This window comes from Trematomus bernacchii, unplaced genomic scaffold, assembly GCF_902827165.1.
Source record: "Trematomus bernacchii unplaced genomic scaffold, fTreBer1.1, whole genome shotgun sequence".
NCBI classification, from domain to species: Eukaryota; Metazoa; Chordata; class Actinopteri; order Perciformes; family Nototheniidae; genus Trematomus; species Trematomus bernacchii.
This window is the reverse complement of record NW_022987739.1, coordinates 10,093,866-10,208,795: the sequence shown is the minus strand read 5'-3', so window position 1 is coordinate 10,208,795 and position 114,930 is coordinate 10,093,866. Positions and strand designations below refer to the sequence as shown.

The 114,930-nt window shown below is 40.6% G+C and overlaps 4 protein-coding genes across 5 annotated transcripts; 3 read left to right on the top strand and 1 right to left on the bottom strand.

The window, feature by feature from the left end:
- Positions 1–11,936: 11,936 nt before the first annotated feature.
- Positions 11,937–20,179, top strand: pfn2 (profilin 2). Of its 2 annotated transcripts, none has more exons than XM_034147217.1 (3): positions 11,937–12,330; positions 15,171–15,363; positions 18,240–20,179. In XM_034147217.1, the coding sequence occupies exons 1-3, from the start codon at positions 12,202–12,204 to the stop codon at positions 18,335–18,337; spliced, it is 420 nt and encodes a 139-aa protein (XP_034003108.1). In that variant the 5' UTR covers positions 11,937–12,201; the 3' UTR covers positions 18,338–20,179. The 2 variants fall into 2 exon arrangements, with proteins under 2 accessions (XP_034003108.1, XP_034003109.1); XM_034147218.1 differs by lacking the exon at positions 18,240–20,179 and adding an exon at positions 17,826–18,220.
- A 466-nt stretch (positions 20,180–20,645) lies between these two features.
- rnf13 (ring finger protein 13) lies at positions 20,646–78,490 on the bottom strand. Its single transcript, XM_034147216.1, has 10 exons — positions 78,276–78,490; positions 74,428–74,678; positions 74,120–74,200; positions 57,752–57,874; positions 34,376–34,463; positions 33,356–33,446; positions 31,895–32,000; positions 31,412–31,505; positions 23,622–23,702; positions 20,646–21,990 (listed from the first exon to the last, which is right to left on the bottom strand). The coding sequence occupies exons 2-10, from the start codon at positions 74,539–74,541 to the stop codon at positions 21,620–21,622; spliced, it is 1,149 nt and encodes a 382-aa protein (XP_034003107.1). The 5' UTR covers positions 74,542–74,678; positions 78,276–78,490; the 3' UTR covers positions 20,646–21,619.
- Positions 78,491–80,174: 1,684 nt separating this feature from the next.
- Positions 80,175–88,011, top strand: LOC117495733 (protein ANKUB1-like). The gene is made up of 6 exons (XM_034147215.1): positions 80,175–80,324; positions 80,806–80,946; positions 83,343–83,559; positions 83,926–84,040; positions 84,165–85,001; positions 87,549–88,011. The coding sequence occupies exons 1-6, from the start codon at positions 80,235–80,237 to the stop codon at positions 87,628–87,630; spliced, it is 1,482 nt and encodes a 493-aa protein (XP_034003106.1). The 5' UTR covers positions 80,175–80,234; the 3' UTR covers positions 87,631–88,011.
- Positions 88,012–88,509: 498 nt separating this feature from the next.
- Positions 88,510–109,558, top strand: ppp1r2 (protein phosphatase 1, regulatory (inhibitor) subunit 2). The gene is made up of 6 exons (XM_034147214.1): positions 88,510–88,891; positions 102,939–103,046; positions 103,506–103,589; positions 107,197–107,306; positions 108,451–108,684; positions 109,280–109,558. The coding sequence occupies exons 1-6, from the start codon at positions 88,761–88,763 to the stop codon at positions 109,297–109,299; spliced, it is 687 nt and encodes a 228-aa protein (XP_034003105.1). The 5' UTR covers positions 88,510–88,760; the 3' UTR covers positions 109,300–109,558.
- Positions 109,559–114,930: the final 5,372 nt, after the last annotated feature.

Below are 114,930 nucleotides of genomic sequence, written 5' to 3'. Positions count from 1 at the left end.
CTTGTGTAATATGTATTCTCTCTAACTGCCTTTGAAGACAAAAACTGATTATGGGAAAATCACAACAAGGAAAATAATGTGGTAAATTGTTAAGTGAATATAATAAGAGGTATTTATTGGCACAGAGAACACAACAAAGATAGTGACATCTACTCTGACGTTTGGCACTCTCAGACAAAGGGTTTTACAGTTGGTGGTTACAGAGTAATGTGCATGTATCGCTGTTCATGGTCAACAATAGAGGCCCATATTATCATGAGAGAAATATTATAATGTTTAAATTCCTCAGCCACCAAAAATCACAAGATACCAAAATCCATGAGTACAAAGCTCAATTCCTCGGAGTCTTAAACCCCTTACAACACAAATAATAATGCCAATTTCCATGAAGACGTAGGTAAATAAGCACAGAGAAGGTGAATCAACATTCCTAGTTAGGACAGATTTTCGAGCTGTAATCCCAAATGAGACATAGTTCTGATTCATTGGGTAAATCAGCAACAACGGACAAAAACAACAGAAATCTCCCTTATTGAGTAAGCACTTGGCCTGTGTGTGTGCGAGTGTGTGTGTGTGTGTTAGGGAAAAAGAGAGAGGATGACTTTGGGTACGTGTTACTACTCACGGAAACAGTAATGTATGCTTACTCGCCCACATATAAGTACATATTTTCACAGGAATGGGAGTCAGAGCGAAGAAAAACAACAAATTCATCTATAATCCACTTGAACTGTTTCCTATTGAAACATTTCTGGCATTTTTTATTGAAGCCACTGCATGACTTGGTGCAGGTGCCTGGCAGGGTACAAAGAGGCATTTGTGAGGAAAAAGAGAGAAAGGAAAGGAGAGGAAAATGTGCTGTAACATGGAGTCTTATGCTCATGAGTGATGTTTATCTGGATCATTCAGCAGAATCATGTTCTGTTACTTGTTTTGACAGAAATATGTTTTTACCTTTGTGTCTTTATTTGTTCATTTACTGCATCTCACATGTGAATAAAGTGGTAGGAATTGTTAAAGTACATTGTATTTGTTTTATTTGTTCTTTTTCTCCAGTCAACATGTCTTATCGAGTGGCCCCGAGTCAACTCTCTTTAAGGTAAAAATGTAAACTTAATAACAACATTGACAGTAAACATTACAACAATTAATTCTCTCTTTTCTTAGAAGAACTCAGCAATTGCAATCATATGATGCACATACTGCAGGGTTGCAGCTGGATGTGCCACTAGGTCACTGATTAGGATTACATAAGACATGTAAGAAAGACTAAGAAATCAAAGCAAGTACCACAGATCTGTTTTCCTATGACAGTAAGTGAATGTTATACAAAGCTGTTAATTCAAGCTATGATCATGCTGCATTTCTTTCTAGACTCCAGAAACCTGAAATAATGTAGCGCAATACAAATCACAACTTTTTTGTTTTTCTCAAGTCTGAAGTCATCAAATGTACGATGTGAGCCTCTGTCATTCAACATTCATGTGAGTAAATCTATCAGTGACAATTTCATTAATTACAATTATAGCACATAAAATGACAACACATTTGTTTTCTTTCGTTAACTTGTTTTCAGTTTGTTTACTTGATTTTAACTGGTTTTCTTCATGAATTATAAAACTTAATAATTCAATAAAAATGATACAAAACAGAAATCCACTTTTGATGGGGTAGCTACTTGACTCAGAAGAAGAAGACGAAGTCGGTCTTTCCTACAGTAAAGTCAACAAAACTTTCAGATGCATCTTCTCAATTTGATAACTTACTAAAGGTCTTCCTTGGGAAATTAGCAATCTTATATTTAGACTGTGTTATTTTGAAATAGAAGATTAAAACGAGTTCAAGGAAAAGGCCTGCTCGGAATTTAAGATTTAGATGATAACAGGCATTATGTTGTTTTCAACAGAGGTTTCAGGGCATAAATTAACAACAAAAAAAACCAGCTGCTAGGTATACCCATTTTTTGGTTAGTTAGAGTAGTCTGCTAATAATTTTTTTTGGAGTCTTGATTTGAATTTTTGATGACAGTCAAACACAGGCTAAATGAATAGAAGTCTTGCTGTCCCCATTCGTCCTTGTCTGTGCGGAATATAACTGGTGGTAACATTTTTTAATTAGCTTTATTACTTTCAGTTGAATTGCCAGAAGCCATAGTAACAGTAGTGTTGTGAAAATAAGAGGGAAAGTAAAGTACACTTTCAAGTCTTTCCACGTTAATCAACCGCTCATAAAAGTGCCTTCAGTTTCAATGTCAGTCATCACCGCACAAAATGACTCAGTTTGACTGGAGGAAATACACACATGCTGTCAATGCAAGCTAGATTTCAATAAAAAGATTTAGATGGTATTTAACCATTGCTCTGCTAGAGTAGCATTTAACAGCATTAAAGGAAATGGTAATATGGAGAGTTGAGGGACAAGTCAAGCTGTGACCTTTAAATGACTGTGTATGATGACATAATAATCATCCTAATATTATTGACAATATCTAACTAATTAAACAGGTTTAAAGTGACAGACTTACATCCCCAGAATACAGTGAAATCAATGTCAGAAATATATCCTCACATCTTTACTTTGTTGTCTCACTGTCCTTTCTTGCCCCCTCTCCTCCCAGTGTGATACGCTTAACTCCTTCCTATGACCTTTGACCTGACAGGCCATAATATCCCCTATAATGTGTATACATGCGGCTGAACTTCCATCTTTTAATCTGCTCATTGTATTGCATATCCTGAGCGATTTATTTTCTTAATTGGCAAGCTTGAAGGGGATTATGGTGTCTTGTTGGAGTCAAAAAGGGGAGGGCAGCAATCATGACTTCACATGAACAAAAGGGGCGAGTTAGTATACTTGTTAAAAACCGGCTAAAGGCTTTATGTTCAGTATTGCACTTTTATCTTACCTTTTTATTTATATTATATATTTATTATTTTATCCTAAGCATCATTATTTTTAGGGCCATAAAGCTTCCATGTTAATAAATGAAACTGTCTCTTATAATGCCTGAGGAAACTCCAAACGGAGAGGAGAGACTAGTCTGGGATTTTTCAATTCTGCGTCACAAAGTGGAGGTGCAGAGTTTGAGAGAAGTAGGATTTTAGGAGGCAAGGAAGCTCTAAAGAAAGGCCCTATTGGTGACATTATGGAGAATGTGGTATCTTCTTCCAGCAGAAGTCTGTTTTAATTAGGAATTATTTTGGTTTGTTAATAAAATAACACATAATAAACATGAACAAATATGTATAAATTAAATAATACTTTGTATCAATGATAAGTGTGTGCAGGTGAAAATAAATCACCTTATTGTAGAAAATGTAATACCCTATAGGGATTATTTTGTATATAATTGAACACTTGCAAATGCAATTCTGGAAAATGCAAATCAAAAATCAAAAACACACTTATTGGGAGTGATTTAAGTCTGTCTATAAACCTTCACCTTTAAACAAGTGTTACACAGGTTTTTTGTCTTTTAGTTCTTCCACTGGTTTGATGCCCATATCACTGGGTGTCAAATGATCAGCAGCTTAATATTAAAAGATGCTCTGTACATTTTCTAAGTTTGTATGAAGTCAGTGTGATACTGTTTATACAAGCAGAAAGCTAGTACTAATTATCCCTTTTAAAGGGTACATCTAAAGGTTGCACCTTCAAATGTCAAATTCCTTTGACAGCTTTAACCTATGTGCATTTCAAGTATATTCATGTCTTGTTAAATGTACTTGTAGCTTATAGGTAAATGAGAGAGGAGTCGCAGCATGCATGACTTGCATGCATGTAGGGGCTTGGACTGGGAGCTGTAGGGTGGCCGGTTCAAGTAAAATATGGAGTGTGGACTGCTACTTGGAGAGGTCCCAGTTCACCTCCTGCCCTGCCATGGTGCCCTTGAGCAAGGCACCGGACACCCCCCTTCCCCCCTCACACCCATTGCTCCCCGGGTGCTGTACAATAGCGGCCCACTGCTCCTAGTACTAGACTCCTGGTACTAGGATGGGTTAAATGCAGAGGCCAAATTTCACTGTGTGTGCTGTGTGCTCTGCATGTGTGACCATTAAAGAGGGTTTCATCCCTCCCAATTCTATTCCAATTCTTTTGTAAATTGCTTTTCTTGGAAAATGACACCTTCAATTATTCCTTTGATAAACATAAACTAATTTGCCTTTTAGCACATTTTTGGGGTTTCGTTGTTGCCTGAGTAGGATCTTATGTGTTGACCTGCCAAGTGTTTCATATCTAGTGGCTCTAGAGCACCATCTGTGTCTCACTACTGTGCTCACGACTCCAGTTAATCTCCTGCACGTTCATCAGAGCTGTAGTAAACAGGTGCAGCCACAAGGTGTCATCACAGAGCAGTAAAACAGTACAACCTATGCCAAAGTGCATTTTACAATTCTGTCTGAGTATACTGTACATCTATGTATCTACTCATCCAACCCTGTGTATCTATGTATTTAATCATCTATCTGTGTATCTATGTTTATATGTGTGTATATATGTATGTATTTCTATATTTGTTTATGTTCATCTAAAGTTTCTATAAAACATACTATGATAAAATAAATAATTAACAAAAAATCATGGCCACATTTTTTTTAATAAAGAATGTAATAAGACAGTGTATATTGACACAGTGAGATTAGCAGTTCATTATAATGGTTGTAGAAACATGGAGAGTTGCCAAAGAAATGCCACATTTAATAACATTACCTTGTTCATGTTTGCATCCATCATGAACAACTATAATTAAGACAGACAGCAGCGGAAAATGAAATATCAACGCAAACATACCACACAAAGTGCTCTACATGGCCAGTGGTACTTCCCATTTATAATTCATTTGGCTTGCAAATGAGAGCTGCTTTTAGGAAGACTGAGTCATGCGTATGATGAGTGTCTGTGTGTGTGTGTGTGTGTGTGTGTGTGTGTGTGTGTGTGTGTGTGTGTGTGTGTGGTGTGTGTGTGTGTGTGTGTGTGTGTGTGTGTGTGTGTGTGTGTGTGTGTGTGTGTCTGTGTGTGTGTGTGTGTGTGTGTGTGTGTGTGTGTGTGTGTGTGTGTGTGTGTGTGTGTGTGTGTGTGTGTGTGTGTGTGTGTGTGTGTGTGTATACATGTTTAAACCTCTGGGTGTGTCATGTATGACCTGTAAACCTGTGTCTGTATCTTTAGGTGTGGTGGTCAGAGGACGAAGGTGTTGACATTGTTTAGGGTAGTTCATCTATGGATAAAACAACTTGTTGCTTTCAGAGTCATGCTCACCTGACTGTAGGCATTTGGACATATGTTTACTACAGGGGTAATCAAATGAGCTGTAATATAAACAAAACAAACGCAATTATGTGGCGCCTCTCAGTTTTACTTTCCAGGAACTTTTTCCCATGAACGAAAAAAGTTTTTTGTTTCTAAAAAAATGTCCAGGTACCCCCCCTTGAGAACTGCTACACAGTTCACTGGTTGAATTAAAAAGTTGTGCCTGATGAGTTTGATATTAAGTGACAGGTAATTTAGTTTCTTACAAGTACAAAAAGTGTCAGCCACCTTGGTGCCTTTAGGCCAACAACTTTGGGGCGGAGAACAACTGCAATGAAGGGTTGCTTCTGTAACTGTAAATTATACAGTTTTAACACAGCAAATGTGACAGACGTCTTTATTATGATCTGTGGAAACTAAGATGAATGTGCTGAAAACAACACATCGAGACTGTCTCAGTTTCTACAGACCTGCCATTGGAAAACTGTGATGGATGCTATAAAACAAACATGCTCACATGTTGGATTACAAATAGAGGAATTTCAGTTTTGGTGCGCAATAATCATTTTGAAGACACAAGCTCCCACAAAAAAAGGCATATTGATTCTAGCAGACCCAACACAATGGGAACTCCACTTGCAACAGGTGACTGAAAGCGTTTAACTTACAGTGATTCTTTCCACATTGTTTTGAATAAATGTGGCGACAGCAAGCTAGAATACAAGTAGTTGGGAACAGCACCATCCCACAGACACTCAACATTTAAATATAAACAGAAACATAAGGGGAAACATCACACTGTTTGAAAGGTGATTTATTTTCTTCTTAAGCCAAAAGATATTAAAGCAATTGGCAAAATAAGAATTCAGACATGGCAGGTAAACACAAGCATTGTACATACAGTATGTTTGCATTATAAATAACAGTAAAACCATTGGCATAGGTCTGTAAATCTGAGTGAAAGCTGTACTAACTGAATGGATGATAAGACTTTAGATATGCTTTTGTTGTCAGACATTGAAAACCCTCAATGTATTGTCAAATGGAGGATTTAAAAGGGGCCTCGTTTCAGTTCTCAGTTCATTCTTAATAAATACACAGAAACACAGCCTGTATCACTTCTAAAATTAAGAGAGTCTTTCAGTGAAGCAGTGAAACTGATCAGACCCTGAACATGTCCATCCAGAGTAAGACTCTTCCTCCTTCACTATGAATCATGACTATTCATCTGTGCAGAACAGAGGGCCTTTATATCCCATCTGTACATTATCATACCACGCTCCCAGGGTAAGTAGGACTGGGTGTACAGTAGCTTGTTGCTCTGCAGAAAAACAACTCTGTCCTTCTGAATGACTCAAAATGTGTATTCCTGTTAAAGTATAAATGAAAGAAATAATGTATCTTCTTCACATGCTTTTAAGAAGAAAAGGGCAAAATGAAAATATAATTAGAGGAGCTCCTTTGACATATGTTTTTCTTTCTTTTTCTGTAACTGACCAAAATGTGATGATCCACATTCCTCAAGCATTTTTATGGAGAGAGCGAAAGAAAAAGGAGTTTTGCAAACCAAAAGTAGGAACAGGAAACAACAAGGCAGGCAAGGTTTTATACCAGGGCAGCTGAAAGTGTGTTTACGTTTCTGTACACATACTGTATGCTTTTAATTCAGTGCTTGCATGTTTTAATATCAGTATGAGGATTGTACTATTGTTACGATTTTAAATCAATAAGACACATGAGTTCTCTATTTCTGAAGTCTGTTTTATTTTTAGTTCAAGTCTTTATTTTTCCGTCCATTGTGGGCGAGGCCTTCTGACCGCATCATTGCTATTCAAATCCAAACGAACCCACTGCCCTTAGCGTGCCTTGGGTTTATGTAAGCTTACCTTGCGTGTGTGAGTAGGGAAGTGTCGTGTGCATTTGCGTACCAACACTTTATGTGCCTAGTCATATGAGGAAAAGGGTGCAGTGGGTTTTTAGTTTAAGTTCATTAGCATGTGTGTGTGACATCCACAAATTGCAGTCGCGATCAATGGGTGTGTTGATCCATTCCACAGATGGGGGCTGCAGGCCTCAGAAGAGACTGCCTCATTGTATGTACCGATGTGTCCAACACATACTGACTCTGCTGGCCGTGCAGATGGACCACCTTTGACCTCCCACACTGACCTCTCTGAGGGGGTAAAGGTTACTGGAGTCAGGCTAGCTGACCGTCACATGTTTCATCCCAAGCTACCATGAACAAGAGATATGTTATCAAACTATAACAGTGTTTTTCCAGCTCTACCCTGATCTCGTTGAGAAAATGTCCTCCATACACATTCTTGAAGGGATGCTCATTATGTTAAACCGCCTCTGACAACACAACTGTCAAAGCTTTTGCCTTCCAGTGTCTCAAATAGAGAGGATGTGTGCATCTTTAGCCCCCCCACCCCCACTCCTTGGCTACTATTGATTTATTTTGTATGTGACACACCTGGGAACTGGTGAGACATTTTCTAGGAACAGAGCAGCGCCATAGCTCTATCTTTCCTGCTGCTTAATATTTAATACCCTGCACTGCTGAGATGCCTCAAGAAGGAATGACAATCAAAGGATGGTTATTTTTAAGTCTTGATGTGGTGTGGAGATTTTTTTTAGAAAACCAACACTCACACACACAATTTCTGCCAAAAGCTGTAAGGAAAAAGCTTTTTGAATATCTCTGTGGGTAATGTTGTGATTTAAGCTTGAATCCAAAGATCAGCCAATCATGTGTCATGGAGGGGAAATTATTTATTTAGCAATAAATCTCATTAAAAATACACCAAAGCATATCGGCATCTGAGAATGTTCATCTGTGTGAGTTAAAAATAGGTCTACCCTCTGTACTGCTAGACAAGATAAAGAGCGAAGTAGAGTCATGAATAAATAATTGTGTCCAATTGAGGTGAAAAAATGTGTTCAGACTACAAGACAAAGCAGAGCCTCCTGCAGAGTCAGAGTTAAAGTCAGGACTGCACGCTGATATATCTTCAGGCCCGCTCAGGCAGCTGTAGCTCTGACCTGCAACCTCTGTCATGTTCGATGCTTCCACGATAAATCAACTAAGAATAAAAACGTGTTCTACTCTTGTACTCATTTCAGTATAAACGTATTGATTAGCATTTGTTCTGTGATTTTATTAAGAATCTACACCAAGAAGTTCTGTCTGTAGCCGAACTGTAATTGTTCTCTGTGCCATAGACTTCGGTTATCATCTAAAAATGATTTAAAACACAAAAGTAGGCCTTAAAGTTGCACTGTGACAAGCTCCTTTGATGTTTTAATCGTAATGCTGTACGTTTTTTAGAATTGATCCAACAAACACTGTGCTAATGCTATAGAAACTCAATAATACATCACATGTGTATTCATCCACTAACTGAAATATTCCCCAACAAATGCACTATCCATCTCTTTAAAGAAGAAGATGAATTGTATTAATCCCCTGGGCCTAGGGCAAATCGAGTTTGAGTAACATTGTTAAAAGTTACAATGCCCCACTGTTTAAAAAATAATAATTCAAGCCTTTGATTTAAAGTAAAAGTATATAATTGTGGTGTGTTTTTAAAAATGGAAGTCTTAAGGAGGAGCAAATGAACTACAGACAAACAGGAAGAGAAGTCAGAGAATATTAAGGGAATTATTAACATTATTACAATATTATGGTGTTTTCATGGGATCTGTTGACAAAATAAAAAGGAACATCTCCAGCGTTATCCTTTAAAAACACTAAATACATATATGCAAAAATAAAATGATTAAGATATGTAACTTGCATGTTTACAATGTTTACAATTTAGCTAAATGGTTAAAAACCTAAAAGGGTCTGAATGGAAACAGCCTTAAAAAAAGGGAAAACAGCTTGTTGGACTGTTAGCCATTCTGCAGTGACTGGGGACTGGGAAGTATGCATTGCCTTGTTTTATGGGGGTCGCAGGCCATAAAGACACACAATGCTGGCTGTCAGCAGCTTCACTGCAAAGGTATTGTTGCTTTTCGAAGAAGTTTACTTTTCACGTTTCACATCTTTGTAGTCTTGGGGTTTTCTACTTCATTCGAAATATCTGTATTTTGAGCCAAAAACCGGTAAAAAAAACAATGGGTACGTTTATAAATCAGTTGCAGGCACGCGGTATATGCATACGCCTGCTAAGCCAACAGAAAGGCACAGTGCCAGGTGTCAGAGTCAGAGTGCACCACACTGATTCACTGTCTTTAACACTATTGATACAGGATTGTTTCTATCCATTCACACATTGTAATGACATAGTCAAACTCCTACCATGAATGGTCAAATATGGACAACAAGTGTATGCAAAAAAGAAAAAACAAACTGACATAGCCTGCAGGAAACTTGTGTTTATCTCTGTGTTATCCAGCTGTTATGATGCTAATGGCCTTGTCCAAAGCCAAGCCTTTTCTAAAGCAAACAAGTTTGCTCCTTCATGTGACTCATGCGCAGCCTATAGTGGTTTGACTGTGAGCGCTACTATTTTGACAGAGCAGAAGTGCAAAACAGAGGTGACCATGGAAACTGACGGCATCCAATGGGAGAAAAGGATGGGTGTGGCTGACTGATTGACAAGTCGCTCACTGCCTGGTCAATTAATAACTTTTTCTGCCGTCACAGAGAAGAAAAAATAATTCACTGGAAGTTTCTAAAAGATAAAACAGTCACATGATGTAGAAGAACAACCCCTGCAGTATCTGTGAATATGAACTGAGCTCAGACAAGTTAAACCATCTCACTTGCAATGGTTGTTTAGTTAGTTGTTTACCTTTAGTTTGACATGGTCTAAATGTAAATGATTGATTTGATGTCCATAATTTGTGTTTTAAAGTCAGGTATATCTGAGCTGTGAGTCAATAATAATATGCTTTCCATTCACGTCTTAACTGTGGTTGATTTGAACCAGGGGCCTACATTCTTTTGCTCAATAGAAGTAGCTCCAAGTGACCTTTTGCTACTTTATAAAGCATGTTACAGGGTGCATGGTGCTGAAAAAATACTTTTCATAAGTAGGTAATTAATATCCCTGGATAAACCTCAACGATGTTATTACCTCAATAAATAACGCAGGATTTCAGATTTAGGAGATGAACATCCATTTGTATACCCAGAGTTTACAGTGTGTCTTTGTGTTCTGCGAATTTACAGTTGGTGTACATTGATAGAATAAAGGCTAGAAAGATCATAAAACAGTCATGTGCTTACCTCATTATGGTTTCCAGGGAGCAAACACAAACATACACTGTTGATACACACAGTGCATGATCGCCTGATATTTTCATGCTTGTCTTTAAAAGAGGCGTCACAGGTTTGATTTCACCGCACTTGGAAAACTGAGAAACTGCACCCTAACCTTCTGTAGTCAAAAACACTGAAACAAACACATTTTGTTTATGAAAGCATCCCCATTAATAACTTTGGTTTTGTTTATTCATTTGTATATTTCTTTAATACATGAAGGTTTTATGTTTTTACCACTTGTTTAATGTCTCACTGTAGTTACTGTATGATACTGTTTTTTTTGTTTTGTTTTTTTAACTCACAAAATGTCTATCAATGATGATTTGGCAAAAAAGTATTATATTTTGATTGAGGCAAAAAAAACTAACAATAAACACAACACCATTTATATTTTCATAAGAAGAATTTTCCAAATATTCTTCAATTTGGTGACTTGTAATTTAGTATTGACAAGGTTTTAACATCTTGAGAATGTATCTGACTTGTGGAAACCTGAATAAAACCATACAACATCGATGCTGCTTTATTGCTCGGACACAGTCTGGACTGAAAGTATGCTCAGAATGTAAACGTACACACATATATGGAAATATAGCTTCTCCCCTTAACTTAGCACGACGGGCAACTCCTGGAGTCTCCCGTTAGGACTGTTCTTTAAGGACTATAAAATGCTTGTTTAGATTCACTCGTTTTATTTACTTACATTTTTTCTATATTTCCTTCCTGCCAAAAGTGTCATCTAGTTACAGCAGGATATTAATCCAGAGATATTTAAACCATATATATTGGAGATCCAAAATTGCCCCCTAGTATAATGAGAGTGTGCGATTGCTACTGAATGTTTCACCCTATTATGACCTAGTGACCTTTTAAAGGTTTTTACCTGTCTCTCTGTGGATGATAATAAGAGACCCAAATGACTGCTGAAAACTCAAAAGAAAAAAAAACGATTATTCATTATATGGATTTCGGTAAATCTGCTGAGTATGTTTATGTTTGTATCTATCTGCCCAGCTGATTAAAGTGGAGTGGTTATCTTAAATCAAGAGCTAAATAAAACTGCGGATATGAAGATATTGTATGATCCGGGAGTTAGAGCTTGAGAAAAAAAGAGTTAAGAAGTTAATGGGGCTTTATAAGGTAAAACACTAATGTGAATTATTCTTTATTTTACATTGTAATGTTATTTCTTTCACCACATTGCTTTGCAAATTACATTTCAGAGATCTACACCACAAACCACGACAACATGTTGCTAAGCACATTCAAACTGAGTAAATGTGATTTTAGACTCCCTTAATATCGTATTAGTCATACAAAAATAAGAAGAACAGTAAGCTGAAACTGATGAGGAGAGAAAAAATAGTCCGTCTTGTTTTTTGTCACGGTATATTCATCCGCCGCGCAGTTTATTATGCAATGAGGCAGCAGGGCGAACAACGACCTGGGCGGAGTGATTTTAGTGAGGACTACACCCAAGCGCCTGTCCGAAAGCAGCGGCTTCTCTTCGTTTCCTAAACCAGACCAGAAGAAAGCCGGGACGTGACGGAGCCGGGGGGGTTCTGCTTGCTGGAGGCCCGATAAATACAGCTTCTTCACTGCTTCTTCGTCGCTCAAGAGACCTTTGTGATCTAACTTGACCCTTCGTCTTTTTCCGTCCTAGAACTAATTTCACAAACATGTCCTGGCAAAGCTACGTGGACAACCTGATGGCTGATGGCAGCTGCCAGGACACGGCCATTGTTGGGTACACGGACGCCAAATACGTCTGGGCATCTTCTGTCGGCGGTACATTTGCCAACATAACGGTTAGTACGCTCTGTGTGTCAGTATCTATGATTACATGGGAGGAACAATCATGTTGCATGCCGGTGGGTTTCCCTGCATAGCCAGGCCTTGATGAATGAGGATAAGGCGAGCGGTGTGTGGTACACATGGTATCTGGTGGTCACAATCAAGATGCATTGGCACGTACGAACCGTTGCTTTTCAACCCACCAGCAGTGTGGTACGGTTTTCATCACTTCCAGTTAATGTTACATTTATTTGTAGATAATGTTTTTGTTTTTAGAAATTGCCACCAGACCAGTCGGGGAAACCAAAGCCAGTGACAAACGGTACCGCGAACTCAAGCTAAAGAGACTAGCCAGCCGCGTCTGTCTTTGATACCGGTCAGACAGGACGAGGGAGGCGGAGAAAGCATAGCCGATTTCAATAATTTATTTTTTAACCCACTCTTCTTTTTATAAACCATTACTTTTGGATTGTGTTATTAGTTCATTTAATTTTAGCATACAACACAATGTAACGGTAACATTGGTTAGCACACTCCAACTCGCGGTTAGCTCAAATCAGGCCGGTCATCCCCGTTGGAAAATCATTATCAGCTAACGCTAATAGCGCAACTCGAGCGGTGCTCGCATGCGTACTTTCTCGCTTGCGTTCCGTTGGCCTTTCTCTTTTTTTTCCTACTCTGTTTCTGTGAATCGCACTGCTGCTACCGCCCCTTATTTTCCAAGATGGCGGATACACTCCCAGTTTCTTATTCATTTTGTTCATGGAAGCCAATCGAGCCATTTAGTCTCGGTTAACCATTACATAAGCCGTCCACCCTTTGTCTTTCTTTACTTTTTTAACTAACCGCACATACACCTGAGTTGATGGTAGCATTTCTTGAATATCACTTTGCTAAACAGTCTTCACCGGCGCTTCGTTGAGCCTCCATTTTGTCTGTTAAATAAATTATAAGGCGATAATTAAAAAATACGTGTGTGAAGTTGATTAGCTGTAATTTGAATCGTACACACGTTCGTTTTTAGGAGATTGTTGGGTATAAAATGGCAGCCCATGCTTCAGACGAGTGAACTGAACGAGTTGCTAACGGGAGTGTCCGCTCGGGCAACCGGCTCAGAGTAACGTTATCTTTGGACGCATTCAATTAAATTACATATTTCTGTCCTTCTGGAAGTCTCATGTGAAGCCAGAGCTAATTGCCATCTTACCAGCTTGCTCTCGACCTTAGCTAGCCTGTGTTTGCCTATACCCGTTGCTTAAATTAGCTAAACCAAATTCGCTGTATGAAGCAGAATCTGTGAAACGGCAGTGCTAGTTTACACAGCGTGGGCTCTCGATGGGGAGAAAGCCGGTGACTGTAATGCATCCTTTGACCGGGCCTTAACGTGCAGCTAGCCGCCATGCTAACTGTGTCTGAGTCAGTAGAAATCCTTTGAGTTTCCAGTTTTGTCCTGAAGAGTTTCGTGTGTGCCATGACTGCGCAGTTCTTCAGTTAAGGGGCGACGCCTTTTGTTCTGCAGATTGGTTCAAAGACCATTTAGGGAAATCTGTACCATTTAAAGAGAGTGTAGTGAAATACACGTTTTCACATAATCAGTAGCACTCTTTTACCGAATATGTGTTGCCATTGTTTTGGTCAGCTGCAGTGGGCCTTAGATATTTCAGGACTTGCCGGCTATTGGAGTCACTATTGTCTTTAACAGTATATTGCTAGATATCATTTCTAAAGACTTGATTTACATATACTGTCCCCAAAGTGTAAAACAAAAAAAGCTTTTATCAAATCGACACTTTTTTTTTCTTTATTAGCATGTCTTAAAAAAACAACAACTTTTGTACCAGTTTGGTCAAGTAATAGATCATACTTAAGCTATCCATTGCAGCATTTTACACTGTCTAACAATATAATACGCCTCTTTTCTATGGAAGTGTTTGTGTGACCATAAATGAGAACCAGAATTGGATGCAACTAGTACAAGGAGTGAAAGGCCTTAAAGTAACACATCTCTCACTAGAGTCTGAAGTATTATTTTTATTCTGCTGGGATGTAAGATTCCAGTGATAACCTCGGATACCCAAGAGCTCAGGTCATAGTATTTTATAGATCATCTCAGGTAAAGGGCAAATATATTTGTAGACTTGCACCCCATGTCATCCGGAATTAAACCCCATATTCAATCCCTAAAGTGCCAATTTTCTAAATCTCTAACCCAACACTTGGGTCTTACGATTTGCATGGTACAGGAGACCTTTGACAGTGTGTAACCTTTTAATGTCTTTTAAGCCACACTGGAGAGAGGCAGGTAATTTTATGCTGTGGGATTTAATAAAAGGAACTAGCTTCGTTAATCATCTAAGGCTGTCCATATTTCCACGGTTTACATTAGTTGAATTAAACAGTGTTTTAGTCCTTCTTTTGACAAAAAGAGGTCAAATCCTTCAAAAACATTAGTACCAGTTTACAACAATGTATGATATATTTATGATAAATATTGTGAAAGGGTTTTTATTTGAAAATTAGTTGTTCAGGTATGTTCTTGTTGCTTCATAAATTATGCAACATCTCAGGAGTGTGTCCAGAACCTTTAATGACTCTGTAAGGTATTGCTTGCTGAGGAAAAGATGTTTTTCCTACCGGCTCTTAATTTTCTCTTCATTTGAAAGACCTGTTTCTCAAAAGGCTTCACAGCACCCACACGTTGGTGGAATTAATCAGAATTGTATTAAAAGAGCATTAGAAGAACGCCTACAAAAGGCCAAATGTAAAATAATTAGCAGTCTCTGACAGAATTAATCAACATTTTGCATTTTTAAAATGGATGTACCTAATTTCTTGCTTTTGTGTTTGCCTCTAGCCTGAAGAAATTGACGTGCTAACAGGGAAGGACCGTGAGGCATTCTTCTGCGGTGGGATGACCTTAGGCAATAAGAAGTGCTCCGTAATCAGAGACAGCCTCCCTGTTGACGGCGACTGGACAATGGACATCCGGACAAAGAGTTCAGGAGGAGAGCCAACATACAACATTTCTGTAGGCAGAGCTGGCAAAGGTGAGCACCTCGTTCAGTGTCAGTCAGAAAGCTTTCAGTAGTGCTACAGTGACAGCAGAGTCTGAATGATAGTGGTTATAGACCTTTGTGTTGTCTTTGCATGTGGGATAGACCTTGAACGCACCTTTCCTCAATATATGATGAACACAGGTGTTTAGGTGTCTGTTATTATTGAATGTAGTTTGATTATGATGGGGAACAACTGCATCTCAGCTAAATGTAGTCTTGATAAGTAACAGGTTAGTAAGGGGCAAGTTCATATAAAGAGGTCGGGTAAAAGGAAATTCCCTTAAAATATGACGTATTAGTCCTCTATGCCATTACTTCAATCAGATATAGCTGTTTAATTAAAATGTGCATGATATGTTTTGATATCATCGGTAATAAAGTCTAGACATCTTACAGATCATCCTAAATAATTGATAACGTGTTTTTCCCAGTTTCTTATCGTTTATATCTGTCTTAAATATTGGTTGTCTAGAGGGATTTCCTTGCTCCTGGCGTGTATATATCCCAATTCTGATAACTAATATAAGCCACTGAAATAAAATGTATTGGAACAAAATCCATGATTCGAAAAAATGTAATTGCATTATGTCCCTACTCTATATAAAAGTTTGCAAAACAGTAGATACACTTCTAATACTTACTTGCTACTATTTAGCCCTTAACCTCCACCCCAATACATTCTGAGTCAAATTGAAGGTTTATCAGTTGATTGTAACTCCCACATGTTGGGCGCGTTAAACAGCAGTAAAGCTGCCATGTGGTTTATGTGCTGCACAGCTGACACTGTTTACCACAGAGGTCAGAACTCACTCATTGATCTCTATTTAAACGAGATTTATTTAAAGTTAATCGAATAAATAACCCAATTTATGAGCTTGACTTTTATGAAAATTCTGATTTGCTGCATAAATTATTGTAAATCCTTTAATTAATAAAAAATATATGCCTACAGATTTATTTTTAGAATGACTGGCTTTAAAAGGCCTACACCTAACAGTCAAAAGAATGAATGTGATATGCCTGAGAGTTGTGCCAGCTATCAGGCTGCCTGTATGGGCCCCGATGCCCTGTCCTCCCCACTTTACCCAGAAACGACTAAACCTTAGAGGTAAGACTTTAACTGGTTCCTGTTCTCTTCTCACCGGGCTCACTCTTTGGGCCGGGATTTCCTTAAAACTTTCTAAACTGCATGCACCCTCCTCTTTCCTGGTTAACATACCCTACCCTCAAAAGTATGAATCTGTTCCCCTGGTCACTCGCTTCCACTACGGCCAGTAAAAGACTTGTTCAGGGCTCTTACATGTATTGAGGAGAGGTACCACACGCATGCTGCTGGTTCTGCATGTGTGCCGCATTAGTCATGGGCAGTATCCAGTCGAAGCTTAACTTTCCTAGTCTCTGCTGCTGGCATGGTGTGTAATGATTACAGAGGAAACCAGTCTAGTTTCTTCCAGTCGAGTGCATTTAACTCAAAGTATAGACTGAGAGGAATTCTTAGCTCCTTGGATTTGTACCTCATCCAAACACCTGGTCGCTTATCGAAAATTAGTAGAAAAGCTGATTTTGCAGCATTTATGGCAACCAGTGTGGTACCTTTGGACTTCTTGCAAAGAAATGTCGGTACCACTTTACAATAAGAGGGTTTATAATTAGGTTATTAATTAGGTTCTAAACACTTTATTAATCATTAAGAACCATTTATAAACCAGTTCTAACATAGTTTTCATACATCAACACAGGCTCACTATTTGGCAAGAGGACTAAGCCTTATATCGGCTACTTAGCGAGAATCAACTCAGTGAGCAACAGATACCAAGGATGCTGGCTGATGAAGAAGACGAATTAAGCTAAGTAGCCAATAGTGCTCACAAACTAATTAATAAATGAATTAAAAAAATATTCGTAAACTCTTTATAAGGGTAGTCTTATTGTAAAGTGGTACTGAAATGTCAGACCAAATTCAACAATATGGATTGCCATTTCTAGTAAATACATTAAATCAATAAATTGTCTGGATTGAGTGTAAATTGTGGCCAAAGTTTGATTTGGAGAATGTGCTCCTTTTTTTAATTTATTTATTTTTTATAAATCTACTACCTATCAAACATTGCTTCACTCTGTGATAGTCATGAGAGTTTAAAGTGAACACAACAGTCACTACAGCTCTGAGCTCTGCCTGATAGACTGACGAACAGCTTTGCATGCGTCCTTTACTTTAATCTCCCGCTGTGCTCACTTCCCTATTGTAATGTGTGATGTCTTCACCACCAGCAGCACTGACAAGAAAATGAATGTTTAGACTCGATACAGCCGTCAGACCAAAGCGCCGCTCTGGTTTCTGTGCCATTGTCCTCCTCTGTAGCCGTCTGTCTGCCTGCTGCTTTTAGCTCTTCTCTTTTCACTTGTGGGCTCTCCGCACTTTCTCTAAATGTCTTCTGTCTCTTTTCTTTCAGTCTTGGTCTTGGTAAAGGGCAAAGAAGGGGTCCATGGAGGCGGATTGAATAAGAAGGCATTCTCCATGGCAAAATACTTGAGGGATTCAGGGTTTTAGTTTGGTTTTCACGTAGTTATGTGGCTTAGTTGCAGGAGATTAAAAAAAAAACATACAAAAAGGAAAACGAAAAATATAAAACTTTGATAAAAGGTAAAAAACAAATAAAATAATTACTGTCGAGCCCATGTTTCCCCAACAGTCCGATTTAAACAAAATCCCAGGATTATTTCTAACATAGCACAGGGTTCAGGCTCTGTCAACGATGTAGCCCACATTTAGCAAGGTGGCAATAAAAAAAAAGTATATTTTCCAGTCCTGCTATCACCAAGTCTGTTCATTTCCTTTGTTTTGCTTCTTCTTTTGTGTACTCTAGCATTGGTTTTTGTCATGGGGAAGGAAGGTGTCCATGGAGGGCAGCTCAACAAGAAAGCATTTCATATGGCTGAGTACCTGAGGAAGTCCGGATACTAAAGCAGCCTACACCCCGCCACCTAGCAGCTCACCCTTACCACCCTGTTGCATTTCACACTTCTTCCAGTCCTAGTTGGTAGTTACTTTTGTTTTTCTGCCTTCTCTCCTCCTTATTTGTTATCCCATATTTTGTTATCTCCCGCCCCTCCCTTCCCCCATTAACACACTTGTGCTGTGTACTCTTACCCCTTAAGCACTATAAGTTGATCCAAAGCAAAGATGAGCATGTTGCTAACAGGATGTCATGACAAATCTGTACTTAACCAAGACCAGCAAAAGAAAAAACCTGGCCAAACACTCGGACAATGAAAGCTAAAGCGTCAATTTGAAGTAGAAATTTCTTTTTGATTTCTCTGTCATGGTGCCCCGTTCTTAATCCCTCCCGACCCGACAATACACACTCCCTCCCGAGCAGCCGATGCCTTTTAGAGCACTTGAGCGGTAACCCAGCTCGTCACGTCTTCCGGTTTAATTTCCTCCATGTCCGGAGGGGAGACTGCATGCATACGCCGGTCAACTGTCGCTTCTCTCCGTCCCGCACCCCCTCCTGCCAAAAATGTTGAGTTCCTCCCCCTCTCCGTTTCCACATCCTGTTCTCAAAGCAGACGACACTACAAACCTCACAGAACTCTCATCTTGATCTAACACTACACAGCAACCAACTAGTCAGTCCTCCGACCCCTCTGTCTCCAGATCCACTGCTCTGTCCTGAACACATGTTATAAAAGGGGGGGGAAAAGCGTGTATGGGGGGGGTGCTCGGACCGGCTCAGCTGACGACCATGAGCCGGATTTGAGAGCGTTTGTCGTCCAGATGCCGGTAGCCTCTCCTCCCGTCATCACAACACGAAAACCCCAAGGACATTCCACAGTAACAATGGCTCAGGCACTTAATACTGTTTTTGTTTGCCAGCTCCTGTAATATATTTTCTTTTGTTTATCTTTGGAAAGGCTGCCATTTTTGGACAGTAGTTATCCCAGCATACAACCATCTGGAACGTGTCCAGTTTGAATTTCTTTTTCTTTTTATAGGACCAAGTGTAGTCGAAGCTCGGGTGTTTATACAATTGCTCTAAACCATGTGAAGGATGACTGCTAACTCTTTTTGATGAAGGAAACACTAACCAGACAATAATGCTTACTATGGTTATAAAAAAAAATGAAGCTACAGGGTAGGTAAGGGTGGGAGTATCTGAAGAAAATTCTCACTACATTGTTTTTTTTTCTTTTTGTTTAGAAAACAAACGACTGCATTTGTACAAACCCATGCTGTGTTGACAACTACAAAACTGTGGAATAAATTGCCTTTACTCTGTAGTCAGCTGAGTTCTGGGGTATCACACGGTCTGTCCGCGCTGACTTCTGCTAACTGTAACGTCCAACTGATATAAAAATAAAATAAAAAAACCTTTTAAAAGTAGAAATGACACTCAACGGGAGATGGGATTGGTTGGAACGAAGACGCTTCTGGTTGTCTTGTTGAAACTGAACTGCAGAACCTGTGTATCCTGTGCCATAATATAGAGATCTGTTGCTGTTGTAAGATGGATTTTACCCACTGTCCACTAAAGAGTCATTTCATTGGCACTTTTTCTATTTCTTTGCTTCCGCTCCACTGTTTAGGCCTTGTGAGATATGTGTACTCATAAAAAAACAACTGTTTCAAGTCCTGTTTGCTGATTTATGTTCATTTCCTTTCTCCTCAACACTTTTTCTTTTTTTTCTTACATCTGGGATAGTATCTTTTAATGCATCTGATTTCATATGCATAAAACCAAGAAATGCCATAAATTGATTTATCACCTTGTTTACAGACAGATCAAATAAATTTATTCCAACCAGATAAATGTTTTTCTGTTTTTATTATGCTAAATGCTGCCTCTTTTTATTTGAAGGAATGGTTTAACATTTTGGAAAATGCACATATTTGGTTAGCTGTTAAGAGTCAGAGAAGATGAATGTCACATTCAGTTTAACACAAATTTGTTACTTCAACCCCTCAGGCCTCCCCGGACAAACCTCAAAATTGCTTTCTAATTGAGAAATAAGTGTATTCTGACAAGTCCTATAATTTCTACTTGCTAATGAGCCATGTCGGACTTAAACAGGCTGATTTGTGTCCTGTAATCATCTCATTACACTGACCAAGTTTACTGTGGAGCCTATATAAGTCCTTAAACACTGCAGCTGTACATATTGAGACGGAAAGGTTCCAAACACAGGCTCTAGGAAGGATGGATGTCCGATTAATGGCTGTATAAAATTGTGTTTCCACTGAAAACTGAGGAAATTAAAATTATTCACCATGAAAAGTTTCCGTGTCATTTTCATTTTATTGAAGTGAATTAATATCAAGAACAGACACATGAGCAGGAAAACACTAACAAGACAATACATCAACTGAAAAAGGCAACAGGGTTTATAAACAAAAAAATCAAGCCATGTTATGGAGAAGAAAAAAAAGCATATTTACTATAAACTGTATTCAAATTAGATAAGGTCAGTTAAATGTGTGTCACAGGACTATCCACCAATAACGGTGCGTGTTAAGAGTGATGGGTCTGCAGCAGCCAGAAGAAGTTCCCCACAGGCAGCGTGAGTTTCCACTCGAGTGTCTCTCTGCACAAGGTGACGTCACATGGAGACATTCTTAGCCACGAGTTTCTCAAACTGGTTTGGCTTCAGTTTGTCAGAGTGATTCGTAACAGATTAACCGTGGCACAAAACAGACAGGAGCACCTTGGCTCCCTCATATCAGGCTAGAGATAAATTGGCAAAACCATATTGCTTAGCTTAATATGTTTCTGTAGTTTTTTATTTTACAAAAAGGATGCTGCATAGCAGTTGTTGGAGTGTCAGTGCAGCATGTATGTACAGTAATGAACCTCCATCTGAAACATGTAGAAGATGGTCAAAGGTTAAGATGCAACTTATTGTGATTTATACTTTTTATATACATAGTACTTTTACTGAACATGCGTGATGTTTCTGGGACTTTTCCATCCGTCTATCATCTTTGACTAAAGAGTACAGTATAAAAGTCTACTGTACATCACCAACCTGCCGCTCCCGACTTCCTGCCACACATCAGCACTTTATCTGAAATCATGTTAAAAAAAACGTAGATATGCATTTGAAACTTTGTAAGGACAATACGATACAATGTCTTGCAAGCAGTGACAGAAGAGAGATGAATCTGTTTTGTGACCCCCCCCCACCCAATGTCTCTGCAGCTGAGAGGTTGTGGGGTGAAGGGAGGGGGGGGTTTAGTGCCAACCATCAGTCAAGCTTGGGGCAGGTCCTGCTCGTGGTCTTCGGAGCAGGGCTGCTGCATCTGCACCACCACGGTTTCCACGGTGACCTCGTCGTCGCTGTCGCTGCTGTCCAGCTCGTCGTCCTCGTAGTCGGAGGACTCTGGGTCCTGCTCGGAGCGAGAGGCCCCCGACATGGTGCCGAAGGAGTGGGCGCTGGTGGAGGCCAGGGAGCGCAGCAGGGGGGTGCTCTCCGACACCTCCTCGTTCTCATCGAGGCCGCTGTCCCCCTCCTCGGAGTCCGAGTCAGAGTCCCCCTGCGACGGGACCACCTTCTGCTTACACACCGGACACGTCTTCTTGGTCTTGGTCAGCCAGGGGTCCACACACTTACTGTGGTAGGCTGCGGGCGACAGTTACAGTCAGCGGAACAAAGTCATTTATTATAATTATAAAGCGAGTTAACGACCTGTTTGCACTTGAAAATACCCTGTGTTGTTTTGTTGTTCTTAAAAGACAACTTCTCATTGTCAACAAATCCAAAAAAGATAGGATAAGAGGATCTTTATTGATCCCAAATTGGGAAATGTTTGCGTTGCAGCCAGGGGTGGTTCTAGGGGGGGGGGGGGGGGCCAACAGGGCCAACAGGGCCCAGTGCCCCCGTAACACTGACCAGGGACCCCCCTGTGGCCCCCCTCCAAAAAAAAGGTTACAATAGTACGATTTATTGGAACTAAATCAAATCAGAGAACCGGATGTACAGTGGAGATTAAACTGTTCATTACCTTATATAAAAGCAAATACTGTTTATGTTTTTTAATTAAATTGTCACTTAAAGGTGGGGTAGGTAATTTTGGAGAAACCAGCTCGAGTGCGCTAGAATTTGAAAATACACAGCCGGAAAAGATCTGCCACTTCCTTATAGAGCCCCTCCTCCAACACACACGAACGCGCACATGACCAATGAGGGCACGAGATAAGTTTGTGCACAGATGGAAGGCTGACAGGCAGGTAGGCCATCCAGTTATTTTAGCCAGGTCGGCTAAAATGATTGGTCGTGCTTTTTACAGTACTACGGCTTCCACAGATGACATTTTTTTATGGATTTTTTGTCACAGCACTTAAGATATTCATTGCTATCGGGATGTTAAGAGCATTCCATGGAATATAACAAAAAGTGTATCTCGAGCCGGTTTCTCAAACTTACCTACCCCACCTTTAAAGTTACTAAAACAAATACTCTAAATAAAAAAAACGACTGAAACAAAGGACTGTAACTTAAATGTAATATAACAAATACCTTTACATAAACAAATACCAATAACTGTATTTTATGTTTATTTTACACAATGACTTTATACTGTCTTTGTCTTATTAACCCGCTTTTATTGTGCCCCTCTCATGAAATAACTGGCCCCAGCCTGGCCCCCCCAGTACAATTGGTCTAGAACCGCCACTGGTTGCAGAAGCATAAAAGAAAACAAAACAAAACAAGGCATTGCACATAAGTAGATATTAAAGAGTAAAAATAAACAAAACTAGAATTTAAACATCTCAAAATAGAATTAAAGCAGCATTAAAAAGTAAAAAATATACAGTAGACCGTGAAGATAAAACATCTATAAACTCTGACAATAAAACACTATTGCAGGGTAACAGGTTCTGTTTCAATCTGTTGCATTTACAAATGCTGCCTCTGTAGCCAAAGCCTGACGTAGCTTATTTCTCTGCACCAGTCTGCCGAAACTATTGAAAACACATTAATGAGCAACAATGGGTGGAGGGTTTCTTCATTATACTGAGCAATGTCATTTAGTTGATGCCAAACCATCCTCGGACCCTCATTTAACTTTGGGCTCATGGGAATTGTTGACAATAAGAAAACATATATGAAGAATGATGGAATAAATATTGTTGGATTTTGTAAGAAAAAACGGTTTTAATCTTAAGCAATGCTCTCCTCGGTTGGCCTGTGTTGAGTTTGGTGTCACACAAAGGTAAACAGTTGATCTACAGCGCAGGATTCAGACTCACCATGAGAACAAGGCAGGACTCGGAGCTTGTCCCCTTCTTCATATTCGTCCAGGCAGATGGCGCACACATCGTAGTTGTCCCCTGTGTGGAAAAAAGTATAGAAATCCACCATGATCCATCCATTTTATTATCAAAAAGAATACAAGAAATAAGGTTTAATAACAGTAGTTACATTACATTACATATCATTTAGCTGATATCCAAAGCGACTTGTAAAAAAGAGCAAGAACCATAAAGAATCAAACTCCGAACAACAAGGAAAGTGCAGATATATTCACTTCAAGCTAGATCATACCATAGTAAGTGCTGGTGAATGGACCAAGGACTAAATTAACTCAACAAGTGCTGCTTGTTTTTCTTTTTTTTCCCTTAATTGCCAAGGTACAGTCCAAATAGATTTCATTAACTGCATGTCTCATGTTGGATAACATCAGGTAAAATAAATAGTAAAGAGACGAGTGACTACGGCAGTTCAGAAATGGGGTGAGTCCATTCGTGCAAAGAAGATTAAGTGATTTGTTTTTTTGTTTTCCTCAAAATCTTTGATGCCAGGTGGGTCCATGACGTAAGGCAGTAAGGAACTTTAGCCGCTTTATGAGTCTTATTTCCTTAAAACGTATAAATGGTGTCACGTCAAGTCTAATCCCAGGAAGAATCACAGCTGAATCGTCAGCGCTGCGTTTCCTGACGATTCAGGAGGTATTTCTGTGCACTGAAAGCTCAGGAATGTATCAACGCACTCCCTTCCACATTCCTCAGCGTTCTTCTCATTTTCCCTGCCTTCCTCTTCCCTGGCCGGGTGCGGGGAGGGGGGGGGGGCGGGGGGCAGGCTGTGGGTCGGTGTGTTTATATAAGCTCTAAATGAGCATGTTTTCCCCGACCGGGCTCTCTGTGTCCGTGCCAGGGCTGCATGTGACCGTATAAGGATGGGGAGTCACATCGCCCTCCCAACCCCCACCTCCTCCTCCTCCTCCTTTTCTCTCCAAGTGTGAGCAACTTAAACTTGAAGGCGATGTTTTCAACTCTGCTGCCTTAACCATAATCATTTATATGTGCAAAACATAACTTTTAGAGTCTCTCAAAACTTAATATGTTCATGTTCAGTTACATTTAAATGCTGCTACTTTACTTTTTTAGCCATGGATGAGTCCTTAATACTTTTTTACTTTTATTTCATAGGTGTGCTTTTTCTTTATATTTAACATGTTAGCTACTTTATTACTGATTGCCTTTCATCTGCTATGTCATTTTTGGTGTAGATTTCCCCTGCTGCGGGACTAAAAAAGACATTCTTGATTTTTCCCCTTTCAAACTTTGAGCGTGTTCCTCTCCCAAACATCACTCTTACCCAACACCTGTCCTTTTTTATTCAACAAAATCCAAAGAAGGCCTCCATCTTTTCGTCTCTTTCTGACTGTGCCGAGCAGTCGGGGTGAGGCAGAGGAAACGTTTGTGCGGGCTACGGTCCAGTTTACACTCAGGAAATGCTGAACTGTGGCGCTAACGGATCTATTCTGAGTGCAGCAGAGGGAAGGTTCAGAGGCGACTGAACTCAGGCACCTTAAAGGGTAGATCTGTTTTACAACTACGGTCTAATGGGTTGTGGTTTGGGCCACCATTCCTAATAACTGAGTTAATTGGTTATATCTCGTTATTTACCGACGTACGTAGAAAAAGTAATGGAATTAAATTAAGGGGCAAGTAGAGGTGGAAGAAGATTATTTACTTAAGTAAATGTAGCAATACTACAGTGTAAATATACTCGGTAACATGCAAAAGCTCAAAATTGAACGTAAGTTAAAAGGAAGTATTAGCATCAAAATGTATATGTGGGGTTTATTTGAATTACTTTATACACTACTGTTAAGCTTAACCTATAATAATATATGATTATGTATGTGTCCATGTATGTTTTGTGTTAACCTAAATCTGCAAAGTAACAAGTAGCTAAATATGTAAAATAAAGGTACTATAAAAATACTCACAGCTAATGTACTTAGTGACATTACACCAATGGGGGAAAGAAACATGAGCAATAAGGTTAAAGAGTTAATCTGCTCACTTTGTGTTGTCAGAGTTCACTTACCAACATTATAGTTTAATGAATTAGTTTACTAAATTAAAACACTCATCTGTCTCTCTCTGACTGTACACATCTCCTATGTCACGTGTTGTAAGAAGAGATAGAGTGCCTGGCAGCTAACACCAAAAATAAATATGTGTACTTTCACTGAACCTGCTCAACAGGATGTCTGAAAACTTTCAGTGGAGTTTCTCTGGTTGCATTATTCAAAAGACGTGTGACCTGTTGACCTCGGAGCCTGAGAACTGACTGAATCCAGACCTCTGAGCGGTGTGCAGAGAGGAACGCAGCGTTCAGCAGCAGAACATAACTCAGACCAAGTCATAAGTCTGCTACGCTCTTCGCTTCTCACGGAACAAATCACACTCTGCTGATCAAAGAGGGGCTGCTGTTACCCGCTCCTCACTTCTAGAAGCTCCTACCAGGGGTCAGTAATGTCGTTACTGTGATCTGAACATGTGAGACCAGGTTCCCTTTCATGAGTCTCACAGGTACAGTACATGTGTGTAGAGCAGATAATGTTCAAAAGGTAAAAAGGTATCTTCTAACAAGAGCTGGCGGAGAATTAAATCCAAAAATAATGATGTTGTTTTTTGTAGATAATAAGCACAAAAAAGGTCAATCAACAGGAAGACAATATGTAAAAAATGTTGATTTCTAAAGAGCACTGTAACTATTTTCACTCACTTATTTATGTGAGGGTTGAAAAAGCTCAGAGGTTAGGTGGTAAGATGTTTTTTCAAGGCGATTGAAAACATCTAAATCATGTTTTGTGTAATGTGTACACTCTACAGACTCTGGGTATCCCTTACATTTACGATGTGGGGCCAGTAGCACATCTTAAAAGGACTCACGAGCCAGTGCAGCTCTACTCCCTTTATTTCTCATTTCTCAGCCAGCCTGCCAGCATTCCTGCTCTCCGAGGAACCTCGCTGTCCTACTGAACTTCAGCTGAGCAGGGAGTGAGCGTAGCAGAGACAGAGACAGAGAGAGAAAGAGAGAGAGAGAGAGAGAGCGGGAAAATAAAAAGAGGACGACAGAAATACGATGTTAAAAAAAAAAAAAAAAAAAAGCTTCTCCACAGTTCGACCAGGACAACTGGCAGCGAGCTGAGACAGAGAGAGCTCCTCTGTACTCACATCAACATGCCTCACACACACCACTGAGACACTGCAGCTGCTCTGTTCTGTGTGTGTGTGGTGTGTGTTTGTGTCAGTGTCAATGAGTGTGTGTGTGTGTGTGTGTGTGTGTGTGTGTGTGTGTGTGTGTGTGTGTGTGTGTGTGTGTGTGTGTGTGTGTGTGTGTGTGTGTGTGTGTGTGTGTGTGTGTGTGTGTGTGTGTGTGTGTGTGTGTGTGTGTGTGTGTGTGTGTGTGGTTGCTTATGGGTTGGAAGTGGAAAGCCGTGGATGGGCAGGTCGGAGTGACTCATCATACACAGGGAGGGACCAGACTGGGGTTCAGAGGTCAGAGGGAGAGTCTGGCCCTATAATGAGCGGTCTAAACCGCCCCCACCCTCCTTTTCCTCAGCCAGTTTGCAGTGACTTTGTGTGTGTCTGACTTTAACGCCTGCTTGACGCCAGCACGTCAGGCTCTCAGGCTAAGTGGGGATGACGCAAGGCTGTGCAATAAACCAGAGCGTAAGTCAAGCTAACGGCAGAGCGGCGCGGCTCGCTGACAGCTGTGGCAGCTGCTATTACATAATCCTGTACATTGACACAGATCTGACGCTGCATGATGCTGCTCACACTGGTATTGTACGTTAATTACACGGGTACCATGGTTTTCATTAAGGCATTGTGTGCTATCCATACAGACTCCCTTTGTGTTAGCTACCATTCATTTTAGCCTCTGCAATTCTTTACATGCACGTCTGACATTATGCCTACAGCCTCTGGCCCAAATGTACACAAGAACTGTCAAGTGGCCAATTGCAATGTCCATACAATAAGATAAATATTAGACGCAAATATTTTAAGTTTAAATTAAATACAGGCTCATCAACAGCAGCAAGAAATGTCTAAAGGATGTGAAAAGCAGCTGGCGCGCCTGACTAAGTGTTTGCAGAGTTGATGGATGTGTGATTAGGAGGTGCTGAAACACAGATCAGCAGAACGGCTTCCTGCCAGCACAGCAGCAGCAGCAGTCCAGGCTGATCAGCAGGGTCCTCCCCAGGTGACTTCACTTTCTCAGAAAAAACATCACACCATGTTCAAATTAAACTCTCCCTCCTCTGGAATAAATCACCGCAGAACAGTGGTTTCTTATTCATCTCTCATTTTCTCTCATTTTCTCAACCTGCAGGACACTCAGATCCTCCAATATTTTAATTTTAGAAGTACCTACATGTAGAGTGCATTACAAGAAAACTGGGGAGGCTGCTTTCTGTTTTTATGGCCCCAAACTGTGGAACATCCTCCCATTTAAGCTTAGAACAGCAACCTCAATTTGAATATTTAAAAGTAAATTAAAGACCTATCTTTTTAATTTGGGGCAATTGTAATTTTTTAGTAGTATCACGGTTCATTTTTTATTGTTTTATGGTTCAATGATATAACTCTTTCTGTGTATACCTTGTTTTAATTATGTTCCTCACTTGTTATTGTCATTTTCTGTCATTCTCTGTAAAGCACTGTGGGCTGCGTCAAGCATGAAAGGGGCTGTATAAATAACGTTTATTATTATTATTATTAATAGTGAGAGAAATAAAAGTGAAAAGATGCACTTAAGTGATCTCTGTTATGCTGCTTATAAGTTTCTGATGGTACGCTGTGATGCATTCACTGACTGCTCCAATATTGACTGTTACTGCAACCAGGAAACAAAGACGACAGAGACTGGGTGGAGCTTATTTCACTGTGTTAGTATTAAAATAAAGAAGTTTGGAGTCTTCTGAGTATAGTTTGTGATCTAGTGGCCACTGTAGGAACTGCATCGTCTGATATTAACATGCAAAGTTCCGGCTTTAGAAGCAACACTAACAGCAACACAGCTCCACAGTGTTGCTGTTCACTATGGCTGCATCTGCTCAAAGCCCCCAAAGTCCAAGCTCAGCATTATTTGTTGCAGCGAAGGCCAAAGGCGCCAGTGGGCATCTTTCACACACACACACACACACACACACACACACACACACACACACACACACACACACACACACACACACACACACACACACACACACACACACACACACACACACACACACACACACACACACACACACACACACACACACACACACACACACACACAACACACACACACACACACACACACACACACACACACACCACACACACACACACACACACACACACACCACACACACACACACACACACACACACACACACACACACACACACACACACACACACACACACACACACACACACACACACACACACACACACACACATCTTCAGGATGCGAATTGCAACAGCTGTGAGACTTGAGCTTTACAGGACCTTGTGTGGCACTGAGCAGTCTGAAACTCATGTATCACAACAAGGGGCTTAAGATGAAATAAAAAAACACGATCAGCATGCTGTAAACAATGGCCACTGGTATTCTGATGAGCTAATGTAACAGCAGCTTTGGGATGCCAGCTCGTCATTGTTTCCGTGTATGGGCTCACTGGTATTATAACGCTGCCACCATGCCTTGAATAGTAGTCCACTGATTATACAATGTGTTTCCATTACTCTGTGTGGTTTCAGTATAAAATATATAATCCTGTGTTATTGCAAATATGGCAACCTTGTGATTGAAATGTTGCCACCACAGCGTTGTTTAGTTTAGGTGTTTGAAAATGTAATCCTTTTCAGTGTGTTTTTAAGTTAAGGAATAATGAAACTTTTACAATTGTTGTCAACTGAAAGTTATTTATTTTGGCAAACGGTAAAGCTTAACCTTTGCGTGTTATGGTGACATAACATTGACTTTGTTGTCCTCTTAAATAAACACACAAATATATAATAATATATACAAAACATATATAACCTCCTAGCAATAGACTTCTATTTAATAGTACATCAGCCATTATCCAGTTATTGAGCTAATTTCTATCACTCTACATCAATACAAAATTAGCTATTTCTGTTAAAAGAAGTCTTACTAAAGACCTTGTGTAGACACTGTATAACAATAAGCCACGCCCCCATCAGGCTCTCCTGTTGTAATGCTCAGAGCAGCAGCCGGCTCTTTGCCAAGCTACCTCGCTCCAGAGTGCAGGGCTTAAAAGGTTATCGGTGGAGATTTGGTGTCCCCTCATTGCTCCAAACGCTCTGACTCAGCTGTCGGGAGCGCAGACGCTCTGGAGGCCGTTTCTGAACGCCAAGGTCGTCTGCAGCGGTGCCTGGTGGAAACCCTGAGTCAGAGTGGGCACCGCCACCAGATCACACAAACTACAGAGCCTGACGAGACAAAAACAGATATCTGAGCAGCACTCACTGCCTTTAGCGGGTGTGATGCATGTGCTTCAGTTTCTGGCAGGCGGGGGGGGAGCAGCCCGACTCACAGCCCCCTAAATTAGCAGCTTTGCAAGGGGGCTACTTATCATGCGCCACCCGTAGTCTATAAAGCTCCCTGGTGTTGCCCTGCACAGCTGACTGGAGCCCGGGGATTTCCAGTCTGCGAAAAGCAGCTGCCGGAGGAAACACATCCGGCACAAAAACACCCTCAATATACAGACAAAAGTTACTTGACCAAAGCACAAAGAGGATTTGATTTGCAAAACAACGCCACAGCCTGGCTTTCACGAAACAGAGGCAGAAAAAATAAAAAGATAAAAACGTGTGTCTTATCTGTGATGCAACATTTTGGGAATATATATGGAATATTTTCTTTTGTCAGGATAATGGTCACGCGACATTTTTATATCATGCCATTCATATTCAATCCTTCCAAAATTCGGACAAATGCTGTTAATCCGCTCAACACGTCTGAGATAAAAAACTAAATACACTTAAAGGTGGGGTAGGTAATTTTGAAGAAACCAGCTCGAGTGCGCTAGAATTTGAAAATACACAACCGGAAAAAATCTGCCACTTCCTTACAGAGCCCCTCCTCCAACACACACGAACGCGCACATGACCAATGAGGGCACGAGATAAGTTTGTGCACAGATGGAAGGCTGACAGGCAGGTAGGCCATCCAGTTATTTTAGCCGGGCCGGCTAAAATGATTGGTCGTGCTTTTTACAGTACTACGGCTTCCACAGATTACATTTTTTAATGTATTTATTGTCAAAGCATGTAATATATTCATTGCTATCGGGATGTTAAGAGCATTCCATGGAATATAACAAAAAGTGTTTCTGAAATAAATGACATACCCCACCTTTAACTTTCAACCCCCTTCAGGCCTCTGAGACCCCCACTCAATACCAAACCATCAGTCATGTGTCCAGCCTCAACAGACGAGCTCTGATCTGCCACGCAGGGCTTTGTGGAAAAATCAAGTCCATATTAATCTGATTAGCTACAAGGTGCAGAGCTCCAGAAATAATGAATGATGTGCCGTAATGCATTGATGAAATCTTCCTTCTGGGCCGAATCATGTGAGGAGCATGGAAGAGGAGGAACTAGCACCTCTACAGACTCTGAGTTACATAACAAACAGGCCATACATTTACGGTGAAATGCAAAATGTTTTTTCTCCATAGAGATGTTTGGAGAGTTGGATTAGTTTGAATATTGCCTCCATACCTTTCTTGTACTTGTGGATGGGAAGTTTCTTTAGCTGATCTTTCCGCAGGCGGCTCCTCCGAGCCCTGTGTCGATCCTGGACAAACTTGGTGATCTAGGAAAGAGTATACATTTACAATCAGTTTACAAAACACAGACAAATCGTTCATGTCTACTTTCTCGAGACAGGAAAACTGTCACAAGAGCAAAAGAGGTTTGAGTCAAATTGGACGCCAGATGCCTGCCTGGTGCCCAACGAAGAGCCAATCAAACTCAAAACGTACCTTTGCTAATCCAATAAAGGAGAACTTTAATGATTCTCAGGAGAATGTTGTGTTAGAATATCAGACAGATTTACTATAGATAAACTACATTTAAAAAAACACATTTAAATTAAGAAGTTGTTCATCTTTAAATATGATCCACAGTTCATTAGAATGTATTTTAGTTTTAGGTTTATTAGATTGTATTTGATATGGACATCACAGTAGCATTAGAACTTACCATGAACACAACAATGAGGATGAGGCAGATTCCCACAATGATGAGGAAGGGGATCAGGTAGTATTCCAGCGGCAGACTGAAGTCTGGCATGAGGACCACGTGTCCCCTGAAACAACAAGCAGTGTCATTGTCGGGTGTATGCAGGTCACACACACACACACACACACACACACACACACACACACACACACTAAACACCACACCACACACACCCACACAACACCACACACACACACACACACACACACACACACCACACACACACACACACACACAGCACACACACTCACACACACACACACACACACACACACACACACACACACACACACACACACACACACACACACACACACACACACACACACACACACACACACACACACACACACACACACACACACACACACACACACACACACACACACACACACACACACACACACACACACACACAGCTTTACATCACCAGGTTACTAAAGGCTCACTTTTTTGGCTGCAACATTGTAGGGATTAGTTTCACTGTTGTTGCATATTTTTTTACCAGTCATTTAGTCCAATGATTTTTCACACTGTTAGTTATCATGGGGTCGACTCCTTTTCAAAGAACTTCCTCTACTGCAGAAATATGTAACGGCCAATTTGATTCCCACTGACTAAACTCTGCCAATACCATGTTTGGTGTTCATTCCTCTGCAGAATACTCAGGAAATAACCCTCATGTATTTGGATGGTATCTGCCAAACACACACACACAACCAGAAACACACACACACACACAACCAGAAACACACACACAACCAGAAACACACACACAACCCAGAAACACACACACACACAACCAGAAACACACACACACACACAACCAGAAACACACACACACACAGAAACACAACCAGAAACACACGCACACACACAACCAGAAACACAACCAGAAACACACACACACACACACACACACACACACACACACACACACACACACACACACACACACACACACACACACACACACACACACCACACACCACACACACACACACACACCCACAACACACACCCACACACACACACACACACACACACACACACACACACACACCACACACACACACACACACACACACACAACACACACACACACACACACACACACACACACACACACACACAACACACACTTAATAGTGGCAAACTTTAACGCTGTAACTCCTTGTAAATGCTGAGACATTTCATTACCACCTCAGCTGCAGTGACAGCCAATCACAGGACGGATCTTCCTCCGTGATATATTACAGTGCATGCTGCAGGCGTTACTCTACAACTAAATATCAAATAAAAATGCTAGACAGGTTTGAATGAAAAGCAGCCATCTCATCAGAAAATCATACTAATTTAAGGTTAATCCTGTTTTTATTTCTATTGATGGGTGGATGAAGGAGATTTGGGGTCTGGACTTACCCCTTGTCATACGTGAAGTCGTCTTTCAGAGAGTTGGCCGTCACCTCGCTCACAAACACAGAGGGGATATCGATTTGCTTCATAACATCCACTAAAAAAGCAAAGAAAAAAAACATTTAATATATCATGTGATTGTATTTCAATGCCTTAATCCGATAAACAATCCTAAAACACGACGGTTTCAGCAGTTTTCTTTATCAACTGATTTAATCTACTTCAAAGTTATTCAACTAAGGAAACTCCATTTACTAATGAATACAATGACAGGCGGTTGATCTGAAGCTTTGGGTATCGTTTTGTTGATCGACAGATAATTAGGTGGCAACATTTTGATGATTGCCTAATCATTTAGTCAATTCTTGGCAGAAAACACCATGAAAAACTCACTTGTTCCAGTTATATGCAGGTTTATCTAGTCTCTATACATCTTTGAGTTTTTGATTGTTGTTCAGAACAAGGCATTTGTAAACTTTAACTTGGGCTTTGGAAATGGTAATGGTCATTTTCTGATTTTCTTTAATTTCCAATTTTATGCAAGTATCAACCGATTTTAGTCTGTTAAAACATTCGACCTGAATGCTGTGTGATCATCGGTCTTCGGTTAAGCATACCAACATGGTTAGGGAGCTGAAGTGACGGGAGAAATCCCTCGATGCCGACAACTGACATCACCCAGTGTATAAAACATCAGCTGTGACAAATATTCTAAAACAATGACCAGTACGGGAAGCCTTTGGATAATTTATTCTGTCTCTCCACTGAGGATTGTAGACGCCATCATATCACAAATGGGCTAGAGGGAAGACGACATGGATTCATAGACAAGGAGTGCTACAGTGCTTTAGGGCATCACAATCTTACTCAAGTAGATCTTGAGATTTTAGATCTACTCCCCAGCTTTTCCACAGGCTCTGGGATTCAGAGATAAACAAAAGCAACAGAAACACCAGGCAGCTGTATAACACACTAAATGCTTTTGTGCCATATAAGAGCAAAAATACTAAGGTTGTGGTGACTTACAGTCATTTGATCCCATGCTGATTAAGTCATCAGAGTCCACATTGTGAACAATGGCTGCCTTGTACCCGGCTTTCTGGGCATTAAGGACCTGTGAGGAGAGAAAACATTTTAAACTGTGATTATTAAATGGATCACAATTTGGTGCAAACACCTGGTGGTTATTAGAAGGCTAACTGCAGTTACTGCAATAAGACCAAAACTGGTCCTAAGTGAAGGCTGTATGTGTGATAAGAGTGGTTCTGTGGCAAATTGTGTGACCAAATCAGATTTCCACTATCAACAGCAGCATCAAACCACATTTGACATGACATTGAAACCTGCTGTGGTTAGAAGGGAGAGCACGCTCTGTTTCTGCTGAGAGGATTTCAGTGAGGGTTAAATGCATTCTCAAATCTGATAGGTACAAACATTAGCCTAACAAATGTAGCACTTCTAGTTCAAGGTTGCTTTTTACTGCCAATATGAACTCATTTATCATCTGGCCTTGTAAACTGAATTCCCAAAAGGGCTTTAGATACTAGTTTCCTGCAGTAGCAGTCTGAGAGGACAGTAGCAGCTTCACGGTAGTATTCAACAACATGTGCAAGGCCAGTTTCCCAGGAAGTGTTTGCAAGAGAAAAGATGTTTGCATTTGACGCCCACACAGCTCGTCCTCCATGATACACACTGACTGGAAGCATTTGTTGATCAGAAGGGTCACACGCAGTGAGAGTGGGATAAATACTGTAGGAAGGTTTGATAAATGCGGAAAGTCGACACTGGTTTTGCACAATTAAAGATATTTAACATTTCAACCTTTATGACTTTATCCCTGTCGCCTGTTGTTGTTTAAATGAGCTTCTTATTTTATATAACAGAGGTCACAGGTTTTAATCCCTGCAAAACGGCAGGAGCCTGGAGCAAAACACGGTCTCTCTGCCACAATCTGTAATCCAAATGACAACTAAAGAACGACTTTACCGCCAAAATGAAAAAGAAAAGAAAGACAGGAAGCTGCTGCGGCTTACCTATTGATTAACAGGTCTTCTAATACAAGGATAAAACACACACTAAAATCCAACAACATTTACAAATGATTTTGACGTATAACCAAGTTTATATTTTTAAATCGTGTTAGCATCCGTTACAATTAACAACAAAACTATTTATATTTTAAATTTGAGGTAATTTAGTTTTAAAGCCCTGTGGTATAGGTACATCCTTCATTTAAGTTTGTAGCCTTCTTAGGACAAATACTGGCTCAGTTAGCATAAAAGTGTAGCCTTGTGTGCTTGTGTGTGTTCAATGTGTTTAAACTTTAAGCTGTTGCATAAACATGCCACCATGTCCACACTCTCATTAATCAAAATGCCCCCCCCCCCCCACCACCACATCGCTTCGAAAAAAAAAGTTAAGCTTCTCAATGCTGCACAAAAACAGATGCTAAAGCTTTCTGTGTAACCTGTCCTCAGTGTGCGTGTGCGTGTGCGTGTGCGTGTGCGTGTGCGTGTGCGTGTAGCTGTTGTACTCTGAATGGCAATCATTTTTTATCTGTCAACACATACAGTATATTACAATTTTCAAATACAGTAGACGAGGGGTGTGTCTGCATGAGGCTCAGAGCATTTTCTTTCTTTCATTTTTGAAGTTACATAACACAATTTGCAACCCAACAACAATAACTTGCAAATAGCTTCAGCAAGAAATGTACTTTGTTAAATTTGAGTGATTACTTAAATGTAACGAGATGCAAGCTACAGTAGTAAAGTGTCCAGAAAACTCTTAAATCTTGTAAAATCTTCAGTATTAGACACTGAGTCAGGATTGAAACAGGTATTTACTGCAGCAGAGGACCATGTGATCATGGACGCAGGGGAAACTGATGTCATGAGGATCTTCCATCTGCGCGGCTGTTTGTGTGGCTCGTACACATATAGTATCCTGTACAGCTATTGTTATGGAGGATTGTTCACAGCAGATGTGGTGGAGGAAATAGGATGTGACAATATATATCCCGGAATGACTCGTTATGTGTTCTGACAAAGAGAGAAATATCATTTGGATAGTGAATGTTCCCCTCTGAAATTGACGGGGAAAACTATTTGTATCAGATCATTTGAATGTCCCTCCAACTCATTTAATGTAAAGGGAACATCCTGCTATCCTGCCAACTAGTGACAATACTATCAATGGTTGAGAAACAACTTTATTCCAACAGTGTAGATTTGACTGATTCAATACAACAACAAAAAAATGTTGTTAAGAATGATTGGATTGGGGATGAAAGATGGACAATATTAAACACAATAAAGCCAAATTAAGCCGATTTAAGGAAAGATCATCCCTAAAACTTGAAGATTGTAACAGAAAAAGCTATGTACCTCATGTTTATGCTATATTTTAGGGCCAGAGCTGAAGAACATCAGCCTGATAATCAAACCGAGCTCACATCTGTTTAATTCATTATTCAGTATACATTGTATTCATTTTATCCAATTCCTGTTCAGAGGCAGGACAGGAAATAATGTTATTTGAGAAGATAACTCCAGATTTGATGGCTTTTTCACAGGACGATAACATCCCAGGCTGGTTCTTATGGCGCGTTTCCACTACAGCGCAGAGCACGGTTTAAGAGGGCTGTGACGTCAGCGGCCCGTCTTTGGTTGCGTTTCCACTTGGCCTAGTACCGGCCGGCGGGTCCTTATTCAGTTTTTCTGGCCTCATAAAATCGTGGGTCTAGGGCCAGAGACAACGAGGCTGAGTCGGGCTGAGTATGCTAAACTAGAGAGAGAATCGCTGGCAAGGGGGCTACAACTACAACAAGATGAACATATTTGACCGTGATTTAATTGTAATACACGTTTCAAAATGATGCCGAAGTAACAACATACTGATACCGGTTAGTAAAAACCATGAATTAATGCTTTGACAAGTCTGCAGACAGACGGCAGGCGAAAAACCTTTTAAAATGCGTGTTTTCTAAATGGAGATTGGCTAAGTTAACGCAGTATATGCTCCGACCGTCCACACTCACAACAACGGCCTATACAGACATAAATAAAGCAGCGACTGTATTCGCCATGACACAGGCAGTCTGTGGTTTGTACTTGTTTAACTTTTGTCTAGTTTCTGAACAGATATGAGGAGCTGTGAGCTCTGAGTGCTAACAGCTAACGGCTGTGTTGTGTTTCTGGGGTTCTCATTGAAGATGACGTCACGGCTCCGCCTACACTGCGTTACTATAGATACTACCCCAGTTCCTAAACTGTAATGGAAATGCGCCATAAAGTGAGCCAGTCCTAACGAGGCCTAGCCATACCGAGCGAGGCCGAGCGAGGCCGTGTAGTGGAAATGCGCCATAAGATCCAAATAAAAAGCTCTGACTGTCTTGTTCGTTTCTCTAAACAGGGAAACCTCTATTAGAACGCACAACACAATACTTTTTTAAACCTGTGAAAAAGATGCAGCTATCTTAAAACGCAAAAATAAAATGCTACCAAGACTACAGCCGTAAAACAAAAAAGAGTGTTCGTTTTTTTGTATAATGTAATAATAAGAAAACTGTTGTTAAGATATAGGCAGAAAGAACAGCTTCAGGTATTGTGGCGGACACTAAAAAAACTGACCTGAAAACATCACTGATTGATAATATTTAACAAAGTACAACAATCTCAGATTTTCTTTCTTTAAACCACATGCATGTGAAACCCCAGAGGAGATGCTGATGTTAATTATTACTCAGAGCTATTATAAATTAACACCTGACCTAAAACGAGACAGTGATGTGTGACAGTGCAGATTGTACCAAGTAAAGTAAATCAGTAGAGCATGGGACACACACTCTGAAACATATGAAAGTCATCCGCTGTGTTAAATTATAGAAGAGGTTCGCTCACACTAACAACCAGTGGTGCAGTGTGTTAGCCCTGCAGCTAAAACAGGCCTCTGTACCAGCATTGTACTCTGATGTGACGCAAGGAAATCCATTTAAAAATCTGTGAGGGGTGAACAGTGTGTGTGTATGTGTGTGTGTGTATTGTGGACAGCATGGATGCTAATACAGCACAGCACTGTCTTTTGTCTGTTCCTTGTCATTGTAATTTTATGCACAGGCATATGTGAAGCAGCCGCAGCATTGTGATCCCATGTGTTTTCTTGTGAGGGTGCATTGTGTGGAGGTATCAATGGCTACTGTGTGCGTCTTGAGGCAGGCTGTCTGGATCACACACACAAAACAAAAAGTCTAGATTAGTTTTTCTACTGAGGAAAAGAGAGCTAGGTGAACAGGGATTTCTGTCTGTGATTTTAAGTGTGTAAGTGTAGCTATAAAGTAAGGAATCTCTGTCTGGCTGTATGTCCTTCGCATATCTCAGGAACTGTTCATCTCATCTTCTGCATTGCTCATGAAGTCCTATTAGATTATCAAATGACGTTGTTTAAACGCTTAACTGAGCAAACTAATCAAGACAAGATATTACATTTGAGGCAATTATTTTATAACTTTTTTTAACCAACAATTGTCAGGCAGACAGGAAAAGCATAGCACTCACATTAACCATTGCACTATTTGATCTGTTTCATTTGTTCTATGTCCTATACAGTATGTTGCACTGTTGGAGGAGCCTTTGACCTACGTTTTTCATTGCAATATCTACACTGTAGCTAATGTGCAAATTAACCTTGAAACTTGAAACCCACTTCTAGTGTTCCATGTAGGATAAATCACACACTAGAGCAGTGACCATCAACTGGTGGCCCGCGGGCCACATCCGGCCCGCCAGACATTCTCATCCGGCCCGCACAGTGAGGGTGACTGTGGCGTTGGCAGAGTGGTTAGTGCGTTAGACCCCCACTCATGTCACCTCGAGTTACACGGGTTCAAGCCCCACGCTCGTCAAAAAACGTCGCTGTGTCCTTTTGCAACAGCGACCGTTTCATTGCAGATAAGGCAAACAGGTGTAGCCTTATTGAACGATGGCATGATGAATGCGTATTTATCCTTCCATTCCTCATTAAAACTGCGGTTTTCCACGTCAACTTTACGCTTGAGGCTCTTTGACAGTGATATTTTTGCGTGCCTGGCAAACAATTTTCTTATATCCTGCAACCGTTTCCCACCAATCAGGACACGGTATTAATAAAAAAGTTGATTCCTTTCCCTGCCAATCAGGACTGCTTTCAGTTGTATTACCCCGGATACAGGCTTCAATAAAGTGAACATATTAATCAATTATATATATATAAATATATATATATATAAAAATCTCTGGACCCCGAAAGTGTCTCTTGGATTAATTTTGGCCCTTGGACAAATGTAGTTGGTGACCTCTGCACTACAGCATTTGACTTGGACTTGGTTTGTGCATGTCGTGTGATTTGCCTCATGTTACACCTCAACCTATTGGTGATCAAGGTTATTGGAATTAAAGTCATGGTAAATTACCAGAAAATGTTATGATCACTAGACGACTGCTCTTCCTACTGAGCCATGCTGCTACCTAAATGTCAAGTAGGAAACTACCGTTAGAGCTGCCACAGGCCAAACATGGGCCAGCTGTGTTGAATACGGGTCAGTACATTTGTCCTCTATCCAATTATGAATGTAATGTAGGAGCCATGAAACGTACATAGTAATGCATTTTGAATATACACATTTGTTTTGTACTAGTTTTATATTTGAGTAATGGTTTGTAAGATATTTGTTTAATCGCAATGGGTTGCTTGCTTTGGGTCACATGGTTATGGGCGGCACTCAGGGGAATTATAATCCTGTTCACCTGCGTGAGGTGTGTGTGTGGAAGAGAGGGGGACTCAGGGTCGTTGTACTTTTTGTTGACCGCAAGATTTATGATTGCTTTGATTATTATTATTACAATGTGTATGTCTGATCATCGCGTTTTTTTCATTAAACTACATTACTATTGATTGAGTTTTGATCTCAGCAAGTACTTTTTTTTAGCGTGTCATACAATATCAAACAGGCCCGGCCTCAGCCTCTCAGCGACTTTGTTTGTTTCCTGCTGTCGCTATACTACTACTTGGTAATATAACAAATGTAGGTTCTGATAGAAGACAAAAAAGGTCTGCTACCCTGCTACTGTGTTAACTCTCAGCAGTCTGGCCTTGGGTTTAGCTTAGTGTCTTTCGGGGGGGTTTTACAGTAAGAGGAAAGAGCCATTTTGGCTGTAGGCCTCCAGATGCCATAGGGGTTCGGTCTGTCTGCCTGGGATCTGCAGAGGAATTCAACCTCTGCGGCTGGCTCACCCTTGTGTTTGCCTGGACAAAGATAAGGACATTCAATGCATTCCTGAGACAGAGGAGAGGGGGGGGGGAAAGAGATGGAGGACAGAAAAAAAGAGAAAGAGAATATGAGATGTGAAGCCTTTACAAAATAAATTAAAGTAGAATAGAACGCGAGTGTGTTAATATAAGCACATTAACACACATACGCTTAGAAAAAGAATATATCATTTGGGCTGCTCTTCTACCATCTGCAAATAATCACGCTGAGCCGTATAGCGCCATTCTCCATGTCAATTTAACAGCCTTCATTAAACCACTTAATTGTTGTTATCTCTGTGGGACCACACATAAACCCTGCTGCTCTCCTTCATTATATCCCTCTAAACACAAACAACACCATTATGGGAAAATATAATAAAACATATCTGTTAAAAAGTACATTGTGTCATTTTGGTAGAACCTCTTAAGCTCTTTATTTTAAGAAAGATGACAGAGCAACATTATATTTGTCCAGCTCCAGTGGAAAAACGAATGGCTACGTGCCTTTAAAGGGCATCTTGACGTCATGTGACGCCATTACTTGGCTCTAGAAACCTTTTGCGCTGTTTTCTCTTTGCCACATTATGTTTCATTTTTTGTACCATCCGGCTTTGGATTCAAAAGAAAGTGGAAGCATAATGACCATCTGATGCTTGTTTTCTCATCGTGGCACCCTGTGGTGTGCAGACCATATTTTGACTTGGCCCGCAGCACTGGTATTAAAGATTCTTTTTATGAGGTCGACCAATTATGGATTTTTCTAAAAGGCAGATTGGACTCCATTTAATTGGCTGTCGTTTTTGGAGCCCTACAAGTGTACTTGACAAGCTCCAGCTTTTTGTCAGGAGGTTAAAAACAAAGTGTGCCATACAGTAAAAATGTATAATGATAAAAAAATGTATACTTTCTCATTGTTATCTCAAAAACATCTGAAAATAACATGTTGTTCTGATGATACTTAAAATAAATCTCTTATAAATGTTAACAACTTCCTGTCTCCAACATGTGAAGCACGTTTCTAAATATAGATCATTACTGGTTTGAGCAAAAGCTAAAGAGTCTGACTGTGAGATGTTATCACAAGGATAAACACAAGCTGCAGGCTTACCTACGAAAATCAGGTTTCATAATAAAAATTATATGAGAAACCCTGAGGTGGAAAACTGTTTCAAACACCTTTCCTAACTCAACCAATCTGCATTTGGTAAACACAGCATTCAGCAGGTATTGACAGCAACAGTCAGGTTGCCGATTCAAACCTGCTGAACTCTGACTCAGCATAAAGCGGGCCTTCAGAGTCTACATGCCCATAAGAAGGTTGCAGCTGTTAGGAAGCCAACAGCGCTGCACAGTGTGTTTGTACCGAGCAGCTTCCTGTAGATGTGTGGGATTGAATGAATGTGAAGGAAGGTGTTGCTGAGAAAAAAAAAAACATGTTTACAAGTGCAACATGGGAAAAAAATAGCATTTCAAAGTAGTTTTCCACTACAGGTCACTGAACTATTGATAACTATGTGCATGTGCTTGCCGGTGTGTGAGTTTGTGTGTCTGGACCTGACTTCAATTGGTCACGGTTGACTGGAGGTGTGTAAACGGTGCCACCTGGAGCGGCCTGACTCACTGCTGCTGGACTTAACCATTTGGATCCCAAGGAGGAGGAGAGCACACTCTATAAATCTGTTTGTCATGGGTTTATATTCGATTAGAATCTCATTAAACATTCATGTAATAAATAGATAAGCATTATCTTTCAAGAGATCATAAAATCATGGTAAATATGCCTCCACACACAGGTTATATCTGCCTTTCCACTCCTACACTAGTGGCAGTCAGACTGGTGCTTTGGACAATCTGCTGATAGCATTACTAATATTGCTGCATCACTGTGTGTGTGTGTGTGTGTGTGTGTGTGTGTGTGTGTGTGTGTGTGTGTGTGTGTGTGTGTGTGTGTGTGTGTGCGTGTGTGTGCGTGTGTGTGTGAATAAGTACTGCATCTTCAGTCCTGTGTGTATCTGCTGACAACACTGCACCCTCTCCTCATGCAGCAGTAACACATTGTATCTGCCTCTCCTCTAGCACTGACATAATTTCCTTCACACATCCTTTTCTCTTCCTCCCATTTCCCCCTGACCCACTGTCCTAGTTCCTCCTTCATCTGTTTTTCCAGTTTTACGGTCCATTTATCATCCGCCCTCCTGCCCTGTGGAGCTCGGGCAGTATAAATGACCTGCGTGCAGACTGTTGCAGTCGCTGGTCAGCATTTGCATAGAGCAGCATTGACCTCAGCTTTGTGTAAATGAGTCAGAGCAGTAAAGCACAGCGCTCTCACACAACATTTAAGTATATATAATAAAGGGTGTCACTGTATTTTCGCAGAATATCATCATTTCTATTCACAGATATTATATTGATGAGAAAAGTTCATTTACATGATTTAGAATTATTCTAAAGTACAAGCACACATTATTTTAAGACATATTTACATTTGTTCTTAGGACATTATTATTGCTCTATTTGACCATGGCTGCAAGTTATTTAACATTACACTGTAGCCAATGATCTCTCTGTATTATACTTTCAATCATCCCGTTTTCTCCTTCTTTTTCTTCCTTCCCATGAAACATTTCTCCTGTTTCCATCCCTCTAACCCCCCCTCAACTTTTACTTGTCTTCTCTTCTTCATCTCCAGACCTGAACTAAGTCACTTTTTGTATACCGACCAAAATACATCTCCTGAGTTTGTGGCGGAATAAATACGAGGATATACAAGGAGCGCTTGATTTGCATATAAAAGTCGGTTTGGAGGTCTGTAAAAGTACACCTTCAGTGGTTAACATGTCCCTAAACTGTATCAGATGCGGCTAAGCCCTGCTCCGCTCCTCTGTTTGGACAGCAGCTCCCAATCAGGTCCTCATTTCCTCCTCCCTTAACCAACTCCCTCCCTCCTGTCTCCCCTTTTTCTACTCATTTGTATTCTCTTCTCCTCTCGTCCTCTCTTCTACCCTAACCCTTCTCTCTTCCTCTTCACTAACTTTTATTTCTCCTCCCCTCTTTGCCATCTCAGTTCCCCTCCCTCTTCTTCCTTTTCCTCTTCCCTACCTTCCTCTTCTCTGAATTGAACCTCCTTCTCCTTCTCTCCTCTTTTCACCCTCATTACCCTTGTTATATCATCCTGACAGCCAACAATTCCAGAATTTCTCCCGGCCCCTTCTCTGATATTTCCTCCCTCCCACCTTTAATCTCTCCCTCCCCTCTTTTCTCATCCATCCCAACATCCTCTCCTCTCCCCTTGGTGTTTCAGAGGACTGCTGCGCAGTGCAGAGCTGGGTTTGAGTTTCAAGGTCCAGACGGCTGATTAGATAAAGGGTTCAATAAAACTGCAGGGAGAGTTGTGTATACTGATAACACTGCACAGCTGCAACGCACGCATCTCACTTCCTTGTGTGCGTGAGATTATATTCGCAATAAAGGAGTTATAAAGATAATGTACACATTGTAATGACACTTTATTTCCCCAATTGAATGTTATTTTTGAACACATTTTGCATATCTTTGATTAAAAACACATTACATTTTGTATGTATTTATATTTTTGTAGCACTGTGTAGACCAGGCTCTGTAGAAATAAATCCATCATTTCTTATTTCCTACCAATTGCCATAGTGTGCTTAGCCAAATCACCGCTGTATGAGGGCGTCATCTTAAGGAACAAATTGTAAGGGTACTTTTCCCTTCACAAATAAATGGATAATCAAGCATTAAAACATTAACAGATGCAGGCTGGAGTGATTAACATCAGGAATAATTTGACCTGTAATTATAAGTGTGTATGACCACTAAATGTATTTGCCCTATAGACAAAAGGGCGGAGCTGTTTGTTGCCACAACAGATTGCACAACAGACATAACAACAGAAAAACAACACAACCACATTAAATATGGCTATTGCCCTCTCTCTTTCTCAGTCAATTCAATTCAATAGTTGTATTAGCATGACCATAGTTACATATAGCATTGCTAAAGCTCTGTATAGTTGCAACATCTACACAAAATCTCTCTATCTCTGGCGCTCTCTCCCCCTCTCACACTCGAGCTAGTCACATATCCAGTCAGCCATAGTCATACCCTGTCATAAGACTGAGTGAGTGTGTGCAGGAAGCTACATCATTGTTTGAATAGAGACTGAGGCCTGTGTGTGTGTTGTGTGTGTGACTGGTGTGTGTGTAGCTTGGGGGCAGTGAGGTCACTGCAGAAAATACAGGCCGCACAATAACACACACTTACTGTAAGGCAGAGGTAAGAAGCAAGGTTAGACGGGAAATTTCCCACCATAAGATCAAAAGCTGACCAAGTAAAGCTGTAGCTGGTGAAGCAAACTCACAGCAGACCATTTTTAAACTGACTCAGAAGCTGACTTGATAGATATACAGAGGAAATAGAGCCCTTGTGACCGCTTCCAACGCATCAAGAACCTTCCCGACAGGATGTTTGATTTGTTGATAATATAAAATACAGGAGAAGGAACCTGTTATGGTCACACCTCAAGACAAGCTGAGGGACTTTCACCTCTGTCTTTCTTATCTTTCGTTCTCTTTACTGTATCCTAGCAGCATCATTACAGCTGGATGGACCAGCTGTCAGTCAACGGCATGATGTGTATTCTTTCATGACTATAGTATTTGACTATAACTTTGATAAGGATAACTTCAATTTGTTTTTGTTTTTAAATAACTGTGACCTAGATACAGTCTGTACTGAACATTTCACATTTGAAAATAGAAAACATTTGACTCTGCTCTCTGCTAAGTGATGGTCCCTGTTTCTAAACGGTCTCAAACACCTCATATGCGGTCTCTTGTTGTCTGGCTCATTACTCTGTCAACCCTGAGTCTATATCACTGTACGGTGTTACATTGAGCTCTTCTGGTAAATGGTTTTGAATGTGAGAATTGTTTAGAGTTTGATGCCTAATCTCTGCCCTGTCACATGAAGTTCACAGCTCCCTGAAAGGACAAAAAACATTTATACCAGACAGGACGTTTAGTCTGACCGGCCCTTTGCCAGGCAAGGCTCTCTCATAACATGACCAACTGGAGGTCTCAGAGTGGGATATTTTCTATTAACAGGCAAAAAACTGTCATATCCACCATCCACTGGACTATTTTACACAGTACTAACTGGCAAAACAAACAAGAGAAGATGTCCAATACCTGTACTGATTCACTTTTCTTTAAAGTAACAATCAATGTTTTTATTACAATGTATCATGACATTGGTCTCCTGTAGTGGTGATCTACAGAGAATTATCAATTTAGCACGCAGCTTATATCAGCTTTATGGAGCTTTACAGTGAGTGCTAACTGTTAAGCCCTGTGGTTTAAAACTGTTCTGATTTTGTTCACTTCCACTGGTCTCATAGCATCCATTTAAGGCCATAGCAGGCTGCTGTTTAAAAAAACCCACAGGACACAACCTGCAGTGTGGCGCTACACAGGGAACCTTTAATATGACTAATGTTAGCTAAAGTTACCAAACTTAAGGCAGATATTGTTGGATAACATACTATACTGAGAGATTTTCTTCACTTCAAGACCCATCTCTATTTTTGTGGGTTTAAAACTTACTGGCTAACGGTTTTCAGCTGTAGCTACAGTTGCTGATGTTCTGTGAAATGCACAAAGGTTCACTTTTATGTTCTGCAGTAGATCCCAATAACCCCCAGATTAGATGTATACCCCATTTATCCCACGAGCAACCTCAGTATTCTTTATTTTAAAATCTTCCAATGATATGAGCAGCCGCATAATTCATCCACAGAAACACGAATAAAACAGATTGAGTTTTTTAAAGTTTTGTTCAATAGAAAACTGAAGGCGATGCCATATAGAGGGCAGCAGAGACAGACTGAAGGGGTAAAATACAGCCAATAAGGGGAAGAGAAGAAAGAGGGGAACAACGTGGTTCAACAGAGCTCGACATATCTTGGTACATGTTACATAACTAGGACATTATGTCTCAATGTATGTCGAGTGTGCGTGTGTGTGTGTGTGTTATTGGAGGGTAGCAGTGTGACGGAGAGGCAGTCTGCAAAGAATCTTGCTAAGTAAGGGAGGCACAGGGGGTGTTCATAGAAGGGAGGGAGGGAGGGAGGAAAAGGGTATCAAGTTTCCTGTTCGGACTGAAAGGTCAAAAAGGTCACCAGTGATCCCCCCTCTCAGCGTACAGGAAGTGCAAACCCTGCCCCTCGGGAGATTTATTTCAAAAAAGGAACAGCCTTAGAGAAATGCTTTCCTATATCCTTCTTTCTCTCTCTCACACACACAAGCAGCAAGTGTGCCTATTAACACCCTTCCACATGATCCCATCACCCCTCCTCATCTCAAACACTCTCTCTCTCTCTCTCTCTCTCTCTTGACATTCGCCCTCCTCTCTATCATGTCTTATCGCAACACACATAAACACACACACAGATGCACGCATACACACACACACACACACAGTGGTTGGAGGAGTTAGCACTTGACGGAGGGTTAAGTGTGTGAGTGTCCGTTTCATTGCCCATCACGGCCACAGATCCATTAAATCCCTGCACCGTTGCTCTCTGGCTGCTGGTGGCTAAACGCTATAGAGGGGCAGCGGAGAGAGAGAGAGAGAGAGAGAGAGAGAGAGAGAGAGAGAGAGAGAGAGAGAGAGAGAGAGAGAGAGGGAAGGCAATGGGACGACACAGCGGGAATGTTGGGGGGTGACACCCCTGCACAACACCCACACAGGCACACACGCACACACACACACACACACACACACACACACACACGAGTGTGTCGTCTCAGTCAAGATGGAATCTATTATTCCTTTGTTTCCCTGCAGCTTCTGGAGGGAACTGAGCCAGGCTAGGGAGAGAGGGAGGAAGGGTGTGTATGTGTGTGTGTGTGTGTGAGGAATTCAAGGTAGAAGGCTAGCAACAAACTGAACATGTGTGGGACAAAGGGAGAGAGGAAGACATGGGTAAGAGGAAAAAGCAACTACAATAGTGATGGAGAGACAATGAGTGCCAATGGCAGAGAGTGTGTGTGTGTGTGTGTGTGTGTGTGTGTGTGTGTGTGTGTGTGTGTGTGTGTGTGTGTGTGTGTGTGTGTGTGTGTGTGTGTGTGTGTGTGTGTGTGTGTGTGTGTGTGTGTGTGTAAAAGAGAGAGAGAGAATAGTGTAGATACGGTATATGTGTTTGTTTTAAGATATGTGCAATCATTAAGCCAGACACTGAAGTCAAACAGTGAAGCCAGACTGTGAATGTGTGTGTGGATGAAAGAAAATAATGAGGGAGAGAGAGGGGAGAAAATCGAGGACAGGAATGGAGAGAAGAGAGGGGGGAAAGGAGATAGGAAAGGAGATAAGGAAATAAGAAAAGATGAAAAGAAAGAAAGACACAGCATCTTTTTCCAGCCTGATGCGATGTGATCAAAGCTTATCGTAATACTACCTTAAGTTAGTTTTGCTATCCTCGTGAGAAGTTTAAATATAAGCAGTAAACACATGGATTTATTAAGAGAGACATATTTGTTATAGCAAGTAAGTCATACAAAGACACACCTATAATATGTTAAATATAATGCTTTTGATAGCAAACTAGGTCACTTCTTTGTGTAAGATTTATTTTGGCATTTTTCCTATATTTTGTTAGTGTCAGTGGAGACGCTGACAGGAAATGCAGGGAGAGGGGACATGGGGTAAACCAATAGGCTTTGGACACACCCTATTTTAAGCCATGAATATTTAGCATTAGCAAAACTTTCCCACATCCTGGGAAATCTACTTTTGCTGCATTCAATTATCTCAATATTAAGTCTATAAGACAAGTGGCCAGTTGTCATAACACCAACTAAAAAGCAAAGCAAAAAATGTAAACATTTTTTTCACTGCAGTCCATCAGTTTGTGAGTAAGTAGGCAGTTAAAACTTGTTGATTCACAAGAACAGAGCTTGCAATCCACTTTCTAACAAGAGCATATGGGGTGAGGTGTAGTTAAAACAAAGAACAGACTATGTTCCTTTTCACAGTTAAGCCACAATATGACAAACAAACCAATAGGGGGAAAACAAGTAGCATCTTCCTCCTTGAAACAGAAATCAACAGAAGGCTTTAAGAAACCATCATATTAATTGTTTGCTTTAAAATGAGCTGTGAGACAATTCTACAATAGTTACAGTAAAGTCTCTAAACAGCACTCTACAAAGTAAATACTGCAAAAAGAGACCACCATCAATCTTTTTTACCTCTAAAAATCTCTGTTGGTATTTTTACTTGATGATAAACTAAAACTCAAACACCTATCTGGCCTGTGTCAAAACTTACTTTGAGGTGCTGCTGGTGAGAAATGCATTACAGTGTTAAAGGTCCCATGACATGGCCATTTCTACTGATCATTCTTCCATTGTTGAGGTCTACTAGAATACATTTACATTGTGCAATTTTCCAAACTCACATTGGTTTCTCATACAGCATCTCTGTATAGTATGTGTATTCACTCTCTGTCCTAAACGGCTTGTTGGAGCTCCTGCCCCCCCCCTCCCTATGAGCTCACTGTGCTCTGATTGGTCAGCTCGCCCACTCTGTTCTGATGAGTCCACCACCGTTACAGCGGAACATCAGTGTTTATGTGTTACAATGGTGTTTGAGATGAGAATGCTGCGTGGGGTCTGGGTGCCGTGTTGGCGGGACGTTGCGGGGCTCGCTGCTCTGCCCTTTGAGGCTCGAGGAGCGGACAGTGTGAGCTGGATTACTGGTGTCGTTTCCTGGTTGCTGCGTGGGGTCTGCGAAACAGCGAGACACTGCGGAACTCAGCCTGAGCACACACACACACTCACAGCCAGGCTGTGCGGAGATCCACAGAGCCGCGGCTGAGAAAAGATAAGGCTGAGTGAGTGTGAGTGTGAGTGTGTGTGTGTGTGTGTGAAGCTCCAACAAGGTGTTTTGGGGCAGCATAGACAGGTCTTTTCTGTGTTAGAGATTTACTTGCTACAGGGTGTACTTTGAGGGTTTGTGACTTTGCAGACCGTTTACATGCATAAAAAGCTACATAACACACAAGGGGACGGGTAATAACCGAAAAAGCATGTCATGGGACCATTAATGTGCTTTTTATGACCCAACTGGGGGAACAAGTGCTGCAAGGATACAGTCAAAATGGAGAAATCTACTCTCAACAAGGAGAAATCAGAGTAAACTTCAACAAGTCAAAGCTGCTCCTTCAAGGGTTGCAGAAGGTTAAATGTCAAACCTGACATAGTTCAGAGAGACTGGTGTGTGTGTGTGTGTGTGTTATGTTTATATAGTGTGTCTGTCTAACGCACAGCTATGTGGAGTCTGGTTACACTCCAGCACCTCACTGCCATGTCTGTCAACATGTTTCTGGTTTTGTGTGTGTGTGTGTGTGTGTGGTGTGTGTGTGTGTGTGTGTGTGTGTGTGTGTGTGTGTGTGTGTGTGTGTGTGTGTGTGTGTGTGTGTGTGTGTGTGTGTGTGTGTGTGTGTGTGTGTGTGTGTGTGTGTGTGAAGCAGTAAGACCTTCTAAGGCTGTATGAGTGAGAATGAAAGACTAACAGAGAGAAAGTGCCAAGAAAATAAATGTGTGAAAGAGGGGTGGACAGGAAGTGTGAGAGTGAATCAACAGGGGGGGGGAGTACAAGGGAGTGAAAAGGTAAGAGCGAGAAGTATGAGGGTAAAAAGCAGAGAGATGCCAAGAGGCTGCATGCTTTCCTCGCTTTCCCCCCCATTACTCATCTCTGCTCTCACTCTCCTAATCCTGGCTGGCTTTTCTCTCCTCTCTCTACCTCACTGCTTTCCATCTTCTCTTCTGTTTTTACTCTGAACTCATGAAAACCCTGAGCTTTAAGATGCATCTACCACATGGTGTTTTATGCTTTTAGTTCCCTTTAAAGCAAAAGTGAAAAAATGTAAGTGACTAAAAGAAACTTTAAAAGAAACGTCACTCTTTACTTTTGGCACAAACCATTTTGGGAATCAACGGAGGGTGCTGTATTAATAATAAAACTCACTTGCTTCTAGCTCCATTGCCAGATGTATCACGTGTTAAACCGCAAACGTGAGGTTTTCTGGGGGAAAGGTAATGTGTTCACTGCTGAAGTATCTGGCAACGATTCAGGATGTCTGCCGGTTGGGAAAGAATGTCTCTACAGTACATTTTTGAAATTCTACAATAAGAAGTGTTTCATCAAGGACTCCAGCGTCTGTAACTTTTATATATATATATATCTAGAGTGTTTTGGGCTTTATTTCATGTTAAAGGAGAAGTGTCATGCTTTTCCGGTTATTACCCGTCCCCTTGTGTGTTATGAAGGTTTTTATGCATGTAAACGGTGTGCAGAGTCAAAACCCTCAAAGTACACCCTATAGCGAGTAAAACTCTAACACAGAAAATACCTCCCCAAAACGCCTCGTTGGAGATACGTCACTGCCCATTTGATTCTTCCGGGTACGGCATGATGTCAACCCGTACCCGGAACGAAATGGACCAATCCGTGGAGCCGTTACGTTACGTCCGCGGAGCCGTTACGTTAAGCCCCCGCTGATTGGTCCAAATTGACCAATCCACGGACTTCCTCACACACACATCTGTGTGCAGGGAGCAGGCTGATATCTCCTCCCTGGCTGCAGGCTAATAACAGACAGTTGGGATCGCGGCGAAATTCTCTCTGCAGACCCATTCTCACAGCGTTTATCAACCTTTTTCTTACTCAATATCAAGCCACACTTATTGTTTTTACTTCGGCTGTGAGTTTGTGTGTGCTCAGGACAGAGATGGAGTACTCGAGTGCCGATTTTCGGGACTCGTGACTCGACTCGGACTCGCACACTGATTGACGCGACTCGGACTTGGACTCGTGAATTCTCGCGCACGATGACTTGGACTCGGACTTGGACTCGGACTTGGACTCATGAATTATCGCGTACGCTGACTTGGACTCGGACTCGTGAATTTTCCCCCCCACGATGACTCGGACTCGACTTGTACATTGACGCTCCGACTTGGACTCGGACTCGGACTCGAGCAAGTTTTCTATGGAGTCTGATGTCCTCTATCCTGGCGTGTGCACCTGCGAGGCGAGTTCACGTACTGGGCCCCGCTATTCCAGTCTAAAGATGTCTAGAGACACACCCCGCATCGTGCTGTATGCTTTCACACATTCTGCTTCCACATTGGAAAAGAGCAGCGCAAAATGCTCGTTATGTGGAAACAATATTGAAGAGAAGGCTCCGTAACACATTACTCTAAGGATCGAGTTCAGACATATAGGCTGTCTTGAACACTATCATCAGAGTAACGTGATCTAATCAATAAATAAAGATTCAGCCGATAACACGAAAGCACATGGCTACTTAACATGCAGAATGACCATTTTGCATGCTAAGTAGCCATGTGCTTTCTGGGGCTAAATCTTTATCAGTAAACCGATTTAACCGGTAAAAGTTCCTTCAAAATAAGAGTCCCGATCTTATTACTATCAAAATAAAAGTGCAAAACGAAAACTTCACCATAGGAAAATATTGGCATACAAATATAATCACTTCTCTAAAAGGTAACTCATTTTAAATATAGTTTATTTATATATAATAATAATAATATTAATATTAGTAATAAGCTTTATATTTGTATAGCACCTATTACAAGAATTGTAGCCAAACTGGCTTCACAGCAGTTCAATAGACAGATTAGTATAACATGACAGGATAAAACCAATGTAGAGCAGCAGCTACATTTCAACACATATATCCACGAAGATTAATACATGAAGACTTGTGACTCGGACTTGACTTGGACTCTTCTTAGGTGACTCGGACTTGGACTCGGACTCGAACACAGGTAATGATGAATCGGACTCGACTCGGACACTCCTTGGGTGACTCTGACTTGGACTCGGACTCGAACACAGGTGATGATGACTCGGACTCGACTCGGACACTCCTTGGGTGACTCGGACTTGGACTCGGACTCGACTACGACTCTCCCTTGGTGACTCGGACTTGGACTCGGACTCGAAGAGTGGTGACTCGAGAGTGACTTGGACTCGTGAATTGGTGACTTGACTACAACACTGGCTCAGGATGAGTTTGGCTGTGTTTCGCTATGTATCCTAAACAAGGAAACAAAACCTCCATGGAGCTCAGCCACAACCTTTTCCTACTTTCTTCATATTTTGTAGTCATCTTTTTTACTAGGTTTAATCCTTGATGAATCTTGCAGAGACATTGAAACTGGTGAAGCAAATTCTATTTGTATGCAAAATAATAGTTGATGCGTTTCCTTCAAAACTGCAGCTGACCCACTTCTGGGTTAATTTATAGCCACTGTGTTCGACTTTGCATAGGTTAATTAGACTTTAACCAAGGTTATATGCTTTAAAATGGCAGGACAAAGGCAGGTTACTCTTTTTCTATTCCCCCTTTATCTTCTTCACCCATCCTCTAGGCAAGGCAAGGCAAGGCAAGTTTATTTATATAGCACATTTCAACACAAGGCCATTCAAAGTGCTTTACAAAAATGAAAGACATTAATAGCATTAAGAAACATATTATAAAATGATATCTAAAAACACTAATTTAAAAGCAAAGATACATTAATAAAAGTTACAGTGCAGTGTAGGGGTGTAACGGTTCACAGAATTCACGGTTCGGTATGTACCTCGGTTTGGGGGTCACGGTTTGGTACGGGTTCGGTACAACAAGAAAAAGCAAAAAAAAGTCCCAAATGCATAATACCAGGTTTGCTTTTTATTTATTTTGAACAGTAGTGCAAGTTTCAGATAAAAAATAAGGAACTCTAACATTTTGAATAATTTAGTGGGAATGCTGATACAGCATTCCAACTATCTGTTATGCTACGCACGAAATTCTTTATTATTCCGCCGGGTTATTTTGCACCTCTTCTTCTCCCACATTCCACATCGCAGAAACTCTGTTCAAACATCAAAACGTTCAGCTCGGTCGGGAATCGATGGCTATTACTTTTCTTATTCATAACTTTCATAATTCCAGAGATAAATTCCATAATTCATCAAATTTTTAACATGGAAGTCAATGGAGAAACTCTTCAGACTTGAACAATCTTCATGCAACTTCAACTGCTAACTGCTCCTTCATACTCTCCCTCAGAAACCTCATTCCAACTTTAAAATGTTACACATCTTTCTGACATTATTCGTGCAACACAACTTTTAAATCTGATTTGTACTTTTAGAGATATTAAACATTGTTCCGACCTTGGTAAAGAGGCCTTCTTCAGATTTTAGAGTGCGTGATGTCACAGCTACAGTGGAGGACAGATTTAATTTTGCCTTCATATTTTCTTTTAAACCTGCCATAATTCCCAAACCCTACATTCCTGAGACATAATTTTTCATGAGAAACGTAGGAAAACATCTCGTAGCTTGAAAAATAAAAATAAACTAAGCAAAATAATTAAACAAAATGCCTTGAGGGCATGAAGTGACAAAAACGTTCAACATGTCTCCATTAAACCCCATTGTAAGTTCAGCCTCATCTTTCACCACCACAGCAGCCGCACACCTTTAGTTAATCTGCCAAAAAGGCCACATTATTAACCCGAAAGTACACAAAAAGTACACTTCAGATGCTTCACGCTTTGAAATTTCACCGATATCTGTTACGGTTCTCTACGTCAAATCTGACATCTCACCATATGTCGTTTCCATGGAAACGCATCCCTCGCCATAAAACACGATGTTGTCTATGAAAAGGGTCAAAACAGCACCAGACTTCAGATAATGGTTAATGGTCCAGCCCTCAACAGCTCTACGTCAATTATGGGGTGTTATCATATGCCGTTTCCATGGAAACGCATCCCTCGCCATAAAAGACGATGTCGCTATAACTCCTATGAACATTTTCAAAAAGTGCTCAAACTTCACATGTGTGCTAACAGTCCAGCCGTGAAGACATCTACGGGACAGTTTTGAGATTTCTTCAATTGCCGTTGCCATGGCAACACAATGCTCACCATGAAACACGGTTTTCTCATAACTTCAGTGAAAATGCTCCAAACGGCCCAAAACTTCACAGGTTTGGTAACGATGCAGCCATCAACGCATCTAAGCGTATTATGGGATGTCATCAAATGCCGTTGGCATGGCGACAGATCATTTGCCATCAAGTTAGTTCAAAAGTTTGCAGTTCAAATATTCTGCTGCTTTTCCAAGCCTTTTTACTTTCTTTTCTTCTCTCATCACACATTTAAGGCCCCAGTGTTCATGTATCATTTCAATCTAAATTCTTCACTTTCTTCTTACACATTACATTTCAGCATAGCAGTTTAGCGTTAGCTTTTCAGCATAAAGCATTCCCACTAGCAATTTCTTCAGGAATTGCATTCTCTAGTTGTTTTAATGTGACTGTTCAAACTCAGGTCAGAGTCCATGACTAGACCTAGATTTCTGGCTCTATCTGTTGTTTTGAACATTGCAGACTGAAGCTCAGTGCTAACTTTTATACGTTCTGCCTTGGCTCCAAAAACCATTACCTCAGTTTTATCTTTGTTTAATTGGAGAAAGTTCTGACACATCCAGTCATTGATTTGTTCAATGCACTTACTCAGTGTTTGAATTGGAGCATAGTCTCCTGGTGAAATGGTTATGTAAATTTGGGTGTCATCCGCATAGCTATGGTAACTTATTTTGTTGTTTTTCATTATCTGAGCCAGTGGTAGCATGTAGATGTTAAAGAGAAGAGGCCCCAAGATGGAGCCTTGAGGAACCCCACATGTCATATTTGTCAACTCAGATGTGTATTTACCTATAGAAACAAAGTTGTTTCTGTACTTTAAGTAGGATTCAAACCAATTTAGAACTGTTGCCGAAAGTCCCACCCAGTTTTCTAGTCGGTCTAGTAATATATTGTGGTCCACAGTGTCAAACGCAGCGCTGAGATCTAATAATACTAACACTGAAGTTCTGCCACTGTCTGTGTTTAAGTGGATGTCATTGAAGACCTTTACAAGAGCAGTCTCAGTGCTGTGGTTTGGTCGAAAGCCTGACTGGAACACATGTTGAAAAACTACCTTTTCAATGATTTTACCTAGAAATGGGAGGTTTGATATGGGCCTGTTCATCACTGAAGCATCTAGATCAGTGGTTCTCAACTGGTTAGGCCTCGGGACCCACTTTTTACTTGGTCAATACATCGCGACCCAACATTTTGAAGCACTCAAATCTATTCAACAAAAAATCGTGCTGTAATATACGCTTTTCAGAATACAATATTAATAAAAGTGAAGTACAGTGCATATATCCCTTCACAGAACTAAAGTATGCTTTTAAAAAAGGTTTAATGAGATGATGGAATCAAAGCTGAACTATATAAAAAGGCACACATGCTGAAAACCCAACCCCAGCAGGGGGGTCTGGGGGGATTCTCCCCCAGGAGATTTTTTGAAATACTAACATAAACTACGCATTCTGGTACACTCGGGGAAGAAAATAAATAAATCATACATATTAATAATATTTTATGCCATTGTTTGTTTTTCACTTAGTTCTGACAGCTTGCTGAGAGAAGAGTAAAGAGGAGATAGTCTGTGTGACTTACTTTAAATTGTGGGTAAGGGTAGATAGCTCCCATTGTTCTGTGACCTGTCAATCATCAAACCGGGGGTCATATTTCATTATGTGTTCATTTGTATCTGAAGTTGTACCCATGGATGTATAAAGAATAGTTCTACCGCTAAGTTATTTTCCGTGGGGACTTCCGGCAACAATCTTGATTCTGATTGGCCAGAAGACTCGAAAAAACATCAGCAGAGATGTTTTATTGAGAAGATGATCACTACGTGACAGAAGTTTTCAAAAGCATTTATGGTCTCCGGTACTTCCAGTCCAACGCCTACTGCATGCACAGCGTTAGAAAATCGGTTCTTCAAAATAAAAGTTTGCCTTTTTTCCCAAAAAAAAAAAAAAAAAAATTCCAAATTTTTTTTTCAATTTGTTTTCTTCACTCACACATCCGCGACCCACTTGAAACGGGTCCGCGACCCACTTTTGGGTCGCGACCCACCAGTTGAGAACCACTGATCTAGATTATTCTTTTTTAAGAGCGGTTTAATGACTGCAGTCTTCAGGGGTGAAGAGACTTGTTTACTATATGAAGTAGATCTGTGGCCATGCAATGAAAAACATTTTTGAAAAATCCTGTTGGAATAATATCAAGGCAGCAGGAGGAGGATTTCAGAAGTTGAATAATGTCCTCTAGGTTTTTATCATTAATCTGATGGAATTGTGTCATGATGTCTGAATTGATTTTAGGTGGACACAGGGACAAAACATTTGCTGTACCTGATACAGAAGCACTGACTGCTTGTCTAATTTTCTGAATTTTGTCAGTGAAGAAGGAGGCAAATTCATTGCAGGCCCTGGTGGATAGAAATTCAGAGGCTACTGACACTGGGGGGTTAGTTAGTCTGTCGACGGTAGCAAACAAGGCACGTGCGTTGTTTTTGTCTATACTGCTGAACTAAGCGAAAATATCAATACACACAACTTATCCTTCCTTCACCACCCTCAACACTGCATGGTGCCTCAACAGATCGGTCTCTCGTTCCATCTTTCAACCACTTCACTGCTTATAAGGCAAACACAACCTTCCAGCTCCACAAGTCCTGCATCACACGCAAAACTAGACAAGGCAGTGGAGTGGGATACATGCTCTTGCAGGAAATGTGTTTAGGGAAATGGCCACTTCCTGTTTTCCTGTTGCAACCAGACTTGATCTGATATAATTGCAGTGTGAGGCAACACACATAAGTGTACTCTACCTCACACACTGTTTTGGATGCTTGACCTTATGATTAACATCTGCTGAAATAAGTGATGCTGTCTATGTTTGCTAGGCACTAAAATCACCAAAAAAGCACGGGAAGCCTGTGAGTGAATAGAGGGGCCATAATTCCCTGTCTGAACAAAACAAGTTATGTTATGAAATAAAGTTGATATAGTTGTGTTTGGATCAAACTAGCGATGGATGACGTTGGTTAAGGGTGTGGCCTGGTCAGGAAGGACTTCTGTCTATAACACACCACCAGTGTAACCCTGTACCTTGATGTCGAAGTTGCAGTCGAAGCGTTTGATGAGGACGATGAAGGCCCCCGTCAGGTTGTCCCTGGGTGGGGGCTCGATGGGCTGGCACGCATTTTCTGGTCGTGCACCAATCAGGAAGCCCTGCAGGGATGACATCATCAGACATGGTGAGAGAAATACATGAATGACTTATACCAAGTTTCCTTGGAAATCAAACAGGCAATAAGAAGTCATATCCAAAAATGATGCCTTTTTTTAGAAAATATAACTTTTAAGAAACGGGACTATTGAAATGTTTTATGCTACTGGTGTAAGGAGCAGTCTTAAGTTGACAGATTGAACATTCTTAATAAATGAAGGACTGATGTCAAACAGTGTGTGTTTTTCAGACCAAAAACAGATTGAAAAGATCAGTCATAATGAATACCTAGTATGTTATACAACAAACTGAATGAAATATTCTCAATATCAAATGCTGTATTACTTCCCTATTCTATTTTACTATATCTGATCATTCATCTTTATTTCTCTAAAGGGTTTTCATTTTTATATTATTTTAATATTTGAGCAACAGCTGCCAAAATCCTTTCCTTTGGAAGAAATAATGTCATACTTATCTTCTTGCTAGACCTTGCTTCACATTCATTCAGTTTACCCCTGTATTAAACTCGGAGTGTGTGTCCTCCAGTGTCAACAAATAAAAAGCTACACTGGAGCAATTAGGGGTTACTGAAGCGCAGTCTAACAGGAATTCATGTCTGCAGACTGAAAGTAACGTGAATGGTCATTAGATCCCTTTCTCACACTTCTGGTGTAGCGCTGCTCAGATCTAAACGAATCTGCTAGTGATTTAAGTGTTTATTATAATTAATGTTGACAGTTGGACTGCAGGCAAATCACAGACTGTCGTGTAGTGTTATTTTAAAATATATATTTTTTAGAAATAACAGTGTCTTCATAGCTACTTGACAAGTCATTAGCACAGACCATCACGATTTGTTCTGTTACTTAAAACTTTGTGTGATCAGATCGCAGTTAAGGACATGTTCACACTATTTTGTCAGAGACCTGCATAGTGAGTCTGCATACTGGGAAAGAGGCTTGACAGAAATTAAGTTAATTCACAGTTACATTGCAGAATCCAGTGTCAGCTCTTTGACCACAAGTGTGAGCAGCATCATCTTTATTCAACTCTTTTGCTGCTCACAGATTAACAACATCCTTCTCAACCACGATTGAAAAACAAACTTAAAAGAAACAAGATGCTGAGATGAAGTTCTGCAGCAGCCCCAGATGTAAAAACTGGCAAATCAAACATAAATTTAACATGGTAACACATGCATAATTTAAACAGAACTTTCTACTTGCGTGAGGAATGTTACTTCCTCACAAAAATTACAGTTTGAGTCCTTCTCTGTTGATAAAAGCCTGTGTGTTTTCAAATGTATAGCAGAGTGTAATTGCTTTTGAAATAGCTGTTGTTTCCTATTGTCAGGGTTTCAGTTTGCCCTTAAAAACTCTGGCCCTTGTACTTCCCATCTCTCTTCCTCCCAACGCTGCTTCCTGTCGTAGTCCCATTTCAAATGACAGCTTTTGAAGTGACTGATGAGAAGGCGATAGTGAGAAGAGAGGAAGAGGGGGTGAGACAGAGAGGCTGACAGAGTGATAAAGGGAAGGAGAACAAAGGCAGAACTCAGCAAAAGATATTAATATGGAGGCAAAAGGAATCAGAGTCTCTGAAATGCAGACAAAAGAAGGACAAACAGAGGATAGACAAAAATAGAAAGGTGAAGACAAAAAGAGGCAGAGAGTGAACAAAGAGAAGAAACAGCACAGATAAATGAAGAAAAGACGATGAAAGGAAAACACACGAGAGGAGAAGGGAGGGACCTGACATGATATAGATTTCGAAACCTCTGCTGCTCTTGTGCTAGTGTAACTAAAACCTCTGTCAGTGTGTGTGTGTGTGTGTGTGTGTGTGTGTGTGTGTGTGTGTGTGTGTCAGGGTGGTAGACAGGAAGTGTGTGCGGACTGCTGTGGGACTCTGGCAGACACTTTCATCCTTCTCTCTCTCTCTCTCTTAAAGCCAACATTAAAAAAAGCCTGTATGTTGAGGAGAGTCAGCACTTTTTCTCTCACACACACACATACACACACAGTCAGCAGCTGAACCACATATGGAAATGTACCAGGGTGACACATCACATTTGCTAACAGAACGAACCCTGCTACACTGGAGACGAGACAAAGTTGCTGACTTAATGCACCGCCCCAATGTAGCTCTACATTAACAAGAGCTGACGAATGAAAGGTCACGTTTTTTAGAGATGAGGTAAATCTGTGAAACCTCACATCAGGGAGGGGGACACGTGTGAGGAATCACCCATCCCTCAGTGCCGTCACCTCTGGGTGCCTCCCTCAAGTGCAGCCCAGCCTTGCTGCTGAATGACATCACTGTGCCACTGACTCGCATTCCTGCTCCTGACTTTAAAACACGTGGCGAGAGCGCCCTCTGTTGGGTAGGAAAAGCATCTAAAAACACAACTAAGAACTGCTGAGAGAAGAGCGGGGAAAACAGGAAATAACTGGCGAAGAGGAGGAAATCCTGAAAGGAGACTTAGTTAAAATGCTGCCTGGGCAAAAATACTACATGACTGATGTAATACAACCTAGTACTAGACTCCTGGTACCAGGATGGGTTAAATACAGAGAACAAATGTCACTGTGTGTGCTGTGTGCTCTGCATTAAAGAGGGTTTCATCCCTCCGATTCTATCTATCTATCTATCTATCTTAAACTGATTATATATTTCCACTTCTCTGTCAGATGGGTGATACAACGCATTTTTTGGGTAACAATATTTATAGTTTTTAATCATCCAGTAGTGAAGATCCTCGAAAATATGAGGTACTGTTGTTTGCATATAAAAGGATATATTCATGAAATGTGTTTTCTTCATTGTAAATTAACTGTACTTGGGAAATGAAGTAACACTATATAAAATCCAAATGATAAACAAGCTCCCTGAAAAAGCTTGTGTTGTTATGATATCAAACAAAATTTCAATTCTTGCATAAGTCTTGAGTCAAGCTCTCAAAGTTTGGAAAAACCAAACATGAGGATAAAATATTCATCAAGCATGTGATGTTGAAAAGTACTGGCACCCCATTTGCACAATAATTAGTAACAAGCGTCACAGAGAAGGAACAAGACTGAGGTGAGAAGGAAGAAACGTAATATTTAGGTAGAAATCTTATAATATTAGGGTGAATTAATTGTTTTAAGGTAGCCATGCTCCCTTATTAAAAAGACTGTCAACAGGAATTATAGCTAAGGATACACTGACTAATCTCATTCCTCTTCAGATACCAGAAATCATACACAACCAAAATATTTACTTTAAATCAGTGCTCCTATTTTCCTAAATACAAAATCTGTACCACATGTGTGTGGAATCATTTTACAATGTGTAAGGACACTTGAAGCCATGAATTGCTCTGACACTAAGTCAGATTCTCCCTATACCAATACACATAATAATGACAATAAGAAATAAACTATGATCAAGAGTCAAGCAGCATACATCCTTTAATTTCTTCCTGTTCCACAATGCAGTGAGTAAGTGCCACAAACTCAGAGGGATTTCTGTTGTTGCAGAATTAAATCTGAGGGGGATTTCTCTGGTGGACTATTCCAAAATAATGCACAGTGATCACACTTAATCCAACCACTAGCCATTATCCCACTGTAGGGCTTGTTTGCATATTTGCTCGGAGTAATTCATAACTGGCTCTTGCCTGACTGGGGCTTCCTGGGAGATTAAAGCTGGTTTGAGTCCACACACAAACACACAGAATCATCAATGTTCAGATTCCAGACTTTAACCTTCCTGAACCACTTCAAATCCCCCTAAATTATGAATGAGCGAAACAGGAAGCAGGTGAAGCTGCAGATTTTCACTGCGTTCTATTACATGTGCTATCATACCTTTATTAAGTATTTCCCAAAACATAGTATTCAAATTGCTTTAAAAACAAAAAACTGCAGATTTGTTTTTATTCTGACCCACAGTGTTTTTAGCGCAGCAGATATACGATCAAAAGCGTCAAAGTTCAAGGCGACATTTTAGGACAAAGTAGTACACCCAAATAATGCAACAGTACACAATTTGAGAGTGCAGCTGCAGTATGAACTAAAAGTAAAAACAAAGTGATTTGGAAGACAGCCTGTTTAGATTTCAGACCATACTTTGGTAGCCAGCATTATTCAACATGACATTACTAGTCTACATCATTTACGATTACCAGCATCTTGTGGCCTTGACCTTTGACCACCTTAAAGATGTGAAGTTTTATCTGGGTAACATTCTAGACTGGCTAAGAAAATGTAGTGGAAGGTGAAAAATAAATGCCTGAAACTTCTTCAACAGAACAAGAGAACGACGGAGTGAAGCAGCTGTTCAGACACAATGAAAGTATATGGCTGGTTACGTACATTGAGTAATCTGGACACTGACAGGGTTTATCTGAATAAAACATCTATGACTAGCTCATTGACATACATTTACCGGAGTCAAGCACAAAAAAAAAGCACTCATGCAGGTGCAGTAAGAAACCACAATAGTGCTTCATCTCCATGACAAACCACTGGAGAGACAGCGGAAAAGCCAACTTCCTCTTAGAGTGAACATTTCCCTTCTAACATGTTGACACAGCAGATGTGAGCATGTTTATTCAGACAACGGGCTATACTGGTTTATTATATAAACACAAGGGATGAGCAGGGATTGTCATTACACCTTAAGCCACCCAGTAGTGGATTTTAATTTGGATTCATTCAGGGAATACTTTGTTATTCAAAGCTTATATTCTCACACTTGGGTCAGGGGAGGCCACTGAAGCTAGGTAAATGTGTGACCCATTACTGCAGTTAAAAGATAAGAAAAGATAGTCAGTCGATTTGATTACACTTGGAAATAATGGGTGTAATGGGTAGACAGCAAATAACTCAAAATCACACTTTCAGAAATGTACAGTCCTCAGTTCACCTAACCTGCATGTCTTTGAATTCTGGATGAACTAAAGCAGCCAGAGGAAACACACAAAAAGACAAGCAAAAACATCCTCCCTAATGTACAACGTTTCTATATTTGCTCGACCTGCAATACTCAGGGAAAGATATGACTCCTTGCGGACCACCCGCTCCAGCAACTCCTACCTGCTCAAACCCCCCAGGACTAAACTCCGTACCATGGGAGACCGGGCCTTCTGCTCGGCTGCCCCCAGTCTGTGGAACGCTCTCCCCGACCACATGAGAGCACCACAGAGCGTGGAGGCTTTTAAAAAAGGCCTCAAAACCCATCTTTTCAAAAGAGCCTTTGCCTAGACCCTTTTACCATCCTTTTATCTTTATTTTTATTTATTTATTTTTTATTGCTTTTTATTAATTCTACCGTGTTGTGTCATGTCTATTTATACTGTTCCTGCTCACTGCCTGTAGCACTTCGGGATTTGAATTCGAATATGAAGTGCTTTATAAATGGAACCCATTATTATTATTATTATTATTACATAGGTTGAGAGTTTCCCGCCCCCCTATTGGACGCCCACAGCTTCAATCAAATGTATCTAGATTTTAACTTGAGGAAATGACTGAGGTTGGAGTAAATGTTGGCTTTTCCTAACTGTCAGGAGGAAGTTGATTTTGCTGCCTCTAAAGTAACAAAATAAGTCAGCCGCCCAGAAATATGTTGAGGCAGTTTTAAGTGGTTGTAGTGTTAAAGAGTCGAAGCACATTTAAGACTTTATTGGGACAAGAATAGAAATTCTCCTACTTCCAATATATTGTTTAATACATTTTAAAGGGTGAGTGTGTTTTCAGTTACTTAACCAGTGTTGCTGCCGCATCCTCAAAACCACTAGGACTTTCCAAAGGAAATTTAAGCATTTTATTCAGACTTCAATCAGTCTGTAATTGTGGAAGTGAAATTGGGCACATGGAAAATAAAGCTTAGCGGTGTGCCGCAAATTTTCTGCAAAAAGGGAACACGGCTATTTCTATACAGGGATAGATCTTTCGGAGAGGGTCATACTTAAATAGAAATGTAGGCTGCTAAACCCAAGTTTTTCCTCTGCCATTACTCACAATTTAAAGCTGATTTGATTCAAATCCTCCATTTTCCGTCGCATTAACCCTTTGTCAAAAGTCAAAGTCAACTTTATTGTCAATCTTCTGTGTGTGAGCTACAGACAAATCATAGGTGTAAATGTAGGTATACAGAAATACCTACATAATCAAACGTAGAAACACAGAATGGCTACAAATAAACATGGGGCTATTACAACGACCTGCATTGACCACATCTATACTAACAGGCCAGAGCACTGCACTAAAGTGTTGTCACTCACAGTTGGCTTTAGTGATCATAACCAGGGGTGCACACAACTTTCTCAGATGAGTACCTGGAGTCAATGTTTGGTACTCCAACTTCTGGCGATTGTCAACGGGGGGGGGGGGGGGTGGTAGTGGAGTACAGCGCATCGCGATTGTCAACGGGGGGGGGGGGTGGGGGGGTGGTAGTGGAGTACAGAGCTTCATGTCCAACGTTGTGATCAGCTGTTTTAGTGCAGGGCTGCTGTACAGACCGACGTTAACAGCAGCCCTGTCTGTGCACACGGAGACCGACTCTGTCGTCCGGTGATCTAACCGCCTTCTGGAAAAGCTTCACAAGTACGTCGGTACGCAAATGCGCTTTGTGACACAAGTGACGGTACGCATTTCAGATTGTTGCCGCGCATGCGTACCTGCGTACCAGTTATGTGCACCCCTGATCATAACCTAGTTGCTATAGTACGCAAGACCAAAATACCTAAGGCTGGCTCCAAGATAAATGATAGAAGGTCTTATAAGGGGTTTAATCAGGAACAATTTGTAGAGGAGGTAAAGAATGTGCAATGGTTTGATGTTTGCCATGAGGAAAACCCAGAAAAAGCACTGGGAATATTTATGAAGTCTTTCATGGGGATTGCCGATCAGCATGTTCCAATGAGAAAATTGTCTGCCCGGTCAAAGTGTGCACCCCGGTTGAATGACGAGATGAGAAGTTTAATGGTCCAACGAGAAAAAACTGCAGACAGAACAGGTTCTCTGTGACAAACAACATTACTGTAAACTAAGAAATGGGGTAACCAAATTGAATAAATGTAGAACGAGGGAATACTACATGCAGAAAATCAGTGATTCTAAGAATGATGGAAAATATTGAATTACATAATGGGGAGGAACTCAAACATGCATCCTTCCTTTATAGAAACCGAGGGTAAATTCATTACCAAGCCAGCAGATATTGCAAATCATTTTAATGATTATTTTACAAATAAAGTAGACAAGCTGAGGAATGCCATGGGTGCAGTTGAGGACACAGTGTCACATCACATCATTAAAGATCATATCATGAGGGAAAAGTAGTGCATGTTTGAATTCCACAATGTTACAGAAGAATATGTTGAAAATATGCTTTTACATCTGTCCGATGATAAATCTCCTGGGATTGACAACTTGGATGGTAAACTGCTCAAAATGACGGCCAAATACATATCCAAGCCATTGAGTCACATTTTTAATGAAAGTTTAGAGCAAGGTGTGTGCCCCGAGATCTGGAAGGAAGCCAAGGTTATCCCATTACCGAAGGATAAAAGAAAAACCTTTGCTGGTTCCAAATTCCAAATTTTACACCCAAATTCAATACTACTTTTCAAGTAACAATCTGACAACGAACTACCAACATGCCTATAGAGATGGTCACTCTACAAGTACAGCACTTAAAGAGCATGGATGATAGGAGGCTTGTAGGAGCTGTGATGTTAGACTTTAGCTCAGCTTCCGATGTAATCGATCCCAGTCTGCTGCTGAACAAACTCAAATGCTATGGCTTTGGTTCTGTTGCTATGTGTTGGATGGAGAGCTACCTGACTAGGAGAAGGCAGCAAGTCTTTTTCAATGGGACCTTTTCTGAAAGTAAGGTGTTGCAGTGTGGGGTCCCACAGGGAAGTTCGCTTGGGCATTTGTTATATTCAATATTCACAAATGGCCTTCCTTACGTATTAAATAAGTCCAGTGTAATAATGTATGCTGATGATTCTACAATGTACAGTACAGCATCAACATGCGGTGAGTTAAACAATCTACTTAACATAGAGATTAAAGCCATAGCAGACTGGGTCAACAATAACAAACTGGTACTCAACATTGCAAAAACAAAAGCAATGGTGTTCGGATCCAGACATATGTTAAGCAGCAATCCTCAATTAAGCCTGACACTGGCTGGTCAGCCAGTGGAACAGGTAAACGAGACTAAGTTGCTTGGCATTGTTCTTGATTCTGGTTTAAAGTGGACAAAGTAAATTGACAGTATCGTAACTAAAATGGGAAGGAGCATAGCTGTGAAGAGAAAATGTACAAAGTATGTAACACCAACCACTTTGAAACAAGTCATCCAGTCTCTGGTTTTGTCACATCTTGAGTACTGTCCGGTTATATGGTCATCAGCAGCAAAAACACATATACAGAAATGACAAATAGCTAAAAACAAGGCTGCCAGACTAGCTCTCCACTGTTTGAAGCGCACTCATATTGAAGTTATGCATGGCTTTTCTAAAAAATGTCCAATTTAGAAAAAAAACACTGTATTTTTATGATCAAATAGTTTACACAAGAGACGAGCATGACCATAAGACTAGACAAGCTACATCAGGCCATCTACTGGCACCTAAACCCAGGACAAATCTTCTGTGACTTATAGAGCTATAAAGGAATGGAACTCATTGCCAAACTACCTTGCTGAAATAGAGTCCAGAGCCTCTTTCAAGAAGAGATTGAAGGGCCATCTATTAATGACCATCTACCCTTGTGAACTGTGAACCCTAATTAGGGTCTGAGACCTAGGTCGGCGAAGACCCTATTGAAATCGGTCGCACAGCGACCGATAAACCTTTGACCCCCGCAACACATGTGAAAACTCACCAAATGTTGCACGCGCGTCAGAAGTGGTGCATATATGATATGTACCAATATGTAATTGGTTCCGGAACTTTGCGTAAAAAATTGCGTAGGCCACGCCCACTTCCGTTTTTAACGTAAACTCCCCCCACTTTAACTTTCACGTAAACGAACGAAACTCGCTACGCATATCTAGGGTGCGGTGACGAACAAAAAAGCCTCTTGGAGGGGTAAAAAATAACGTAACACCTCAATATGACAAAAGTGAGTTTTCCTCAAAAGCTGTTGCCATGGCAACGTATCCCTCGCCATTAAAACACAATGTTGTCTTAAGTCAATGGAAAATAATCCAAACTGTACCAGACTTCAGATGATGGCTAATGGTCTGGCCCTCAACAGCTCTACGCCAATTATGGGATGTCATCATATGCCGTATCCATGGCAACGCATCCCTCGCCAAAAAACACAATGTTGTCTTAAGTCAATGGAAAAGGTTCCAAACTGCACCAGACTTCAGATGACAGTTAATGGTCCGGCCCTCAACAACTCTACGCCAATTCTGGGATGTCATCATATGCCGTTTCCATGGCAACGCATCCTTCGCCATAAAACACAATGTTGTCTTAAATCAATGGAAAAGGTGCCAAACTGCACCAGACTTCAGATGACAGTTAATGGTCCGGCCCTCAACAACTCTACGCCAATTCTGGGATGTCATCATATGCCGTTTCCATGGCAACGCATCCCTCGCCATTAAACATGGTGTCGCTGTAAATCCAATGGGCACAGTCCCATCGTCCCCCAATCTTCACTTTTATATCACCGGTCCATGCCTCAACAGCTCTGCGTGAAATCTGAGATCTCACCATATGCCGTTTCCATGGCAACGCATCCCTCGCCAAAAAAACCGATGTTTCCGTTACTCCTATGAAAATCATCCAAATGGCACCAGACTTCAGATGATGGCTGATGGTCCGGCCCTCAACAGCTCTATGCCAATTATGGGATGTCATCATATGCCGTTTCCATGGCAACGCATCCCTCGCCAAAAAACACAATGTTGTCTTAAGTCAATGGATGATGATCCAAACTGCACCAGACTACAGATAATGGCTAATGGTCCGGCCCTCAACAGCTCTACGCCAATTATGGGATGTCACCATATGCCGTTGCCATGGCAACGCATCCCTCGCCAAAAAACACAATGTTGTCTTAACTCAATGGAAAAGGTTCCAAACTGCACCAGACTTCAGATGATGGCTAATGGTCTGGCCCTCAACAGCTCTACAAGAAATCTGAGATCTCACCGTATGCCGTTTCCATGGCAACGCATCCCTCGCCATGAAACACAGTGTTATCTTAAGTCAATGGAAAATGATCCAAACTGCACCAGACTTCATATGATGGCTAATGGTCCGGCCCTCAACAGCTCTACGCCAATTATGGGATGTCATCATATGCCGTAGCCATGGCGACAGATCCCTCGCCATGAAACACTGTGTTGTCCTAACTCACTGGAAAAACGTCCAAACGGCACCAGACATCAGATGATGGCTAATGGTCCGGCCCTCAACAGCTCTACGCCAATTATGGGATGTCATCATATGCCGTTTCCATGGCAACGCATCCCTCGCCAAAAAACACAATGTTGTCTTAAGCAGGGGCGTCGCCTGGACCTGAAAACATTCGGGGCTTAGCCCACAGTGGCGGCGGCACTACAGTGGAATATTCTACTGCAACACTCCCCACACGCACACACACAGTACACCCGCGACTGTTACAATGAAGGCTCGATAATCAGCTCACGGCATATAGGCAGGGGTAAAGTGGTATTTTTTATGAGTGGGGGGCTCACCTCCTCTAGGAGGGTCCGGGGGGATGCTCCCCCGGGAAGATTTTTTTTTAAATATTGAAGTTAAATGCATCAATCTGGTGCACTTTGAGAGCAAAATGAAGAGATCTATGGATACCTCTCTCAACACCCATATGAAGCAGAACTGTAAACAGATTTCCTTTTCCTTTATGGATATTTTACTAATCACTCCCCTTTTAAACTCTATTCTTGTTTTACTGCCATATAGTATTTATAACTATAATGATCATATGAAGGTGTGCCACGGAAATAATCTTTTGAATAATTTGTGACCAAACCGTTTGAGACCCACTGAGATAACTTAGACTAAAGTTATGTATCTAAACACTCAGAGAGTCCTTTAGCTCATCTGAGTCTCTCAGTCTGAGAGGAGAGGACTCTCCTCCAGCTTCTTGTGGAAACAGCTCCTTATGTCCATTAGACATAAACTATTTATTGGAAGCTGTGGGGAATTAAAGCAGAAGACATGAGCGGAGAAGTATTTTGCGTTGGCTCTTTCCTGAACTTCAGTTTTTGGTGCTCCCATATCAACTGCTGAACTGGATGGTTAACTTTCTGCTGAGAAACATTTGACCTTTGTTATAACAAAATAAACAATCCATGAAATCACACGGCTAAAAATCGATAGTTCTCTTGCAGCTGCTGTGTTGCAATAATCAGATACACTTACACAAGATACAGAATTGTTGGGACACTAACACCCATACCATACATGTCAATCTGAATTAAAAGCTTGAAATAACACAAGATAAAGATTACACAAGATGATAAGTGAAAAACAAGTTAAGGTTTAGCAGCCGAAAGAAGTGAAACTTACTTACAGAACTTTGTGTTCCAAACCAGAAGTCATCATGCCAATGGCAATGATCTTGTTTTTGACTGATTCAACATGATGTTTTGTGTCAGAGAACAACAAACATGACATGGTTCTGTTACACGTTGGTAGCTTAAATACAAATACAAAATATTTGAGATTATGCAAGGGAAGGCCATGTGGCAAGACCAACCTGGTCTCACCAGAATGCGTGACTCCACCACGACTCCTTAACACCGCAGTGCGTGGTGGAGTCACGAACTTTGCTACATTTACGTGTCTGCACCACGCAAACAACCCCAATGTAAAGTGAATGAGGCTCCTTTGTCCTTAACCCTAGCCCTGAACAGCTCTACGCCAATTATGGGATGTCATCATATGCCGTTGCCATGGTGACAGATCCCTCGCCATGAAACACAGTGTTGTCATAACTCGATGGAAAATGGTCCAAACTGCACCAGACTTCAGATGACAGTTAATGGTCCGGCCCTCAACACATCAATATGACAATAGTGAGTTTTCCTCAAAAGCTGTTGCCATGGCAACGCATCCCTCGCCGTTAAGCACGATATTGCTATAACTCCTGTGTAAATGGTAAAAACTGTTCAAATTTCCCATGTGTGCTAACCGTCAAGCCCTCGACACACATATATGTGTCAGTTTTGAGATTTCGTCAAATGTCGTTGCTATGGTAACAACATGGTCGCCGTGAAACACGGTTTTCTCATAACCCCAGTTAACATGCTCCAAACGGCCCAAAACGTCACAGGTTTGATAACGATGCAGCCCTCAACACATCTAGGCGTATTATGGGGTGTCATCAAATTCCGTTGCCATGGCGACTGATCACTTTCCATCAAACACAATGTTTATGATACTGCTGTAACTCCTAAATACATTGTCCGATCGGCCTAAAACTTCCCACGTTTGCCAACAGCCTGCGGAGCGTCGAAGACCCGCTCAACGCTGCTTGCAGCTTTAATTGAATTTTATCTCATGCTTTGCACTGGTGGGTGTCTTGTGCACTCATCCTTGGCTGAGATTGATATTGAAAGTGGATGAGATTGTTGATGATGTTGGTGATGTTGTTAATGATGTCAGGACTTATGTATTGAATGTTGTTGTATTGTTGTATTATTGTTGTATTGTTTTAAGTGTCGGACCCCAGGAAGAGTAGCTTTTGTCAAGAGCAAAAGCTAATGGGGATCCTAAATAAACATAAACACATAGACACATACTGTATATATAAATTACCACATTAAGAGGAATACAAAATAAAAATAAAAGGTACAACAGTCAATATATAAAAAAATAACAGTCACTTATAAACGGATGAAGATGAATATATGTGTACACTAGTGAAAATGATTGTCCAAAGCAGCGTAGTTAAAGTGTCTGGTGCTGTCTGTCTCTGTGTTTGTAGAATCATGAACTGTTTCTACTGGAATGAAGGCAAAACATGGCCTTATGTCACAGTCAAAATGTGTTGCTGTCCATCATGCGTCAGGGTTTGCCAAATAGTATTGTGTTCTGTAAGATGTATCTCTGCAAAATGTCTTTTTACCAAAAGAAAAAGTAAATAGTTATTCTACGTCACTTCATTTCAGATGGAAATACTGCATGTTATGGCAGAAGCAGAACATTGTGAACTTTCATGCTTAAAAAATACTTCCTTTTTTCATAAGTTTCAATTCCCGTATACAGATTACAAGTGTGTTGTATCAGAATTTTGGAAGGGAGCAACAACTTTGTGAACAAACACAAGGACTGATTCATGAAAAAAAACACTTTTTAGGATTAAAGTCTCGATTTTTAATCAGTGATTTAAGTCCACTGTTTGACGTTACCTTATTCATCAAAAAATAATATTAGTCAGCAGTATTCATTTAGATATTGACAGGGGCGTACCGTGTCAAAACTAAAAGAGTGTAGAGTTTCAACGTTTTTCATGCTACATTTAATGCCAAATTGATCAGTAAAATTAAACTGCTACTACTACTATTCACTTCAGATATTCAAGCAATGCTGATCTGTTTCACACTGAGACTGTACACAGGCTGGTAGGGGCATTGCTCTAAGACCCCGAGGCGACTGTAAACAGCCACTGTTTTCTAAATGGAAACAGGGAGGGCTCTGTTTGAAGCCACGCTCCCTGTGGGAAATCCTTCAAGGGTAAACAGGCTTGTGCTGCCTTGTGATGCCAGAGGTTTCTCCGGGCATTATACTGCTGCAATACTGCAAGGATAGTGCCTCTGAAGGGAGTTTAACCCATTATAATAAAAGAGAATGCCAAATGTGTTCAATGTACAGTGTGAGTAAACAGCATACATACATTAAGTATTGACAAATTACTTAGTTGGAAAAATTGCCAGATGTACTTACGTCCTGTAGTCTGCATGCTATGTAAATATCATTTTAAAAGGTTGTTCCTCTTTCCTTGTTGCATATGTATTTAGGAGCTTATTGTACAAATGGTAGGTAGAGAAAAAACAAGTTAAATATGTGTTCCCGTCATTTAATACACACAGCAGCTGGTGCAAATAGTGCCAGTAAATTAAAAAGGAGGCTGTGGCTGGGAGAAGAGAGAGATCTAAATGGCATAAGACAAAGAGTAAGTGCACAGCAAACTATCTAGACATATCTGCAGGGTATGCATTATGAGAAGGTGGAGTTTTTTTATGAATCTGTTGAAACAGTGCCCAGAAAGTATCAATACTGTTTGACAAACACAGCAAGTCTTCAGCTAGTCCAGAAGAAGATGGAGAATTATTCTCTACTCCTTCTTTACCTGAGATAATGTGTGTTCTCACGTTACAGTTTTGCTGAGTGCAGCTGTAAATAACATCTGAAAACAACTCACTGCCCTGAGAGACACAGACATGGGCAGGGCAGAGGAAGGGAACTTTAAAATGGAAGGATTGAGTTTAGCCTCTGGGGAATAGGGCACCATGTCTGCATGACACACAGCCTCTCTGCCCCGGCTAGACAGCAGAGGTGAAAAATAAGCTGCAGTGATCAGATTAGGATTCAGGACATGGAGCGGATGACCTAGAGACCAAGTGGTTTCTCAGATTTTATAACACAAAATATTACATAATATGCTCAAACACACACAGAGAGCAATATGACTGTATGCCATAATCCCTGCTGTTTGCCTGGTGACACGACACTAAAACTAGGGTGTGGTGTCAACACCCTACAGTAGGGATGTGACACAATTTATATTTCTGGTTTGTCTAGCTTTAATGATGCTAAGTTAATAAATGTGTTTGTTCATTCTTCAAACCTCAACTAACTGTTGACGTGTAAACTAGCCTTGATCCCTTAGTAAATATTGGTTATATCAAACTATAATACATTATACTGTCAGACTATTTTTCTAAATAGAAAATAAGAACACTCCAAGGGTGTGTTCACCTGTAGCATCTTCCAACTCTTTATTGTCAGACTGAAGTCACCAATGATTTCAACCAGAGCCTTGATTCCTAAAATATACCATGGGATCACAACTCGTGTCACGATGCCAAAGTTATGCTGTGGGAAAGCTATAATGGATTAATAACGCTAAACATAGCATCCTTAAGTTCAGATAAGGGGCAGTAAATGAATAAGAGTGTGCAGACATACGCTACGTACCTTGAACGTATACACAAACACAAAACAAGGCGTTCAGTGTTTTGCCATCAGTTTGCTTCTGTGCCCTAACAAGCGTTTGAACAACAACCACTGGGCTCTTGACAGTGGGAAACTTCACAATGACCGGCTTAGATGGCAGACATGAATCATCGCTAGTGTTTGTGAGCTTTGTGGATCCAGCAATGTACAACGGGTTGCTGGGTGGGGGGGTTCGCAAACAGAAAACTCACAACAACACACATGTATTACAATGCTCAACACGAGAAGTCATGTTTGGGAGCAGTTTCATATAACATTATTAAACCTAGAGCTTAATTTAGGCCCTTACACCAGTCATTTGAATATTTCTTGCAGTAGTCCTACGGTGTGTGATCTTCAATTTTGAAGTGATGCTGGAGGCAGCAATACATATTGTAAATTGAAGATAAACATTAAAGGTGGGGTAGGTAATTTTGGAGAAATCATCTCGAGTGCGCTAGAATTTGAAAATACACAGCCGGAAAAAATCTGCCACTTCCTTACAGAGCCCCTCCTCCAACACACACGAACGTGCACATGACCAATGAGGGCACGAGAAAAGTTTGTGCATAGATGGAAGGCTGACAGGCAGGTAGGCCATCCAGTTATTTTAGCCGGGCCGGCTAAAATTATTGGTCGTGCTTTTTACAGTATTACGGCTTCCACAGATTTGATTTTTTGTCAAAGCACTGCTTTGCTATCAGGATGTTAAGAGCATTCCATGGAATATAACAAAAAGTGTATGTCGAGCCGGTTTCTCAAACTTACATACCCCACCTTTAATTAAAAAAATCTTTGTTTGTTTTAATCATAATAAAAGTTAGGCTTTTTTTGTTCACTTCCTGGTACATGTATAATCTTTTCAAGAAAGATAGAAAGTCCGGACCATCTTTCTGTTTAATATTATCGTGCTTTAGTTGTAATTCAGTGGGAAAATAACTGAAAAAATTCAATCAGTGATTATATAAACCTTGGACTTGCCGTTAAGCCTTAAAGCAAACTATCGTACTATTTGATCAGACAAACATCTCCAGCCTTCTGCACTCACCTTCAGTCCATCGCTGGGTAGCCGATAACCAAACCGTGCAGGCAGGTCATCAAAGTTATCAGTCTTGTTGTCAAATGAGTACTGAAAGATGAAAAGATGAGGTTTGATTACTATGATTCAAGGTATTTCATGGAAGTTGCATTGTCAACTTCACTAAGTGACTTAAAGACACAAAACCTAGACGTGAAATACCTACAGCACCATGTTAATGCTGATCCGGATAGGCGGTGTTTTCCTAATGCATACCATTGTTATATTATTGTTGCATGTTTCTTTAGATTATCCTACATGTACTAAGAATCACTCACAGCAGCGATGTCGGCCCCCACGGGCAGCAGGTTGAGGAAGGCGAAGAGCTGAACGGTGAAGATGGTGTAAATCTGCGTGGCCGACAGCATCAGCATTCCCAGAGACAGCAGCATCTTGGCATCACGTTACAACCCCCAGCTGCTGTGCCACTCACTCATAAACATACACAACCATAAACACACACACACACAAATGACCACACACACCGGCTTGCAGTGGAAGCGCTTTCCGCCGTCTGTTGTCCTTACACCTGGAAAAGACACCAAGGTTAAGCCTTAACTTGCATACACTGATGAAGTAGTATTGATTAATTCAAATTAGGGCTGCACGATATTGGAAAAAACTGACATTGTGATTTTTTCCCCCTGCGATATATATTGCGATATGAAAACATACAGGAATTGAAGAAAAGACCGTTTTTTTTCCCGCAAACCATCCTTTCTTGAACTTTAATGCTATACAATTGTTTGTTTTTTTAACTATATTTAACCGTATGAAGGATGTCTGGATCTTAAGCTATCAGAGCAACACATGAAACTACTTTATTCAGTGTTTTTACCTTTAATCACCGGGTCCGTTTGCTTTGGATATTTGATTGTGATTGGTGGTTTGCTGTGCATGCAGAGCCTGCATGTCACTCACTCAAGTACCCCTGACATGAGAGCCGCGCAAGTTTTCCTTTTGTAGCAAGCAGCAAAATAATTGTAACATGACGTGTTTGAGTTAATTTGCCTACTTAATAGTCCTACAAAAGTCCTACAAAAAAAGTCCTGCGATGTGAATTTCGCGCATGCGCATATCGCAATTATCGTCACGACACGATATATCTTGCAGCCCTAATTCAAATACAGACATTTAAATGTAATTCTGGAGTGCTGTTTTTTAGTTGTCCTAACGCCAAAAGTGGTGTTTAATGCTATGTTCAAATGTTGAATGGTGCCAGTGGTTGAAGCAGTGCACTGTCCAAGCCTCAGTCTATTCTAATCCTGCATCTGGTTTTTCGATTATCCCACTCCACATGTGTCTGTCTCTCGAGGTTGCTGCATTGTTGAATTTATTGGAATTTCAGCTTTCTGAGCACATGGATCATCTATATTTCAATACTGAATTAAATCTTCTGCAACATTGACAAAGCAGAGCTGATATTCTTGACAGCTGGAAATCATTTTGTGTCAATGATGCCCCTTTCCACTCTTTCTTTTCACAGTTCATATATGATAAATTATACAGACAACCTGAGAAGTGCTGTTAGTCTGGCTGTGTGGATATACACTAGGTATTCATTTTAAGATGTAAAAGCAGGAAGAAGCAAGTGGAGAGTAGAGGCTAGGGCTGCATGATACTGGAAGAAACGGACATTGTGGTTTGATAATACAGGAATTTTCACCAGAAGAAGTTAGTTGGAATCCTACTTCCACACAACTGAAGTTAAGTTTCTCTTTGCAACCAAGTATATTAATACGTTAATGTACAGAAGTTAGCTTCAGGCCTGACATCCCAGCATAAGGGGTATGAGTTCACACAGCGGAGGGCATCATGTGACTGGGTCAGGAGAAACCAACCACCAGACTTTAAACCACTAAGCTGTGTGGTCAAGCTGCAAAATGAAGTAAGGTTTGAGGATTACCTGTTTTGTTGTGTACAATTTGAGGAAAACATGGCAGTTTTTCTAATTATTGCATCATGTGTTTGTGTGCAATGCCACCATTTGTCAAGGTTATATAAAGTGGCCTCTCACAACTGTACTGTAGCAGTAGTGCTTTCAATAGATAGGATAGAGCTTTAGTAGCACCTTTATAGCACCAGCTGGCCCTAGGCTCTGGAACAGTCTGCCCCTCCATGTGAGGTCGGCCCAGACCCTAGGGGTTTTTAAATCCTCACTGAAGACTCACTTCTTCTCTCTGGCCTTCTAGTCAGAGCTGAGTACGACTCCTGACATTTCCCTGTGTTTTGTTTTTATATTTGCTGTTGTAAATGATTGTCTTTTGTTGTTATTGTAGTAAAGTGTTTTTATTACATGTACAGCACTTTGGCTCGACCAAAAATCGTTTTTAAATGTGCTCTATAAATAAAACCTGATTTGATTTGATTTGATTTATAGACAACATTTTACACTGTGTTTCAGCATCACTAAATAGCTGCAAATCAAATGTGGAAACATGTTAATACTCATTTTGTCATAACATGTTCATACACATTTCAAAGGTTACCGCAGAGATCCTGATTTGCATGTTGTTGCCTCTAACTAAACCAGTGTTTGCATGTATTCTAGGAATAAGCAGGCGGAAATTAACAATACCCATTGCAAAACTATTAATTATATTAAAAGGAAAGTCACATTTTATGGTCAAAATGTAAGTACTAACAATTGGGCCTAAAACCAATAAGCCAACTGATATATTTTTCAACCAAAAATCTGCTAAAACAATAATTTCCAGATCAATAATGCCACCTGCTTTATCTGTCCAATCTTCATAATTCACTTTTCAAAAGTTCAATTTGAAGTCTTAATCACATCAGAGTAAAAAGGGAGTGAGACTTCAAAATGTCACATTCCTCTCCTCCCATCTTACTAATGCTGCTGCTGTCCTTTCTGATGGAAAAAGGTCTCCATACTCTATACTTAGCACGGCAAAGCCTGATATGTTCAATAGGATTAATAAAATAGTAAGACATAACCAGCCTTCATGGTCAACTTTTATTTATATTGTATAATTGTTTATTTTCTACTCTTTTTTATTTCTAAATCATGGGCAATAATTTGTTTTACATGCTGCTGCAACAAAACAATTTTGCCAATTTGGGATTAATAAAGTATATCTTATCTTATTCTTGTTAACACCGCTCCAATCGAAGGTGCCCAAAACAAAATGCAAAATGATAACATCAAAATTCACAATATCCAAAATGTAACTCCTGATCTTGATCATTAAGAGAAAAACTATTGAGGAACTGTTTGAACATGTAAGAAAATAGAATCATTTTTGACAGAATAAAACTACAAACAACTCAAGGTACTTATTATTTTGATGCAAAACAAATGGGAATTAAATATAACCATAAAACATTCCTGCTAACTGAAATGAAATATAACAAGGAGAGCTGAAACTGAAATGTCACTTTTCTTCTTTTTCTAACAGTATACCATACCCCCAAACCCTTATGTTTAACTGCACTATGTATTCCTGTCATAATGTACAACATGTCACACACATGTTTGCGAAAGGCAGATGTTGATTTCTTAGATGACCCGTTTGGTGTCACTAAAATGTATTGTAAATTTAAACAGTAGCTTACATATGTGACTAAATTCCAATGAAACACATTATTATGACATGGGATGCACAAACTCTGACAAAAGACAAAAGAGGGTCCTCTTAACACAACACCCAAGGGGAAGTGAAAGCAACATGTCAGGTGTGCACAGAGGACTAAACATCAAGTGACAGTAGTCCCATTTTATTGAGAAAAACACTATAAAAAGGTAAAAGTGCGACAGCTGCATTTACAAACCAGACTGATTAAAGAATACAAACGTTAATGACGATCATACAGTTGACAACAATCACCAGACTTCAGAAAATTGTGTTAAACTTTCAAACCCTAAATCTCCCGTGACTGATGTTTGGTAACGGTGTCCACTCCAAACTGCTTTTATAAATATCATTTGTAGCGTTAGTGTCAGTCATTTTCAGATAGCAACAGTTGTTTATAGTATTGTTATACACCTTAATAAAGATGTGGACAGCCTTAAAGACGTGCATCTAGCTATAAAAACAGAGCGTCCTGTACCCATGTTAGCATAGCGCTAACACAGGAAGCTAGCTGGTTTGTCGTGGGTGTTTACCTTTATTTCTGCCTGGAGGTTTATCTTGTCCAGGAATTTAGCTGCTGGTGGGGACATCGCTCTCCTTTACTGTAAGTCGTGTCAAGGCATATGTACAACAGCGAAGATTTTGGATGGACTTCATCCCGGTTGGACGGCGTGTCAACAAATATGAACATAAGCGTTACAGTTTAATCTCCTCCGCTAGCTTCACATCCACCGCTTCATAATCAGGTTCTGATTGGACGAACCATCTGTCAATCATTCAATTCCGGAAGTGACTCCAGACGTAAACATATCCACGTGACAGCACCATGGGACCATGGGACAGCACCATAGAGACAGCACACAACCATTTACTGCCTTTTACAGTGAACTGCCTGAACCAGCAGCCGCCAGCTTGTATTTACAGCTTTATTAAAGCTACATCATTACATTAGGAGATTACCTGGCAACCGAATGGAACATTTGAAGACATATTTATTTCAAATAGAGAAAGGTATTCCTTTTCTTAGCACATATGTTGGCATTTGGCACCCTCCCTCCTCAAAATAAATCGTCAGTGTCAGTTTTTAATCTCTAGCACCCTCTTTAGTTAATGATATGCACCTTCTCTTTAGTGGATCATTTTGTATTGGATAAAAATAAGACTGAGATGATATAGATTGAGAGACTTGTATGTCTTCCTTCAATTAACAGTACACTACATAGAAATAAATACCAACATGAAACAAAATGTATTTTCAGCATATAACAGTATTTAAAAAAGGTTTGGAGAACTATTAAAAAAATAGCCTTAAATACATCCTAAAAAATTGAAAAACATTTATCTAAGTTTTATTTGTATCCTGATTGACTTCAAAACATCAAAACATCAAAAGTTACAGATTTTGAACATTGAGAAACCTTGAGAAACCTTGAGAAACACCGACAACATCGTCACTGTTTGCTCCAAGCCCGGATTAAACACAAAAAGGATGTGCACAGTTTCAGATTTTAAAAGGTCAAATGCAAATTAGCAGTCCCCTGTAAAACTATAAAAGAACATTTCAAGTTACTGTAACGACCCTCCGATCCAGTGTGAAAACAGTGGTGTAAAAGGGAGAGTGCAGGGCTGACGTCAGACCGCTGGGTTTGAACTTTTTTCCAACTGTGTTGACACATTAAACCATTTTCATTTGTTCATATTGTAAATTGCGTTAGAATTGAAAATTGTAATTCAGTACATAACTTATTATTCAGAATCATAATCTTGTTTATTATAGGTTTTCACCAACAGTACAATTTGCTTTGGTGTCTTGGTGCATTTATGGTTTATTCCACAAATCAAGAAAATTACTACAACAATGTAAATATGCTCTAATATGTTACATACTTTATGTGAGTCCGTCAGATATGCTGATGTACAACATTTCCTGTCTGGCTGTGTAATGTCTACTTTAAGAAAGTAAGTCCATACCTGCATCTGAACTTTGTGACTTTGAGTCTAGGCATTTGTTATGAGGTATAATTGCTGTTGTATAAACAGCCTGTTCTATAAACAGCAGCAGGTCATGTGAGCAGATGACATGAGACTACATTAAACTTCAGTTGTGTGACTCAATAGTATGCAACACAGTATGAGATGTAAAGTATCTCTTCTTCAAGTACTCAATATACATTAAAGGCCTGTATAATTTTGAATGTTTGTTCTTTTCCTGTCATTATAAAGTCATTTAAGACTTTTGACAAAGACCTAGCTCAAAGATTTCAAATTCCATACAATGGCATTTACACAACTATTTAATGATTTATATGTCAAAGCATTGTCTTGTGTTCACTTGTTAGGTCCTAATCTTCACAGTAGCTACCCCCAAACCCACCTAACTCCTAACCCCCTCCCTACAGTGACTTTGGCTCTCACAAACTCACCGCACACACTCCTCGGGCCAGCCAGACTCCACAGAGGAGCCAAGCGGACGGAGGACGGATGTCCTGACCATGAGGGTCCTCATCTGCTTTGGGTCCTCTTGTGAGCCTTTTGACATCCCTCCCAATCAGACTGTGGGGGCCATAAAGCAGATGATCAAGGTAATAAAAAGCTCTAAACAGTGGTGGCCCACATCACTGGTGTTCATTTCTTGACATGCTTTGTCTGTATTTTGAATTTTATGACGATTTGGACATATTGCTGGAAGGAAAAGTGACCATTTGATGTATTTATCAAATTTTTGTCTTTTTATTTTGTGCAATAGACAAATGGCGAGACTGCTAATAGTTATATTTATTAAAGTTATAATATGCATATATGTCTAGAAAAAAATTGTTATTAAAAGATAATGTTTAAAAAATATTCCATGGGTTAAATAGTAAAAACATTTAGAAATGTGGTTGAATGAATACATGTATAAGGGGCCGCAACTGATAACTTATTATGTAAATACTTGCAATAAGGTTTTAAAAAAGACAAACCAAAAAGCTAATTCAGTCATAGACGCTGAGCATTGTCTATCAAGAATGTTTTCATGTCTCTATCCGGCTCCATACATTTCCACTGTGTCCCTTTCTGTAGGATAACTTTCTGGTACAACTCTCAGATGACAAGCAGCACCAGTACCTGGAGCTGAGCTACGGCGGTGCCGCACTGCGGGAGAACTGGACTCTGTGCGACGTGGGCATCACAAGGGGCAGTGCCATCCGATGCCTGATAAAGGTATTCAAATATGAAAAGGGTTTAGAAATGTGAAACTATTTTGTAATTTACAGTAAATACAATCAGCTTGCAATGATTCACAGAGAGAATGCTTGAGTCCATATTTTTTTCAGGCCTATACTATTATTTTTTAGAGACAACCCCCTAGGAAAAATACTTACTTTTATCAATTTATGGAGAGATAGAAAGTTACTTATACGCTTTTTACTCTTGGAGCTGGAGTCTATTTATTGTATTGCTCAACAACACTTCAGTGGAGTTTATGCTTGATGACACCGGAGCTTTATGTTTCCTCATTCACACTGTCACGGAAATCCACCTTGAAAACACATTTTCTTCACATTTGCACTTAAAATTAGTATTGTAGGAGCCATATGTTAAAATGTATAATTTGATATATAATGTGTGTATATATATTTTTAATTTAACCAGATAAAAAGCATTGAGATAAAATCTCATTTACAATGCTGACCTGGCCAAGAAGGCAGCAACGTTACACATAACACATAAGACAAACATGTAAAATACAGAGAACACAACTAAGAAAACAAAAGACGAAAAAGCAGTCACTACATTGTGCACATTTAGGACAGTAAGAAAGGTGCACTACTTATTACTGCAAGAGCAGCTGGTGGTAAGGACCTCAGACAACTTCAATTTAAAAGAGGCTATTGGGACAAGTGCCATCAGTTTGAGGCTTGATTGAAGGTCATTCCAAGACCAAGGACCATAATAAAAAAAGACTCCTTTTTCCAGCCTCAGTCCGCACAGCAGGTACCTGGAACCGTATCCAGGCACTGGTTCTGAGGTTGTAAGAGTTACAAACTGGAACAAATCTGGCACATATATACAGTGGAAGCTTACCTAAAATAGCTTTATACATTAATAAAAACCAATGCTGCATCCTACGCATACTAAGTGAGGACCATCCAGTTAGGCTGTACAGTTTGCAATGATGAGTCCTATAGGGTGCATTTGATATGTATCGCAGTGCAGCATGGTAGAGTGGGTCAAGTTTGGCCAAAACAGTGGGACAGGCAAATCTATAGATTGTATCACCGTAGCTGGGACAGGAATAAGCCAGAGACCAACCTTTTACGGGAAGAAGTTGAAAAACAACATTTAAATCTGTAAAGGAAGCCAAGAGTGAATTTCAATTTCTTTGTTAGAACAATGTGATGTTTAAAGTTTCGATTTCTGTCCAACCAAAAGCCCAGATATTTGTATGTATCAACAAACTCAACAGAGACACCATCAAGGGTGTCAATGGAGAGGCAAGAGGACGCTGACTTGGGAGCAAAAAGCATTGCTTTGGTTTTCTTACTGTTCAATAGCAGTTTCGAATCAAGAAGCGCATGCTGCAGCGTGATACAATCAGATTTAAAATTGGAAACGGCCATATCCAAAGAAGGAGCACATGAGTATACAATAGTGTCATCAGCATACATATGATAGGTAGAAAATTGCATCCGATTACAAATATTGTTTATATGTAATACATATATATATCTATATATATATATGTATATGTATTTGAACATTGTAATTATTTGTTATTAGTATTATTATATCATTTATTTAAACCAGCCGTAACTGCATACATATTCATTCATTGGGATTTTTTCTCATCAAAGATATCCTTGGATTGTTTGTCACATTGGTGTTATGATATAGTAGAAGATGTTCGAGCAGCTGCTGAGCAATGAGTTTATTGCTGTCTGAGATCTTTAGTTTGTCCCTTTTAGTTGTTTTTTTATTTCTGGGAAACATTCCAGACTTGTCACCAGGCAACCTTTTGTAAAAGCTGACAGTGGTAAGCGTGGGTGTGTGTGTCCCTTTGTCATCATTTTACATCCTCTCGTAAAATAGTTGCCTTCTACTAACCTTACCTTAGGTCCCTTTCACTCTGGAAACTTGTATATATCTTGGATTGTGTATCTTTGTTATGACATCTACAGTTTTTATTTCAAAAATAAATGTTTTCCCTCCCGGTCCTCAAGATTTCACCTACAGTATACTATTCAGTATAAATCTTTTGCTTAAAGGATGGTAAATCATGTACACAGCTTTTGCAAATAAAAATATACATACAAGCTTGCCAGGCTCTGGTTTTCCCTCAGCAAAGATATCCAAAGACATATCTGCATATAGTATTTTTCTTAAAATATGATGCAACTTTGGTGATTGAACATAATTTCAACCACAGAGGCGCAGCAAACTCCTTGTTGTTTATTGGCCACCTGCACTGGCAATATTTTAGATTGAGCCAGAGTCCAGATACAAATAATAAATTCACTTAATTCGGCTTTTTGGGGATAAACAACAGGGTTTCATCGACTAAAGTCTTGGTATTCTTTTTACTTATTAACTGCATGGCCATTATACTTTTCTTTCAGAGTGAACGAAGGCCTGTGATGCGTGTGTTCAATGCTGTGACAGGAAAAACTCTACCAATCATGGGAAGTGAGGCACTTCTGCATATGTCCGTCGCTAGATTGAAATCTGTGGTGTCCATGCAAAGCGGCCTCCCTGTCTGCACTTTCAGACTGAGCACACCTGAGGGCGTGCAGCTCTACGACTGCAACCAACTGCAAGACTACGCCATTGTAGTGGGTACGGCCTGCTCTCTGTTTATGCAGTTGATGTGTGTTAGTGTACAGTGAGTGCTACGTAGCTCCTTATTTTTGTAAATGTCAAAGCTAATAACACTTTGATTGATTCAGTGAAAGTTTAGATATCATGTTTTGTCTTGGCTTCTAAATGACTTTACTTTAAATTGTGAAATGTAGGCTACTAAGCCTCCAATAGGTATTGAATGTTAGCTGGTAGGAACTTCATAATAGAGAAATGGAACAGAGCATTTCTTTCTTAGAAATAATTGTTTTCTATAATGAAGTTAATATTATAGTATAATAATTTAATGATTCAGATCTATTTTTAAATCCTAACCGTTATTACTATTTTATTTTTCAAACAAAGGCACTACTTTCCGTTTGGATACCTGGGATGGGTGGGTGGAGTTCCTCCTGAGTTGCCTCCTTGGCCACAGATTGACAGTCCAGATCCACCTATCAGAGAAGAAGCCTGTAATGAGGTCAGAAACTCCATTCATAACCATTCAAATACAAGTGCAACAGAACTGTTGTCTTTCACTTTATCCATAAAGTCAGAGTGCAATTTTACACTTAAAGTGAATAATTTCTGACCTGCTTCTCCAGGTTTCAGCTGCAGGTGGCACTGTACATCGCTGCCTCTTCTGGTCACCTGGATCTGGCAGGCTGGCTGCTGGAGAGAGGGATGCATGCTGACAAACCAGTCGGGGTCCATCCGTACCGCCAGTGGTGCCAGCAAACCGCCCATAGAGACACCGGAAAGTGTCCAATCCACATAGCTGCAGAGCGCAACCACCTCCTCATCCTCAAACTCTTCATCACCAAGAACCTTTTGAGCTTGGCTTGTAGGGACCCTGGAGGTCGGGATCCTTTGAAAGTTGCTATTCAGCATGGTAGCAGGGATTGTGTGCAATACTTAGCAAACAAGCTGTGCTCAGTAGTGTCCCTGTCAAACATGTCCCTGCCCATGCATATCTACCTCCAGATAAAACGCTGGGTGAGTTTGGGGCAGAAAGGGGCAGCCTCCAATCAATGCCAGTACAGTGCTGCTTTGAAAGCCAGGGTGGGGGATAAGTTGCTGGTGGATGGTTTCAACCAGCCATATATGTCTTCCAAATCCAGGAAAACTGTAACAATACCACGCAGAGGAATCAAGGCCAAAGCTTTGCAACCCTTGCCTCCCATCAGCAACTTACTTCTCCCCAGTCTAGGTGACTTTAAAGAGATGCAAACAAATCAGAAACAAGATGTGAAAAGTAAGAAAGCTTGCCTATTGGGTGGAATCTGCCAGGATGACAGCAGCTTATTGAGAAGGAAATGTATACTGCCACCCATTTCCAGAGACAGAGTTCCCAGGCCAACATCTCCCCATATTCTGACTGCATCTCTGAAGTCCAGCACAACACCAAGAGAAAATGCCACATACTACTTGACCGTAGCCAGGTCTGTATACTTTTTTTCGATACACTTTTAGCAGGTTATAACATGGTTTTTATTATGCAATAAAAACAGATTTGTCACATAAATGCAGTTTTTTTTTAGGTTCACAGCAAGGGGTCAGGTAAGCAAAATCTGTTTTTCTTACAGTCAATTTGTTTAAACCACACATATTTTAGTGGGAATGCTGACACAGCATTCCAACTATCTGTTAAGGCCGCTACACACCCACCTGAGACCAAAGAACGCGTACCGAAGGCGTCCCGACTTTTACGTCAGCTACGTCGCCTACGCCGCCTGCCTACGCCGCCTGCCTACGCCGCCTGCCTCTGACGGCATCTGACTCCCAAAATCGGGTTAGTGTGTAGCCAGCTTTATGCTACGCACGGAATTCTTTATTATTCCGCCGGGTTATTTTGCGCCACTTCTCCTCCCGCATTGAACATCGCAGAAACTCCGTTCGAACATCAAAACGTTCAGCTCGGTCGGGAATCGATGGCTATTACTTTTATCATTCATAACTTTCATAATTCCAGAGATACATCCCATAATTCATCACATTTTTAACATGGAAGTCAATGGAGACATCTTCAGACTTCAACAATCTTCATGCAACTTCAACTGCTAACTGCTCCTTCTTCAACTGCTAAATGCTCCTTCATACTTTCACTCAGAAACCTCATTCCAACTTTAAAATGTTACACATCTTTCTGACATTATTCGTGTAACACAACTTTTAAATCCGATTCTTACTTTTAGAGATATTAAACATTGTTCAGACCTTGGTAAAGAGGCCTTCTTCAGATTTTAGAGTGCGTGATGTCACAGAGGACAGATTTAATTTTGCCTTCATATTTTCTTTTAAACCTGCCATAATTCCCAAACCCTACATTCCTGAGACATAATTTTTCATGACAAACGTAGGAAAACATCTCGTAGCTTGAAAGATAAAAAAAGATTAAGCAAAAATAATTAAACAAAATGCCTCTTGAAGGCATGAAGTGACAAAAACTTTCAACATGTCTCCATTAAACTCCATTAGGCGCGTTCACACCAAGTACTTTGCCGTATTGCTCGGATGCAGGTGAGGGCACCTTTTACGATAATGTCCAGTAATTCCACGGAAGAACAGAGAAAAGTGGGAGGATAATCCGCTGGAGTTGTTTCTCTAATGTTTAGGAACTCTTCCCTAGTGAAAGAGTTCGGTGTACAGTATGTAAACACTGAATTAACGCACAAAACAAGACAAAACAGAGCGCACCATAACATCGAAGCAGCCGTCCGCGGCGCCATCTTAGCAGTACGTATAAGTATAAACACCTGTGTCATATAAACACCTGTGTCATGGAAAAATGTCATAACTCCAACTGACATGCTCAGAGCAGCAGACTTCAGATAATGGTTAATGGTCCTGCCCTCAACAGCTCTACGTCAATTATGGGGTGTCATCATATGCCGTTGGAAACGCATCCCTCGCCATAAAACACGATGTCGCTGTAACTCCAATGGACACGGTCCGATCGTCCCCCAAACTTCGCTTGTATATCACCGGTCCATGCCTCAACAGCTTTACGCCAAATCTGAGATCTCACCATAGGCTGTTGCCATGGAAACGCATCCCTCGCCATAAAACACGATGTCGCTGTAGCTCCAATGGACACGGTCCGGTCGTCCCACAATCTTCACCTGTATATCACCTCTCCATGCCTCAACAGCTCTACGTCAAATCTGACATCTCACCATATGCCGTTTCCATGGATCCCTCGCCATAAAACACGATGTTGTCGTAACGCCTATGAACATTTTCAAAAAGTGCTCAAACTTCACATGTGTGATAACCGTCCAGCCGTGAAGACATCTACGGGACAGTTTTGAGACTTCTTCAAATGCCGTTCACAATGCTCGCCATGTAACACGGTTTTCTCATAACTTCAGTGAAAATGCTCCTAATGGCCCAAAACTTCACAGGTTTGGTAACGATGCAGCCATCAACGCATCTAAGCGTATTATGGGATGTCATCAAATGCCGTTGGCATGGCAACAGATCATTCACCATCAAGTTAGTTCAAAAGTTTGCAGTTCAAATATTCTGCTGCTTTTCCAAGCCTTTTTACTTATTTTCTTCTCTCATCACACATTCAAGCCCCCAGTGTTCATGTATCATTTCAATCTAAATTCTTCACTTTCTTCTTATACATTACATTTCAGCATAGCAATTCAGCGTCAGCTTTTCAGCATAAAGCATTCCCACTAGCAATTTCTTCAGGAATTGCATTCTCTAGTTTCTGTCTGTAATTCTGTCAGTTTCTAGTTACTGATGGGCTTATAAAATATTCTGAAAAAAATTAAGTTAAAGGCGTTACATATATTTTCATTTTTTAAAACGTTTTTGTAGTTTCTATAATAAGAAATTAAATATAGGCTATCAACTGCCTCATTTTTTGGTTATTTCCCTACACTAACAATTCATCATGATTGATACTGACTTATATATGTTAAACAAATACATGACAGCCCTACTTTATTGAGTTAATGCATGTTTCTCTTATGCAGTAACTTTACAGAAAAGCCTTGGTTGAAGCAGCTGAGCATTGCCCGGACCCTGATCAGGAAGCGTGTCCATACCATGGCCTGATCCAGATGTGTTCATCATCAAACAAACTGCTGGTGGATCTCCCATCAGCTGCTTCAATAACTGTGGACAACGAAGAATCCTTCAGAGTGACAACTGAGGAGTGTATCTCAGGCTTAGCGTGTTGTTGAAATTAAACTTGTCTGTCTTTATGTACGTATAGCCAAGTATCTTCCTTCTATTGCTTTTTACACAAAAAGAGATTGATAGACGTACGTATATGTACAGATTTAAAAACTCGTTTTAATTACTGGAAGTGAATGATTAATTAATGCAATTTTGTGTTTAATAAAATCTAAAGGAGAGGGCCTTGCTGATGACTTGCCTTTGGTTGAAATTGAAATTTAGTAACAAAGCCCACTGCAGCCCTCTCTATGTGTGTAGTTGAACATCAATAAACAATTTTCTGATTAAAATTTAAGAAGAACTGGTTTATGAGTTGTTTTAAGCATTTGCGAAACTGGAGGCAGTAATAGTCAGTGAACTTTGGTTCCCATTGTTTTTCTCTCTTAAACCAGCAAACAGAAAAGGGACTGCTTTTTTCATGCAGGTGCTCAACACCCAGGGGAGGGATATATTTTGTATTCTGCTATGCTATGCTGATGTTAAATCTGGAGAAATTGTCCCCACCACTTTTTCTACCAAAAGGACGCCCATGATTGTAACTGTATCAAAAATAAGCAAAATAGGATTGAGAATTGGTCTTTTATTTACAAATATATGAATACATTAAAAGAAGATGAATACATGCCAATATAAATGTAGGAAGACATACCATACAGCTAAATCTAAATTCATCTTTATGACACAGACATTTCCGAGCACACAAATGCAGCATTTGTAATCGCGTTTCAAAGTCTCGCGATACTGTGAGCCTAGCTGACCCGCTCGTAGTGCTGTTGCCCCACCACCAGTCAGTGAACAACCGGAGAGTAGCTAGACATGCAGAACCGCCAGTGCACGTAGGATATTCCACATATTTCTCCTGAGTTTATGAAAGAGCATTGAGTTATGACGGGGAGCATGTTTAAAATAGAACCTATCTTTGTTCATTGAGTCGCAGAAAGAAATAACCGAATCAGAAAATCACTTGAAGAGAAGAAATAGTTGCGCGCCACAGTCTACGTGTGGGAATGGCATCTCCCCGGCCGATAAAAGGCATCCTAAAAAACAAGAACAGCGGGACAAACGTCAAATCCCTGCCCGAAGAAGAACCGGGAGAGAATGCCGAACAAGCTCCTGTACTCTCGGAAGATGACGCACAGTAAGTTTTGCTTCGTAAGGCTGGCGGCCAGGTTAGCTAGCTAAACACTTGTTAGCCTCTGTAACGTCCCTCCCCTGTCAGGATAAGTGTAGCGTTTACATCTCTTGTTTGGCTGTATTTTGTAAGTCAACGACATGTAATCTCTGTTTGGACACTTTTTGGTTCTATCTTGTGACTGAGGTGGTTACTCGTCCCTGGTAAAATGTTTTCGGCGTGTCGCATGTGTAACCAAGAGCTAACCGCTAGGAGCTGTGTGTCGGGTTAGCTTGTTCGCTATGGCGACGGGTAACGTTAATGACGTTGTAACGCCTGTTAACGGATGTTTACATTGTTAGTTAGGGACCCTGAAATACAACTCTCTCTGACTGACATCTTCCCTAACGTAGTGGTTATTTAAACAAATGTGGTTAACAATTATCGTTAAAAAGTGAAAACCTCCACCCAACGATGACCATAATAGGGCAAATGAACATCAGCCTTACCAGAGGTCGCCATAGGGCTAACGTGTGTCGGTACGCCGCCTACACGGCGGCGTGCGTTGCCGCTTGGCGGTGGGCGTGTCTTGAGCTTGGGGAGTTTACGCGAGCAACGCGACCAACAACCAATCACATGAATCTCTGCTGTCAATTGAATACAAGGTTTTACATGTCACACTTTATATGATGAACATTTATGACATTAATGTCTATGGTGCTATTTTACGCAACATTCCATGCTGGCTAAATACTGTCTATGCCTGCTAGCTGTCCATTCAAACGAAGTACACTGGATATAAACTCCCCAAACAGGCGAAAACCTACCAGTTTCACCCACTGTCTCTGCCACCTCCCTCCATTCCTGGCTCCTCCGGTTTGTATCCCGGTAGGTGAACAGGGACTGAAAGCACCGGGTGATTCCCTACCGTTACGATTATTTTCTCCTCCATTTTTTGGCATATGAGGAAATGAACTGCGGTCTGGCTCTCCCAGCATACACGCGGTTTGATTGGCTAGCGCTTGTACTGGCAGATTTGCATACGCGGGATTTGATTGGCTGACGCCTCAGTTTCAAAAGTAGAACATTGCTCTACTTTTGCAGCTAGCACCGCGAGAAAAGCTACGCTTTGCTCCCACAATGCAGTTCGGCGAATCGTGACGTCACCCCATTCAAAGTGAATGGGCAGAAGCGTTGAAGCGTCAACGCACGCCGCTGTGTGTAGGGGCCAAGATAAGAAAGACCTTTATTAATCTCCGTGGGGAAATTCAGGAGATTAAAGCGGCAATTGACTGAGTGAAAAACAGTACAGTAGAGATTCACACGAGTATAATACAATTAAAAATACAATTATATAAGTATCTGTTACAACAAGATATCACAACAAGGTCAAACTTTGATCATCTGAACGTTTAAATCGTTTTTTTCGAGAGCTTTCTTCAGTAACTTGTTTCAGAATTGCTTTATTTGTCCATCAACGGGGACATTTACAGTATTACAACAGCAGAATTATAGTTCAGATAAGTAAAAAGAATAGGCACACTTTATTAATAATAAAAAACACTAAGTAAAAGCAAATACAACATTGTAAAAATTAGCAGTATATTTATAAAAAAAAAGTGACCATATAAAAGTAGCTGTTGGTGTTAACAGATTGTTAATAAATTGGGAAGAAAAATAAAATGTAAACAGCATAAGAATAAATAAAGATGCAGAAAGTGTAAGACAAACAGCTCATTGTCTGCTATAAGTATGATCAAGATCAGGGCTGACCAAAGGCCACTTACATATTTGAGGGTATTGACAGAGTGTATTTGTTAATCTTTGATAATCTTTAATTACAAAATGGTAAAATATGTGTTGCTCTGAGCCTATGACAGGCCATGTGAGCCATTGAGAAAGAAATCAGTCTAAACCAGTGTGTAGACAACAAGCACTTGATGTTTTATCTGACACTGACAACGGTGTTAGCAGCCTGCGCAGGCACTAAAACACCAGGCAGCATCAAATAAGAGGCACCAATCTGTGTTTAACGGGTCACTAAAAAAATCCTATTCTGATGCTCTTACACCCACATCTGCATTAGTTCTCGTTCAACCATCTCCACATGCGGCTGAATATTTTTCAACATTTTCATTATCAGATTCAGAATCTAGTTTACTGCCAGGTACGTTTATACATACAAGGAATATACTGTATAGTACATCAGTATGATCGGTCAAATCCCCTGTGTCCTCAACACATCACATGTCCCATATAGTCCAGGCTCCCACACTCTTAGAAGGGATGGGTCAAAAATGACACAACATGTGTGTATCCATAAGATGCTTTGCAGGGCTTCATTTCTATCCTCATGCTTTCCAGTTTGTTAGTTTGGTTTGTAGTCTAGGACATCAAACTAAAATAGTGTGTGTGTTTGACACTTCAGATATGGAGAAGAACATTACTGGGAAAAAAGATGGATTATGCCAGTACACGTGACTGACTAGGCTGCATAATGCTACCAATGTGCACATTGTGAAAACTCCTGGGAATGCCAAATCAGCTATTTGTTGTCTAATAGGTGCTCAGCCTCAGGATCGGATTAGCAAGATTGGAAAGTTGGTTTATTTTCTGAAGCCGTGCCATCTCGTTTGCATTGATATCATGGACTCTGACACTTTTGCTGTGGCTGTGGCAGTGAGACTCAGCCTCAGATCAGCAGTCCCTGTTAAGTCATCCCAGCGTTGTGCTCTCCCACAGATAACGCTCACAGCCTCTCTGCCCCCAGGAAACTCTGGCCATGCAGAGTTCCCTGTGTGATGCGTTTGTTATGTAAAGGGGATTTGCACTGATCATGGAGCCTCTTTGGCCATGGCAAAAAACCTGCTCAAACACAAACATGCATTACTTTGCATTGTTTATATAGCTGCTGGTGTGCTGTCAAACTGTGTTAAAAACATATTTCCATGTTTTTAGCTATGTAGGTCATCTGTGAATGCACCTCTGAGTAATTGGGTAAAAATACCAGAGGCAATAAAGGGTGCATTGCTACGCAGAATGTTTTCTAATATTTCATACGTTGCCTTTTCAAATCCTATCCTTTACCATTGATAATGTGTTCAAGTGCCCTTGAGCAAGTGTTTCTTAACAAAGCACATGCGCCTATTAGAACACTATTACACAAGCTGGAAACTAGAAAAAAATAAACCATTATTTGTTGTCAAACAACAGGGTTTTAAATATGTTGATGTGATTAAGTCTAAAAAAAAAAACACACAAACATAGAAGGCCTTTTAAGATTTTACTTTTATTGAATTCTGTCTGAATAACGATCAGGGTGCTGAACAGACACCGCCCACTTTCCAAATGCTTCCAAATATTCGATGCTTGCTGGAGATTCTGCCCACTGTAACAATCTGCTTGAGCGATATTATCCGTCATCTCTTTAGGGAGATGCATAAGTAGATTGGAATCCCTATTTTAATACAATTTAAGGACTCATAAGAAAAGTACATATATAATATGGAACCTCTGATCATTTAGATTCACATGCATGACACAATGCATAGTATACTCTATATATTGATACAAATATATAAACTTTATACAATTATATTCTCATGTCCTAAAGTTAGGCTTATTTGCAAGGTAACAGCAGGTCTAGTCATTGATAGTCCTTAGTAGGGATCAGGGATGCAAACTTGTCACCTTTCGGCGAAATTCGCCGTTTTGATTCCAAAATAAGTCGTTTGTGTGATTGGGGGCCCGGAGTAATCTGCGGCCGCGAGCTGTTATGTGCCATCATGACACGCATGATGTTCTTTTTTTATATATTATAATGAAGCGCGAGCACAAGTCTTCCTGCCTGTCGGCTCTGCTCATGGATGTATAATAAGGCTCTGTTGCTCCGGGATGAGGGTCTAGCTTCAGCAGCTACATTACCTACGGTGCGTTCGTTAATATTAACTGAGCGGTCCGGAGTCACCGTGGCACAGACTGGACCGCTGGTGAACAGCTGTTAGAACGTCCGTTCAGATGTTCAGAGCAGAGCTCCCTGTCGGAGCGGCAGAGCGTGATGTGCACTGAAAAGTGTTTCTGTCGCAATATTATTTAATGAATCGTTGAGCTAGCTAACTAGCATACATTGTCACTATCTGCTAACGTTAGCTTTAGCCTTCGTTTTCAAATAGTTTCTTTCATAGCCTATAAATGGAGGTGGTATAAGTATATATCTTGTACTTGAGTAAAAGTAGAAGCACTCAGATCTTGTACTAGAGTAAAAGTAGAAGTACTCAGATCTTGTACCAGAGTGTAGGAATACTCTGTTACAGTAAAAGTCCTGCATTCAAAATGTTACTCAAGTAAAAGTAGAAAAGTATCATCATCAAAATATAGTTAAAGTAGCGACAGTAAAAGTAGTCATTGTGCAGATTGGTCCATTTCAGAATAATATATATGATATGTTTTATAATGATTGATCATTAAAGTGTTCTTAAAGCTAGTTTGAATGACTTTGTATACTGCAGGGTAGCTTGTGAATTTACTCCAGGTGGAACTAAAGTCTGATTTACCACTTGATTATATTTCACATCATTCATCCACATCTGTGAAGTAACTAAAGGTATTAAATACATGTAGTAGAGTAAAAGTACACCATTTACCTCTGAACTGTAGAGGAGAAGAAGAACAAAGTAGCAAAACATTGAAATACTTAAATAAAGTACAAGTATCTCAAAATTGTACCCAAGTATAGTACTTGAGTTTATGAACTTAGTTACTTTACACCACTGGCTATAAAGATAGAAAGACAGCCTTGCACAGAGGCATGAAAATACATTTTCAAAATGCTCAACAGTCCTGCCAAAATTATAAACTGACTGCTACACAATTTAAAATAAATGCTTAAATATATTTCTATTAGATGTGACTCTTTGGCGTTTCTGTTATTATTAACACTGCTGCTTTAGTTGTTCTGACTGCTAAAATCCTCTGTTATTCCTCATTTTAAAGCCGATATTCCGTGGGGTCGGGGGGCTCGGATCCTTGTCACCTTTTTCATACCTGATGAGTTTGCATCCCTGAGGGATGCTCCGATCGAGATCGGCCGATACTCACTCTCTACCGATCGATCGGTGCTCTCTAAACATGCCGATCGCATGACGTAAAATACATGATACTTTTCTCTGTGCGCGGTAAAACAAGCTCGCCAAAATGGCTTCACCGGTCTGGCATTATTTTAAGGTGTCCGAAAAAGACAGTAAAATAGCGGTATGCAACGTGTGTGTGAAGCAGAAATCCTGCAGCTCCGCCCGCTGTGACGAACCGGTGAGCGGAGCGAAACACACAAGAGTTAGACATAATACACTTAGCTATTTTATCTACCTCGGGAACAAGCTAAACTAGTTATAAATATATTTATTCTTCACTGTCGGGTCACTCATTACTGGATCAGTGAGCTGCATGAGATACTGACAGGCTGTCAGGAGAGGGAGAGAGAGGGGGAGAGAGAGATGGAGAGAGGAAAAGAGAGCGCTTCCGCTCATTTCTCCCGTGTTATTATCCAAAGTGAATGTAAACTTGAATAATGTACATCATTTTAATGTAATAATGATTGTTTGTGGAAGCTCCAGTGAATGAGCCCCATTAACTGAGTTTTAAACATCACTTTAAATGGAAGATTTAAAGTGATGTTTAAATCTTCAATTTAGGCCCCGCCCACTCGATCGGATCGGCGATCGGTATCGGCCGATACTGATTCCAGCGATCGGCCCCAAAATTGGCGATCGGAGCATCCCTAGTCCTTAGAGCTGCAGTGTGTGGAAATCAATAGTGAATACCAGTCAATACATCAGTGAATAGAGCTTGTTCTGTGTATACACAACAGTGGAGGAAGAAAGGGTTTCTGGGAGGATCATGTGTTCAGCCAAGCACCAAATCTGGACCTGACCATACTTGGCCGTGCTGCCACTATGAACTCTGAGTAAAGCAAATACACTCTTTTACATTTGTATGCATTCGGAGCATAGTTAGTCCTACATAGCTTTTAATTGCAGTATTTTAACAATTTCTTGCATTACATGCAATTTTTTATTCTCGATTGTAAAAAGGGCAAAAATAGAAAAATAAAGATTATGAAGCTTACTATATATGTACCATTGTTCAGGACAAAAGTGCATACACGAGCTAGACTACAGCACAAACAGGCTTTCCTTCTTATCTGCTTTGATTGTCTTTTATGGCGATATCGTCGTATATTCCCAGAGGATATCCTGAACTAGCTCTACAAACACCTACCATCCAGCATTTATTTGGTCGACCATCTGTCCCTGTTTGAACAATTCAGCTTCCCTCTGTAGATTTATGGGTAGAACATGGACATAAATGACGTAACACTAATGGCGCATTTCCACTACACGGCCTCGCTCGGTATGGCTAGGCCTTGTTAGGACTGGCTCACTTTATGGCGCATTTCCATTACAGTTTAGGAACTGGGGCAGTATCTATAGTAACGCAGTGTAGGCGGAGCCGTGACGTCATCTTCAATGCGAAGCACAAAACCAACATCAGCCGTTAGCTGTTAGCCCTCAGAGCTCACAGCTCCTCACATCTATAAAATAAAATATAAAATAAAATATAAAATATACATGTCAAAATACAAAATAGAAAATATACATACAGATATTATATATATATATATATATATATATATACAAATATACAAATATATATATATTCAAAATATATGGAATTATGGAGTATTAAATATGAAACAGATTATGTGTGAGTAAAATGTACAAGGTGGTTTTATTTCTAGAGAAACTATGGAGCAGAGAGTTCTCTTCCAGCCAGAGGTGATTTGTTGTACAGTGTTATTGCAGTGGGCAGGAATGTGTTCCAGTATCTGTCCTTGTGACAGGGGAGCTGCAGCAGTCTGTTGGAGAAGGAGCTCCGTTGACTGTCCAGCTGCAGGTGGAGAGGATGGGTGGGGTTATCCATGATGGACAACAGCCTGTTCAGTGTCCTCCTCTCCACCACAGCTTCAAAGGGTTCCAGCTTGATGCCGATGACTGACCCAGCTTTCCTGATCAGTTTATTGATCCTGCAGGTGTCACCGGCTCTGATGCTGCCCCCCCAGCAGACCGCAGCAAAGAAGAGTGCACTAGCCACCACAGACTGATAGAAGATCTCCAGCATCTTACTGCATACGTTGAAGGATCTCAGCTTCCTCAGAAAATAGAGTCTGCTCATCCCCTTCTTGTACACAGCGTCAGTGTTGATCCTCCAGTTCAGCCCATTGTCTAAGTGCACTCCCAGGTACTTGTAGACCTCCACAACTGCCACATCCTCTCCCAGAATGCACAGGGGCAGAGGAGGAGATGTCCTCTTCCTCCTGAAATCAATGACCATCTCTCTGGTCTTGGCCACATTCAAAAGCAGATGATTTCTTCCAGTCCACTCAACAAAATCACCCACCAGCGCTCTGTACTCCTCCTCCCGTCCATCCCTTATACACCCTACCACCGCAGAGTCATCCGAAAACTTCTGCAGGTGGCATGACTCTGAGTTGTATAGAAAGTCAGAGGTGTATAAGGTGAACAGGAAAGGAGACAGCACAGTCCCCTGTGGGGCTCCAATACTACCAACCACCACATCAGACAGCACACTGCCCAGCCGGACGTACTGTGGTCTGTCCGTGAGGTAGTTGGTAATCCAGGAGATGGTGGACGAGTTTACCCTCATAGCCTGCAGCTTGTCACTCAGTAGCCGAGGCTGGATCGTGTTGAATGCACTGGAGAAATCAAAAAAGGTGATTCTCACAGTGCAACCCGATCCATTCAGGTATGAGTGAGCACGCTGCAGCAGGTAAATAATGGCATCGTCCACCCCCAGGTGAGGCTGGTAGGCAAATTGCAGAGGGTCAAGGAATGATCTCACCTGCGGTCTGAGATGGGCCAAGACCAGTCTCTCAAGCACCTTCATCACATGAGATGTGAGTGCTACAGGGCGATAGTCATTGAGCCCAGAAGGAGTTGTCTTTTTAGGGACCGGAACAACGCATGATGTCTTCCACAGCACCGGGATGGTCTCCAAGTGCAGGCTCAGGTTGAATATATACTGGAGAACAGGAGCCAGCTGGCGTGCACAGGTCCTCAGGACCCTGGGGCTGATACCATCAGGGCCAGCAGCCTTGCCTTGGTGGAGTTTTTCCATCTGACTCTGGACCTGTCCTGTGCTCACAGTGAAGCGGGGGGGGGGGCTTGATGGAAGGGGGGATAGAGGGGGGGGGGGTCTGAGGCAAGATGAGCAGAGGGGGGGGGGGGGGTCAGCGGCAATGTGAGCAGAGGGGGGGTGCAGAAGCCAGGCTGGGTGGTGGAGGAGAGGTGTGAAGTGTAGGTGGTGAGCAGAGGGGGGATGTTGACGCCAGGCTGAGAGGAGGAGGTGAGGTGAGAAGAGGAAGTGGAGGAGACAGCAGCGGGCGGAGAGCTAAACCTATTGAAGAAGGTGTTCAGCTCGTTGGCCCTCTCCAGGGTGCCCACAGTCAGTCTGTCTCTCCCTTTGAAGCCAGTGATAGCCTTCATCCCAGCCCAGACATCCCTGCTATTTCTATTCTTGTATATTTTGTTTTATTGTAAAATGCCTTTTATGCTGCTGTAACAAAAACAATTTCCCAATTTGGGATCAATAAAGTACGATCTATCTATCTATCTATCTGTTCAGAAACTAGACAAAAGTTAAACAAGTACAAACCACAGACTGTCTGTGTCATGGTGAATACAGTCGCTGGTTTATTTATGTCTGTATAGGCCGTTGTTGTGAGTGTGGATGGTCGGAGCATACACTGCGTTAGCTTAGCCGATCTCCATTTAGACAACACTCATTTTAAAAGGTTTTTCGCCTGCCATCTGTCTGCAGACTTGTCAAAGCATTAATTCATGGTTTTTACTAACCGGTATCAGTAGGTTGTTACTTCGGCATCATTTTGAAACGTGTATTACAATTAAATTACGGTCAAATATGTTCATCCTGTTGTAGTTGTAGCCCCCTTGCCAGCGATTCTCTCTCTAGTTTAGCATACTCAGCCCGACTCAGCCTGGTTGTTGGCCCGGAAAGAACCTCGATTTTATGGGGCCAGAAAAACTGTGAAATAGTACCCGCTAGCCGGTACTACGCTAAGTGGAAACGCAACCAAAAACGGGCCCCGCACGGCTCGGCACGCTTAAAGCGAGCTCCGCGCAAAAAATAACGAGTGTTTGAATGCGTACATTAACAGGTTTATGATATCACTGCCCCGTCTAAGACACGAGTGGATCTGACTTTAATTACATTTGAGTGTTTCTTCAACTTAACGTGTTGCTTAAAATAATACTTTGGCATTCAGTATGTGACAATGTAAGTGTTGCACTACAGATACGGCTCGAGAAGCTGACTCAGATAAGGAAATATATGATACATTATGATGTGATTGATGATGTGATATGAATGATAATGGGACACATCGATGTCTGTACTCAGTGTCGCGGACTGTACATAATGTTACTTTGATCCGGTTACTTATGTTGTAGCAGATATTTAAGTAAGCCTTCTTAACGCTAATGTAATAATAGTCAGATTGCTCTGAAGATGGGAGGGGATATTCTATTCATTTTCATGTTCACACAGTCTGTGATTTTTGCCGGAGCAGGTTTGGTGTTCAGCATAAGTTACCATGGAGATCTACCCCGGTAAGAAGTGAACCAGCGTCGTAGGACCGAAAACCTAGAGTTAACCCTGAAGTTACCTCGCTAATCGAAAATCCGGCTTCGTAGTACAGGGCACTGGTAAAGTCCATTTAACTGAAGCCAAGTCTACTTATTGTTTGATAAAAAACAAAATAATTGTGTATTTTGTTCAAAAGATAAAATACTAAATTAAAGAGATTCCATGATAACATTGGAATTGTTGACTGTATAGGAGCCCACATATTTTATTTGTTTATGTGTCTTGCGGCTCCAATTCATTTCCTTAAACATTGTAAGGCATTTAAAAACCATGGCCACTGTTTTCAACCCATTAGAGATTGTCACCTTTTGTTATCCCGCTAATAACCCATTATTATTTAGTGAACAGCGGTGTTCATGGGCCTCACACTCAGTCATATATAATTCATGCTTCCATGAAACTCAACCTCTCCGTCACTGTTTTGTGAGCCTCGTCCTGACTGTGTGACGGACAGGTTGACGGGCAGGCAGTGAATCTCTCACTTTCCATAATGTGGACAGAAGCATTCCTCTCAGACCCCTCAGACATTTCACCGTCCTGTGTGCAGGTCAGCTGAGGTAAACCGCGGGCACAGGAGTTGAATAGAGTTTCTGTATTGATGATATACAGAGGAAGTCAATTTCAACAGGTGTCTGAACACCTCTGATCTACAAAGAGCCTTAGAATAAGGCAGTACAACTGAGTAGAAATACTTCATGATCTCCCTCTTTTTCATCTCCTATGGTCTTGGTAAATGATTATCATATTTACTGTGAACGCACCTATGGGTGTTAGTTTCTGAGAATTAAATGAAATGTTTTAATGTAATGTTAGAAATCATAAGGTGTAGCTGCAGATGTTTTGACTTTTGGCTTAACTTGGATTTACCGTAGATTCACATTACCACATTTGATTTGTCCATTTAACAGTGAAAATCCCTTGCATTTTTTTTAGAAGCCATTGGCTTTTTCCTACACCCACCCTTTTTATGACCTTACGATTACCACTGATGGCTACAGAATTAAATGTAAAGTCCTACCTCATTACTCTGATCTCTAAATTCTGGAAAGATGACAGGAGCTTAAGAAACTCTTTTAGTCCTAAATCTATCACTAGCTATGGAAGCTTAGGAAGAAGAGCAGCAGTGGTTTGCACTTTGGTTAATTGTACCAAATATGAATATTCTCATACCAAAATATTAGAGTAGGATAACTCTGACCCCCTAAATAATGTAATTGAATACATTTTCTAAATATTATGCATTGACAGTGAATCCTTGTGTTTAAGCTAAGGTGGGCTGCTGCACTTTGTCAAATATTTGTCTTGTCTTGGAAAGGGACACAGGTAACATTGATGAGCGATTCCCCACATGCCTGTTACTTAATTCCTCTCCTGCTACTTTTAGCTTGATACTTTTTTGGGAAGCAGAATATTCTGTGTATTTGTGCCAGCAGCAGTCACTATGAAACGAGGACATGCTGCTGCTGTAAGTGGTCTCAGGCAGTAGTGGAGAGAGAGCTGGACCTCCCCTCACTAGTCTCTATGCTACCTGATAGCACAGCTCAGCTCTCAATGATGACTCACTCTATTTAATGAGTTTCCCTGAGGTGTTATTTTGCCAGCTTTTGACCACCCTCGAGCGATAGTATCCATCACATAACAGATACAGCTCTATATTTTGAGTCTGCTAGTATTTTTTTTCTCTTGAAGTAGCAGGTGCATTATTGCATTACCATTTTTGTATGATTTGCTCTGAATGAGGGATTGGATTTAAGAGGAATAGCGGTTTGCTGGAAGTAAAACATGATTGGTTGTGTAACCACACGATCTATGACTTATCGTAACACACTCCCTGTCCCAGATGTTATCCAGAGCCCTCTGCTGAGAGGGTATCAGAACGGTTCAGTATGTTGGTCAAGGACATTTTATCAGGATGAACAGCACTGGCCTATTTGCTGTCTGTTTACACAATGTTTTCTCAAACGGCTCGGCTACCTTGCTGCTCATGAGCAGGCCAGCAGCTCAGTTCTGTTTCTGTTCATGTCAGTTTTACGTGCTAGTCTTAGCCTGAACCCTTTCATGAAGCAACTGAATTATTTGGTACCCAAACTAATTTATTCTTTTTAGATGTCTAAATTACTTTTGCGAAATTCAAGTTTTTAAGATTCAAGGGGGAAACCTTCCATAGGAATAAATGAAGAGTACATAATAAATGAGAGTAAACTGGATGTATAGGGGTTACTTCTTCAGGCTGTATTTACCATGTCATTTGTAGATAAAAAAACGAAACAATTTCCCATATCTTAAGCAGACATACTGTCATTCTAAACCCTTTGAGTAGACTACTGCACTGTATTCATAAACGTTTTATGATCTTCTTCAAAAAGGCTTCAGAATCCAAGGCATTATCTAAACTATTAACACTGAGTGTTTTTTAATGGGATTCTCGCAAATGATCTGTACATGCGATGGATTAGTGCTGCTGAATGCAGAGCATGGTAGAAATCAATATAATTGGCATACGATTAATCAAAACATGCCTAATGTATTAGTTTAAGCTATGTGTCTCTACTACACTGACTACTATCTGCCTTTCAATTCACTTATTTAGCTCTTAAGGCACATTCAAGCTTGTTAAGTGAAGCTTAATACCAAAAGAAACATGCTGAGAATCAGTCATCCATGGAAATAGACTTATCCCCGTATCCACAGCCAAATTGATTTATGGACAAACCTGTGTGTGCGTGCAGCTGTTTGCTGCAGGCGTGAAGTGGTGCAGGCCACCGACAGTATCAGCGCTTTATCTGCATAAGAAGTCCGTTTTAATCAATGTATTTGAACTATATGGGTTTGCCACTTAGGACAACAGGAATAATATGAAAATGAATTCCTTCCTTTTCCACTGATTTACAGTTTAATGCAACCTTAAAAGGGTTCAAAGAGCTTCGGGAGGGAGATTGATATGGTCTGACATTTAATAATAATGAATCATTTTGAGTAAGAGGCGTAGGGGAGCTCTGCAGGCTTGCTGCAGCAGGTAGTGGGTTCAGCATCTCTCCCCCCCCCTACCCGTCTCCCATGATACCCAACCTTTTGTTCCATGCACAATGTTAGGACTGATGTACAGTATCTTCCTAGGAGAGGCTTAACCCAAGCCAGATGACTCCCAGAAGCCCCCTGGATTAGAAGCTATAGGTTTCTTTTCTTTGGGTGTTTCATAATTAAAAGAATAAAAAGTGTGGTGTGAAAATAAGTAAACATTGTGCTAATTTGAAGTTTAAAACTGCAAAATCTTTCACTAAAATGAGAAGAGGACGTAGGGCTACAAAACTTTCAGGACATCAAAGCTCAAAATGATCACTAAAAAAAGAAACAGTTTAACAAAACGCTTGTTGAATGTTGAATTTCTTGTACTGTTATGGCAGGTATTCTCTCTTTATCCTCTTGAGAAAAACTTCTATTCGCTGCTGAGTTAGACATTGTTTCTGTTTATTTCCTGCATGATGTCAAAGGGTAGCGAGGACTAGAGTCTTTTTGAACAAAAAGCCCTGGTGGCGCACGAAGAGGTGACAGCATTATTCTCCAGATGAGGATTGGATCATTTGGTGGATTAGGTCCCGGTTTGTTCAAAGAGGCGGAACCAAATCAACTCCAGAAAAGCAATCATATCAAGTGAGACTGTTGTTTAACATTTGACCTCAATAACTCATCGTTGATCAGCCTGACAAAGCAAAGACTATGTCACCCTCTGGAAGTTGGAAGTCACTAAAACAGTGCCAATGACATTTCTGAGCTTTTGTGTTTGTTTTCTAAATATGCACTTGTTCAGGCCTAGATGAAATCTGTTGTTAGCAGTTAGCACAAGTCCTGGTCAAAATGACTGATTCACAATATAAAGCCTAAAGATGATCAAATGATGCTTAAAACTTTAAAACCTATTGGAACTTCACTTCATCTAACTTGTTAAGAGAACACTTTTGGTTTTCATCACATATAGAACACATTTTATTTAGTGGAGATCCTTTTTAGTGAATAGCAAACGGAGTATCTTAAATAATGTAACCATATGTCCCTTCTGAATAAATGTAGGATAAATACAAAAATTAAAAGGTCTATTCTTTCCTACAAGATCCTTTCTATTTATTTAAATACAACTTTTTTTATATTCTGTCTACCAGACAGCTTTTATCAAGTCACTCTTTAGGATATGAATGATTATCTTGATCACTGAGATTCACAGCGTTGAACTCATCGTGTGGTTGGTGGGTAGCTTGGGAACAGTGGATCCAAATGGAGTGTGTTTCCATTCAGCCGTCGTTTTCTTCTCACTGAACTTTCTTTGATCCGTTTGCAGGAAGAAATCCCAGAAATGGGACGAGATGAACATCCTGGCCACGTACCATCCGGCCGACAAAGACTATGGCCTGATGAAGATCGATGAACCCAGCACTCCTTACAACAGGTCGGAGCCCCTTTGTCTTTGCCTTTTTATAACATTTGATTCAATTGGTCTGAAATCATTTTTGAAAATACTTTTTATATTACATTTTAAATGAAAAGCTATCTGAAGACATTCCTTTTTGGGAGGTTTTTAAAGACCTCCTCTACACTAAGAAATAAGAAATAACTCCAGATCATTTAAAATAAGAGTTTAGACTCCAGTGTGTGTATCAGCCAGCAGGTTTGTGATCCAATATGCCAGCAGAAAGAAGGTCACCCTTGTCACGGACCTTTCCTTTTTCTCTCCTCACTCTCCTCCTTCCTGTCTACTCTTACCTCTGCCCTCTCCTTTATCCTCTCTACCAACTTGACTGTTTGCCTATCAGCTGCTGTTTGTTTCTGTCATTTCCTTTCCTTCCTAATCCTTCCTCACTCGCCTCATTTCCGGCTTATCTTTATTCAGTTCATTTCTCTCTTTCAGGATGGTGGGGGAAGACGAGGATGAAGGGGCGCTGAGTGACTCGGAGGGCCACAGCGGACTCGCAGCGGACGACCTGGCATCAAAGTAAGAAATGTGACTGCAGGGAGACTAGAACAAAGCTAGTGCAGTGGTGTAAAGGGGAGAAAGCAAACAATGGAAGAGAACATGATTAGGTTTGCCACTGTAACAGCTCTGCTGCATTTTGACATTTAGATTTTTCTTTAGTTGTTCATTGTGTTCTGCAGAGATATGTAGGCATTCCCTCACTCCAGGACTTCCCTGCTGTCTTGGACAATGCTCCAGGCTGGGTTTACTAAATGTATCTGGACAAACTTCCTTTTGAGAGAGAACTGAACGACGCATGCCAAAGTACACTTTGAGCCTGTATCCCTCTCTTCTCTCTCTCGGATGTTGTCAAGCACCTGCGGCCGACAAACTGCACCTCAGACAGCATTCCCTCTCGCCCTCTCAGAGATGTTTTCGAATCAGTTGGAGCAAGTATTTTATTACTTATAAACACCTCTCTTAGCTCAGGATGTGTCCCAGCTGCCTTCAAACATGCCGTGGTCCAGCCACTACTTAAAAAGAAAAATCTCGACCCCTCCATTCTCGCAAATTTTAGGCCCATCTCACAGCTACCTTTTTTATCTAAAGTCCTAGAGCGAGTAGTCTACGCCCAGCTGCAGTCGTTCTTAACCACGCATGGCATTCATGAAAAGTTTCAGTCTGGCTTTAAACCTATGCACAGCACTGAAACAGCCCTTTTAAGAGTTTTTAATGATCTGCTCCTAGCCGCCGACTCAGGTAGCCCAGCTGTCCTGGTGCTGTTAGACCTGACAGCTGCCTTTGACACTGTGGACCATAGCATCCTGTTGTCGCGGCTCGAACAGTCCGCAGGCATCACAGGCTCTGCCCTTGCATGGTTCAGGTCCTACCTGACAGACCGTAGCTTCTCAGTGCAGCTAGGTACCTTCTCCTCTGCCAAAGCCCCTCTTACCTGTGGGGTTCCCCAAGGCTCGATTCTGGGCCCCATCCTTTTTCTACTGTACATACTGCCCTAGGCTCAATTCTCACAAAACACAACATCCCCTTCCATTGTTACGCCGATGATGTACAGATCTATCTGCCTCTCAATTCAAATGTCAACTCATTACAGCCGTTGATGGACTGCTTAACAGAGATAAAATCCTGGCTGAGCCAACATTTCCTCAACCTCAACGAGAGCAAGACCGAGGTCATCTTTTTTGGACCCCAACCTCCAGCCTCCCCGGTTGAAATTCTGGGCTCCCTCAATAAAAACATCCTCCCCTCTGTCATGAACCTTGGAGTGACCTTCAATAGCGCTTTTAAATTTGATAAGCAGGTCAGCAGCGTAGTCAAGACCTGCTTTTTTTAAATACGACTATTGGCCAAGACCAAGTCGTTTTTATCTTTTAAAGACCTAGAAAGGGTTATTAACGCCTTTGTTACCTCGAGACTGGATTACTGCAACGCTCTGTATGTGGGTATGGACCAGGCGTCAATTAGACGCCTGCAGCTAGTGCAGAACGCAGCTGCACGTCTTCTCACTGGCCACAAAAAGCGTGACCCCATCACCCCAATTCTGGCCTCACTACACTGGCTTCCAATTCGGTTCAGAATTGATTTTAAACTCCTTTTTATTTGTTTTTAAAGCACTAAATGGGCTGGTTCCGGCCTATATAGCCGAACTCCTCCATCGCTACACCCCAGCCAGAGCTTTAAGGTCGGCTGACCAGCTGCTGCTGATAGTGCCCAAGACCAGGCTCAAACCCCGAGGGCACCGAGCCTTCGCAGCAGCTGGCCCTAGGCTCTGGAACACTCTGCCCCTCCATGTGAGGTCGGCCCAGACCCTAGGGTTTTTTAAATCTACACTTAAGACTGACTTCTTCTCTCTGGCCTTCTAGTCAGAGCGGAGCACAACTCCTGACATTTCCCTGTGTGTGAATTTGTTGTCTTCTGTTTGCTATTGTAGTAAAGTGTTTTTATTGTATGTACAGCACTTTGGCTCGACCAAAAATCGTTTTAAAAATGTGCTATATAAATAAAACTTGATTTGATTTGATTAAATGTGGCGTGTCCTCAGACTGCTCAGACAGCATTATGATTCACTGTTCCCATTTTTACACTTGCTGATCAACAAACAATGGGTTTAGGGAGGTTTCCCAACAGCCTTGAATTTCAGGGGATACACGTCATGCGCTGTGAGGAATGGCTCTGACTCTCACAGCCTGTGTTGGTGCCACAGACATTATGCCCAACAGATCTAGAGAAATGACAAACACTTTTGTGTTTTGCTTGTTTAAAACACGGGCCTTGACTCTGCAAGCTGTCTTTTCAATTTGTATTTATACAATTTTTTGATAAACATTACTTTTTATGCAACCACTTTAGGAGTGTCACAGTAAATATAAATACTTGTACTGAAATACTTAAACATTGCCAAGATATTATCGTCTTTTCCAACTGAAAAACTGACTTAAGTCAAACTATATGAATCATCTAATCTGAATACAGAAGTGAACATGTCGTCTCTTGGACTTTTTAAAAGCAATTCACAGAGGCAGGAAATGAAAAACAAATGTTTTTATTGGTAGTGGATGTGTAATTTTGTAAATTGTGTAATTTCTAGTTTTTCCATCTTTCATATTTTTCTTGTGCATGCTTCTTGAGCATCAAGCTATCTTTGTCTCTGCTGTAACAATTGTAAATGTCCTCTCTGCGGGTCGAATAAAGGTTTCCTGAAGCTTGAGGGCAAATGGAAGAGCAGCATTTTTATAAAACAGAATCGGAGACAAAAAGAAGCAGACGGTTAAATGTCAGTAACATTTGTATCATCTCGGAGTGGCAACTCCACCCTGAAAAGTCCTCCTTGGTTAATAGATGTATTTCTGGCCCTCAGAGGGTCCTCTGGATGGGGGGGGGGGGGGGGGGCAGGCAGCTTGAGGAGTGTGTTTGCTGTGGGCCAGATGCAGGGATGGGAGTTAGTAAGAGTGTATGCACAAGGAGGATAGTGATTGGCTCCAAGCTTTCAGGTCAATTAGCCGCCTTTGCATCCTTCCACACGGAGTGCCTTCCATTGTTTTACACTGAACACTCCAGATAGAACAACAGCTGCTCTACTCAGTCCTCTTGTTGTTTAATCTTCACCATATCCATTCTCAGTCTCTTCTCTCATCCATCATTTATCCAGCTATGCTTTTTGTAGGCCCTCTTCTCTAATTCACTGCATCACCTTCTCACTTCCTGTCTGACTTTATCCACCTTGGATATCTGACACTATGATTGGTGTGCTTTGAAACTGCAGGGACCTGTCTCCTCTCTGGGTGAATGTGGGCACTCTGGGAGAGCGGTTGTACAGTAGAGCTTCCCCGGGGCTGCAGCACCGCCGATTCAGTGGCGTCCGCTGAGCCGTAAACCATTATTCAGTGTGTGCTGTCGGAGCTCTTTGTGAGCGTGAGAGGCAGGGATAGTAACTTGTTATTTTTGTCTCATGCTTGAGTACTCGCACACGCCTGCTCACATCTCTTCCCTCTCTCTCTGCCTACTCTCTCCTCCCCCTCGCCCAATATCTCTCCATCTGTCTCTTTTTGTTCTGTTAATAGAACTAGCAACTCATTTATATTTCTTATTAACGTATTAATTCTTCCCGTCTGTTTTATGTTCTTTCCAGGCTGGTAGCTGCAGAGGGCTCAGAGCCTCGTTTTATGAAGGAAGAAGAGGAAGAAGAAGATGAAGAGAGCAGCGAGGAGGAGGAAGAGGAGCTTTCTCCTGAAAATCAAGGTAAACATAGAATATCTTTTTTTAAATTAAACACATCCACACCTATTGCTGCCTTTGTGATTCTCGTCCCGGTGTCAGATTATCAGGATGTCCCACAGTTCACCTGTTTTTATTTTTACACTCCACCTGAAAGTGTCCTCTGCAGCTGTGAGGGTGACTCCATGCAGAGCGAAGTGTGCTGGAGACACATCGCTTTGGAAAGGACTCCAGTGTTCTGTGTGCTCTTTCAAAACACACACACACACACACACACACACACACACACATATATACATACACACACACCGTGTCAGTATGCATTTGCCTGTTCCCTGACCTTCTATGTATAAACACACCTCTCTGTCCCATACAGAGATGTCAGTTAAGCTACACACACACACACACACACTAGCATTTCAACAGGTGTCAGTGCTTGCTTGTTGTTTCACATTTATATCTGAACTATTCATGTGAAATCATGTGATCAGTCTGTAAACTGCAAATCGGATCGAAATAATCCAACTGCGGAGCTGCGGCCTCACTTTTGGACTCACGGTTGTAAACATATTGTGCCACCTTTTAGGAGTGTTTTAAGATGATTAGAGCTGCAGATAAAGACTTGCTGATTCAAGTATTCTTTCGATTTTTTAAAGGTTTGCTGTGTTTTGGATCTCACATATTCAAATTAATTAAACGAGAGAAAAGTTCATACTTTCTTTGCTTTTGAAGTTGCTTTTTTTGCGTACAGATTTTTTGAGTTAGACATCACATTAAAGCTGCCCATAATGAAATAAACCACTCAAACCAAAACAAAAAAGACTTTATTGCTGCTTGACTGCACAGCCTGGCAGTGCCATAAAGTGTCACACCCTCCTTTTACCTTTTTATTATAGTGCATAACTATCGATCTCGAGGTTGCAGCAAACACTTGAAAGTTATAGTTTTTTTAAATAAGCCTCCTAAGTGACCTCACTGTCCCATTTAGAGTCTGACCCCTTTCAGAGTAAGTTCATCAGAAACAATAGAAACGCAGGAGAAGACTTTTACTGAGTGTCTTCCAAGTGTTCCAAAATGTGATCAATATTTGTGTCAGTAATGCTGAGAATAATTAAATATTCTGCATGCACCTGTTGCTTCTGGATAGTTCATTTATTTTCCTTTGCAGCCAAAAAGACGCATTTCGTGATGATGAGGAAGATGCACTACAATGAGGGCATGAACATCAAGTTGGCCCGGCAGCTCATTGCCAGCGAGCTAGAGGAAGACGAGGATGCAGATGAAGAGATGACGGACGACACAGAGGAGGCGAGAGAGGAGGCGAGGGAGGAGACGAGGGAGGAGACGAGGGAGGAGACGAGGGAGGAGACGGAGGAGATCAGTGTGGACCCGCCACAGGAAGGTAAGGAGAGCTGGACTCAGTCACTGGGTGTTCTGGATGAGTCGTTTTGAGTATTTGTAAAACGGGCCTAGTTGTGTAGTTTACACTTCTGTTAAAAAAGAAGCTGAAGTAGAACGGTTCAGAAAAATAGATTTCATGGATAATTCATGCCGTCAGTGTGGAGGTCATGAAATTAAACCGTGGCTGTTTAGTTGTTGTGGGTTGTAATCAAATTAATAATTCATTACACGAAAGAGATTTGGACTGACTTAGTGCAGGATTAGTCCTTTGTCAAACTCAAAATAGAGTGACTAGTTTTCAGTTAGAAAAACAATGTAGGAAAATGAATTCAAAACAAGAAAAACCCCAGAAAGAATGATCAAAAGTTTTTAAAAAGTAATAAAACTCTCACTTGAGGGCAACTTTGTAATACTGCAGACTAATTGTACTAGGACATGAAGAGATGTGACCCATTTTTAATAATCAGAACTTTTTTTCAATCCCCCCAGCTACTCTATTTGGAGGATCAAAGTACAAAGAGAAGAAATATAATTGGTGAAATATTATATTTATGTTTCTATTCTGAAGTCTGTCTGTCTGCCTGTTTGTTCTCCAGCTGATTCTCTGGGTTCGTAGACGAGGTTCCCCCCCCCCCCCCACTGTGTGTCGGCTCAGGATCCTGACAGACGCTGCTCTGATTTTAAAGCTGCGCCGTACAGCAGACACCGCTTCACCACTCATGTAACAAACCTCAACAGCCAATAACCTCCCGGTCACCTGTCTGTCTACTGTTCCTTAGAACTGTGCAATATAACCTTCAAACTCTCTGCTTTTTAACTCCCAGAAGCAGTACAACACACAAGAGAAGACTGTTGCTCCCTCCCTTCCTTCCCCCCCCCCCTCCCCCCTCCCCCCCCCTCCTCTCCTGTTGCCAAGACTCCCCCCCCCCCTACCTCCTCTGGACTGTCGTCGCACTGAAGGATATGTGATTCTGACCTTGAAAGGAGGATCAAAAAGAAATAAAACATTAAAAAACCAACTGCTGAATACCAGGGCTCTCTCTGCGTCAGCCCTGCAGGAAGCCAGGGGAAGCCAGGGGAAACCCCGCGGTCTGACTGCAGATATCCGTGACATGGCACTGATTCTGGGTGCACTTCAGACGGTTCTTATTTTTGTTTCACTTTGTTTGTTTACACATTTTCTTTCCACCTTCAGTATATTTTGTGATTAAAAAGTTGGACAGGGTGATGACCAGAGAGGTTTGTTTTTGTCCCTTCATCTTACCTGGTACGTCATGTAGGCTCTTCATATTGGAATAATAGTGTTAAGGTCACTGAAGAGCTATGTCTCTAAAAGCACAATATGGCCTACATTATCAAAATGCAAAAAAACATCCAAATTTGACATCATGTGCTGTGGTTTCTCATGTTGATGCTTGCAGTTAGCTGTTTGGCTTTTTGCTTAAGATCATACAACACAGATTGTGAGTATTATATTGGCATGGTGCTCATTTTTGTCCAGAATTTATTACATTCTGACTTTACGAGCAAGAACATCACATTAAACCTTATTTCAAATCTGGCAATACAACAAAAACATGTATACCTCACAGAATCTACACAACATAGGTATTTTAAATCTACTTTTCAATTTGAAGTACAGGTTTTCTTACAAGAGAAACTTGTTTTGTATTTGTAAAAGGTTTTAACATTTAATGAGATTTTTCAAAATTAGATTGAAAGAAAAGCTGATAATTAACATTTCAAGCTGTTCAGTTAACTCTTAGTCAGGCCCCTGAGTTTTTCATAGTCATAGGATAAGTGAAATCTGCATTTATAACCTTTTAATCTCTTTAAAATAGTAGGAGGGACAGTGTCTAAGTCCCATAACAGTGTGCCGTCTGTCATGTAGATCTGACACAGAAGAGACCAGCGCTCTTGCTTTAAAATGGTTTCTAGTATCTGATTTGTCATCGACCAGGTGAGAGTACAGCTTTTTAAGAAAGTTTAATCTTCAGGATTGTGTTTTAACTTGTCACCCAACTTCATCACACTTGTATTGATTGTTGTCTGATCTACTTAAGTGTCTTGTGAGATGCAGCTTGGGAATGTCAAAGGAAGAGTCGTTGTGATGCTACTGACTTTAACAAAGCAGACGTCGGCAGTGGAGTGAACCGCTAAGGCTAATTTGAGGTGGATTTTGTAATGAGAGGGGTTCCTACAAGCGTCGTGAAAGTCTTAACAAATGTTGGATTGGACACAAATATTGAGAAAGAGAACAATGGTCCTAGTGCAACCGAAATAGCATTTTTAAGTTTTTGACTGTCATCGATGAGTTGACTATACAGAGTTGAATGATTGCCTTGAGAGAAACGTATATAGGAACCCTGAGTACTGTGTGGTGATCTCTTCATTTTCTTCTGCCCCTTTAATTCCTCACAGTGACTGAAAGTGTTGAGCTATGTGTTATAGAAATACAAAAGATCATAGACCAACAGTATGACTTCTGCAAACTTCTCTTTGCAGTTCAATTGGTTCTTGTATTTAAGTTCTAGGTGGCATTTTGGCTCCATGACGGAGGTTAAAGCCTCTTTGTTTTGGCCATCGCCACCAAACAACCAGCTCTCGTCTGAGCAGTTAAATGTCACATGAATATTGCAGCAAAAGAGGAATATGTGTGGAAATACAGATGTTGATGATACTGTTCTATTGTGTTCTATGAATTGGTGAACAGATACAAAGAGAAGATTGGTTCTCGCTCTAGACAAAAGGACAAAATCGTCCGAATCATGACTGACATGATCACTCTGTAGGTGGTTATAATGTCAAATGTGCCTCTTATGTATTTATGTACATGTGTGTAAAAATAACAGGCTATGCTCCGATTTACTGTTTATTTTCGCCTCATGTCCACTGTCTTGCTTTTTCATACTGCACCGCTTCTGCCCTGTTTGGTTTGTTTTCTAAGAATGACAGACTGTTAAGCACTGTGTGTCTGTCTCACAAATGACTTGGATGTCCAGTTTGCATGTCCTTAATCATCAGATTGCGTGTATTCTGTTATTGTTTTTGTCGCCTATCATTAAACAAATGTTGTTAGGAACTCTATTCTCCGGCTCATGTTTGATCTAAGGAGTCAGAATTATATAAACCTGAAACATGCATCAAATCTTTCTCTGACACCGTCTGTCTGATTAAAGCCTCTAGCTTCTGTAAATAAATGTCAGCCTCTGATCATGCGCTGAAAAATGTAGAATTTTAAAGTTTTATCCCATGCAACTAATCATCTATTTTAGCAGTGATGCAAAAAAGTACACGTCCCACAAAAACATGAAAACATACTCTATTATTAATCTTTATTTAGTTTGTTTATAGAAAAATATATTGAGGTCTAAAAACTAAAGGAATAGAAATAAATCAAACATCCAAACATAAAGCATTTACTCAGTCACACAAGTATGTACATACTTTTTTGAGGTACTTTCTCTTTAGTTGAGTACTTGTTTTACTACTTTGTTCTTCTACAGTTCAGAAGTAAATCCTGTACTTTTACTCCACTACATTTATTTAATACCTTTAGTTACTTTGCAGATTTGGATTAATGACGTGAAATATAAAACAAAACTTAAATAAGACTTTAGTTAAACCTGGAGTAAATACACAAGCTACCCTGCAGTATACAAAGTAATTAAAACTAGCTGCACCTTTACTAGCTTTGATAACACTTTAATGCATCATTATTTGTATTAAAACATATGGAGTGGCGTGTGGCGTTGGTGTTCGGATCAGGGCAGCACAGGTTCAAACCCCACTGCAGTCAGCATGTCGTTGTGTCCCTGGGCAAGACACTTCACCCCAAATTGCTCCTGTGGGGATTGCCCACAGTATTGAGTATGTAAGTCGCTTTGGATAAAAGCGTCTAACAAGAAACATGTAATGTAATGTAATATATATGATTCTGAAATGGATCAATCTGCATAATGACTAATTTTACTTTTGGTACTTTAGTTATATTTGATGCTAATATTGTTGTACTTCTACTTGAGTAAGGATTTGATTGCAATACTTTAATTTTATAACAGAGTATTCCTACACTTTGGAAGTTCTACTTTTACTCAAGTATAAGATCTGAGTACTTCTTCCACGCGACATAAGAACTCCTCTCTAAAACCACCAGAGGGCGCTGTTACACAACATATGTGTCATTCCCGTTGGATTTCCAGTAATTATTACAGGATGAAACTGTGGACTATGTTCCTGCAAGGATTCTCCTTGACGGTTTAAAGTTTTCATTTAATCAGAAAACAATGCAAGTGGTCGATAAATTAGGATACAATGTCAAATGTTTGTGATGTGATTGTGGAGTAAAGGCTACAGAGAACCACGGCGGAGTAAGAAATCAGGAGGTTGTCCTGAAGAGTCTGTCAACTCACACAAAGATCGTATAGAAAAATACAGAGGCATCACTAGTTTCGGAGGATAGACGCATTAAAGGGGCTCATAATATTGCTGTCATACATAACTAAATTAGTATATGCTCAGGGTGTCCGCGGGGTCTTAAAAAATATTCAAAGTTGATAAATCAATTTAGAGAAAATGAAGGCTATTAAAAAGTATTAAAAAGTATTAAACGGCATTTTCCAAGGTATTATATTTAAGAGGTTGTATTCTAAAGTTTGCCTGAATGTAATCATTGCGTAGGACTCTTTGTAGTTTATGTATCCCGTTGGATTTGATGACATCTGAACAGGACATCACGCGCTCACTGCTTGATAGCGCGCGAAGGTCCGTTTACGCAGGTTGTTAAACAACATCGTTATGGGGAAATGCAAGTTTGCGTCCAAATGGTTGGAAGATAAGGAGGAAGGACAATCAATAGCCTACTAAATGTGCTTGTGTCGCCAATGTAACCGGTTAAAACTCGAAGTGGCGATGAGGTCTTAAAATGTATGGAAAGGATCTTAAAAAAGGTCTTAAAAGGTATTACATTTGACTTCAGGATTCCTGCATACCCTGATGCTACAAAGAACAAATCCAATCCTTCTTCTGGGTTATCTCCTAATTGTTATTTGGATTTATTATCTTTTCTTGAAAATGACACCCTATGTTCATTTCCAAACTGATGCTTCAAAATCTACCTCAACGTGTGTTTTTGTCCTTAAAAAGGGACATCTTTCCTGCAAATAGATAAAGAAGCTTCACTAACGCAGTAGGCCTACTACCATTTTCCTATAACACTATTTATGTCACTGACAGCAGTTTCTACATTATCTTGTTAGCCTTAGAGAAGGTAAAACAAATATAGTAAGTATGGAAATATTAGACTCAGCTTCTAAAATAAATATTAGCTTGTAAATCCCTACCATGTATGTGTAGATTTTTTAATAGGATGTACTCTGCCAGATGTCCTGGTCAAATTCAACAGCTTGTCACATTGAAGTGACACTTTACGCTTAGGTCCAAAAATCCTACACCTCTCATTTTCATTGTATTAAAGACATTTGTTTATTTCCATAAATAGAAAGACTTACTTTCAAAGGTTTTTTTGTAGGTGATAAAAAAAAATCAATCAGAACTTTGTTTCTCTACAACAGTAAAATGCGACTTGATGCAACAATGTTATCTGGAAATGTTACATATATAATTATAGTTATATACACACATTAAGGCAACTTTTCTGCACAATTATTAATTTTACTTTTTATACTTCAAGTAGGCCTACATTCAGCTGATAATACGTTTGTACTTTAACTTAAGTACGATGTTGAATGCAGGAATTACTTGTAATTAACTATTTTGATAATAATGTATTCTTACTTTTACTCAGAGGTGGGAGAAGCACTCAGATCTTGTACTTAGTGTAGGAATACTCTGTTACAAGTAAAAGTCCTACATTCAAAATGTTACTCAAGTAAAAGAAAAGTATTAGCATCAAAATATACTCAAAGTACCAAAGTACTTATTATGCAAATAGGTCAATTTCAGGGTAATATATTATATGTATTTATTTAAATTATTGATGCATTAAAGTGTTATCAATTACTTGTATGCTGCAGGGTAGCTTCGGAATTTTGATCCAGGTGTAACTAAAGTTTTATTGAAGTGTTGATAATATTTCATATTATTATTACAAATCTGTAAAGTAACTAAAGGTATTAAATAAATGTAGTGGAGTTAAAGTACACGATTTACCTCGGAATTGTAGTGGAGTAGAAGTGCAAAGTAACATAACATTTGAAGTACAAGTATCTCAAAATTGTACTTAAGT

Excerpts from the sequence above, each read along its gene's own strand:
- pfn2 (XM_034147217.1), top strand. The coding sequence starts at position 12,202 with ATGTCCTGGCAAAGCTACGTGGACAACCTGATGGCTGATGGCAGCTGC. Across the intron at positions 12,331-15,170 it reads GTACATTTGCCAACATAACG|CCTGAAGAAATTGACGTGCT; the intron begins GTTAGTACGCTC and ends GTTTGCCTCTAG. Across the intron at positions 15,364-18,239 it reads TGTAGGCAGAGCTGGCAAAG|CATTGGTTTTTGTCATGGGG; the intron begins GTGAGCACCTCG and ends TGTGTACTCTAG.
- rnf13 (XM_034147216.1), bottom strand. The coding sequence starts at position 74,541 with ATGCTGCTGTCTCTGGGAATGCTGATGCTGTCGGCCACGCAGATTTAC. Across the intron at positions 31,506-31,894 it reads TCCTCATTGTTGTGTTCATG|ATCACCAAGTTTGTCCAGGA; the intron begins GTAAGTTCTAAT and ends ACTCTTTCCTAG. Across the intron at positions 21,991-23,621 it reads AGTCCTGCCTTGTTCTCATG|CCTACCACAGTAAGTGTGTG; the intron begins GTGAGTCTGAAT and ends TGTCGCCCGCAG.
- LOC117495733 (XM_034147215.1), top strand. The coding sequence starts at position 80,235 with ATGAGGGTCCTCATCTGCTTTGGGTCCTCTTGTGAGCCTTTTGACATC. Across the intron at positions 80,947-83,342 it reads CCATCCGATGCCTGATAAAG|AGTGAACGAAGGCCTGTGAT; the intron begins GTATTCAAATAT and ends CTTTTCTTTCAG. Across the intron at positions 85,002-87,548 it reads TACTACTTGACCGTAGCCAG|TAACTTTACAGAAAAGCCTT; the intron begins GTCTGTATACTT and ends TCTCTTATGCAG.
- ppp1r2 (XM_034147214.1), top strand. The coding sequence starts at position 88,761 with ATGGCATCTCCCCGGCCGATAAAAGGCATCCTAAAAAACAAGAACAGC. Across the intron at positions 103,590-107,196 it reads GCGGACGACCTGGCATCAAA|GCTGGTAGCTGCAGAGGGCT; the intron begins GTAAGAAATGTG and ends TGTTCTTTCCAG. Across the intron at positions 107,307-108,450 it reads GCTTTCTCCTGAAAATCAAG|CCAAAAAGACGCATTTCGTG; the intron begins GTAAACATAGAA and ends TTTCCTTTGCAG.